General features: G+C 44.7%; 2 protein-coding genes and 1 pseudogene across 5 annotated transcripts; 1 reads left to right on the forward strand and 2 right to left on the reverse strand.

Annotated features, from left to right (window-relative positions):
• The first annotated feature begins 244 nt into the window (after positions 1–244).
• LOC134409966 (adenine nucleotide translocase lysine N-methyltransferase-like) lies at positions 245–13,826 on the forward strand. Of its 3 annotated transcripts, none has more exons than XM_063142981.1 (6): positions 245–294; positions 2,403–2,560; positions 5,750–5,854; positions 8,236–8,376; positions 9,887–9,937; positions 13,476–13,826. In XM_063142981.1, the coding sequence occupies exons 2-6, from the start codon at positions 2,405–2,407 to the stop codon at positions 13,662–13,664; spliced, it is 642 nt and encodes a 213-aa protein (XP_062999051.1). In that variant the 5' UTR covers positions 245–294; positions 2,403–2,404; the 3' UTR covers positions 13,665–13,826. The 3 variants fall into 3 exon arrangements, with proteins under 3 accessions (XP_062999051.1, XP_062999052.1, XP_062999053.1); XM_063142982.1 differs by having other exon boundaries at positions 5,750–5,779; XM_063142983.1 differs by lacking the exon at positions 5,750–5,854.
• A 6,726-nt stretch (positions 13,827–20,552) lies between these two features.
• On the reverse strand, positions 20,553–67,096 carry SEC14L5 (SEC14 like lipid binding 5). 2 transcript variants are annotated; one of them, XM_063142967.1, is made up of 16 exons: positions 67,042–67,096; positions 50,147–50,222; positions 42,366–42,515; positions 41,453–41,584; positions 38,735–38,863; positions 35,853–36,069; positions 33,556–33,668; positions 32,932–33,121; positions 30,732–30,820; positions 28,216–28,286; positions 27,476–27,647; positions 25,674–25,808; positions 24,952–25,089; positions 24,138–24,383; positions 22,491–22,669; positions 20,553–20,848 (listed from the first exon to the last, which is right to left on the reverse strand). In XM_063142967.1, the coding sequence occupies exons 2-16, from the start codon at positions 50,207–50,209 to the stop codon at positions 20,743–20,745; spliced, it is 2,130 nt and encodes a 709-aa protein (XP_062999037.1). In that variant the 5' UTR covers positions 50,210–50,222; positions 67,042–67,096; the 3' UTR covers positions 20,553–20,742. The 2 variants fall into 2 exon arrangements, with proteins under 2 accessions (XP_062999037.1, XP_062999036.1); XM_063142966.1 differs by lacking the exon at positions 67,042–67,096 and adding an exon at positions 65,086–65,121.
• Positions 67,097–73,474: 6,378 nt separating this feature from the next.
• LOC134410274 (syntaxin-binding protein 4-like) lies at positions 73,475–140,501 on the reverse strand (annotated as a pseudogene).
• Positions 140,502–144,179: the final 3,678 nt, after the last annotated feature.

The raw sequence follows: 144,179 nt of genomic DNA on the forward strand, positions 1-144,179 counted from the left end.
ACAACTTTTACAGATACAGGAGCCCTGTCCTCCTTTTCATAGGGTCACCCTACGTGGTTCCAACGGCTGGTTGGCCACTGTGCTGGACTAGATGGACCCTTGGCCTGACCCAGCAGAGCTCTTCTTATGTTCTTAAATAAAATAAATAAATTGGGCCACGCTAATAAATCACCACGTCTCTGCCATAGGGGCGGAACTCGTGCTGCTCAGGGGGGCGGTGCCAGGAGGGAATCCCATTGGGGGACGGGACGGCCTGGCCTGGAGGAGAGCTCCGCTTCTTCTAGATCTAGACAGGTAGAAAAACAAGAGTAGCTTGGCTTGCCAGGCAGGGAATGAAGAAGGGGCAAATTATTCCAGGGCATGGGACAGTTGTGAAGCTTGTCCCTTGGTTGGGTGGCAACTGTTCCCCTGATTGGACTTTCAAAGGGTGCAACAACAGCGCTGTGACACACAAGCCCCTTTCGTTTTCTAGACTGCCCGGTGCTGTGTGCTCAAGACGGGACTTTCCCCAGACTGCAAACGAGCAGATATTAATCATTCTCGCAATGCAACATTTACAAGCGGCACCTGAAATAAAACGTTGCAATGTGAAAGACTCCTATGCGCCAGAGGAATCTGGAGGCCCAGAGCAGTGGGATTTTTGCCCTTTCCCCATCATACACAAAAATTACCATTAAAAGATCCTCAATTTTTGGTTTTTTTTTAAAAAATGCTCTGTCCTTGTCTCGGCTCATGTGAATTAGGGTGACCCTATGAAAAGGAGGACAGGGCTCCTGTAATTTTAACAGTTGCATAGAAAAGGGAATTTTAGCAGGTGTCATTTATATATGTGGAGGACCTGGTGAAGTTTCCTCTTCATCACCACAGTAAAAGGTGCAGGAGCTATACTAGAGTGACCTGATTTAAAAGAGAGCAGGGCACCTGTAGCTTTAAGTGTTTTTTATTATTATTTATTTATTTATTACATTTTTATACTGTGTTTATAAGTGTTGTGATGAAGAGGAAATTCCACCAGGTTCCCCATATATACAAATGACACCTGCTGAAATTTCCTTTTCAATACAACTGTTAAAGATACAGGAGCCCTGTCCTCCTTTTCATAGGGTCACCCTAGTGGGTAGGATTGGAGCAAATTCCCCTGTTGCAGGTTATGCCCAGGTAAAAGACACCCTAGCGCCACCAGCCGTATTTTCCCAACTTTTCCCCTTCAGCAGATTTTTTTTTTAAATTTTCTGATTAAGGAAAAAGGAGGTGGGAAAGCATGGGAAAGTTATAAATGGACGTTATCGTCATTGTCTGGCATCCCTGTAAAATTTCCTGTACGAAGCAGGGCCATTGCACAGCAGAAACTTCACCTGGAAACACTCCCAGAATTCTCGGAGCAGGCGATGTTTTCGTAATGCGACGTGCCTTGTTTTCTTAGCCCTTCCGTTAGGATCTGTTACAGTAACGCTTTAGTTATTGTTTCCGATCATTACACACGATGGTCAAGTGTTTTGCTATTTTGTTACAAGCTGCATTTTTGTATGTAAACCTCTTAAAGATTTTATTCTATTAAGCGGTAAGTAAGTACCACTAATAAACAAACTAAATATGTCCTGCTGGGCTACATGAAGGCCCCTTGAACCGCACTAGGACCCTGTTCAGAGGATATGCTAAGCCATGGTGGTTAAGCATTTTGAGCTAAACATGATGGCTAAGCGTGTCGTGTGAACCATGACTAACCTAGGCTGACCCTATGAAAAGGAGGACGGGGCTCCTGTATCTTTAACGGTTGCATAGAAAAGAGAATTTCAGCAGGTGTCATTTGTATATATGGAGCACCTGGTGAAATTCCCTCTTCATCACAACAGTTAAAGCTGCAGGAGCTATACTAGAGTGATCGGATTTAAAAGAGGGCAGGGCTCCTGCAGCTTTAACTGCTGTGATGAAGAGGGAATTCCACCAGGTTCCCCATATATACAAATGACACCTGCTGAAATTCTCTTTTCAATGCAACTGTTAAAGATACAGGAGCCCTGTCCTCCTTTTCATAGGGTCACCCTAACTAACCATGGTGGCTTCATAACCATGGTTTAAACACATTCACGATCCATTTACTGCAAAAGAGCTAGCAGCATAATCATGGCTTAGTGTGTTGCCTGAACAGGCCCTAGCGCCTGAATTCTAGCAGTGCTGTCTTATGCACATTTACTCTGAAAGAAGTTTCCCTTTGCTCAACGGAGTTTGCCCCGCAGTAAATGGATCTATAGCACTACAGCCTCAGATTTGGCCCTGTTGTCCTCGGCTGTTCCACATCCAGAGAGCGGTACTTTGGGGCAACGTCCTGAATGCAGCAGATGCAGACAGTGGCGCTCCAGTTGTCATTCGGAACTGAACAGCAGAACTCTTGGTCTTCGCAGGGATGGACCTTGATGCCTTGGAAGAACTGGCAACAGAGCTGCATGGGAAGGGGAATCGTTGGTGCCCTTTTCAGATTGTAGCAGACACTGGCTTAGTGGTCTATCTTGCCTGGGCTGGATGTCTGGCACTTGGCGGCCGCAAAGTGTCTTCTTTACAGGTATCAGGTTTACCATCATTTTGTAAACAGAGCAGGGGGAGGGGGACCTAGGGCCAGCACCAGGTTTGAGAAGGGCAGGGCAAAGTACCCTCCCCTGGCTCCTTTCTTTGGCTTGTGGCCCTGGGAGGGTTACCAGGCAGCAGCAGCCTTCCAAACATAAGAAGACCAAGGGCCCAACTTATCTAGTCCAACACTCTGTTCACACGGTGGCCAAGCAGCTGTTAACCAGGGACCCACAAGCTACACACGGTGCAACAGCACCCTCCCACCCATGTTCCCCAGTAACCAGTGTATACGGCCTTCTGATCCTGGAGGTCGCACTTAGCCATCAGGACTAGTAGCCCTTGATAGCCTTCAGGAATGTATCCAACTCCCTTTTAAAGCCATCCAAATGGGTGGCCATCACCACATCTTAGGCTAGTGAATTCCGTAATTTAACTCTGCGCTGTGTGAAGAAGTCCTTCCTTTTATCCTTCCTGAACCTCCAACCCATCAGCTTCATGGGGTGACCCCAGGTTCTTTCCTCTCGGTGGAAAAGCCACTGGTCTGTTGGCATCGTGAAGAATATGTCAGGTAGCTGCAAATCAGGTAACCTTTGTTGGCACAAGAGCTGCAGCTGAACTGTAGAAGAGCTACAGAGATGATCATATATGCCTGCACTTGTATATGCGAAAAGTGCCTTTCCTTCAAGTAATGACAGGAGTCCAGCAATGTAGGGTGACCACATGAAAAGGTGGACAGGGCTCTTGTATCTTTAACAGTTGCATAGAAAAGGGAATTTCAGCAGGTGTCATTTGTAGGCATGCAGCACCTGGTGACATTCCCTCATCATCACAACACTTAAAGCTGCAGGAGTATAGTTAGAGTGACCAGATACAGAAGAGGACAGGGCTCCTGCAGCTTTAACTGTTGTGAGGAAGATGGAATTTCACCAGGTTCTCCATATATACAAATGACACCTGCTGAAATTCCCTTTTCAATGCAACTGTTAAAGATACAGAAGCCCTGTCCTCCTTTTCATGTGGTCACCGTAAGCAATGAGGCCGGGGGTGGGGTGGAGTGGGGCGGTGAGCTCCTAATTTGGAGAGGCACGTGCCCCCTGCCCCTCCCTGTAGCAGCACAGTTTTTGGGATAAGAAAACACAGCTCTCCACGAAGACTCTCTACAGGAAAAGTGTCAATCAGTGTTCCTGACGAAGGATCTGACAATCCGAAACGTTGAGCCTTCTTGAACTTTTAAATAAAAACATTCTTTTGACAAATACCAGCCTACACTTATCATCCTGTATAGCACCAGAGCCAGCCTCTCTTTCCATATCCTGGGACGCTCACCCAGGGATCATGGAATCGATGTGTTAATTGCTAAATGATATTTTCTGTCTTACGTACAAATATTGCAGGCAGCTGAGCTGGTGTGTTAGATGAAATCCAGGCACAAGTATAGTGCAATGCAAATGGTTCACCACAAGAGGACAGCAGTGCACGTGCCCAGATGTTCTAGTTCTGGACACTAGACAATTAGCGCGGTGCTTCATCAAAGGGAAGGGCAGAGTTCAGGGTGGCTCTTCTCTACTTTCTCGCAGTACCTGAAGACCCACCAACCAGAAGCTGCTGCAAAAGATATAGAATCATAGAATAGCAGAGTTGGAAGGGCCTACAAAGCCATTGAGTCCAACCCCCTGCTCAATGCAGGAATCCACCCTAAAGCATCCCTGACAGAGGGTTGTCCAGCTGCCTCTTAAAGGCCTCTAGTGTGGGAGAGCCCACAACCTCCCTAGGTAACTGATTCCATTGTCATACTGCTCTAACAGTCAGGACGTTTTTCCTGATGTCCAGCTGGAATCTGGCTTCCTTTAACTTGAGCCCATTATTCCGTGTCCTGCACTCCAGGAGGATTGAGAAGAGATCCTGGCCCTCCTCTGTGTGACAACCTTTTAAGTATTTGAAGAGTGCTATCATGTCTCCCCTCAATCTTCTCTTCTCCAAGCTAAACATGCCCAGTTCTTTCAGTCTCTCTTCCTAGGGCTTTGTTTCCAGAGCCCTGATCATCCTGGTTGCCCTCCTCTGAACATGCTCCAGCTTGTCTGCATCCTTCTTGAATTGTGGAGCCCAGAACTGGACACAATACTCTAGATGAGGCCTAACCAGGGCCGAATAGAGAGGAACCAGTACCTCACATGATTTGGAAGCTATACTTCTATTAATGCAGCCCGAAATAGCATTTGCCTTTCTTGCAGCTATATCGCACTGTTGGCTCATATTCAGCTTGCGATCTACAACAATTCCAAGATCCTTCTCGTTTGCAGTATTGTTGAGCCAAGTATCCCCCATCTTGTAACTGTGCATTTGGTTTCTATTTCCTAAATGTAGAACTTGGCATTTATCCCTACTAAATTTCATTTTGTTGTTTTCAGCCCAGCACTCCAGCCTATCAAGATCACTTTGAAGTTTGTTTCTGTCTTCCAGGGTATTAGCTATCCCACCCAATTTTGTGTCATCTGCAAATTTGATCAGCGTTCCCTGCACCTCCTCATCCAAATCATTAATAAAAATGTTGAAGAGCACTGGGCCCAGGACTGAGCCCTGCGGCACCCCACTCGTTGCCTCTCCCCAGTTTGAGAAGGTTCCATTGATAAGTACTCTTTGAGTCCGATTCTGTAGCCAACTGTGGATCCACCTAATAGTTGTTCCATCTAGCCCACTTTTAGCTAGTTTGTTAATCAGAATATCATGGGGCACTTTGTCAAAAGCTTTGCTGAAGTCAAGATATATGACATCCACAGCATTCCCACAGTCCACAAGGGAGGTTACCCGATCAAAAAATTAGTCTGACAGGATTTGTTCATAGAACTGAAGAACTCTGAGCCCAGGAATTGGTTTTGACTTCTAGAACTGTAGAATTTTGGGTGTCCTTCCACACAAAACCCCTCTCCTGTTTACCCTTCCACAACATTGCCTCCTCCAGACGTGTCGGACTGCACCATCTGTCTTTCCCACCCAGCATGGCATGAGTGAGAGTCCCAACACATCGGTAGGGCACCAGGGTGGGGGGAAGCCTGATTTAAGCAATTGCAGGTTGAAACATGGCAGCCCTGCTTCAACTGTCATGAAGGGACACACACACACACACACACACACCCCGCACCCCTTGCCTTTTCCAAAGCTCACCACCCTCTTTCCTTCAACTCAGGTGCCGTACGTCCCATCGAGTGCCAAGCAAGTGAGCAATATGATGTCACTGCTGAAAGGACGCTCCGGGAAGCTGGTGGATTTAGGGTCAGGCGATGGGAGAATTGTAAGAGCCGCCAAATGCTTGGGCAGGTTGCTCGCAAAGTAGCTTGCACATCTCGAGAGCAGGCGCAAGCCTGCGATGCTCAGCCGTCAGCTGGGGCCGAGATAAACCTCCCCGCCTCCTGCAAAGCGCTTAGCACTATGGCACGGCTGAAATAAACCTTGCACGGGAGAGTTAGGTTCTCGTTCCGCTCCCGTTTCTACAGCACTGTTGCGACGGATCGACAGGTCACTTGACAGCTTCAAAAGGCCCCTGCCCCCAAAGAGCCTACAGTCTAAGCCATCTGACAATGGGGAGGGGGGAGCAGGAGGATGGGAGAGCAACGAGGGCTTTACTTTGTGCGCTTTTAACCCGTTTTCGTGGTGCTTTGGCATTTTGTAACCTGCCTTGAGGATTGATTGAAAGGTGGTGGAGGAAGAAGGCCCCAATTAATAAACAAACGTAAAGTTAACACAGAGTTATTTTTCATGCTGTCACCCTGATCCTTGCCGGTGGCTTCCCACAGCCCTGCCCTTGGTTAGCATTGGCTGCTTTCCCCCTTGCTATGAATCCATTCCAGGGTTCAGTCAGAAGCAGCCAGGACTCTAAAGGAGCTGAGCTCTATCCAACGTGCTGAACCCTAATTCCCCAAAATAGGTCCAGCACTTTTGATAGCACCTTTAGAGTTCTGTCTCATAGTTATTTCTAAGCTTGCATATATAGATATAAATTGGCATATGCAGATTTTATGCAGATCTGCACCCTATGGGTTTGAGGGAGGGATTTTTTTTGGTAACCATCAACACCCCTGTCTGGAAGCACCTGATGTTTGAGGAAAGGCCAGCAGCTCAGGGGCAGAACTCATGCACTGCATGTTAAGAAGTACTGGTTGAATTCCTGGTATCCCCAGTTAAATGGTCATGCAGCAGGAGCAAGAATCCCCTCTCTGCCTAAGACCTGGGGACCCACTGCTAGTGGATGTAAGCAATAAACTGGTTTGGACATCAATTCCCATCAGCCCATGCCTGCGTGCCAATGACCAGGAATGCTGGGAGTTGCAGTCCAAAATTACCTGGAGGGCACCAGGTTTGGGAATGCCAAAATACTGGGCTAGATGGACAACTGGTCTGACCCTATAAGGCATCTTCCCATAGCTTCTTCCATCCTTTTTTCTTGTCACCGAATAATCTGGGAGGGAGGATGCCAAGGTTCCTTCCATGTCCTGGATCCCTTCAGCAAATCTTTAAGGATTTCTTGCCTCCTTAAGAGTCCCACCTTCCTTCTTTTTACCTTCTCCCTCCCGACAACATGGGGTTTAGGATGCAGATGTAGGGTGAGTGACACTCCAGACACTTGTTGCTTAACACAACAGTTTGAAAGTAAACTGAAACAAGCAAATTACTTAATCCATAGAGCTGAGTGATACAAAGGCAATAAAAGAAAAGAAAAGTTGTGAATGCAAGTTCTTTTACCCTAGCTGCATTTATTTCTCCAGGCTGCTTCTTGCTGCTCTTTCATCATGCTCTGGTCTTTTCTGGCTCTCTCCCTCCCTGGCTGGATCTCTCCTCTCTTTTTATACCCCCTTCCCTCAAAAACAGAAAGTAGCATTTCAGCCTTGGAGAAATGAATCTTAACCCAGAGAAATGAAACTACTCCTCTCAGGAATACCCCCCCTCCCAACAGAAAAACCCAGGCCTCTAGACCTGCCTTTATTACCTTGCTTCTGTAGGCCTCAAACCTTCACAGAGGGAAAGACAGAATAGCTGTGCAGTGCAGTGCATTTTGATAGGTAATGCTAGAATAGGGTGACCATATGAAAAGGAGGACAGGGCTCCTGTATCTTTAACAGTTGCATAGGAAAGGGAATTTCAGCAGCTGTGGTTTGTATATATGGAGAACCTGGTGAAATTCTTGCTTCATCACAACAGTTAAAGCTGCAGGAGCTATACTAGAGTGACCAGATTTAAAAGAGGGCAGGGCACCTGTAGCTTTAACTGGTGTGATGAAGAGGAAATTTCGCCAGGTTCTCCATATACACAAATGACACCTGCTGAAATTTCCTTTTCTGTGCAACTATTAAAGATACAGGAGCCCTGTCCTCCTTTTCATATGGTTACCCTATGCGAGAAGCCCTCTATCTGGAAGCACCTTTAGAGACCGAGGTTTAGGCAGATGTGGTCTTACGTCCCTCCCAGTAAATCCTACCAGTTGGGCCTGGAAGTTGTTCTGTCTGGTCCTCAGGGGAACCCAGTATGGATTCACAGCCCCACCAAAATCAGAGCCACCATCCTCCACTGGGTGTGGGATAACTTGAATGTGCAAAGTTGTTGAGTCACACAAGCCCTGTAACCTAAGCACCATCAGGCACTAATAGACCCTGTGACTGATTCTGACTTTGCTTTTAGGTCCTGGAGGCCTATAAACAAGGCTTCAGACCAGCTATTGGCTATGAACTCATTCCATGGCTATTGCAGCTGTCCAACTTCCGTGCCTGTTGGGCAGGATGCTATGGAAAGGTTTTCTATCGGCGTGAAGATCTCTGGAAGGTAATTTCTTCTTGCAGGGAAACAAGAAGGTAAAGACAGGAAGCCTGTTTCTTCTAAGGTGGAAGGAACAGCTCTCTCTTTCCAGTAATCATAGCATCTCCTAGTCGAGTGGCCACCCATGTGTTCTGCTTTACAGAGGACAATCCTCTATTTGAAAGCATCCTGCATTTGAAGGACCTTCTAAATCTGGTTCAAAGAGAAAGACACATCAGAAGGGGGAGCAGGCAGGGACCTTGAGGTTGTCCACCAACACTCAGGGACCTTGAGGTTGTCCACCAACACTCAGGGACCTTGAGGTTGTCCACCAACACTCAGGGACCTTGAGGTTGTCCACCAACACTCAGGGACCTTGAGGTTGTCCACCAACACTCAGGGACCTTGAGGTTGTCCACCAACACTCAGGGACCTTGAGGTTGTCCACCAACACTCAGGGACCTTGAGGTTGTCCACCAACACTCAGGGACCTTGAGGTTGTCCACCAACACTCAGGGACCTTGAGGTTGTCCACCAACACTCAGGGACCTTGAGGTTGTCCACCAACACTCAGGGACCTTGAGGTTGTCCACCAACACTCAGGGACCTTGAGGTTGTCCACCAACACTCAGGGACCTTGAGGTTGTCCACCAACACTCAGGGACCTTGAGGTTGTCCACCAACACTTAGCACGTGGACAACAGACTGAGCAGGCATCAGGTCGCCTGGTCACAGAGTTCCCCACTATGGTGAGATGGATTACGTTTCTATTTGAAACATTTCTACATTTGCAGCGCTACAGATAAACTAGGGTGACCCTATGAAAAGGAGGACAGGGCGCCTGTATCTTTAACAGTTGTATTGAAAAGGGAATTTCAGCAGGTGTCATTGGTATGCATGCAGCACCTGGTAAAATTCCCTCTTCATCACAACAGTTAAAGCTTTGCTGAAGTCAAGAGTCCTGTGATTGAGGTCATCAGAGGGCATGATCCTTGTGGTTTTACATATACCTATGGCCCGATTGGAGTCCACCAGGAGAAGAGCCTCCAGTGTGGTGGCCCCCTATCTTTGGAACTCCCTGCCCCTGGAGGTCAGGCAGGCCCCAACCCTGTGTTGTTTTCAGCATCTCCTGAAAACAGCTTTTCTAGGAAGCTATCCTTGGTTCCACAGCCATGGTTTAATTGCCACTGTTATATACTTACAGTATCATGTTTGTATCATTTTATCTCTCGATTTATCTTTGTATCTCTTGTTGTTCACCGCTCCAAAATCTGCTTAGATGTGGAACGGTATACAAATAAATACATACATAAACCCCAAATACAAAAAAAAATCTTTAGGAGAAAAAATGCTGAAAGGGGTGGGCTGCTGGATCCCGAAACAACCCAGTGAGCACTGAGCGTGTCCAGTGGGCCCAGAATGCAGACTATCTTTTGGAGAGGTGTGGAATGGAGCAGAAGCACCATGCTGCAACATTTTGTCACAGGCCGTGATGGCGCACACCTTGAATGAATAAGTTATATTTTTCTGTTGTTAGGCGGATCTCTCTGACTGCAACAACGTAACTGTGTTCCTGGCACCCAGTGTGGTGAGTAGAAGCTTTCTTGCGAGTTTTCTACATCAGCTAAGTAAAACCAAGACGGACGGTAAGAGCAAAGACCAGGCGCCATGATATCAAAAGGACCAATGGCTTTGATAAAGTGACGCTAGAATTGTGCATGGCGCTTTATCACAGCCAGAAACATGTGGCAGCAAACGGACAACTGCTCCCATAGAATGCTTTTCCGACTGGAGGTAATTTCTCTTTTCCGATTGGTGCCCAATTGCTACTTTAGGAGGAAGGATGTAGACTCCATGCATCAAACAGAGACCTTTTGCAGTTCTTATGAATTTAAACGTGCAGGTCGGACACATGCTTGGCATGCAGAAGGTCCATCCCTCTGGCACATCCAATTAAGGAATCTTGGGTTGCAGAGTTGGCAAGGCCTCCAGCTGAGCCCTCGGAGAGACACTGTGTTTCTGGGGGGATGTGGGCACATGCTTTGCATGCAGAAGGTCCCAGTGTTGTCCCTCAACCAGGGGTTAAAGACTCGCTACCACGGCACGTTAGTAGCCCATCAAACACACGAGGCTGGAGAATGCTCTTAATCCATTTATTTCCGATACTGCAGTATGGGGGTGCTCTCTGGTTCTCCAAAATGGAGGCACCAAGAACAAAGGAATCTCACAGTATATATAGGCCCTGACTACAAGAGGGTGTTAGACTCTTTCTAACCGTTCTATTGGTCCGTTCTGGATTAGCAAGTTAAGTTACATTCAATTTTCAAGTTATGGTGCACAATCTCAATGAGTCATAGGTTCCATTCGATGCTCCATTAGTTGAAAGTTTTTCCCTTTTGTCTGCTACCACATGATGTCCACCATTAAGGAATGCAAATCTGGCCTGTAGCCACCCTTTGGCAGAGAAGCCATCTTTAAAACCTTGGCACATTACATTCTTATGCAAGATGAAATCTCTTCTTGGCTCTATCACCAGCTTCCATCCCTGGCGCCTTCAGTTAAAAAGGACGAGGAGGAAAGAGTTGCTTCCTGGCCCTAAAATAACCTTCTTTCGTCCACACAGGCCTTTCCCCTTTGCTCTCTCTCTCTGTCTCTCCACTCCCAGCCTCTAGCCTTGCTATTTCTCTCCACCCAATGCCTTTCCTTCCTCTACCTCCGCCCCCATCCCTTTATCTTGATGTTTCTCTCCACTTCCAGCTTCTACCCTAGCTATTTCTTTCCCCCACCTCTTCCCTTGCGGTCCCCCCTCCTTTCGCTTTCCTTTACCCCTTTGCCTTCCTGTTTCCCTCTCCCTCCCAGCCTCTAGCCTCGATCTTTCTCCCTTACCCCTCTTATGACTAGCCAGGCTCCATGGCAGCCATGATTTGACTAGCCACATCCTCCATGGGAGCCATTTTGTGATGGGGGTCGTGCCCAGAGCAGTTTCTCAAATTCCCAAATGTGCCCACAGGTCCAAAAAGACTGGGGACCTCTGGAATAGATAGTGCAAAGATAATAATAATAATAATAATAATAATAATAATAATAATAATAATAATAATAATAATAATTTTATTTATTTCTCACCCGCCTCTCCCTTTGGATCGAGGCAGGGAACAACATTAGAACAGGAATCAATACATCTAAAAAATTCTTGTTTTTACATTGATCTGGATAGGCCTGCCAGAAAAGGCTAGTCTTTAAAGCTGCCTTAAAATTACACAGAGAGTTAATTTTACGAATCTCCTCTGGCAGGCCGTTCCACAATCTGGGGGCGACAGAAGAAAAGGTCCTCTGGGAAACTGATGTCAGCCTAGTCTTGGCTGACTGAAGTAAGTTCACCCCAGAGGACCTGAGTGTGCGGGGCGGACTGTATGGGAGAAGGCGATCCCGCAGGTAACCTGGACCCAAACCATTTAGGGCTTTAAAGGTAATGACCAACACTTTGTACTTTGCCTGGAAACTAATTGGCAGCCAGTGGAGTGATTTTAATGTTGGGGTAATATGCTCACCCCTAGATGTACCGGTGACCAACCTGGCTACCATATACTCACTATATTGAGGCACTGTTATTTGGTCTAGCCTTTTCCCATCTGAAATTGTAAGCAGGGTGAGGGTGGCACCTAGCTGAGAGGGCTTAAGTAAATGCTATGCTTCCCCCCCCCTCCCCGCCCCCCACATCTCACTCTGATCAAGAACAACAAGAGCCATTGTGGTCAGCATCAATCCAACTGTTTCCGCTGAGGACTGCCAAGCATAGAATGACATCTTTTGATTGTCCTCCTCTACCGACAGCCAGAGAGGCATTTAACAACCTCTGCAACACATTGATTTAAAATTGGCGGTTTCCTGCGTTTTCATATCGGTTGGCTTTCCCTGCTGGGACCAGGTGGCAAGAATTGAGTTCCTTCCTTCCTAAAGAACAGCGAATGCCCTAGAAGCGCCCAGCGCTGTCCTGCTGAGGCATCACATCTGCGTGCTCCATTTACAAAGGCTGCTGTATACTCAGCCAGAGCCAGATGCTGAGCTGCTGCTTTTCCCCCTGACTGCAAAGTCAGCCAAAAGTATGGAGGGCCTCATTTCTGCAGAGGCTGCAGTTTGAAATTCGCCATTCCCATCACCTTGCCCTGATGCTGGTAGGAAGCAGAGGAACTTAGCAGGATGCTGGTCCATTGGAGATACTTACGATTTTGCTGACCTCATTCATGGTCAGCCGAAGAGAAAACTGTCTGGTCTTTGCTTTGTGGTATACAGACACCAAATCTTTTCATGCAGTAGATTTCTTACAGTCTGCCCTTGCTAAATGGAATGATGCAGGCAGAATGTAGAGCAAATGGTACATGTTGCAGTGGAAATGCCATTAGCAGAGTAAAGCTTTTTCACGGACTCTGTAATTTTGCCCTTTCTTCATCCAGCATCTTCCCCAAGCATTGGAAGCAAATTAGCAACCATTTCCCAGTTCCTGCATATGTGGAGATATGCACATTCACTGCACATGTACAGATTTATTTTCTAAAGGTCCCAGAGGTCTCATTGTCTTAACTTCCTCTGCGTGCATTTTGATGCATATCACAGAAATCTTGCGCATACGAGCTGTGATTGCAGCACGTAACAGCCACTGTTAAAAACAATTCCTAAAAGTGAAGTCAAATGGAACAATTAGGATCACGCAACGTAATTTCAGAAACTCAGCAGGAGGCTGGTCTAGCTCTATTAGCTCATTTCATGCAGAAAATGTAGGACATCTCATTTATCATGTCCCTAATAGGTTCATTGCCTTGATTCAAATGGAAATAGTCAGTTGATGTGAATAAAACACAGAATCTTCACATAAACCAATCGCACCTGTCCAATCTATCTCGGAATCTGTTAAAAATGACCAGCCAGGGCCAGCGTTAATAGAACAGAATTTTCCTCCAGAATTTTAGATCATCACAAAATGTGTTCTCATGCTTTAGTTGGAAGTTATTCAGAACAGCTTCGATAGCTTCCCCAAAGCTTTGTCCAGACTGAGCTTTGTTCTCAGCTCCTCTTGCTGCTGCTGCTGCCCTGCTCATCTTCACGCAAACCCTTGCCTCTCTCGACAGGTACCTCTCCTGGAAAGAAAGCTGCTTTCTGAGCTCCCGGATGAGGCCTGCGTGGTGGCTGCTCGCTTCCCTTTCGTTAACTGGACACCCAACCATTTTGCCGGAGATGGTTTAGAAAGAGCCTGGGCCTACAACATCAGGGATGTACGGCGAATGGAACGGGACACATTGGGAGGAAGCCCCGTGTAAGAGGCAGAGCGTGTTCTAAAAAGATGGGGTTGTGCAGCAAAGACGGAAGGCGCATGTGAAATCACAACAGTGCTTTTTCTTCCTCTGTAGGATGCTGTGAGGGTGGCTTATACCCGCCGCTGCTCAGCTGATAGTGCAAATGAAATGAATTGCCACAAGTCATTAAAATGTACTCCCAATGCATAGTGTTTTTTTGTTTTTTAAAAAAAACTTAAAATGTATATAATGGTTGGTATTTACAGACACAAGCAAAATTCCAGCCATCGTCCTGGAAAGTTGGGAGGCATCATAGGAATTAAAGAAAGATGAATATAATGGTTGTAAAGAGAGAGCCTAGGAAGAGCCATTATGGATCAGACCAAGGGTCCATCTAGTTCAATGTTCTGTTCATACAATGGCCAACCAGCTGTTGACCAGGAATCCACAAGCAAGACATGAGTGCACCCTCCCTCCCATGTTCCCCAGCAACTGGTGCACATAGGCATACTGTCTCTGATACTGGAGGCAGCATATAGCCATCAGGATTAGTAGCCATTGGTAATCCTCTAATCCAGGAATTTCTCCAACTGGTGGGGTTGAGCAGACTGGGTACAGGCCTGCAGCCAGGAGATCCGGGATTGCAGTCCTGCCTCTACAATGGGCTCACTAAGAGGCCTTGGTTGGTGGTATTATCTCTCTGCCTCAGTTCTCCATCTGAAAAATGGGAATAGAGGCCTACCTTGCAGGATTATTGCGAGGGGAAAAACAATGAAGTCAGGAAAGATGTGGTCTCCTCCTCTCTTTTTAGTGTTTTCATGATTTAGCGGTCCATCTGCACTGAGGGAAATACTAACGATGGTTATCTTTAAGCAGCGTTTGAAAACCACCTTCAAATCCTGGAACTGAACTCATTTTAAATAATAATAATAATGCCAGCCCTGGCTAGTGATAGATCTCTGTGCGGACGTAATGCCACAGTGGGACTAGTTTTGAAATTGGAAGGGAGGGAAGAATTTGGGTGGGTGTGAGGAGGGAATCCATAAACCCATGGGTCACTCCTGACCACTTACCACGGCTAGCTTATCAGAAAGTGCTGTGTTTGCACCGGGCCATTGTATAACACCCAGGAACTACCACAATGAAGATTACCCACCTTCCTAAATGCTTTAAAAGTTAAAAACAACAATTCTTCAGATTACTTTATTTTAAGTTACAGCAAAATGGGAAACAGAAGCACATTAGTAACATCCAGCCTCCAACGGAGACACTGCCGAAACATAGCTTTCGCATGACATTTGCGGACCACCAACATGCATACAAATAGTGATCTGAAAATTTCTTGCTGACAGGAATAAATCTTTGTTAAAAGACAAACCCCCCATACCACCAGCAGCAGCATATTAGCTTGGCGGTTCGCTCTTTCAGGATGTCCATTTAAGCAGTTCAGGAGTTAAGTGCCACTAAAGTGATTTGTCATCACGCTGGCACCCGTTTAACCCATCAATACTGACAAGTCAGCCTTTGGGGATAATTTTAGTAGCACTTGCAGGTCTACTGGGAGACTAAGGTACTACTTGTAGAATCTCAGTAAACCCCCCTTAAGATAGTAAACCATTCCGCATGGCTTATAGTAAAGGCTATCTAGACATAATTAAATATTATTTTTGCATTGAAAAGGTCACAGTATAGTGGTTTAAACAACTAGCACAACGAAGGGGGAGAAAGAAGAATCTAGTCTAAAAGCATCAAAGACAGCAGCTTATGCATATGGCACTTGAGTTCAACATATTGAATACTAGGATAGGGATCAGCAACTGGTGGCCCTTTAGGGTAACTCCTCCCACCCCCACAAGGGTTTCCATTTGGCCCTTCAAAGAAGCAAAGTGTGCATGTATGGGCTTGTGGAGGGAAGTGGAGGCTACAGCCAAGGAACATTCACATGCTGACAATCTATTTTTTAGTGGCTCACCTGTAAGAACTAGTTGCAGATCAGTGTATTAGGATGTTCCGGGGGTGCTTCCAGATGAGGCTTTTGTCATGCAAGCGCCCTGCTTCATTAACAGGATGATGTCATCGTCCACTTGTAACTGACCCATCTTAGAATCATAGAATAGTAGAGTTGGAAGGGGCCTATAAGGCCATCAAGTCCAACCCCCTGCTCAAGGCAGGAATCCACCCTAAAGCATCCTTGACAGATGGTTGTCCAGCTGCCTCTTGAATACCTCTAGTGTGGGAGAGCCCACCACCTCCCTAGGTACTCTGGGAGGATTGAGAAGAGATCCTGGCCCTCCTCTGTGTGACAACCTTTCAAGTCTTTGAAGAGTGCTATCATGTCTCCCCTCAATCTTCTCTTCTCCAGGCTGAACATGCCCAGTTCTTTCAGTCTCTCATCACAGGACTTTGTTTCCAGATCCAGATCATCCTCTTTGCCCTTCTCTTTTCGCACGGCTTCTTTTTTCTGCCCACAGAAAAGCTGGAATAGCTGCAAATGTATTCTGCTCAGGAGCAATAGATGCCCTCCATCTGGAAACACCCCTGGTCTTACACATACCCACCAAAATACTAACTCTATAGGAAAATGGGAGTCAAACGATGCAATTTTGGGGCCCAAATGTTCTGTTCTGTTCTTATGAACTAAAGCGCAAAAAGGATGCCAGCTGTGGCTCTCTCCCTTTCCATCAACACTCTGCAAGGCACTATGCTCAAATCTCAAACACTGGAAGCAGCCAAATGTTTAGTTTCAACATTCAGCAGTGGCTAGTAGTGACCTGAAAAACAAGGCTTCATTCCATGTGAACTTGCATGTGTTGCCCACCATGCAGTCTAGATAGTTAATAGTCTTAACTGGCATTCACAAAAACCTAAGATCCTAGCCCTCATGAATGCAGACTCAATGCAGCGCTTTTTAAAGGCCCAGGTACGGAAGGCAATTTAGCCAGAATTTCCACTGGTCAGAAAAGGAAGTTTGTGTTCACACCACCCTTCCCACGGCCACTGGTCCCTCATGCCTTCTTTCTAATTCTCCTCCCATCAGTCTCCAGCTTTTTGCCAACAAATGTTGAAGGGTCAATAAAGGATAGTGTAGTCAGAAATCTGTAGGTCAAATTAAGTCTGTGCAAATGTGCCCAGTACCCATAACAGAAATTTCCTTCGGCAGAATTCAGATATTCTATTATTTATTAGTAATACTTGTATACCGCTTAATATAGTAAAATCTCTTAAGTGATTTACAAACAAAGCAGTTTACATTTTTATATACCATATTTCTTTGATTCTAAGATGCACGTTTTTTCCCATATAAACATCTCTAAAACCGGGGTGCGTCTTAGACTCGCGGGTGCGTTTATGATTTCTTAGAATCAAAGCTTTTTTTCTGTTGGTGGTACTGAAATTAGTGTGCGTCTTACAATCGATGGCGTCTTAGAATAGAAGAAATATGGTAGTATAGCCCTGTCCCCAAGAGTGTAGTTAGTGGCCCCGTTCAGAAGACACTTTAAACCACGGCTTTAACCAAGGCGAATAAAGCAAAAATACTTATTCACTATGGTTAAAGAAGTGGTTTAAGGTGTCTTCTGAACATGGCCTAGCTTTCTGGCTTAACCACCATGGTTAAAGCCAGGCTTAAGATGTCTTCTGAGCGGGCCCAGCGTCTCATACAGTTATAATAAGTGCAGACGGTTTCTGGGCTGATCACATGAATCCAACAAACCCATATCTGCAGGTTCAGCCTGCAACCTGGATATTTGCTACTTCTTCACCCTTTCTTCTCCAGTTTCCCTTTTATTTATTGCAAGCCCCTTGGTGTCGAGACGGTGCGTGCTACTGTGCTGTACGATGCCTGTCCCAGTTTTGGAGCTAATCCCAGCCCAGAGCTCCGGTGCTGTTCAGCTGAATGTGGTAGAAGTCCCTGGATCCTTGGACGCAGCAAGAGCATCTCACGTTTCCTGCTTGTTGTTGTAAAGAAGAGCAACTGGCAGCCATTTCGGATTGACTCCTATTATTAGTTAAAACAGCTAAATGAGAACTAACCTATTTATGAGCAAACCCTGCTTGAAATAGGAAAGATTCACTGATGAAACTTTGGATTGTTGTTCAGCCCACTGAGAGTATTTCCAGTGTTCAAGTAATAGGAAGAGAGAGTGCAGATGACGCCTTTCAGTACCAAAATATTATTTCACTGTTCAGTTACACTCCCTAAACAGTACTGAGCTGAATTGACAATCATGTAAGGAACCACTATCTCTACAACTTGGGCCCAGGTTTCTACCAGGCTCAGAATCAATACAGGAGGGACTACACCCAAGACACAAGCATCACTGAGCACTTGAACTGACGAGGGCTGCCAAAGCCTCCTGCACTTGCGCACCAGTATCTGGAGTACGTCCTGCAGAATTCATGATGGTTGTTCTGCCCATGTGCTAATAATTTAAGTCTGCAATCCTAAACATACTTACTAGGGAGTAAGCCCCAGTAGGATTTAATTCTGAGTAAACATGCACGGCATTGTGCTGCACTTTCCTGACATTTATATCCTGCCTGCCTCCCATGACAGAACACGAAGCAGAGTATGTTCTTGTGCAGTCTCCCATCCAAACACTGACAAAGTCTGCACCGGCTTAACTTCAGCAAAGGTGCTGCATTATGTATGCCTTGGGCAAACATGGCAAATATATATATATACACACACACATATGTATACTTTCCTAGGTGCAACAGTGCAACTTGTGCTCGGATGTACAACAGCCTTCTCAATCTGTTGCCCTCCAAATACTTTGGATTGTTCCTGATCATTGACCGCGCTGATATGAGCTGAAGTCGAATCTGGAGGGCACCAGATTGGGGAAAGCTGAAGTACAATGAGATGAAGACTATAGTGAGATGGTCAAACCATAGCTAGAAAGGAAGACAGGCCACCACGGCAGTCGTAGGAGAAGCTTAGTTCACAAACGAAAGCGACTCCTGACACCCCGTTAAGCGAGCGAGAAACATGCCGTTGGTCAATAAAAGGAAATTCAGGATGTCCCACTCAATTCTGGATGAGGCCTTTAGGAATGTTGTTCCTCCATTGCCAAGTAGTTTAAATGAGCAGACTGCTGTTTCCCCCATGGATATGAGAAGGATCAACTCAACAACTGATGAACTGTGTGGCTTTGTGCCCGTGCGCATGCACACCCATGTGCTTAAAACTCTTTCTCCACTGCCAGTTCTGCTGTTCAAAGTTGCCCCCCCCCCACTTCCTGCTTTCTCCCCTCTGTGCTGCCTTCATTAAAAAAAAAAAAACACCAACGATAGGAGAATGTGCCATGCAATCTAGCTTTGCCTGAAGATAAAGCAACTTACGTGCATTACAGACCATTCCTCAAAAGGATTGCTGGGAACTGGGCTTTTAAGACAAGCTCGGGCAGCTAATTCCCTGCAGTCCCTCTGCACAGAGGGACGAGAATACTGTGACGCACTTTGCTGAGGTGGCCGGTTTTCCCTTCTCTCCCAAACAATGCAGTGCGTCTTCGAACAAACGCACAGGCAAGAGGAGGCATTTGGAATCGAGCCTGATTCTTCTTCTCCCCCAATTACGGGGGAAGCAGATATAAACCTTGCCCAGGGAAAGCCATGTTTCTGATGCTTACTTGCAAATCTCTCAACCTTTCTCACTCCTTTCCTTCCATGTGCATGCAATTTCATGAAATCATGTTCTCTGTATGAACCATGTCTGTTCCACACTGGTGTTGGATTAATCCCCGTGGCTGTCTTTTCAGAACATCAAAAACTTACAAAATCAAAGTCCTTGATCATTCAAGGAATCAGAGAAGTTCCTTCGTTACAATGTGAGCCACAGCTTATAAAAACCAAACCCTTCATTTCTAGAGATTAAAGGGGGACCTGTGCAGTTAATTCTGCATATCACAGCCCTGTGCTTCAAAAATATCCAGTTATGAAACCGTGTATCAGCAAAACAGTATAAAGCTTAAAATGATCATAACTCGCCCTCCTCTTCTCAGCCCCAGGCGCTGAGCACCCAAAAGGGAAGGTAATATTCCATAATAAATAGTTGAGCTGTGCCTATAAAATGATACAAATAAGCTATTAATTTAAGACTTAATCTTGAATAAATACGTCTTAAGAATTTTGCATTTCATACACGCACGCACACACCTGCACACACACACACACACACACACTTAAAGTGCCCACCCCAACTTGAGTTCACTCCTGCTTTCAAAAATAATAGCTTCTTCAACACTGAGGAAGAGTTTTGTGCCTGTAGAAATTAAATATTGCTTTGCTTAGCCCTTTGTAATGGAACTCATTTCCTACCCTGAGAAAGGGGTAGGGCAAGAGATTACTCATTTATTGCTCATAGACCTGAGAACAAAAGGGGGGGGGGAAATCAGTGCTTTACTCTTCTAAGAAGCTGTTTCAGTGCACTGCAGGAAAACTTGTGTAGGTTTCTGGGCCTCTCAGGGATGCCAAAGCATGTTAGCTAGCAATATCCAGGTATCTAACTGCTAAGTTTCCTACTTGAAGTAACCTGGAAAGCTGGTGTGCCCCCGCCCCCCGGCCCCAATCTGTTTATATACATATTAGAAGTTTGCAGCTAATCCCTGCTACTGAGGCACCTTTTGCACCTTGTTAAAACACAAATGGCACTGTGGATGCCCCGAGAATCTAGACTAGTTTTTGCTACACGTAAAGACAGCTCTACAGGTCCTAATAGGTAAGGCAATACCAGATAGCTCTACATTGATGTAGAGCTATGCTGACTGGAAAGAGCCCTTTAACCATAGGAATTATGTAAAATTCATGCAAAAGTGATATGCACAGATTTGTTAATACGCAATCCAGGAAAGCCAAACTTCAAGACTTGGAAGCTGTAAGTCTATTCCTGGGGGGAGGGGGGGAAACACCCGGAGGATTTCAAGCAGCTCCCTAGAAACGATGTTGTGCCCAAATTGCCGCTCGTTGTGGTCCCCTGGATGGCCATCCCGAGGCGTTGCCAGCCAGCCATGAGGATCTCTGGCTCAGTCTATGGGGAAGACCCGAAGAAAGCTTCTAGGCCCAGCAGTTCACTGCTTAGTGTTCAACGCTGTCCTGGATGACGTTATCTAGAAACCAGAGAGCTGCTCTGCGATTGGTTGGAAGATGTTGTAGCGCCACTGAGCTGTGAAAATCCACTGTTGCAAGATTCCAGACTTGTCATGGAGCCCCTGGGGTGGAAAGGAAGAGAAGCATTTTTTACATTGTGCCCTTAATGGCACCCAAGTGCATTTGAAGACGTAATCAACTTGTTTTGTTCCAGTGTTCTCATTTCCTTGTTCTCTTCTGCTGCAGGACCTGACCTGCTCCAAGGTGTCCTAAGAAAATTCAACTGACATGTGAAAACCTTTCTGTCTCCAGAAGAGATGGCTTTTATGATGGTAGCTATTCACAAGGGAGAATTAACCATAGTTAATGGCACAATGAATAATCCCACCAACTCAATGGCTGGTTTACACATCATGGCTAACCAGGATTCACACAAGGAGGAATGATCAGTGTGTTGGTGCCCTACCAACCACTCCTGCTGAGCAAAACAATGCTCCATCCCTGGGTTGTTGTCTGTGACACTGGAATCCAGAATGGTAGGTTATTGGGGGATGAACAATCCAGACTTGTAACCCAAGAACAAATCTTTGGTTATGAATCAGGTTTTTTCCTCATCCAGCAACCTAGAATTCTGGGTTCAGATGTCACAGGCAACAACCCAAGGACAGAGCATCCCTGGATTGTTTAGCTCAGCAGGAACAGTTGGTCAGGAGCAACACACTTACTCACTCACTCACTCACTCACTCAAGCTTGTTTAAACCCTGGATTGTTCAGCTCACTTACTCTTGCTTCATTTTCAACAACTCATGGTTTAACAAACTATGGGATGTTGTAAATGTAGACTGAGACTCTGATCGATGAGATTCTGGATAAGCCAGTCATAACGTTTTGGAAATACTGAAGAAGGGAGCATTTGTACAAACACTCTTAAGACCGGGGCTTTGTTAGAGTTCCCATGTGCTGCTAGACTTTGAGGCCAGAACTAGATGCTCAATGCGCACATGGGACTCCTTCTCCTGTTTTATAATCTATCCAATGAGCAAAGGAGAGGAAATATGCAAGAGGGAAGTGACAGACAGAAGGAAACCCCACTGCTGCTCCCTCCCCCCTTTGAAACCCCTACTCTAAACTGCTTTTTCTTTGCTGGGAGAAAAGAAGAGGAAATGGCAGAAGAAAAATAGCAGGCTGGTGAAAGTTAAGCATGGCACCTGATTCATTTCTTCCCTGAAAATCCTCCCCTATCTACATCTCAGAGGCAAACATGAGGATTAGGAATCATACACTTGCTGCTGAACTTCCACTCTGAAAAATATATATATTCCGAGGGGCAATTCTGACATATCCTGTGGAAAGTGGATATTGGTTACTAGAGTAGAGTGTGGCACCACCATTTTCCAGGTTTACATGTATTCAGCTGTACTTAGCTAGAGCAGATGGAAGACATGTATCAACAATGGAAGGAGAGACTGAAGGAAGCAGCTAATGCCTCCAGAAGTCAGAGGTCTGTTGCCTTGGAGGACGGCACTCAGATGATAATGTTCCCAGCAAGGAAAAAAATGCAGTCCTGTCTCTGGATTAAATTGGGAATGCGTCTACATGACTGGCCCTCATGAGCTGCAGATATATTGCAAGCTTGTTAGCTCACAAATTGAGCAGAACACGTTCTACATTACAATGGATTTAGAATACAGAGGTGAATCAAATAAGGCTGGCTCCCGCAGAGCAAGTCATGCAATAGATCCCACCCCCAGCAACCCTCCTACCTGAACTCCTTGGATGCAAGCACCTCGTAATAATACATGATCTTGCACTTGTGATTGGAGACCTGCAGGGTGGCCAAGACATCGTCAACCCGAGAGAGGCTGGTCCCAGCACAAGGAGTTGGGCTGTGCATTTTCCACTGGAGGATATAAAAGCCTGGCCAGCGAGTCACGTGGGAACCCTGAACAGTGATAGATGTTGAGAAACACAGTCAGGGAAATATAAAGGGCTCCCCCCACCCCCCGGGTTTAGTTTTGTTTCAAAGCCATCTTTATTCTCAGCATCTTGAAACCATGGCCAAATGGTAAAGAGCAAAAAGGTTCAAAGTGAAGTAAAATGGATGCTCGTATCAGGGGGTTTATAAGAATTGTGTAAGACGCCTATGGATGTCGATAGGTTGAGTCACTACCGCTTTCCAGCTAACTGGGCCTTTGTAGCTAATGGAGGAAGGATTCTGTCTTTTTCAAGGAGTTCTGAAATGGGTTGTCAGACTATGATCCATTTTGAAATCTGGGTTTCCTCAGAAGCTTATCAGAGGCTCCTCAATGATAATCTTACATATCTTCCCCTGCAGTACACTGCCCAAGAGGAATATTGGGTATGTTGTAGATTGCACTCTCAAATACACATAGGGCAATGGTGAAGCACGGCCAAGGCTCTGCACGGACTGAGTGCGTCCTAAGCATATTGCAGGATCCCTGACCGTGTACTAAGATTCTGTGGAAAGCTGCAGGTTTTCCTTGGCAGACATCTTCATGTAGAAAAGGTTCCCTGAAGGAGAAAAGTTTGAAAGATACTGCTCTAAGACATTTGCAAAGAACTATGCTACCGAGTTCCTCCAGTGTTCAAGGGTGGTGGGGTGGTGGATTGCAGTGGACTGAGCATATTATGCATGGAAACCCTGGATTCCAATCCATACCCACACATTAATGCATTGGTGGCTTCTGGCAAGTCACTCGCTCCTGTTCAGTTCCCCATCTACAAAACAAAGGCCTTAGCTAGACTGGGCGAAATCCCGGGTCGAACCCCGGGACTGTCCCTGTGCATCCACATGACGCACAGGGGATCCTGGGATCAGGGAGGGATGATCCCTCCCTTGCCCTGGGATCTTGCCCTACACTTTGGGCCCGCTTTTTCCACAGTCCCAGGCTGAGCGCTGCACCCATCGGAGGTAGGGTGGGGGGAGTGGGGAAATTAAATTATTTTTCAAAAAAGGACCTACCTTTGCGCACAACCGTTCGTGCGCTCCTGTTTCTTTAAAAAATAATAATGGCGGGCGCAACGCCTCTCTTCCTGAGGTCGTTGCGACTCACGTGTAAACGGAGGAGGGATCTCGCGTTAATCACAATGCGAGATCTTCCCTCCTCCAATGCAGACTATAAGGTAGGTCTAGCTAAGGTCAAAGACAGCAGCAACAAGGATGACATGCAGTAAGTCTGGCAAACCACTTTGCACGTTGGCAACATTATAAAAGTAGTAGTAACCAGAACTCCATCCCTCTGGACAGTTGGTTGGTAAAATGCCCCAAGCCCAAGTTGAAAATTGCAGGATGGAGTTTCATGGTGTGTGAAATGGCCTCGTTTCAGGGAACGACTAATTTCTGCAGAACCTAAAAGCCAAAGGATGTGAGGTTTGGAAGCACAACAGACCTGGATGCTCTCTCCTTCCCGGCAAACCAGTGGGGACTCCACACGGCTGTAATCCACTCCCAGGACCCAGCTCTTGCCAATCAGCTGCACATTATCCCCAGCAGCCAACGCGTTTGGCATCGTAGGATCCTTCCGGCTGGTCTCGGGAGCTCGCTTGGAATGGAAGAGGCTGAACACCACATCTCCTTTCAGGATGTCGAAGTCCCACGTGATCACTGATTCCCCTTCCAAGATCTCCACTACTATCTAGATTAGATGACAGACAAAAGCCAGCATCCACCCACCTTTCTTGTTCAATACCATGCTGACCTTATCCAGCAAATCAGTTAACTAGTACAGCAATGTCTGGGTTCAAGGAAGTCATAACTGATTCCCGCTTCACTGCAAGCTTCTCAACCCAGATCTGCACCTTGAAGACCACAATCCCTTCATGCAAAGGCCCAATCCAGCTATTCAAAGCTGTGTATTAGCTAAATGGTCGGGTTTAAGCAAAAGCAGAGCAGTTCTCAGATATGCTTCAGGTTTCGGTCAGAACCAGTCAGAACTCTAAAGGAACTATCCAAGCACGGAGCGCATTCACCACCCACTGACAGTGGAGCCACCAGCCTCCACTGGTGACAGGCAAGGACAAGGAGGGCTCAAGGGACAGGCTGTTGTGCTCTGGCCTTCATGGCTACAGAAATCTGCAATGGGCTGCCATTGTCGCCTGGCCTGGAACACGATATTCGCCAGACGCTCAAGACTTACAGACTCTGTTGCCTGGCTGCTACTCCTGCCAACGCTTCTATTGACCAGAAGATCCTCTCCATCCTACCTCATGGGGAGCACCTTTGAAGATATTTGCAGAATGATATATGGTTTCTGTCCAGAGACGGATATGATCAGAGATTTCAGGTTCTTCATCCGTTTGATACAGTGACTTGGGGACAAGACCACCTTCAGGCACATTACACTGTGGGAGGAGCAAAAAATAGGCTTGTTCACTGTGAATGAACACTGTGCAAACCAACACGTCCTCCATCCAGCTCTTAAAGACATTGGAGATTGTCTGGCTCATACTAATAATTTTTTAAAAAAACACCTTTGCTATACTAATTAGTAAGAGAACCTTATGCAAGTCAATAAACCATGGTAAATTAAGCAGCCTAGGCTAGCAGTCAGAGAGCCAAGGAAGACCGCAAGAGCATTCACTACATTTTTAGGACAACTCCCATCATCTTTGTGCTCTGCTGGCTAGTTTTAATGGGACCGGAGGACCACAACTTGCCCACCCCTGCTGTAAAGCAAGCACCAATAACAGCAGAAGCAGACTAGCAAACCATATTTCTGTATCTCTATTAAAGCTTTAGCCTTCTCTCCAAAGCCAAGAGCAGAAGTTGTGCCTTGACGCTTATTCAGTGTTCAACAGGAAGCCATATCACAATTGGAACACTGCACATTAATATGACCAAACATTTAATAGGATGTCATGTTTCCTGCACGATAAATAAAAGTTCCACCCAAAGATTTTACGTTATGGATGTTCTCCAAACTTACCACACATTCTCCTCCAAGGAAGTCTGGAATCACATCTTTGTCTAGATAGTCTACAAGCCCTCCAGGACCCTGGTAATTGTTGCCACTGTAAATAAGGAACTTCTGCCTGGTGTTCTCATTGATAAATGGACTAACCTGAAATAGACAGTAAACACTGTTCTTATTCAAAAATCCCCTAACCCAAAGGCTTAAGGTTCAGGAGCATATCATAATAACCTAAAGAGAACACGCAAATCGCTCCAAAACCAGAATAAAATTAAATCAGGCTGAAATAAATTTTAAAAATGGAATCCTTGGTCAGTTGAACTTTGACCTCCAAAGCAAACCGAAACAAGTCACTATGCTTCCAAAGGATGCTTCATCTTGGACTTTGGTGAGTCTCCAACTCTTGTATGTCCTGTAATGGTGGGGAGGACTTGGAGAATAACTCTCTGTGTGCTCTTAATATCTGTACTTGGTGCATAGACGTTCTCACTAAAAAAAGCATCCTCGGTTGATCTTAGCAATCATAATAACACAGAGGAGACAGTTGCTGCCTTCGGACAACGTGATAGTCAACGGTGGGATAATAATCAACTCATTTGCTTATCTAGTGGGTACTACCCCACACAGCATGGTAATAATCAATTAGGATTAGGATCAGCGTTGAGTTGACCATTAGTCCATACTGAGTTGACTTACTCATCCTCCCCCTTCTCTCCGCCTCAGTCCTTCCCACCAGCATCCCATTGCCATTGCTGCCGAAAAGCTATCTTGCTGGCTGGATTAGAGCGGCAGCTGCCACTTTGACCACTCTTGCCTTGCAACTCAGTGGCTGACAAAAAAAACCCAACTGTGGCCAGCAAAATGGTGCCCACTACACAACATGATAACCAATGGTGGTTCAAATAGCCCACTTTGCACAGTGTTGGTTCTTTGAGTGAGTTATTTCAGCCAAATAACCAACCGTTGGTTAAAATAAGTCCATCCACACAACACAATAAACTACGGTGGGTTAAATAATCATCCCTCGACTATTTAAACCACCATTGGTTTATTGTTTTGTCTGAACCCAATCAGTCTCTAATGTTTATTGGGCCTGAACCATTTAGAGTTTTCCCAGTCAAAACCTCATGTGTAACTGAATGAAAGGGAAAAGAAAAAATAGCAACAAAACCTAATCATCACCCATTGGCCAGAGAACCAAGGGCCACTGGGAGGCTGCACCCCTGCCTTCCTGGAAGGACAGCATAGCCTCATACATCAGCCAGAGACGGAACAGCTGCAGGGAGCTTGTTTCACTCTCCCCTGCCAGAGAGAACATCCACAAGAACTTAGAAACTAAAACTGGTGCCTGAGGTTTGCTTTTTTCCCTCCTCCCTCCCAATCCTTTTTTTCCCCTTTTGTGTCATATCTCTTAGATGGTAAGCTTGAGGGCAGGGACTGCCTCATTATTAATCTTTATAAGCCAGTCTGGGAGCCTGTTTTGGCTAAAGAACAGGGTATATAAATTCAATCCATAAATAAACAGTTGCATTCCTAGCCTTTTCATAGTGCAAGTATTTTACAGTTATTATCATTTAGCCTCTTCTTGCATCAAAACATGGATTCTGCATGGAAGAATCTCATATTGCAAATACCCAGACAAGAACCTAGATTAAGAAAATAAGTCAAACAGCTACATGTTCCTATATCTGTCAAAATAGTCCTTTTAAATTTGCAACTTTTACTTCTTGGTGGGCCCCTACACACAACCTTCACCCCCTGTTCAGACATAGCAAAGGCATTCACTCTCCCCCGCCCCCTCGCACATCCCCACTTACCAGAGTCCACAGAACAGGGAAAACCCTGGGTGCTCGCACAATTAGAAGTCTTCCCAATGTCTCTGGGTAGTTGTCCTCAACCACCTCGATAATCCTAAGGAGAGCTTTTACTCCAGGGCGCCAGAGGTGACGCATGTTCAGCCCTTCAAGATCAACTAGGCAGGTCCAGGATCTGAATGAGAGGAAAACAATAAAGCCATTTCCCAAACGGTGCATTGGAACTTCACAACTTGTTGATCCTGTGTGAAACAGAAACTGGCAGAGACAATTTCCCCAAACAAGGCTTAGGGTGTTTTCACAAGTGCTGCTCAGTACAGCATTAACATTGTAAACAGTGTTCAAGATGCTACGTGGATCAAAATGTAAAATCAGTTTTAAAAAGGACTCCTTTCCTTTTTTCTGTATCTTTATATTTAGAAGTGACTTGTTCCAGACAAAAAGGCATCCTTAGCACTAGCTGTGAAAATGCTCCTAGTCTTAGGACAAGATATTGGCCCTGTTCAGACAACATGCTAAACCACAGTAGTTAAACATTTTGAGCTTAACATTACGGGTCTTGTGTGAACCATTCCTAATCATGGTGGCTACATAACCATGGTTTAAACGCGCTCACTAACCACTTGCTGCAAAAGCGTTAGTGGCTTAACCATGGCTTAGTGTATAGTTTGAACAAACCCATTAAGATGTTTTTAAAAAGTTAAACGTTTTACACGCTCAGGTGTAACCAGAAGCATACTCACGTAATTGGGCGGCCAAAGAGATTGGTGTTTTCCTCACACCTCTTTTGTCCCTCCTCATTAATGGACAGTACCTAAAGAAGGAGTGGATCATGAGTGCTGCAGCATGATCTACATATTGTACTACATGTAAAGCTTGCATATAAGGTTCAATTACCGAGCATTTACATAAACTACATATTCTACAGAATTTGTCAATGACATCCAGTATGAAAAATATGCAAAAAAAATTGTATTTAAAATATACATTTTAAATACAAAATTAGAGGTGAGGGAGAGAACCAAAGAATTTATGAACTTTTGGGAGGAACTTGTTTCCGGTTTTCTATTCCTTTAACAAAAGTTACCATGTCTTTTTCAAGCCTGCTATCTCTCTTCTACCAGGATACCTAGAATGTGGTTTGTGTACCTGTGTGTGTGTTTTCAATGCTGGTACAGTCCAACACAGTCTCATGAATTTAGGGGCCAAATGTGCCTTAACAGATCCAACTACGGGAAAAACAAATATAATCAGGCAACCAGGGGTCTGGAAACAAAGCCCTATGAAGAGAGACTGAAACAACTGGGCATGTTTAGCCTGAAGAAGAGAAGATTGAGGGGAGACATGAGAGCACTCTTCAAATACTTAAAAGGTATTTACACAGAGGAGAGCCAGGATCTCTTCTCGATCCTCCCAGAGTGCAGGACACGGAATAACGGGCTCAAGTTAAAGGAAACCAGATTCCGGCTGGACATCAGGAAAAACTTCCTGACTGTTAGAGCAGTACGACAATGGAATCAGTTACCGAGGGAGGTTGTGGGCTCTCCCACACTAGAGGCATTCAAGAGGCAGCTGGACAACCATCTGTCAGGGATGCTTTAAGGTGGATTCCTGCACTGAGCCGGGGGGGGGGGGATGGACTCGATGGCCTATAGGCCCCATCCAACTCTACTATTCTATGATTCTATGATAAAAGAAGTGACACAAAATATGCTGCATATATTGAAAGACTCCAAGGCGATCTCTGCTTGTAAACAAAGGAAGACAAGCTTTAAGCCCCCAAGTTTGAGCTCTGAACGCCAAATATTTCAGTTACAACTTCTTTAGTCTCCCCATTTATAAAAAGCTGCTAAATAGATAAAATAACCAAGGACTGAAGAGATTAGACAAATTTCTGGAGAACAAGCCTATTAAAAGCTATTAGCCACCGTAGCTAAATGGGACCTCCAAGCCTAGGAACAGTATGCTTCTGAATACCAGATGCTCCCCAATAGGGGAGTGTTGCTGCCTTTAAGCCCAGGGTGTGGCCTTCCCAGGAGCAGCTACCTGGCCACAGGTGGAAGCAGGATGCTGGAACAGATGTACAGTAAGAGCAAGGCTCTTTTTATGTTCTTAGAAAATGAAAGAGAAAACAGGAATGAAATTTATTTAGGCTCCTCTCTTTATTCCTTCAGTTAAAACCTCAGGTTAATTACGTGGCCTATGAACACCAACACAATCATCCACAGTCATTTATATCCTAAGTTATTGCTTGATACTATCCATAGTAATGCATGCGTATGTGTAGTTAGGGTGACCCTATGAAAAGGAGGACAGGGCTCCTGTATCTTTAACAGTTGCATAGAAAAGGGAATTCCAGCAGGTGTGATTTGTATATATGGAGAACCTGGTGAAATTCCCTCTTCCTCACCACAGTTAAAGCTGCAGGAGCCCTGCCGTCTTTTAAATCTGGTCACTCTAGTATAGCTCCTGCAGCTTTAACTGTGGTGATGAAGAGGGCCCTTCGTTTCATATAGAGAAGCCTTCAAGGTAAATTATGCAGCTGTCAGAGTTGGACACATTCTGCCCACCCCATCTGAATGAAGCCACACCCTAGGAATGGCCTATCATGGTGCACTCCTAAAGCCACCTGAAGGAGGGATCTGAATTCCTCTGAGTGAGGGCTGCCCCACAGTAGGGTGAGAAGTGGACTCCTCCTCCCAGCTTCAAACTGTGTCAACTGCAAAGGTATGGGCTGGTTTGGGATGCATTCCATCTAGTACTGCAGAAGATGGTACTGCAGGCGCCAAACACACAGGTATGTTTAAATTACATTAATTCAAATGAGTGAATGCATTTTTTAAAAAGCAAATAACCCCAAGTAACTCTTAGTAAGTATGCCAGGTTTTAGGTGTCTAGGTTTCATGATCTTGATGCTACAGTGCTGATAGACAGACACACTTCCTCTTTTATTATTCTAGATGTTACAGCACATTGTATTTTATTGTTATGTTGTTGTTGGCTGCCTTGGGTGGACAGAAAGGCAGCTTATAAATATTTAGTTAAAATAAATAAGTAAACCTACAGACAAGATTCCAAAGATCCCTTGATCATCTCTGTGCTCATCAAGTGAGGCTTTAAGGCTCATAGCTTTTCTAGAGAAACTGCGGATTCCTACATTGAGCAGTGGGTTGGACTCGATGGCCTTATAGGCCCCTTCCAACTCTACTGTTCTATGATTCTATCAAAACTGCATAGATAACGCAAAGGCATCTCTTACGTGACGAAGGAGTGACTCTTCTCCCAGAGCTTTCACAAGACCTTTGGTGTCCATCTGGCCAAGACGAAGTATGTAGAGGGGCCTCCCATCTTTAAAAACAAAGAATGCACAAAGCAGCTGAAAGAAAGAATTTTTTGCCCTGCAAAACAAAATTCTACAGGAGACGTGGAAATGAAGTTGAAGAGAAACGGTGTCAGTCCAACTTAAACAACAAAGACAAGGTTCCCAAAGAACTTCGTTAAACCCAAACGCTACAAATGCAAGGAACCGATCATAATACACTGGACTAAATTATTTTGTATGTAATAATGTAATTGGTATTAACAGATAATTAGATTTTCAACCAACAATATCAGAAAGGATGTCACTAAACATCCTTTAGTTGTACTTTATGGTTTTCATTTTTGTGAACCGCCCAGAAAGCTTTGGCTATTGGGTGGTACAGAAATGCAGTAAATAAATAACTATTACAGGTATTTAGATACCTGGTATTTAGATACAGGTATTTTTTAAACGGTACAATTTTTAAATGCTGCTTTTAAACAACACAATAACAGCTCCCCAGTGAAACACCTCAGGTGTTACAATAGATATAATTCATGACAATTTATATACAGTACAATTTTTTTTACAAGCCGATAGTATTGGAAGGACAATTTAGCATTCTTAGACAGTTGTATCCTAACATCTTCCAAACAATAAAGGCAGAATAGCCTGTTTTAATGGGATAGAGGTGAGATAAATGCCATCTTGGCCCTGTGGGGAAGAAAAAGGACCGAGGGGACAGGAGCAGGCAGAAGTAACATCAGGGCCTGCTCCTGCTGGACTCTTCCCCCACCCCCCGCAGGGCAAACTGCCATCTTGGCCCTGTGGGGAAGAAGAAGGACCGAGGGGACAGGAGCAGGCAGAAGTAACATCGGGGCCTGCTCCTGCTGGACTCTTCCCCACCCCCCCCACAGGGCAAACTGCCATCTTGGCCCTGTGGGGAAGAAGAAGGACAGAGGGGACAGGAGCAGGCAGAAGTAACATCGGGGCCTGCTCCTGCTGGACTCTTCCCCCCCCCACAGGGCAAACTGCCATCTTGGCCCTGTGGGGAAGAAGAAGGACCGAGGGGACAGGAGCAGGCAGAAGTAACATCAGGGCCTGCTCTCGTTGGACTCTTCCCCCCCCCCCAGGGCAAACTGCCATCTTGGCCCTGTGGGGAAGAAGAAGGACCGAGGGGACAGGAGCAGGCAGAAGTAACATCGGGGCCTGCTCCTGCTGGACTCTCCCCCCCCCCCCCACAGGGCAAACTGCCATCTTGGCCCTGTGGGGAAGAAGAAGGACCGAGGGGACAGGAGCAGGCAGAAGTAACATCGGGGCCTGCTCCTGCTGGACTCTTCCCCCCCCCCCCACAGGGCAAACTGCCATCTTGGCCCTGTGGGGAAGAAGAAGGACCGAGAGGACAGGAGCAGGCAGAAGTAACATCGGGGCCTGCTCCTGCTGGACTCTCCCCCCCCCCCACAGGGCAAACTGCCATCTTGGCCCTGTGGGGAAGAAGAAGGACCGAGGGGACAGGAGCAGGCAGAAGTAACATCGGGGCCTGCTCCTGCTGGACTCTCTCTCTCTCTCTCTCTCTCTCTCTCTCTCTCTCTCTCTCTCTCTCTCCTCCCTCCCTCCCTCGACTCCTTTTCCTTGTGTGTCATGTCTTTATTAGATTGTAAGCCTGAGGGCAGGGACTGTCTTTTTTGCTAAGTGTAAGCCGCTCCGAGAGCCTTTTTTGGCTGAGGAGCGGGTTATAAGTATGATAAATAAATAAATAAATAAATAAATGCTCTGAAAAGGAAGAACAGTTTCAAATGTAATAACAACTGTTTGCCTAAATTTGATAAACAGTACTATGTCAAAGAATTGTAGTGAATTCTCATCGCTATCTCTTCAGCTCACCGTTCCCAACTCTTTGATATGGTATTGTTTATCAATTCGCTGTAATTCTCTGATACACTCCCCCAAACCCTTTTTGTTCAAGACTTTTAGGATCACAACAGACCATTCCCATGTTACAAGACCACTTTCCGGTTTCTTGCCTAGCACGAAGTAGTCCTCCAGGGCATCCTTAGGTGACTGCCTGACAAATGGCTAACAGCCCAACCTACATTCACATATTAGATCATAGGTGACCCCCAAGACACGTCACAGTGGCTTAGAGTAAGTTTCCCACCTTTGTCCTGGTAATGCCAACCACCAGTATAGTATTCTTCCAGAAGCGACGGTGGTCTCCATGTTTGCAGGATGTAGTCCACTTGATATTGTTTGCGCCAGGTCAGTGACTGACAAAGCATCTCCCGAGCCTTGTCAATGTTGAAGTCACGAGCCCTCAAAAAACGGAGGATATGTTCATCTTTGGGAATCTGAGCAAAAAAAGACGGGAAGAGTGGATCTATTGTGCTCATCTTCTTACCAAAGCTACTTCCCCATTAAACACATCTCAAGACAACTGCTGGGAAAAGACCAGCTCTAGGGGCTGTTTTACACATGAAATAATTCCTGTATCCAACAGCAACCTAAAACACTACTAAATTTTAGCGCAAGCTACTGGCTTGTTTTGCTTTCTCTAATGGTCTCTGCCTTTTAAACAGCCAATGCAAATACAGGGGACAACTTTATCCCACGTTACCAATGGATAAAACAGGAGAAAGGTAAGGTACATTAACTCAAAAGATACAGAGTAGATTGCTGATGCAAGGACACCAGTGACATAATCAAGTAATTAGGAGTACAGGACCAGTAATTTTACTTAATATGTTCTCCTTTTAAATAGACGGCCTTTGCCACAGGGGCTTACCTTGCCTTTGTGTGTTTCTTGCAGCCACTGACGGAGTCTGATCAGGCAGCTTTCCTGCATGGGAGTCAACTGTCCTAAGTACCTTTCTATATAATCAGCATCTAATTTGTCAGCTGGGAAGAGGGAGAAAACAGTCCCAGAGGGAAGCAAGTCAAGAAGACCACCAACAAATTTGTCAGTTAGTTTTGGTTCTGACAGTGAACTTACAACAACAGTTTTAGCCTTATGAAACAAAACCATTGTCCCTGGGAGGGTTTACTCGTAGGGTGCCAATAAGCTAGCCTTTCCAAATACAATGTCTTAAAATAACAGAGCCAGGAAAGGTAAGCAGGTAAAGACAACTGAGAGTTGTCCCATGTGTATATGTGTGTGTGGGGTGGTGGGGGTGGGTGGGTGGGTGGGTTTGAGCTTGCTGTTCTTGATTTCAGTATTTTAAAATTCCGTTTTTCTCTCCATCCCCCCACCACCACCTCATATATCCATTTATGTTGTCTATTTGTTTTGTGAGCCCTTTATGGGAGACAGATCCATAAATGCAACTAAACTGATGTTAAATCCCTAATTCCTTGGGGTAACGTTGGGGTCTGAAGTCACCTGAAGCAGCAGTCTTGCTGAAGATAAGACCTGTGCTTGGTGAATGCCTATATGAGAGATCACATGGGAACGTTACCCGCGTTGCTTTGAGTTATATTGACGGGATATAAATGCAAATCATGAAATTGTAAGAAGACCTCTGCAGGATCAGGCCAACGGCCGATTCTCAGCCTTCCCCAACCTCGTGCCCTCCATATTGTGGACTACAATGCCCAGCGTTCCTGATCATTGGCCACGTTGGCTGGGGCTGATGGGAGCTGAAGTCCAAAATATCTGGAAGGCAACATTGGGGAAGCGTGGACTACTCAGTCCAGCATTCTGTTCCCACAGTGACCGACCAGATGCCTATGGGAAACCCTCAAGCAGGAAATGGGTGCAGTAGCACCCTCCTGCTTGAGTTCCCCAGCAACTGCCTCTGATCTTGGAGAGGGCATATAGCTATCATGCCTAGTAGCCCTTGACAGCCTTGTCCTCCATACACAGATCTAATCCCCTTTTAAAACCCTCCAAGTTGGGGGCCATCACTGCATCTTGTGGTAGCTGATCCCAGTGTTCAACTGTTCACGGTGTGAAGGAGTACTTCCTTTTATCTGTCCTGAATCTCTACCATTCAGCTGCATTGGATTACCCGGGATTCTAGTCTTAGAAACAAGGAGAAAACCCTCCCCTTATCTATTTTCTCCACATCATTCATAATTTTATACACCTCTATGAAGTCCCCCCCTTCACTTACTTGCCATTTTTCTAAGTGAAAGATCCCAAACATGGTAACCTTTTCTCACAGGGGAGTTTCTCCAGTCCCTTGATCATGTCGGTTGCCCCTTTCTGCATCTTTTCCATTTCTACAATATCTTTTTTTTTTTTGAAGTGCAGTGACTAGAACTGTACAAAGTATTCCTTATATGCGTTTTATAAGGGCATTGTGATATTGGCAGTTTTATTTTCAGTTCCTTTCCTAATTGCTCCCAAACATGGAATTTGTCTTATCTAAATAATAAAAAAAATGTAACAATACTAAGACAAATGAAGTAGAATCAGCAATCAAGATCACCCCTTTTCAGCCCTGCCTTTACCACAAAGCCTCAGGAGAGGATGCTAGTCCATTAACGGTGTTGAAGGGGACTACTTGGACAAAACACAAACCTTTTGCTACGTTTTGGGCACCCTGTGGATATAAGAGTGCAGCCCATTGGAACAAGAGAAAAGCAGAAAGGGTTCTCTCCACTGCTAGCATTTGGAGCAGAGAAGCAGATGTGCACCTGCAGGCATGTGCAGCCAGCCGCTAGTAAAAGGGACTTTGTACCAAGAGGGGAATGTTATGGGACTGCAGCTGTGCTGGAAGCAAACGGGAACAAAGAGAAAACAAACAAGAGGAAGGGGAGAATGAAGGGAAGGGGTTTTCTGAGGGCAATAATATGATCTTCTTCTTTTTTTTGTTCCCAAGCAATACGTTTGTTCCCAAACTATAGAACAGGGATGAGATGCCTCAGGAGATGCAGCTGCCAGACTGCAGGAGTCCAACAGTCAAAATCAGACTCTTTCAAATTATACAGAATGTAGATATTTGAAATACAGGATGGCAAACGATAGGCTAGGCATGAAAGAGGAAAAGTTCTGGTGTCTGCTCAAGGTTCAAACTGATAAATACAGAAAGCATCCTAGCTAGATGCCCAGGATCTGTCGGCTGGCTTACAAGCACATACCATCAGGGGTGGATGGCTCCACAGAAGGGCAGGTGTTGCCTCGCTGTTCTTTGTCACTTCCATGTGGGGGGGATTCTGCTGGGACGGTGCCGCTCTCACATCCTGGTGGAGTCCGCTTGTCCAGCTTTCTCTCGACTGCTGGAGGAGTCCACCGGGGGATAAAAGTGATGCCCTGGGAAATCAGTTCCTTCAGATAATGCTCTATCACTTCTTTGCCCTGAAATTAAATGATTTATTCAGTTTGCAATCCTCCTTCTCAACCTATGTAGATCAGATCATATAGGAAAGTTTCGACACATGAAGAAAAATATATGCAATGTGTGGTGCAGTGGATAGAGTATTGGGTATGGATCTAGATTCAATTATTATTATTATTATTATTATTATTATTATTATTATTATTATTATTATTTGTATCCCACCTTTTGCCCAATGCCGGGCCTCAAATCTAGATATACCGTATTTCTTCGATTGTAAGACGCCATCGATTGTAAGACGCACACTAATTTCAGTACCACCAACAGGGAAAAAAAACCTAAGACACATCCGCAATTCTAAGACGCACCCCGTTTTTAGAGATGTTTATATGGGGAAAAAAGTGTGTCTTAGAATTGAAGAAATATGGTATATGATCTTGTCGGACAGCCTCCCAAAAGCCACATTCCCAGCCCCAACTACTCAATTTTTTTTTCAAAATAGAAGTGTTTTACAAGAAACAGATACATATATACTGTACATATTTTAAAAGATAGTAGTGTAGATGCTGTCTATACTCCCTTTAACAAAATTAATCCAGAAAGTCTGAGTGTCATTATTCAGAGGCAAATGCAAAAGAACTGAACAAATGAGCCATCTTTTGGGGAAGACTAAACAGTGAAGATACAAACATATCAGAGGAATAAGCATTCTCTCATAATCTTCAGATTTAAAACATTGTATTGCAGGGAGAGGTGTGTTGGAAGAGACGAAATAAACAAGGAAGATTTTTTTAAAGACTTGATTTCATATTTTAAGAAAAGCTGGTATTTGAACCTGACCTATTCATCCCAGGAAGAGTGCATCCTAGGATGGGTAGCCAGATGGGGAAGGATATAAGGCAGGGCTGTTGACCCTCATGCCTGAAACCTAAATCAACCTGCCGCAAGCCCCAATCTGGCTCTCCTCAGATGGCCATGTGCCCTCTTTCTCCTGGCCGTGCCTCCTTCCCCCAATCACTGATCGCTTGGTGGTTTGCTGGCTTTTACACAGTCCCCTCACCCCCGATTCTAAAAGGTTGAAATGTCTCTCCTCAGGCTTAGTTACTGGCAGTAGGAGGCTTAAACTAAAATATGCTGGTATTTTGACCCTGCCCCTTTTATCCCTGGTTCTTTTGCCTTCGGACCTGCCCAGCAGGGTAATGTGGGCCCTGAGAGCTTCTCAGAAATTGAATTCAGCCCATGGACTGAAAAGAGTTTGGCACTCTGATACAAGGGCTCAGAACAAGTTGCCATCTTGTATCCAGATTCTGTTGCTTGAGATAGGGTGACCATATGAAAAGGAGAATAGGGCTCCTGTATCTTTGGTAGTTGCATAATATTATGTAAACCGCCCAGAGAGTTTCGGCTATGGGGCGGTATACAAATGCAATAAATAAAATAAATAATAAAAGGGAATTTCAGCAGGTATAGCTTAAAATGATGTGAGATTCCCTCTTCATCACAACCGTTAAAGATACAGTAGCTATATTAGAGTGACCAGATACCAAAGAGAGCAGGGCTCCTGCAGCTTTAACTGTGCTGCATGCATACAAATGACACCTGCTGAAATTCCCTTTTCTGTACAACTGTTAAAGATACAGGAGCCTTGTCCTCTTTTCCATATGGTCACCCTAGCTTGAGGCCAAAGCTAACGGCTCTCCTGACTGGTAGATTGACTGACATATAGCTGCTGTCCTTTGAACTGTCTGTCTTCACCCCGTCAAAACCTCCTATCTCGCTGACTTGCACTTGTGGTCAGAACGAGACTCGATGGTGTTTGGAGTAACTCTTCCAAGGTTCCCTACAGCAAATTTTGCCTCAAATAATTAGTGGCTTTTAGCAACCCTGAAGTCAAGTCACCAGGTTTTGTGCTTCCTCCCTCCCTTTGCTCCCCGTCTCAACTTTATTTCTTCAGTTTAACACAGCTTTATATGCATGGCCGAAAAAGTTACTAGCCTGATATTTTTCCCCCACTAGCCTGCTCAGAGACTTCCAGACACTTTAGCAGACTAGTAAAAAAAGGCTTCTAGCAAGGAGGCTGGCAGGGAAGGGACGTACCTTGCTGTCCTTGCTCTTTTAGCATGTTTGGTTTCCATGCTGGCTATATAGGAAGGGGCTTGCTTTCCTCCACATGCAACACAGAATGCCGGAAAAGGCGGAATGAATCACCCTGTCCCTCCTCTGCCAGGTTGCTGCATTTCCATGCTGGTTGTAGAGGAAGGGGCTCGCCTTCCTCTTGGCCAGCACATAAAGAATGGAAGGGCAGACAAGGGATGGATACAAGACTCTGCTAATTTCCCTATTGTTCATGGAGAAAGGGTTTTGCCTGCCTTCTCGGCCTGGATGGAAACCAAGTGGAGTACCGGAGCAGGAACAGAGCAATTCATCTCTGTTCTCCCAACCTGCTGTAGAGGAAGGTGCTTCACTATGGCCAACATGGAACAAAGTGGCCTATGAGAGGAAGAATGAATCCCTCTGTCAGTCCTTCACCAGTCTGCTCACGAGCTTGGATTGAATGCCATGCACTTCACATGAAATCCCAAGTTGCTTATGACAACTAGGCGAGTAATTAAACACAAGGCTGGTCTAACATATTTTAGACAAATACACTGCAATTCACAGAAGGAAGGGACAATTGATGCTTACCCGCTTGATGTTGGCTGTGTATTGCTTCATTGCAATTTTCTCCACTGTGTTTTCAAAGCCAAAGAATGATTTGATGTCAAGAGATGCCGACTGCTCAAAGCATGTCCAGTCTTCATTCTCAGGGTGAACCTAACCTCAGACACAGATGTGGGACAGTTAGAATCGGCATGACGAGACTACAGAAAGGCTGATTCAGGATAGAAGCAAGTAGGAAGCCAGTTGTCAAATGCGCCTTCAAGCACACTTTATTTATTTATTTATTTATTTATTTATTACATTTCTACACCGCCCAATAGCCGGAGCTCTCTGGGCTGTTTGCTCTCCTTCCAAGAAGGTTGGAAGTTTCTCGGGGTTTAATTAGCAAACAGGAAGAAAGTGTGTAGTTAACAGCTGAAATGAAGAAAGACAAAAACAGCTCAGATATCTTTATCTCTACCAGACTAACTGTATTTATTTATTTATTACATTTATAGACCGTACCATAGCCGAAGCTCTCTGGGCAGTTTACAAAGGTTAGAAGCTCTCTGGGCAGTTTACAAAACTCTAGAGCTTTTGGATCTTGGAAAATTGGCTTATCTGAACATTTATTCCTCAGCATTCCTACTTGCCAGTCCAATGTTTCAACAGCTTTGCTTCTAAACACAAACTATTCCTTACACTTCGGTGTGTGAGCATGTGTGCGGCGGGGGGTGGGGCAGGGTTTAGTTCCTGTTTTAATCATTGCAGTAGGTGAGTAGACAGGCTACCCATTCTGTAAGAATGGACAGAAGCTTCTGCATTAAAATAAATAGGATGAGGAAAACAAGAACTAGAGCCGCCAAGTTGAGAAAAAACTCGGAAAGCCTGGAAAGGCTCCACAAAAGCTTAAGAACATAAGAAGAGCCCTGCTGGATCAGACCAAGGGTCCATCTAGTCCAGTATGTTCACACAGAGGCCAACCAGCCATTGGCCAGGGATGAACAAGCAGGACATGGCATAACAGCACCCCTCCTTCTTGCTCCATTCCATGAAACCACCACCTCACAGAACTCAAGGAGCTAGAAGATCCACCAAAGGATACCGAGACCTAGTAGCAACAAACAACAGCTGAGGAGCCTACAGGAACCTGCAGTGACAATGCCTCAAGTCTGGGCCTTGTGGAACATCTCTCAGGGCAAAGCTAAAAGTGATGGTGGGAGACCTGGGTCTTCAAACTGAATGGCTGCAAAGCAGGAAGGAGCACAATTTCACGTTTAAAAAGCCATGAGCAGGAGGGACTGCAGAAGCCTTCTGATGCTTTTCCTCTAGAGCCTTTTCTCCTAGCCAAGCTCCAAGACTAGAAATAAGCCTCGCAAGCAGAAAACAGGGTGGAGATGGGAAACGACAAGTGGAAAGGTTCAGTATTTCCCACCTGCCACATTTCCACTTGAAATCACCTGCCCGGCTTTACAGCTGTTTGGCAGTGACCTACATTTGAAGACACAGGTCTGCCGCCTTCATGTCTCATTCCACCCTTAAGCAGCACCTAAGACAGAACCAAAATGACAGTAGAATAGAAATGCCCCTGTATGTTAGAGCAGTCACACAGAGCACATTGTCTGCAGCCCTAGGAACATGCTGAAATTTAAGAGACCTGTGGGTTTTAGTCACAAAGGTCACTGAAAGCAGCAGTATTTCCAAGCTTCTCAGCTTTCAAGAAGCTGCACTCTTGAATAGGCGCCAATAAAGCAGGTAAGTAACACAATCCAGGCTTTTGTTTACCAAACACAAAAGGGTATTTAATTGCTTCCAGAGATGGACCACGTTGCTCTTAAATGTCACAGAACAAAGCAGTAAAGCTCAACTGAGCCAAAGACAGGCTTACATGACAGAGGATGCACCCTTGTTAGAATCACACATAGTGGTGGGGCTTCAGAAAATATAATACGCAAAAAGTAGATGAAGGCATCAGCTAGGGAATCTAGAAATTGTATTCACCTAGGATGCAACCCCAATGCAGAGAAAGAATTCTGAAGTGCTTAACAATATAACAAACAATGGTTGATATGGGCCAGAAGAAACTCTGTTCTAAATATTGTTTCCATTAACTTCCAATTTCTGGGACCATGTTCACATCAGACATCTTTGCCTGACTTCTATTAGATGTTGCAGCTTGGTGAAGTATAGTTCACATGAGGTAGTTGTGCACTGGCATAAAGCCAATGCACATCCAACCCGAGCAAAACCCACAAGTTCAGTAAATTTTAGAATTGTGTCAGAATTGTGACACAGCATTGTGTCAGAATGTTAGAATTCTGCCTATTGGGAGAAGCACTGGAGCCCGGTAACATTTCAACTCCAATACAGTGCTGATATTCTAGATTTCGGCTAAAGAGAGAGAGAGAAAACCCTTAACATAGTTTCATTTTCTTTATGTCTACTTCTGAAATGTATGCCATGCCCTTCAATTGCCAATTAGCATTCCCAAAGCAGCTTTCCTCTTTTCAATCCCAGAACTATGACAACTCCAACAAGTGGAAATAACTTCTTTTCTCTTATAAGCACTGACAAAGCTAATCATCTTGCCAAACAAGCATGCAGAGACACAATTCCAAACCATTCATTTGCAGTCTACTGTACTAGCTCACAAACAACTTGGCTGATAATAATAAGGACAGCCGCTACAAGAACCATCAATATGCCAACCAATCCCATGGACTTTGCAGAGGAGAAGGGAGATCTGATAGATGGAATACCCACCGAGTAGTTACATGTTTCCACGACAATGACACGATTGGCAAATGTCTCATTATGAGCTTCAATCACAAGAGTTCGCTCCTTCCAGTTCACTGTGTTTTTCTGTACGAAAAAGACATACTCTACTCCGGCAATCTGAAAAAAGGAAAATAAGAATAGACTGAAAGGAGACGAAGAAGCAAGGAACACATGACAGCATATTTTGGGGAAAGCAAATGCAAGGTCTATGGTGCGACCACACTTCGAATACTGTGTACAGTTCTGGTCACCACACCTAAGAAGAGATATTATAGAGCTGGAAAAAGTGCAGAAAAGGGCAACTAAAACGATTAAGGGGCTGGAGCATCTCCCCTACGAGGGAAGGTTACATCAACTGGGATTGTTTAGCTTGGAAAAAAGGAGGCTAAAGGGAGACACGATAGAGGTGTACAAAATTATGCATGGTATGGAGAATGTGGATAGGGAGACATTTTTCTCCCTCTCTCAAAATACTAGAACCTGGAATCATCCCATGAAGCTGAGTGGTGGGAGATTCAGGAAAAATAAAAGGAAGTACTTCTTCACACAGTGCATAGTAATGGTAAATTCTGGAACTCACTACCACAAGATGTAGTGATGGCCACCAATCTGGATGGCTTTAAAAGGGGATTGGATAAATTCCTGGAGGTGAAGGCTATCCATGGCTACTAGCCCTGATGGTTGTGTGCTATCTCCAGTATTTGAGGCAATAAGCTTGTGTGCACCAGTTGCTGGGGAACATGGGTGGGAGGGTGCTATTGCACCATGTCCTGCTTGCTGGTCCCTGGATGATGGCTGGTTGGCCACTGTGTGAACAGAGCGCTGGACTAGATGGACCCTTGGTCTGATCCAGCATCAGGGCACTTCTTAAGTTCTTATGAGAAATATAAGCCCCCACCTTCTTCAACAAACGAGGTGCATCCACATTCAGTTTACAGCTTCGTTCAATGATATGAATGGCTCCATCATCACTCTTGGATTCACGAAGGATCTCGCTGCCGAGGAAGACAGGGATTTCTGGGCATGTGGGGAAGCGCTTTTCATAAGCCTGAGAAACAGACACAGAGTCAATACTTTAAGGTTATCATTTTTTTTTTTGCTGTTGGTACTTCAATATCCATTTCCATGCCTATAAAAAAACCCACTGCCTTGTAAGAGCCCAAATGAAGGCTGTAGTACAAACAGGGTCCTATTGAATTCAGTGTGCCTTACTTTCAAGAAGACATGCTTCATGCCAGGTTGTAAAACTTATTTTGGGCAAGAAAGAAACCAACCTAGAACACTTGGAGGAATCAAATCCATAATAAGTATCCACGCAAGTGAAGGCAAAATCTTACAAAACAGATGCTGCTCACCTAGTTCTGGAAGCAGCATGAGACATAGCAGTCTGTGCTTTCAAGAACAGAAAGATCCACTTATCTGCAGACAAAACCAACCAAAGCATTGCAGAGTTCAGAAAACTGTCTGCAAACCTATGGATAGTGCCCCCTTCCCTCCCTTAGGAGAGGACCTTCTCACTATCAGAAAGATGGTCCTGCAAATTTACACACAAGAATGTGTCCTAAAGCTAGGAATACTATTATTCCTAAAATAGCACAGGCAGCTAAACACATATCCCACCTCTCTTTTTTTAAAAAATCTCCAAACGGAATACTGACTATTTCAGACAACAGAAGCAGGTTAATGCCTACAGAATAGATGACATACACACACAACTGGACTACTAATCAAATTTCAGTGTCAGTGAATGCAATGCAGTATGGTTTATGGTGGGCTTTGAAGTCTGCACATTCACTGTCACAACCAACCTGCTATCAGTTCTTGAAAGTCAATATCCATCATTTAAGCAAGGTATTAAGCCTGTTCTAGTTCAATACACAGAGAAAGAGAGATCCACTGTTCAAATGGCTGCAGCATCACTCAATTTGAACATTACCTAATATGTATGAGGAGGGTGGAGGAACACACAAGCCTAACGACCACTCCTGATCTCACACTATGTAGTGGTGAATGGGCCGGGTGGTGGTGGTGAGGGGGCAGAAATATCAGTAGCCATTAAAAACATTCACACACCATGTCTATTCAACTCTACTCCAGTGCAGCCTAAAACATCCAGGTCTCATACAGGCTGGTAAAGAAGCTGGAAAATTAGGTTTTCTATTGGCATTTCATAATATCCTCTCAGTTCCAGAAAGGAAACCAAAGTCGATTATATAAGGAGTGCAGCAACCCATAAAGACTCTAAGGAGAGCAACCCTGGCTTTGACCCCATCCAAGACATTTCTTTAATGGGAGATATGAACTTTGTCAGCATATTACAGACGATTATTAAGCAAGATCAGAAACTCCTCCTAGTTCATATACAAGGATCTTGTCTTCGTAGCAATACCTTGTCTCCAACTGGCTCTTGGAAACCAATACCTGTGGGAAACATGCAACTACCTTGGTTGTTGTTGTTTTAAGCAATGGCTGGTAGACTGGGTGGTAGGAAAAGCATGTTGCTACTTGACAAAGGCTGACCAACAATAATGTTACACTGGTGAAGGTAAGACACAAAGTGCCTACAGTGACAGTCTCCAGAGACTATACCATGAAAAGCCTGCTATCTTTGGCAAAATCCCCAAAGCAAAAAACGAAAAAGGTTTTAAGAAATAAACAACGGTCTATTTCAGGCCCATTTGGGGATCTGGCAAGTGTAGAATGACTTATACTGAAAAACTGCCTTTAGATTTCTATAACCACCACATTGGACAATTAAGATACATTTTGTGCTTTACAGCACAGAAACTGGTCAGAAATCAAGCAAGCACTGAACAGCCTACATGATATTTAACATAGCTCGCCTTTAACATGCCATCTCTGCTAAGGATTAAATTACATTTAATGATATTACCATGACCTCTCGCCTGCATAGATTAAATTGTATACTGTGGGTGTTTAATATTGTTTTATATATTTTTTCTCAAGATATATAAATGTTAAGCCAGGATTTGCAGACTTGGAGCTGCAGTTCAAGGAGAACCTCTTTTTTATTCAGCCTGGTTTTAGATACTAACATACCTCAGGGCTCAGTAAGGGCTGAATAGAACCCCATACACATCTGCATCCACAATTGCCATGCTTTCCTCTACCTCTGTTAAAGTCAATGGAGCGAGATTGCCCCATTGACTAATAGAGGTGGGTGGGAAAAGGTTGTCATGCAGAAAACAGCTTGGGAGAACAAGATCTTTGAGATGGGTGGGCTTCCTCCCCCCTCCAGCTGTTTTGGTTTTGTTTGTTTGTTTTTGGCAGGGGATCCTTTTCCCCAACTCTTTTAAACTCAGTGAGCACTCGTGTTCCATTGAATTTAATAGCGATGGGGACAAAGCTCTAACGGAGAGGAGGGCAAGGAAACAGAACCCTTCAGATATTGTAAAAGATTATTCTCTCCTTCAAAATAACAGAAATTGTCGCCTTGTCTCAAACCACTCCTGAAAAGACTACATGCAAACAGTTGTTGCCAACTATGCTGAACACTGGAACAACTATTTGTTGTGTGTATATTTACCTACTTTCTCATTTCGAACAAAGCGAGATAAGATGAGGAGGGAACAAAGCACAGAGAAACTTTCAAGGGTAATAAACTACGCAAACCTTATTGGCAGGTACAACCAGGCCAACGAAAAGCACTAGTTCAGCCAAAGAGAACAGCTGGCTTGCAAAGCAATGTATGATTGACAGGACAGTTTCAGGCTGCCAGAGTCTGCAGTAAGATTTAGTTAACCGGAATATGTAATCAAAACTGGGACCTGGGTCAGCACTTTATAGTTACCTGCTTTGCATCTCCCGCAAAGGCCATGGCTGGGATATTTAATTACAAGGAGTCCAAGCACTCAGTTTTGCATGTCTGAAAGATGACTCGACATCAAAGACTCCTCTTTCTACATAGCACTGTGTTAGCATACCAATTCAACAGAAACACCAAGTGCAATATGTAACCCACTCTCAGGATCCATACAGCTGTCTTGTTCAACAAGGAGTGACCTAGTCTGAACCTGCTTTGCACAAGAACATATTATCACAGCACATGGTGATCTGGCTGCAAGCGCTAACAAGAGGAAAAGGTTATGACTGAGTGCAGATTCCAGGCTGAAGCACAATGCTCACATGAATGCAACAAAAGAGCTACACAGCAGGAATGCTGCTCTCCCTTCAAGTCCTTGGGTGCGTGGGTGAGGTGGGGGACCTTCCAAGCAACAATCCTCAAGTGCAGCCATAAGTTGGTACAAAATGCTTGTCAGTTTTAAGAGGCGGCAGGAAAGAAGTCTGCAGTCTGCAAGCTATGCTGGTTAAGGCATGAAGATGGAATTGGCATGTGCTATCTGGTATCCCCTATACTGATATTTTGCTCTCAGCGTGGAGTAGGTTGGGAACTTTCCATGCCTTTACAGGAGGGATAACCTGACTGGAAAGGAAACTGCCTTGATATTCAACTCAAATGTAAACTGTTCCTTATTTTTTACTCCAATTGCAGAATACTGAGAGGAGCAACAAAGGTACAGGAACTGGACAAAGCCCAAGAGCTGCTCCCAGTACTCACAGTTACAGAATGCATGGCCAGGTGTTAATTTTATGGGGAGCTTTTCCAGAAAGAGAAACCCTGACATCAAGATCTCATCACCTTCTTACAGTGTCAACAACAGGCTGAAGATGCTTCCTGTGCACTCTAGTTGTGGACAAGTCATTGCAAACCCATTTACTCATGTCAGTTACACGGAATATGGTCAAGATTAATGAGTTATATTAAAGTTAAGGTGCAAACAGCCACCCTGATCCTGTTCCTGGTGAGAGTTTTGGCTATTAGGCAGTAAAGAAATGTAATAAATGATAAATAAATAAAACATGGGCACTAGAATATAGACCTGATTTTTAACATATATGGTAACAAATGAGAACTTTAGAAGTTCACTGATATCTGGAGCTATTTCTACATAGGAACATAGGACACTGCCTTGTACTGAGTCAGACCCTTGGTCTATCTAGCCCACTATTGTTGACACTGACTGGCAATGGCTCTCCAGAGTTTCAGGAGGATTCTTTCTCTTGTCCTACCCAGAAGCTGGGGATCAAACCTGGGACCTTCATATGCTAAGCATGTGCTCTATCACACTGAGCTATGGCCCCTCCCATTCTAATTCCAAAACAATGGTAATGCTTGTTCAGAAGCTGTTGCCCTAACCCTCTTTCTGGTAAGTCTTAGGACTGCTTCCAGGTTATTTTTGTTTAGGGGGGATACATTTGCAAGTCAATTCTGTAATGAAAAAGACGAAGCGTCCCAAGCAATTACATACTGATTAGTCAGACACAATTTACACAGCTCTGAGATTGGGTCAGCATATCTACATTTTATTAATCCCACGGCAATTATTAGCATGAATTTATTAATTTTTTGCATATTCCATGACAGTACAGCTATGAGTAATTTAATAAGGGTTCAATGAATACTCCAAGCCAGCATCGCATTGTGTCTGAACCTATATTATAAAGGCACCCCTAAGCAGCAGTACATTCACAAACCACAAACTGTCAAGTTCTATTATAGATGTATTTCCTTTGTGGCCTGGAGGGCTTAAAATGAATCTCGTGTACAGAATCATCCGAGGATATAGTAAATATCAGGCCGCTGGGGACAAGTCTGTCATTTCGTCATTTGGATAGAGACACCCAGAGCTTTAGCTGCTCTCCTCAAAATCATCTGCAGCCTTCTGACTACTTCAAAGGAATTCCAGCTGCTAAGAAACTGCTCCTTTTGCTGCAGGGAGAATACTCTAATGAATGCAAAGCTTGCAGGAGTAAAAGGCTCCCACATTATGCATATCCAAGTTAAGATCTGATTTGAGAAACTTTAAATAAAAAATTAAATATTGGGCCTCCTGGGTTAGGAAATGGCCATTTCAAAAAACAGGATTATGTTTGACCTAGATATGGTGACATCTTCTCATAGGATGAATCAGTACATGTTGAGATAAGGATGGGGGAACTAATCCTGTAAATTCATTAAATAACTCAGCCACACAGAAAGAACAAGTTGTTTACAAACTATCACAATGATTCTTTAAGGTATCTTTCTTACACACAGGATCTACTATGAAAGACTGTCAAACCACAACATGGTGATGCAATGAATTACTTATGAAGTGTGGTCTTGAACAATGTTGCTGTTGAAGGTATTCTATTGTTGCTGAGATTGATTTTTATTGGCTGTCTAATTATAAAACATAGTGAATTGTTTTTTTAAAAATTGATTTTATTCTATTTCTTAACATTTATAATTCACTTTGAGCTCATTATTAAGTGGAAAGATAGCTGAAATAAATAAATGATGAGTTAAGTCCCATTAAACAGTGTTCTGCAAGCCCATTCCAATCCTCTGGAGGAAATAATCACCAAAAACATTTCCCAGTAAATCAAAACCTAATTTCATCATGAATACAAGTATCTACATAACACAACACAGCGCACCACATGACTGTCCAACTGTTCCTGCATATCTCTCTAAGATAGATGCAGTTCACACATTCACAGAATTTGGATGATCACACTGGGGAGTCACAATTTATTGTCCTCAGAAAGCAAAATCTGTGGGGAAAACCGTTAATGCTATTATCATAGAATCATAGAATAGTAGAGTTGGAAGGGGCCTACCCCCTCCAACCCCCTCCTCAATGCACGAATCCACCCTAAAGCATCCTTGACAGATGGTTGTCCAGCTGCCTCTTGGATGCCTCAACACCCAAGTGAACCTCAAACTCCATTCCACAAAAGAGAGAGCTGAGCAAACTTACAGGTAATATCTACAGCAACTTCCTCTTAAAGCATAACCCCCCTCAAAGTCATGTCTACTGATCTGCACATTACATGTGCACAAAGGCATATTCTTCCTGAGAATCTGTTTATATTGACAAGAAACTGGCTGATTCCAAAACTAAAACGAGAGAGATGCAAGGGACTCTACTTGGCCTAGAAGATAGGCCCTTTGATACTGAAGCTCTTTAAGTCAAAGTATGATACATCTGGTTGGCTATTTGGTGATAAATGCACTCTGCATATGCTCAGAGTAATTTTGTTGCGACATCAAAATGTTCTAGGGCTGCCTTTCCTTAAATTAAGTCCTCTAAGTAAGATATTTATACTTTACTGTTTGCTACCAGAGTGTGATCAAGTTTCATTTTGGCATGGTTTCACTTTCTTTTAAGTGCCAACCTTTTTGTAACCTGCAGTAGCTGCCACAGCTACTTAGGTTTTCTTAGAAGCTCTTAGGTTCACTTTAGGAATCCACACCGTTTAAATAATATCCTACCTAAGGCTCCAGAAGATCCACAATCTATTCTTATTTTTGCCAAAGCACATCAGTGGCTTGGTAAAAAAAAAAAGTACCTTAGTTCCACCTTCTGCAAAACTATAAACGTTTAACAGTAAATAAGATGAACATTCATGGACCATCTAGGAAATTCTTACAGTCCCCACAACCTTCCTCTCCAGGGCCTGTCATACAGAGAAACGTCCTGAAATCAAATGCAATGAGAGCATACAAATATAAATGCATCAATATTTAGCCTTTAGGGGATATACTAACAAACTTACAACAAATTTATCTAGCAGCTACCCTCCTGTATTAGCAGCCAAGTTACTGACAAGCAGTTGACATCAGCCATCTGTGTGATCCTACAAAATGAAAGCCTAATAAAGCTGAAGTGCACATAGGAATTTGTTCCATTTGCCAGAGCCTTTGTGTTGAATATTGCCAGCAGCCTACAGAAGAAAAGCATAACCGACACTGTCACTGGAGAAACCATGTTTACTTGGAAACAATCGGTACAATGACAACTGCAAAAAACCCACACATTAATAGCACACAGATCGTATATGCCTGCCCGGCTTCTCTCCCTGAATTGTAGTTTGCAGCAAAAGTCAAAGAGGACAGCTCTACAGACAAAACTCCTCAATAGCAAAAGTAATACGATACAATTCACAAGGGATATAGGAGTGTATTTGTCAAAGGCCTCTTCCCAACCTCATTTTCCAACAAGATGCACAATAAACAGTGATTTTCACAAAGCAAATATTTAGATGGGACAAGAATGACCAGGGGGAAGAGTGTGTTTTTTGTTAAGTTTGTTTTTGGTTTTGCACAGACAGCTCAAGCATGGTGCAAGGCCTGGGTTCAGATGGAAGGGGGAACAGCTTATTCTACTTAAGGAGAGAGGCTGTTAATGAGATTTGCTCCAAGAGACATTAAAGATTCTCATTAGCAATCGGTTCAATGCTTTTGTATTGAATTTTTAAAAATCTGATAATGAGGAAGCAGCAATAACTCAAAGGTCACCACTTTCACAGGACCATCCACTAGACATTTACTTCTTCTTTTTTTAACATTCCTTTCTGGTATTTACCACAAATCAGTTCAGCACTGACTTATGAAACTGTATTTTTTTGGAAGAAAATTGTAAAGCTGCAGCACAAAATGAAAAGAAGCCCAATCACAGGTTGTTCCTGTCTAAGGTTCAGCTGAAACCACAGAATCAAAACAGCAAAGCCACACATCCTAGTGGCCACCACACAAATCAGAGGCTTCAGAAGGATGTTTGGTTCAGCTGAGCTACGAAAGAGACAAGACAAGTAGAAACATGAAGTACTTACTGCCATGACGAGCTCGAAGGGGTATTTGTAGACTCGAACAGGGGACTGATATTTTTGCACCATTTTTACTTCACACCTGTAGTGAAAGAAAACAGTGACTTGTTAAGAAATCTACTCTGAATGTCACACATAAGTCTAAACACACCCCTTTGAGCTTTGCTATGGAACTTCTGCACTTTCCTGAAGGTCAAAACTAGGAAAAAACAGAAGCAGAATTTCAACTAAGATGGATCGGATTTCTAACATGAATGTTCAAGAACGGAAGCCCCTCTGTAGTCAGTTCTCGTAGACCAAATGCTATAACCTTTTCCTTTTATTTTGTGTTTGATGTCATTATATCACCACCCTAAGACTAATAATTTTGATTTTAAAGGCTGCTTAAACCCAACCGCATTCAGAGGTGTGTCCAACTGTGCTAAACTCATTTGATTTTTAATAACAGAAAGAAAAAGAAAACCAAATGGAAGACTTCATACTTTACAAAATGTCCTAGGCATGCAGTTGAGCAAATTACACCATTTTGACAAGTGATTCAACACCAACTGGTTACCTTGCAAGGAACAAAAAACGCCTGTGGTATTTACAACACCCATCTCTGCAGTTCATTTAGCTAAAACTCAGGAATTTCTCTTTCTGCCCCCAGCAACAGCTTTTAACCCGCACACGCATGCCAATAACAAAAATCCTGAGAAATAATGAACCCACTCTTACAAAAAGCTTATTGAGTTGCTTTCAGCAAACCCAGTAGGGTATGCTGCCTCCGCTATTACTACTAAATGCCCATGAATGTCAGAAGTCTCTAGGCATAGCTTTTCAAACATTCTAGTTATGAAAAGGCACAGATCTCAGACTGGTGGTCACCATCCAAGGAATGAATCAATACAGTGACAGAGAGATAATCGAAGAAGATTCAAGTCAAAGATGGGAGATGACAGAGTTAAACTTTCAGGAAACTTTATCTAAAAGCCATTTAGTGCCCTTAATAAAAGGTTCTACAATTAGGTTCTCCAGTGAAGGAGAGAGAAAAAAAACAGACATTCAATGATCTTAGATACCTGAAGTTTGGGAATTTCTTGCATCAGTCATAAATTTTCAGAACAATTCTAAACACGTCAAGTCGACTAAGCAGCCATCTGCGAATTGTGAAATCATGGACAAGTGTTATACCTATCAGAGTAGTACCAGTGATATTTTAAAAACAGAGCATATAAAGCCAGTGTTGGTGAGCGCTAACAGAGCAGAGTCAAGCTACGAAAAGCTTTGCTGGTATCATATAACAGACACCCGAGTCACAAGAAGCAAGGGGTACCTTATAACTTAATGCTGTAACTGTGATACCTGGAGTGTGCAGGAACCATCCGATTAAGTGCTAGCATAGTGGAAGAATACCATCTACAAACCAAATTTAACTGTGGTCTTCTTTGCACTTGTTGACCTACCATCTAAGAAATCCATACCACCTCCCATAGAAGGGTCACAGTTCTGAAAGGAGACTTGACCTACACTGGGGCTCTCCGCATCTATACTTTAAAAAATGATGGCTGAACTTATGAAAGTACAAACGTTAAGAATTCAGCATTTGCCATTTACTCTGCTTTGAGATAAAGCTAGGGACCAATTTATACAAGTGTATTTCATAAGATAACTGCTCCTATTATGTAACGTTAGCTATCACAGAAAAAGCTTTCTTCCTGACACAAACGGTACTTACCGTTCACTGACTGAATTGCTCCCTTGTTTTTGAGCACATTAGCAATGTTGACATCACTGCAGCTTTCTCTGGACCACCATCCCTCCCCAATGTACTACCTGGCCAGTAGAGAAGAAGCCCCTGCTTTCTTTGGACACAAACACCTTGCATTACCTGGACTTGGTGTGTGGTAACACATTTCCAGGGCAGGGAGGCTATTCCCCTGTGGCCACTGTTGGCCTGGCTTGGCAACCATAAGAGCAAGAGGGCTGGAGAGAGGACGTGTTGTTCCCCAGTGATTTCAGCAGCCTCTCCTTCTAAGTTCCAATAGCAAGAGCTACTGACAACACCTGCCCAAGATTCAAAGTAGATGAATTTGTAGGGGAAACTTTAGAATGCAAATGTTTTATACCGTTGCCCTATTTTACGATGAAAACCGCTTTGAGATTTTGTTGTTGTTGAAAAGCAACATATAAATATGACAGACAAATAATAAATCAAAGTATACACATGTTTAAATTGGCTCCCAACTTTATCCCAAAGTGGAGCAAAATCTATTGCACTGGAGGCTACCAGATGTAAAAGGTGCTGGAAAAGAACCTAGGGAATCTGTTACAGTATCAAGCTTTCTAGCTGCCAGAAATTACTGCAATAAATCCCCAGGCTACCAGCATCCTTCTCTTTCCCCCACATTTTTTAAAAAAGAAAAGATTATTAAGCACTTGGCTTTTGCTGCCTATGCTAAGCGCATCTATATAACCAGGATCACCTATCAAATTGCAGGCACAGCAAAATCAGAACATGCATCTGCTGAACTATATAAATGGGGTTGCCCATAGAACTTGGCTAGTTTTAACTACAGTTTACTGAAAAAAGCCAATTCCAAACTTTGGAGAAAACAACAGAGGGAGGCGGAAGTAGTGGCTGGGGCGGAGGGGGGAAGGATGTCTGCCTATCCATGTACATAAGAAAATGACATTGTGTTTTTTAATTGCTAAGTCACTCTGGAAACTTTTCAGAGTTGAAGAGTGGGCTATAAATATATCTAAACAAACAAAACAATACTTCAAATAATCTGATTATTAGGTGTTATTGCTATTAACAACTGAGGGTTTGTTTGTTTTTGGAAAGGCAATAATAAATAAGGATTTATTTATTTAGAACTGGTGTGTTCTGCAACTACCCCTGCCCCTGGCTCACCCACCCCCTTCTGTTGCTTCCCATATTGAATATTAGATTGTAAGGTGTTGGTGGCAGGGACCTGTTCTCTTATAGCATGGAAAGCACCATGCAAACTGATGGCAAGAAGCTGTTGCTTTGTCATTGACTAAATTTATGAAAATGCTTGACAGAATAAAGCTACTTACCCTGTTTCCCCGAAAGTAAGACATCCCCCGAAAATAAGACCTACTTCCAGTTTTGCCTCTCGCTGTAATATAAGGCATCCCCCCGAAAATAAGACCTTTTTTTTGTTCAACAATAAATGTGTACCGTATTCTTCTTCATGGAAAAATAAGACATCCCCTGAAAATAAGACCTAGCGCATCTTTGGGAGCAAAAATTAATATAAGACACTGTCTTATTTTCGGGGAAACAGGGTAGGTGTATGAGAAAGGACTGAGTGCCCATGGAATGAAGAACACCCAAGCAAGGTACAAGGTGGGATATAAACAATAATGCATCTATCTTTTTAAAAACGTTTTACTGCAAACATGGGGGTTAAAAATCTGGTGCTTTTCAGCAACTACATTTATGTTTTTCAGATACATTGTCAAATTACATGCTGAACCGTGGGTGGACTATATCTTAAGTTGACATGATTAAACAGCACTCCTAATTTACTATGGTAAATACAAAAATGGCATGGCCATCATCATGTGTGTTGTGTATACTTTCCACTGCCAAGCCCAAAATAGCATATACCAATCAGCAACTAGATTGGACTAGAAACAGATGTTCAGCGCATGCAAGTTTGTTTGAGCAAGGCAAACTCACAATGCACAGGGCTGAACATTCAACTTTTAACACTCAGGTCTCTAACATAAGGCCAAAGCTAACTTTTACTTTATTCTGATAACTTTGAGTTCAGCAATGAGATGGCTACCTATAAAAAATAATAATCATGAAATCAAACTGTTTGAATTTGGTGTGAGGACCACCTTGCTGCACATTAAATTAGATGTGTGAAAAACAGCCACACATAAGCCACACACTGACTCAATGCCCCTGCTTCTCTCTCCCCCAACCCCTTAAGAAAATATATGACAGAAAAAGATGACCAAAATCTCTACGATTCCCTCCAATGTTTTCTGCCTGTGTCAGGTGGGAACCTTCAGAATACTCCAACAATTAGTGTTTGGTCTACATAATATGTAACCAGGTTCTCAGATTGAGAAGACCACAGAATAGTTTCTCGCCTGACAGTGCACAGTAAATTATAAACAAGAGCCCCGTTATCAATGTCCAAATCCTAATAAGTACAAATATCAAATAACTGCACATATTTTTCTGCTCAGTCTATTTTGGCTACTCAACTAGTATATTTTCCATTAAAAGATTCAGTATTTGGAGATCTTTGTTCTAATTTTTGTCATGGACCAACAGAACACTAGATTAAATGGCTATTATTGTGAGCAGTTTTGAGACTCTTTATGGTTGAAAACTAGTATACAAATATTGTAAAAAAAAATAAAAGAAAAGAAAAAAAGCAAACAACATGCACACAGGCCAGGGGACCAAAATCTACACAGACTGAACAGCCCTTTGCTAGTAGGTGGTTCTTCCCTTCTAGTTCCCTTTTATTTCTAAACACTTAGCAGAAACAGCATGCATATTCTCAGGGGTTCTTTTTCTAAAACTGTAAAAGTTAGGATTATTCTTAAGGACAAAGGCATCCCTTACTCTTATGTTTGTACAGAGTCTGACACTATAATGGCCAGGCATAATACTAGATATGCTTGAACTCGATACACCTCCAAATAGAAATACAGGTCTAGCCTTCATGGATCAGGCCCCTCAAAGTGGATTCAGGATCAAAGTGCAGAACGAACAGTACCACCCAGCATCATAGAACACCAACAGAGAATAGAATGAGGACACTTTGTTACGACAGAAAAACAGAATGCTAGCGATACAAGGCTGACAGAAAGGCTAAAGATGTGTTATGAATGTGTTTTGTCCACATGCAATTATTGAAAATCCCTGTTCTTAAGTGTGCGTGGCATACTTTTCACCATGACACTGCTGTGAGAGCTGGCAACTTCTACAAAAGAGGATGCCTCCTTTATGTTGCTAGCCATATCAACATGTTGCAATAACAGGTACATGTCATTTATGGACGAGACAAACTTAAATTATTTCCATTTATTGCTTACTTGAGAACACAAAACTAGGAATGAAGATACATAATTAAGTCAACCTAATGTCCAGTATCACAGGCTTACAGAGAAGAGAGCAATCAGAACCAAAACTATACTGTGGAAGAGAATGACCCTGTTCAGATGATACACTAAGCTACAATGGTTAAGCATTTTGAGCTAAACATTATGGCTTAGTGTATCATGTGAACTATGACTTAGCATGTCGTGTGAACCATTCCTAACCATGGTGGCTACATAACCATGGTTTAAACATACTCACTAACCATTTGCTGCAAAAGGTTTAGCGGCCTAACCGTGGCTTAGCATGTTGTCTGAACAGACCCATTGTAACAGCACCAAGGGTTTTCCTGTACCCCTCAGAAAGCAGGACTTAATTCAGGGACCCACCAAATTATTGTGAATAGGACATCTCACTGCAAACCTAAGGAGATGGCCACTAGAAATGAACTATCAGGTTTTGAAGTTTTGCTGTGGCTTCTTAGGTGCAATTCACACATGCAGCCACATGTATGGGTGGTCACTAATAGATCAACCACAAAGTAAGCCAATTGTATGAAGCCGCTCCTCCCACAACTATGGCTATTTCAACTATACCTATACAAATCCCCTCAACAAAAGGATTTGCAATGGCTTGGTTGGAATGACAGAAACAGAAGGCAGCCATTTCAGGTGGCGATTAGGCCTGAACCTGAATTATTGGGGCATAGCTTTCATAGACATCAGCTTATTTCATTCATCTGAACCCCTAAAAGGTTTTTAAGTACATAGATTGCTTATTCTAACAAAACAACAGCACAGAGACTACGTAACATCACCTAATGCCAAGATCACTTATGCTTTCTCTAATGTACTTCTTAGGACAATGAACTGGGGTTGTAGTTCATTCTCAGAAGGTTGCACTTGGAAAGTAATTCAGTGAACAATTATGTTGGTGTGGCAGGGTTTGTCTGTGCTCTTTTTCATTAGGTTTTAAGGATGGACACAGAAAAAAATGCTTTGGGATTTGCTTTGGTTAGTGCCCCACTTCAGTTCACTTAGGGTAAGACCTGCTTTATTTTAGACCCAAGGCAGAAGGATACTTTGGTTTTCCAGATCTGCAGATGTCTCCTCATTGAGGGTCCTTGCCAGGGGTTGAGTTTTCTCCACTCAGCAGCCTTTTCCAGGGATGCAGACTTTATTTTTCCCCTATGGAAACAGCACTGTCTCCATTCACTTGCATAGCAGAAAATAAAGGCTCTGAAAGTTTGTATAAATGGGCAGTTGTCAAAGCCACAATGCATGCTTTTAGAGCAGTCCCATGCCAACAGTGCAAGCAAGGACTGCTCTGGAAGCATGTATCAGGGCTTTGACAGCTGCCCTAATACCCTGCAAAGCTCTACAGTGGGTCAAAAGCTTCAGAGACAGCCTTCTTTCCTCTGGAACAAACTGGGAAAGACCAACTTTGCTTTGGAAGTGGCCCAAATACCTCCAAGGCAGCCCACTTCAGTTCTATATTTGTGTTCATCCAAAGCAGATGTATACGCCTATTCATTTAATGAAAAATACTAATGCAACAATGGGATATCAGGGAGAAGGGGTCTAGCTTAGCTTCCTTCCTAACATGCTGGCTTCCTCTGTGCAGGGAACCTTTTTATATGGAGAAACATTCATTCAATATTTTGAGTCCCCAGCTACAATCCAAAGAAAAATACTCCAGAAAGAGGCATACCTCATCTCAGGTCTGATGAAGAAATCTTAACTCACATAGCTTGAAAGCAAACCCCTAGGAACTCTGCAGATGGGGTCCTTGGAAGACAAGTTGATATGGGAGGTATTCACTCATAGTGAACAAGTTTGGAACACCCTGTTTTAGCATGTTCAAGAGTTTCTGCAGTATGTTGCCTTGCAATTTTAAGACTAGAAGTCAGAAAGATTAAAAAAAATACTTTTAAAAACGCTGGGAAAGTTGATGAAAAAGGGCTTCTGTATAAATTCTGCTGAAAGTGTTCTCTTTTAAAAAAGGAGATCCAAGTAATTGCCATATAAGTAATTTACTTTGTGACAGGAAGCCATTTAAGCTTCTGTCACTTGTCACCCACCCTGAAAGCTTTACTCCCATTTCTGCTTCCCTAAGGCTTGTGACTAAGTCTTCCTCCATGTTCACACATTGAAAAGCAAAGCAATTCTTTCCAACCCACACTCCCATTTTCTTTGAGGCCTGGCACCTATATAGTTATGTAACCCTTTTATTGTTATTTAAGGAGCCTCGCCTACATGGCACCAGCAAGTGGGAAATCCCACCACTGAATGTATCCATTTAGCCTCACTGCTAGGTGCTCTCATTGGAAACAAGACCCTGACAGTTTCAGGGTCATTTATATTACCATGCAAGTTGTTAAGCCTACTCAACATGACTGACTGACACTGATCCTCCCCAGCAGGAACTCCTAATCAAGGCAGCCTAGACAGCAGAAGTATGAACTCACTTCCAAACTAATCCATGTGCTTAGGTTTCAAAAAGCTAGTGTTTTATATTCTCATCACCTTCCACAAATATGCATTCCCAAGGCCACCACCATCACCATCATCTCCCAATCTATCCTTCAAAACTGTAAGCTTGAGAGATCCTTCTATAAATTGCATGCCAACAGCAACCCCTACAGAGAGGCATTCTCTGGCCTGGTTCACATGTCACAATAAGCCAGTGTTCTGAGATAATGTGGCTTATCATTTATGAACAGCCTGCTTGTGTACACTGCCCAGTCGCTAAATCAACCACAGACCTTCCGTCTGTGGTTTGTTTAGTGTGATACGTGAATCAGGAACTCTAGCTTGTCTCTCCCACAACAAGCCAAAGAAATAACAACAAACAGTAGGCTATTTCTCTGGCTTGTTGGGAGACAAGCCAGAGTTCCCAGTTTGCATGTCATGATAAACCATGGAAGAAAGGTCCATGGGTTGTTTAGCTAGTCCCACTTGCAAAGGAAGTGCTTGGAACCCTGGCATAGTGTGACATGCGAATGGGGGCTCTGTGGCTCCCCATAATCATCAAACTCCTTTCTGTTTGGAAAACAACAGCAGTACCCTAAATACCAACTGATTTATTGTGGCACAAGCTTTTGTGAACTAGGGCATGAATTGTTATTCTATAGATTATGTGTATATGCACATACAAGTGTGTATGTATATGTATACACACACATATATATATACCTACACATACACACACACACATACAAGTACATATAATATAGTGGTGCCTAATGGTCATGAAATGCAAGAGGTATAGTCTGTGACAATTCTATGCAAAACCTAAATGCACTTGAGATAAGCATAACATCAACGTCACAAAGCTAAGCACATTGTATTATGTCACCTAATTCTCCTGTTGTGAATGGTCACTATATTCATCTCATATACATTTGAGTTTTAAATAGAATTGTTACAGTCTGTACTCTTGCATTTCATGACCATTAGCCACCACTATTTATATAACTTCTCTGTATCCATGTTATCTATCAATTGAGGATAACACTACATGTTTCTGATGAAGTAGGTTCTAGGTCTATGAAACCATACATCACAGTTCGTTGTTAATCTTTAAGTGCCACATGACAGTTGTTATTGCTGCAATTGACTTTAACATGTCTATTCCTCTGAAAGTTGCCTTGTGCTTCAGACTCAAAACTTGACCTTGATCTTTGCATCTATGCTGGCTTCGTGGGGCCTAGTTTGAGTCAATTGAGAGGTGAGACTTTTAGGCCCATGCTGGCTGGGGCATGCTAGGAATTGTAGAACTTTTCTCAGTCTGAACATGCATGGGATTGCACCCTTAGTGTGTTCTAGCTGTTCCACTTGCTAACATTAATATAAACGTTAATGAAATATTTTTACTTTTACTTTCCAAGCTTTCAGAATCATACAGGCTATAAGTTTTGAATAAAGCAGATGCATCTTTTTCAATATTCATGATTTATGTTTGGAAGACCCAAGGTTTTGACCAATATCAGGCGTTGAGGTAGTGAGCTACCGACTTATAAAAGATTCTGACCTAGAAAAGAAAAGGGCAACCTTGTCGAAGACTGGGGAATATTGAGAAACCTGCAAAAGGAATCCCATTGTTAAAAACGGGTCACCCACATATTTGGACCTTCATTAAATAAAGACACATTTGTGTAACATGCCAAAGTGTCTGAGCTCTGCTGCGTTTCCTGTCTACTTCTCTCCCAGCTGATACAGAGCACACCCACTCTGGGAGTGGTCTGCCAGCCTATCTCAGCTTCTTCGCTGTATTCTGAGCAGTCTTAAGAGCTGTATTGAGAGCAGTCAACTTAAATGCATCACTGCTTTCCCATGGTGCAATGTTGGAGCAATTGCCTCTCTGGGCACTCTCCCTGCCTCCTGGCCTGAGAGGATAGAGGGGAAGCCATAGCATAGTACAGGCAGTGGTTGTTTATTTTGGCTCTTGACAGGCAAGAAGATAGAAAGGGACCTGCAAGTAGCAGGCAGGGTTAAGGAACCATAAGGCAAGTGGAGCAAGTAGTGGCTGAACACCCCCTCAAGTGTTATTATTAGCAAGGCTATTCTGTTAGCAAGGCTCTGTGTAGGCTGCAGAAAAGATTTGACTTTTTTGAAAGCGCAAAGAAGAGTTAAGTTTCTCCACGAGAAGTCTGTCTCAGTGTACTTTTATCCTGCGGCAGCAAGATCTATTTAAAGCAAGCAACTTTATGAGATCTAAATCCTGAACCTGGATTAGCTGTATCTTTTACCCTAGGTGCCAGATTCATCATTTAATTGCAGGGTAATTTTCCCCTTGGTAAGAAGCAATAGTGTCACAAACAAACTCAATTTAAACTTCAGGATTAACTCTTTCCTGTGAAACACAAGCCTCTGGTTCAGGCAGGAAGAGTCAATTGTAGCCAGTGGGAAAAGTTGACTTTTCCCACTGGCTACAGAGTTCCCTGGCAAGAGCGGTAAAAGGAGGAAGTGCCACTCTAGGAGAGCCACCGGTAAGGCTGATAGGATAGGATTGAGAGGACTGGGGAAGGAGAGAGGGCGTTAGAACTGTCAATCAAACATTGTGATGGATTTTACTCAACTCCATGGCAGCTCATAGTCACACAACGGTGGCATTAGAACATGTTGTGTGTGGAGTACCTCCTAAAAACTCAACCGTTGAATGGAGTTTCATCTGGTTTTTTATCTGGTTGAGCTTTTTATATTATGGTTTTAATACTGTTGTTTTATACATTGAATGGTTTTATTTTTTGTGAACCGCCCAGAGAGCTCCGGCTATTGCTCCGGAGAAACGTAATAAATAAATAAATAAATACTGTGTTGACTGATGTGTTGTCTGAATTGAAACAATATTAGGCTTGATGGACCAACTCAATGCAAGGCAGCTTCAAACAGGCTGTACATGAGGAGCACTTTTTGAATAAAATGGGGACTAAATTATTACCACACTAGTGTGCACACACACATACGAAAGTGGAACCTGAAGAATTTGTGAGTGGGCGTGTATGTGTGTGTGTGTGAGGGAGGGAGGGCATTAGCAGCCTTCCTCTGAAGATATAAACACGGGCAACAGCGACTGGAAGCAGAACGAAGGAATTCAGTACATGAATTATTCAGAGAACCCATAAACAAGAGAGCCCATGTAAAAACTGCAAAAATTCTGCACATTTCTGGGTTTCTCAGAAAATAATACAATTTGAGAGAAAGGCAGCATAGAAATATTTAAAATAAATAAATAAATAAATAAAAGTGGAAAGAAATGTAATACTTACTTGAGGTTAAATTTTATTTGCTATTTTAAATACATAACATTGCTTACAATTTGAGCACATAAAATAGCACTGTTTAATATATTTATGAAATAAAAAGGGAAAATGATTTTTATTCAAACAATAGCTACAAATATACCCAACATTAGAGATGCAAGCTTCTGCACCCTAAATTATTTTGTTCCGATTAACAGGGATAAAAATAGATGCTAATAGGAACCATCACAAACAAAGGGTTACTCTATTTGGGCTTAGAAATATGTACTTGATATTATAATGAAGAAAAGAAGGAATTTCTATATCTAGAGAAATGCTCAGGAAAATATGTCTCTATTATGTAATTTACAGATTACAGTACTAAAGACTAGCAATACATTTGGTTATTGCGCAAAATTTCATAACTACATTCAGCTCTTAAAAGGGCTTCATCATCATCACAAACAGCACTTCTGAATACGTGGAAGAACCAACCCTGCTATGCCCTCTATGTAAGCTTTCTAGAAGTAACTGGGTGGCCATGGTTGTCCTTGACATAGTGGACAAGTTGAACCCTTAATCTGATACAGCAAGGTTTATGTTCATCACAGTTATGTTCACAGAACTAACTTCCGAAACCAGTATACAACATATTATTGAAGCATAGTTCAAGTTTGTTTCTAATCAAAACCAGTGTCTTAAAGATTCACAGCTTCCATTTCTATACTTTCATTTCAATCTTCATGGGCTTAAGAAAAATTAAGATCTACGTAAGGGATGGACATCTTATGGCACTCAAGATTTTTTGGCCTATAACTCCCATCATTCCTCTCCATTGGCTCTTCTGGCTAGGGCTGATGAGTATTGCAGGCCAAAACATTTGAAGGGACACCAACTGTCCACTCTGATCTACATGAACTGTTATCCTACTTTCTTGATTTTGTCTATTTCCAAACACTGGTCAGTTTCTTTCGCTTGATGCAGAAGATAAAGGAATTTAAAGCAGACAAGCAGCAAGACTGCTATACAAAGGCCTTGTTACCATGCTGCAAGAGCATTGTATGCCTGCAGCAAATACCTGACAGCGTTCTGCATTTTGCAACATTTGAAAGGGCTTTTATCAACATCCAGCTTTCCAAAATGTCATTTTGCGGTAACAGACTTTGAAAAACAAACAGTAGGAAAATGCCCCCCTCCTAAACTCACACACACATTTTTTCAGGCCTATATCTGGCTAAGAATAAGAAAGTAGCCTAGACAAATGTCTTCAAGAGCACCTTTTGATTTCTCCCATATGTGAATGGTTACAACCCAGTCCCATGGCCAATAATAAAGAGTTGCACCCAGGGACCCATTACAGCAGAATCACATTCTGCCCTCCACCCTGACAAAGAGTGGCCTATTGTTGCTTTCAAAGAACCCCTCGAAATGTATGCATGCAAATTGATACACAGAGTACACAGACATTTCCCTTTCCCAGGATCCTTGCAATATCTATGCCCTACCTACCTACACACATACAAATAGTAGATCATAACAATGGATAATCTTCTAATTAGCTTGTGTGCCAGTTGTGCCATTTCCATTTCCTTGCAAAACAGTATATTCAGGACGACAGAAGTGTGTGTGTGTGTGTTGCAGGGAGGAGATGGCTCTGTGCCTGAAACTCCGAACTCTACTGCTGCAGAAATTTTGGCAAGAGGTCCCAGGAAACATGCCTGAGGTGGGGGTCATTCAAAGGATATTGAATGGAGTTAGGAGTTAGGAGGAGCTTGGCTATTAAGAGAAAGGGGACTGGGGTATACCATGTGAAGGGTTTGGATAAAGAAGATGGGATTTCTTATATGATGGTGTTTTATTGATAAAACAAATATCTCACAGGCAACACTATTAAGATGTTGTTTGGGAAGGATTGCATGCACAAGGTTCCAGGTTCAATTCCTAGTAAACTGCCCAGAGAGCTTCAGCTATTGGGCGGTATAGAAATGCAATAAATAAATAAATAAAACCTCCAGCTAAAAAGATCTGATTGCAGGTGAGGCTAGATGGACAAATAGTCTGATCTGCTCTAAGGCGGCTTCCTATGATCCTAAGATATTACTAATAACAGAGAAGAGGAAAGAACAGATGGATTTTGGAGGGGAAATGAGTTCTGACAGTGCATGAAAATGAAACAGATTGAGGCAAGGTGGGGAGGAAACTCATGAAGATGGAGGCAGGATTTGCTAGGTCATAGCAATCTGCCTTATATCTGGTCAAACTATTTTTTCACGTCGCCCAGTATTGTCTGCTCTTACCACCCGCAGCTCTCTGTACTCTCTGGCAGAGGTTCCCCCCCCCCCCCATTCCCTGCTATTTGAGATCCATTTAACTGGAGCTGCTGGGATTGAACCTGGGATCTTGTGCACACAAAGCATGTGAACATAAGGAGAAGCCTGCTGGATCAGACCAAAGGGCCCATTTAGTCCAGCGTTCTGTTCACAGTGGTCAACCAGATGACCACGGGAAAACCACAAGCAGGACAAAAGTGCAAACAGCACCCCTCCATACACACCCCTGTGCTCTTCCCGAGCCACGGCTTCTCCCCAAACCAAGCATACTGCTGGCCTCCATGAAGCCATGAAGCTCTTTAATCTATCTATCCATCCCAATATTATCAGAGCTTTAGTCTATCTATCGCAATATTGTCTACCTTGAAGCCAACAGCTCTCTGGGAACTCAAGCAGAGAAACATCTCTGATCACATTACGCCAGTCCTTTTACAACTTCATTGGCTGCCAGTCCAATGATTTATTGACATTTAAAGCCCTAAATGGTTTGGGGCCAGGTTATTTGAAGGAACGCCTCCTCCCATATGTACCTGCCTGGACCTTAAGATCATCTACAGGGGCCCTTCTCCGTGAGCCCCTGCCAAAGGAAGTGAGGCAGGTGGCTACTAGAAGGAGGGCTTTCTCCGCTGTGGCACCCTGGTTGTGGAACCAGCTCCCCAGAGAGGTTCGCCTGGCGCCTACACTGTACTGCTTTCGTCGCCAGCTGAAGACCTTTTTATTCTCTCAGTATTTTAACACTTAACTTTAACTTAAATTTTACTGTTCTAACTCTGTATTTTAATCTTATATCAATTTTGTTGCGTGGTTTTATCCTGGTTGTGCTTTTTATACTGTATTTTGTAATTGTGCTTTTAACATGTTGGTTGTTTTATTATGGTTTTAACTTTTGTGAACTGCCCAGAGAGCTTCGGCTATTGGGCGGTATAAAAATGTAATAAATAAATAAATAAATAAATAAATCTTTCCTCATCACCGGCTAACAGGGATCTTTTTCAAAGCTAGGGATGCTGGCGCTTAGAAACAGGGACCTTGTGCACCCAAAGCAGATGTATCAACCTGATGCCCTCCAGATGTGTATCGGACTACAGCCCCCTTCATCCCCAGCCTGCATGACCAACAGCCATGCAGGCTGGAAGTAATGGGAGTTATAGTATAGGAAACAGCAATAGGGCGGGAAGATGCTTCTGTATCCCCAAAGAGAAGAGAAAATATTCTCAGGTGCCTGAAAAAGAACCTTTTATTATACCCAATGCATTTCAGAAAAGACTGACCTTCCTCGGGGGATGCTTATCTCTCTCCAAATGTGTGGTAAAGAATCTTTCCAATGCTTCTTCAGTCTTAAAGGGCACCAAGTGATGGGAATCACCAAGTGATTCTGACACATGTGGAGGGCTTTAGATTGGGGAAGACCCCCATCCCCCAGGAGGGAAGGAAACAGAAATTTGTGTCTGTATAATACACCTATTGACACAATCGAGGAATTTGCAAATTTCTTTTTGAATGCTATGAGAACAGGATCTCTCCAGAATTGATTCTGCTGCATACTTTTCAAATCTGTATGTAATTTTGCCCTACTCTCGTGCATGTATAAAGTCTGGTCGGTGACCGTAATAAAGTTGATGATGAGATATATTTGAGGCCCCATTCAAAGCAATCCAAGTGTCAAATCCCTTTGGCATTAATACACGGACAAATTATTAGGAACAAAGCATTTGGCACTGGCCTCAAAAGCAATATGAAATAGCCTTCTTTATATCGAGATGGTGGCTTGGGGGTTCCCCCCTCCTTTTCTTCTTACCTGAAGCATCTCAACATCTCAAGAAATGCTGGCGAGGCGAGAGACTTTGGGGGTGGTTGTATCCCTGTAATAATAATACAATATTATTACAGATTACTATAATAATAATAATAATAATAATAATAATAACAACAGTAATAATAGTTATCATTATTTTTAGAGTGATCTGTAGTAGCAATAATGATAGCTGTATTATTACTGTAATTATTAACATCATCATACCCACCACCAAATATTATAATAAATATTATTGTGCAGGACTATTTGGTCTGAATATTATTTGATTATTATGATGATGATTATTATCATCATCAAAGCCAAATATTCTAATAAATATTATGCAGGACTATTTGGTCTGAATAGTATTTGGTTATTATTACTATTATCATAACCAAATATTATAATAAATATTATTATGCAGGACTATTTGGTCCAAATATTATTTGGTAATTATTATTATCACCACAGCCAAATATTCTAATAAATATTATTATGTAGGACTATTTGGCCTGAATATTATTTGGTTATTATTATTATTATCATCATCATTATCACCACAGCCAAATATTCTAATAAATATTATTATGTAGGACCATTTGGCCTGAATATTATTTGGTTATTATTATTATTACCATCATCATAGCCAAATATTCTAATTAATGTTATTCTACAGAACTATTTGGTCTGAATATTATTTGGTAATTATTATTATCATAGTCAAATATTCTAATAAATATTATTATGCAGGACTATTTGGCCTGAATATTATTTGGTTATTATTATTATTATCATCATCATTATCATTATAACCACAGCCAAATATTCTAATAAATATTATTATGTAGGACTATTTGGCCTGAATATTATTTGGTTATTATTATTATTATCATCATCATTATCATTATCATTATAACCACAGCCAAATATTCTAATAAATATTATTATGCAGGACTATTTGGCCTGAATATTATTTGGTTATTATTATTATTATCATCATCATTATCATTATCATTATAACCACAGCCAAATATTCTAATAAATATTATTATGTAGGACTATTTGGCCTGAATATTATTTGGTTATTATTATTATTATCATCATCATTATCATTATCATTATAACCACAGCCAAATATTCTAATAAATATTATTATGCAGGACTATTTGGCCTGAATATTATTTGGTTATTATTATTATTATTATCATCATCATTATCATTATCACCACAGCCAAATATTCTAATAAATATTATTATGTAGGACTATTTGGCCTGAATATTATTTGGTTATTATTATTATTATTACCATCATCATAGCCAAATATTCTAATTAATATTATTATACAGAACTATTTGGTCTGAATATTATTTGGTAATTATTATTATCATAGTCAAATATTCTAATAAATATTATCATGCAGGACTATTTGGTCCGAATATTATTTGGTTATTATGATGTTGATGAACACAGCCAAATATTATAACCATTATTATTATTATTATTTATTTACTTACTTACTGCATTTCTATGCCACCCAATAGCCAAAGTTCTCTGGGCGGTTCACAAAAATGAAGGCGGTTCATAGACCCCCCCCCCCCCAACTATAATAATATTCATTATTATGTAAGATTATTTGGTCTGAATAGGATTGGGGTTGCATTATTACTGTAATTAAGTAATTATGATCATAGCCTCCACCAATAACCATGCAGGATCATTTAGTCTGAATAGGATTGGGGTTGCATTATTACTGTAATTAATTAATTAATTAATTAGCCTCATAGCCTCCACCAATAATAATGCAGGATCATTTGGTGTGAACATTTATCCAGGCTAATAATACTAGATGAGGATGATGAGGATGAGGAGGATGGTGATGGATGGAGGGCGGGAAGGGAACGAGGGGAGGGAGAGACACGGCCGCCCCCGGCCCCTTTTTTCTCCCCTCACACACTCACCATTCACACCGAGGGCAAGCCGAGAGGAAGCCCCGCAGGCAAACCGAGCCCCGCCGCCGCCATCCTCCTCCTCCTCCTCCTCCTCCTCCTCCTCCTCCGCCGCCGCCGCCGCCGCCGCCTCCTGCCTGAAGCCGGTGGGAGGTTCGGTTTACCTCAGCGCGACGATTCTCCACAGATGAGGCGGCCGCGGAGGGAGGAGAGCGCGAGAGAAAGAAAAAGGGGAGGGGCGAAAGAAAAGGCCGGCCGGCGCGCTTTAGCCAATCAGCGGCCGCCGAAGCTCGCACGCGCTGCCGGCGGACGGGGTGGCTCGCTCGCGCGCTCCGGCTCTTTCTCCCACTTGCTGCCGACGCCCCCTCGCTGCTGCTGCTTCTGGTGCTGCTGCTCAAGACGCCACGCCCACTGCGCGGCCAGGCCACGCCCACCCAGGAGGAGAAGAGTCAGAACAGGCGGCTTGGCAGGCTCCGCCCACGGGCCGCTACCCCACCAGAGGGCTCCGCCCCCCTTCAGGTAGGTTGCAGATTTGATAGACGCCCGGGTGGCCCCATCGTTATCGCTGTGCATCATAGAATCATAGAAGAGTTGGAAGGGGCCTACAAGGCCATGGAGTCCGACCCCCTGCTCAATGCAGGAATCCACCCTAAAGCATCCCTATAGGTGCTATAGGTGGGAATGTGTGTTGGGTGTCCATATGGAATGGAGGACAAGGCTCCTGCATCTTCAGCAGTGGTATAGACAAGGGAATTTCAGCTGGCGGATCAGCTGAAGCTGACCCCAAGTACTCCAAGCCACGGAGTCCACCTGGCCGGGTGGAGGAGCTGAGCTGAGGAGCTAAGAATGAAAAAGGGGCTGTGCTGCGCGCAGCCCCTTTAAATGGGGAGCACCCACCCCAGGCTTGCCGAGGGAGGGAGGGGAAAGAGAGCGAACGCCTCTGTTTTGCACACCAAGCAGGGTATGTCTCTTCATTAGCATTTTTGAAACATTTCAATTCACAATTAAAAGGACTTTTCTTAAACGGTATTAATATATGTGTGGATTCTTCCCCTATATGGCTTGGGACCAAACTACCTTCTCCCATTAAAATGTCCCTGGGTTTTAAGACCTGGAGAGGCGCTTCTCGGAAAAGACCACCTCAAGTGCTCCCCTGCCGCCCTTTTGCCTCTTAGCGCCCCCTGCTGCCCCCTTGCCTCTTAACACCCCCATATGCAATCCCACTGCCCCCAAGGGGGCGGTACCACCCACTTTGGGAACCACTGGACTAGATGGACCCTTGGTCTGATCCTGCATGGCACTTATGTTCTTATGACACCCCCCCCCCCCGGTTCTTTGCAAAAGAATTCGTTCAATGCTGCAGTCGGTGGTGGAAACTTTTTGGTTACGCTTCCAATCCTGAGCTGACAGAAGGTCGCTGTACTGCTGCAAGGCTAATCCTGCAACCGCCCTGCCTTGCCTGCTTGCTTTCCATTCTCTTTCTGAACGTATTTAACAATGCAGAAAAAATCACTGTGCTTTCATCATTAAGCAGATGGACTGTTTCCGAAGAACCTTTCTTTAATTGCCTTTGCTGAATTACGAAAACCGTCGCTGCGGCTATGGTTTTCTGGGCAACCATCTGTGTTCCTGAGGCTCAGGAACAACCTTACAATCGTAACCATACTGAGTAGGACGTCAGTACCACTGAACACATAGAAGCATAGTTTCCCATTGCCTAAAACTATACACGTTTGCTTCTTTTGGCCCACCACTGCTGCTCTGTAAACAGGTTTTGCAAGATGTTGAAGCACTATAAAAACCTACAAAACCTATTTATCAGGGGCAACAATGGAATGGAAAAAATGAGTGTGTGGAAAACTGTGCTTCCATCATTCTTCAGCTTTCTTAAAAACCATTGTCTCCCTTCTACCAGGGAGAAGGACAAACTAGAATTTACATACCACAGACAACGATCGCTTGGTTTGCACGTATTAACAACCCATGGGTTATTTCAACCAATGTACATACCAGAGACAACGATCGCTTGGTTTGCACGTATTAACAACCCATGGTTTATTTCAACCAATGTACATACCAGAGACAACGATCGCTTGGTTTGCACGTATTAACAACCCATGGGTTATTTCAACCAATGTACATACCACAGACAACGATCACTTGGTTTGCACGTATTAACAACCCATGGGTTATTTCAACCAATGTACATACCAGAGACAACGATCGCTTGGTTTGCACGTATTAACAACCCATGAGTTATTTCAACCAATGTACATACCAGAGACAACGATCGCTTGGTTTGCATGTATTAACAACCCATGGGTTATTTCAACCAATGTACATACCACAGACAACGATCGCTTGGTTTGCACGTATTAACAACCCATGGGTTATTTCAACCATGGGTTTTGGGGGTAGCATGGAAGCAAGCAAACATGCTACTTCCCACATATGGATTGCGTCTGCTTTTCATCAGCTTTCACAAACAACCCAGGAACGCCTCGTTCCCAGGTTGTTTGATGCCATGTACCAACCTAGAACTCTGGGTGGTTGAAGGATGAATAACCCAGTGTTTAAATCCATAGTTTGTTGTTGGGTTAAACAGCACCCTCCCACCCATGTTCCCCAGCAACTGGTGTGCATAGGCTTACTGCCTCTGATACTGGAGGAGGCACCTAGCCATCAGGACTAGTAGCCATTGACAGACTTTCCCTCCAGGAATTTAGCCAACCCCCATCTAAATTAGTGGCCATCACTACATTTTGTGGTAGTTGTGGTGACCAGAAATGTGCACAGTATTTCAAGTGTGGTCGCATCATAGGTTTGTATAAGCAGTAAGAAGTTTTAAGCTAAAATACGCTGGTATTTTTCGTATTTGGGACTCTTTGCCTTCAGTTCTGCCCCCACCCCCACCTTGAGAGCAACTCCAAAATTGAATTTGGTTGGAGAGGTTCAAAACCCCTGTTTTGTGGCATACTCGGCTCCTGTTCATGTCAGATGTCCAACAAGGCAGAGTTTTCCCCTGTGCTGATGTTTACCCACTGTTGCCAGTTCAGTCTTCATTGAATCGTGCGTGCAGACAGGTGGTCTTGCACATGAGGGCCTGAGATTCTGGCTGTCATACCTTACTTGGGGGGAGATGCACTGGATGAGGAAGAGGAGGAGGAGAGCCAGCACAGTGGGCCCCAGCCATAGTTAGTCAGAGAGCTGGAGGCTCCAGCCGACAGCATTCCCCTGGAACCATGAGAAGAGCAGCCTGACCACTCAAGTGTCATTCACGGACTCCCCGAAATGCAGGAGGCAGAGCTGGAGATGATTCATACCTCTGAATGGAGTAGGCTCATACGCAAGCAGCAGAGAAGCAAGGAGACCACAGCATGGGCCCCCACTTAAAAACAGCATGCTGGCCTACTTAGCCATCTGTGCTGATTAACAACTAGGTATAAATCAGCACAGCTGGAACCGGCTCTCCGCTGCAGACAACAGTGACTTAACCTCATTATGTTGCCATGCTTCTCCAGACCTTGCTGACTCTTGGACCCCCGATGATAGGGTGACCCTATGAAAAGGAGGACTGGGCTCCTGTATCTTTAACAGTTGCATAGAAAAGGGAATTTCAGCAGGTGTCATTTGTATATATGGGGAACCTGGTGAAATTGCCTCTTCATCACAGCAGTTAAAGTGCAGGAGCTATACTAGAGTGACCAGATTTAAAAGAGGGCAGGGCACCTGCAGCTTTAACTGTTGTGATGAAGAGGAAATTTCACCAGGTTCCCCATATATACAAATGACACCTGCTGAAATTCCCTTTTCAATACAACTGTTAAAGATACAGGAGCCCTGTCCTCCTTTTCATAGGGTCACCCTACCCGACGACCTATCTGGACCATCCTCCTGGATACCTGGCTTTGACATTTGGCACCACTGATGTCTGTGGGTCAGCCTGTGGACTGCTTTTAACCTCGCCCCTCCCTTCTACTTTATTTGGATTTCCATGTATGACCTTGGACTATTTGTTTACACCTGGGACTATCTGAGCCTTGACCAGAGCACTTGCCAGCCTCAAAAGAAGACACTGAAGAGCACAGACTTTTGCTGGATGTGACCAGGTTGACAAAGGAAAAAGTCAACACAAACGTGAAATAAATCCCCCCCCCCTCACAAAGGCAGTATTCACCCCTTGGTATGGCAACCCAAGGTTAACATTTAATGGACATACAAGCTCTACAAAACTATAGATTGGTGTATCTCCTGCTTGAAAGGAGTGGAGTACAAATATATTAATGAATAAAAAGAAACATAGGGATATGCCTGATACTTACAGCTTCTTTTTAAAAAGTTTTTCTGTTTCGAAAGTTAAAAAGTGGGGTTATGGGCGGACGCTTGATCATACCCCTGTACACTGTTGCTTCTGTATGGTGCAGCAAGATTTTGAACTGCATTATTCATGTTGGGTTTTTTTTACATATTCTGTAGATCTCTTTGAGTACTTGTTAGGCAATTAAGATATTTTAAATAATAAGCATAAGGACAGGAACCGTAAACCGTTTTAATGGACAGATCAACTATAGCTGATACTGCTTTGCGGCCTACTCCTCTGTGTGTCTCCTCAGAAGTAAATGACATTGATTTCAATGAGGCTTAAGCCCTGATAACTCTGCATAGGATTGCACTCATAGGGCTAGAACTGTTTCCACCTAGGTGTGTCTGCTGCTCTCTATCTGCTCTCCCTGCATAATCTATAAAGAGATTTTACAAAAACACCATAAGGCTTCAGTATTCTCTCCATATAAAGAAAAAGATGATGTAAAAAAGTGATCCCTGAAATATCATACTGGTCAGGGAAGTGGGAAGTGTTAACCTAATGAGTGAAAAAAAAAATATGCACACTGGTGTCCTTTGATCTGGCCTGTCTTTTGGAAGTGTCAGTATACGTTGTGGTGACAAAAGTTCACCAGAATATATTGTATGAACTCAAATGCAGAAACGCCCTGAAATGCAGAAAGCCTGAAGTCTGCAATTTTGAATTTTCACAATCCTAGAATCAAAGAATAGCAGAGTTGGAAGGGGCCTACAAGGCCATCGAGTCCAACCCCTGCTCAGTGCAGGAATCCACCCTAAAGCATCCCTGACAGATGGTTGTCCAGCTGCCTCTTGAATGCCTGTAGTGTGGGAGAGCCCACAACCTCCCTAGGTAACTGGTTCCATTGTTGTACTGCTCTAACAGTCAGGAAGTTTTTCCTGATGTCCAGCCGGAATCTGGCTTCCTTTAACTTGAGCGCGTTATTCCATGTCCTGCACTCTGGGAGGATCGAGAAGAGATCCTGGCCCTCCTCTGTGTGACAACCTTTTAAGTATTTGAAGAGTGCTATCATGTCTCCCCTCAACCTTCTCTTCTCCAGGCTAAACATGCCCAGTTCTTTCAGTCTCTCTTCATAGGGCTTTGTTTCCAGACCCCTGATCATCCTGGTTGCCCTCCTCTGAACACGCTCCAGCTTGTCTGCGTCCTTCTTGAATCTGGCAAAATTTCATATTTAAGATCGTACATATTAAGATCTTACAAATTGCTTCATTTGAAACTACCGCCCCAGACTGGTTACATTTATCCAGAGATTCACAGCCAACCATCAAGGCTCCAACCCATTTGGAGAATCAGCAGTCTCAAGAGTTGTATCTTGATTTTATTTGCCAGAACTGTGTGAACACATCAGATCTCTATTATATTATTTGCTAGCCACATATTTTTTTTTTTTTAAAAAACCATTCTTTAATTATCGTATTTTTGTCCCCCATTTTTAAAATTTATTTTGTTTACACTGGATTGGTATTGGGATGGGTTGTCCAGAAAGTCTTCCTCAGTCTTAGAGCATTTGGAGACCCATATGGATTTAGTTATTTAGTGCATCTACTTTTCAGGGATGTTTGACCAACAACCATCCGGTTGTCATCTTATTATCCAAGTGGTTCAGTTCAAATAAGCCTTTATACAATTGAGAAAGAAAGAGAGAGAGACAGAGAGATGCATCGAAAGTTTCTATACAGAGCTAATAAGGAAAGCTACAACCAAATGAACTTTGGTTTTTCATGAGAAATGTGAAAAATCCTCCGGGTATCCCCGGAGCAGTAAGTTGCTGCTCTGGTTACTCTAAGCTACCAGTTCTCCTGCTCTCTTGCCTAAGAAGTTCAGGCATTCTGAAATTCAGCAACACTTTCCCGTAAAGCTGCAAAATGAGAGAGATCAGCCTTGTGTGTAGCAATCCAAAGGTGGCCACCCAAAAGACAGGATCATCACTTAATTTTGGATGGGTCAGGAGAATTGCTCTTCTTAAGAATAGAAGGTTCTTCTTCTCGGCTCTGTGTCCTTCTGTTTGTGCCTCCCCAAGCACAGTTGTCCGGGTTTGGAATATACAAGATCAAGAACCGGAGTCCAACCGAGGCAGGAGACTTATGCAGGCTTCTCAAGAGGATCCTTGGAGGTGCTTGGGGACTGCGGAACACCATCGCTGCTCTGGCTCGGAGGAGGGGGCCATGTTGTCTTCTGGTGCAGATGGCTAGAAAATTGAGAACAAATGCCATGGCAGGGTCATGGGATGGAACCACACAACAACAATGGCAAAAGAAACTGGAAACATTATCTGGCATTTTCACCTGGGGCTATGATACAAGATGGCAGGAGTTGGAAGGTTAAAGCAAAAGGTGGACAGCCTTTTTTGTTTTCTGTTTAGGTTTGCGCTCCCTCGTGAGTAATCTGTAAGGGGGTGTGAGTGGGCTGAAACCAGTGGCAAAGAGAGCCAGTGGGTGTGTCCCTCCTCTTCCTCCGCCTCCCACAACTTTCTGTCACTTTCTTCTCTCTCTTTCCCTCTTCCTCCCCATGCAGAGGGCTGCCAGATAAGGACAATTATTATTATTATTATTATTATTACCGTATTTCTTCAATTTTATGATGCACGTTTTTTCCCATATAAACATCTCTAAAAACGGGGTGCATCTTAGAATCGCGGGTGCGTTTATTATTTCTTAGAATCAAAGCTTTTTTTCTGTTGGTGGTACTGAAATTAGTGTGCATCTTACAATCGATGGCCTCTTAGAATCGAAGAAATACGGTATTATTATTATTATTATTATTATTATTATTATTATTATTATTTCCCACCTTTTTCCCAGTACTGGGACTCAAGGCGGCTTACAAAATTAAACATGTACAATTAAAACATAGAAATATGTTAGCAGAGGTCTGAACCGATGGCATGTCAAGAGGCTCATGAAATCAGGCTCAGGGCTGCAGGTTGCCCTCTCCTTGGTTAAAGCGAGTTCCACCACCAACCAGTGGCGGCTGGTGGCTCCGATGTCAGTGGGGCTGTGTCTTGCCCAAAGGCCCTCCAAAACCTGGAGCCAGCAATAAACTCCATCCAACAGAATCAACTTTTTTGTTCATTCCCAGGCTTGGAGAGAGGCTCGGAGTGTGGCAACGAGGGACAGGGCCTTTTCGGTGGTGGCCCCCAGACTATGGAATGATCTCCCTGACGAGGCTCGCCTGGCACCAACGCCGCTATCTTTCCGGCGCCAGGTTAAGACTTTCCTCTTTGCTCAGGCATATGGCGGCACGTCTTAACCACCCACATGTTTAGTTTTCTAACGGTTTTTAATGCTTTATGTGTGTATGTTCTGTGTTTTAGAATTTTAAATTTTATATACTCGTTTTTATCTTAATTTTTAGAATTTCTGTAAACCGCCCAGAGAGCCCCGGCTATGGAAGCGGTATATAAGTGAAATAAAATAAATAAATCAATCAATAAACTTTTCTTTCTCCCATGGGTCAGCATCTCCATTCACCTGTTGAGACTCTACCTCCTGCCAGGGCCCCCCTGAAGAACCTACAGGCCCTCCTCTTCCTCCTGGCTGTAACTGCTTCCTCTCCTCTGACCTCCAAGTGAGCAAGCAGTGAAAAGAATGAAGGGATGGAGTCACATCCTCCATTTTTCCTGCACTCTCTGCTGTGGTAGGTTGTGTGGATGGGGCCCAGAAGGAGAGGACCACCGTGACGGTGTTGAAGAGGAGGAGGTGAGTCTGCTCAGGGTATCTTGTGAACCCCCACCCACCTACCCAAGCAAAAACCTGCACGCTATTTCTAACTGTCTGTGACTGGGAATGAACGAATATGTCCATTTCAGTTCCTCTCCATTTCTCATTTTTCCAACCTTAAATTCGATTCATCCCAAACTATTTTTTCTTTCTTTTTTCACTTGAAAACTTCGCATGCATTTTTGCACGAATTTCTCCTAAGTCGTGCATTTTTTGTACACAAACTTGCCTAACCTGCACAGTTTTTCCCACCAAATTGAATGTATTTTTGAACATCATTTCCACAAGCATTTGCATTTTGGTGTGCATTTCTCCCAAGTATACCTGTTTCTGTTTGCCTCATTTGCACTGAGAACGCCATTGTGAAATTCAGAAAAGTGCGGATTTTGTGGGAAATGCGAGTTCTGGCTCATGTATTAGTCCAAAACGAAAGTGTTTCTGCAGCTGAAACTCTCCCCACGGCTTGAGTTCGATCCCAGCGGAAGCTGGTTTCAGGCAGCCGGCTCGGGTCGACTCAGCCTTCCATCCTCCCGAGGTTGATAAAATGAGTACCTAGTTAGCTGGGGGAAAGGTAATAACGGCCGGGGAAGGCAACGGCAAACCACCCCACTATAAGGCCTGCCAAGAAAACATCAGCGAAAGAGTCAGCAATGACTCAGTGCTTGCACGAGAGGTTCCTTTCCTTTCCTATATACACCACAAGATGTAGTGATGGCCACCAATCTGGATGGCTTCAAAAGGGGGTTGGATAGATTCCTGGAGGAGAAGGCTATCAATGGCTACTAGCCCTGATGTTTATGTGCTACCTCCAGTATTCGAAGCAATAAGCCTGTGTGCACCAGTTGCTGGGGAACATGGGCGGGAGGGTGCTGTTGCACCGTGTCCTGCTTGTTAATCCCCGGACGATGGCTGGTTGGCCACTGTGTGAACAGAGTGCTGGACTAGATGGACCCTTGGTCTGATTTTTATTTATTTATTTATTACATTTTTATACCACTCAATAGCCAAAGCTCTCTGATCCAGCAGGGGCTTTCTTATGTCCTTATATTCAAATGTCTACCAAATAAATTCCTTCCCAATCCCTATCTGTGATAATCCCAAATTGCCACCTCCTTCCCTCACTACTCCTTTAATTTTCAAAAGGGATTGAGAGGAGGGTAAAAAAATGCATGCAGCTGATCTCTATCATAGAGGGGAGACTGAATAGCAAAACCATTCCGTTTCAGGAAGCCGTGGGTGGCCTGGCAGATTGTCCGGATATGAGAAGACATGTGTTTGATCTATAATAAACTCAAATGCATTTTCAATCACATTTTCAAAGAACGTTTGATAACTCGGATAACCAGGGGAGAGGGAGAGAATTTACTAGTGGAGGCTGGGGCCGTGAATCCGCTTCAGTCTTCAGTCAGAATTCTAAGGGAGCTATCCAAGGTGCTGAACCCATACTTCCTTTAGAGTTCTGACTGCTTATGACTGAAACCTGAAGCAGATTCACCGCCCCACTGGCATTGAAGCCACCAGGCTCCACTAGAATTTCCTGATTCTAATGCAAATAATTTCCAGCATTGAACTTGGAGGATCCTGCATGCACGTCGCCCTGTAGTTAGAAATGTCAGGATCTTTGCGCCATTGTCTAGCTCCTACTCTTCCCTTCTAGTTGCAACAGCCTAAATATGTGAATTGATCCACCTTACCCTTGCCTTTCCTCCCTTTCTGTTCTCTCTCTGCTGCCGAGTTTTAAATTGTAAGCTCAGGGCAGGGCTCTCCTGATTATGCTGTAGGACTCTCTTGTACACCGACGGTGCTGTGCAAATAGAAAGAATACGGCCAGAGAAGTGCTTATTGCTCCCATGTGTAACTGGACTGTGCAAGCATGCAAAGTGCTACAATGTACAGGACTCAGAATCAGAGGACCTGGGAGAAGAGTAAGTTTCTAGTCCTTATTGCTGTGCTTCATATTTTGGGTAAAAATTTCAGAAGCCGGGGTGGGGTAGAGGGAATGAACAATCAGAGGTCCCTGTTGCCATGTTTCTTTAGTAGGCATGAAACAGTGAGACTTGGGGGCAGGGGAGGGAGTGCCAGCTTTAGCCTTCTGAGAGCAGTGCCAGATTTAGGAACAAGCCAAGTAACCCAAGGCTTAGGGCCTCATTTTATGAGGGGTCTCTAAATATGTTGGAGATAACTAAGAGGTATTACAATTGAAATTGCTCTAGCTTAAATATGTTGGAAAATCTGACGGGACTTCCAGCAGAGTTGCCTTATGCAGAGAAAGCGTGGCAATACTTCCCTTAGTTTTGAAGGCGGAGATCCAGAGAGCAAATAGGCAGTGGCATCTATTGCACCTCCTTCTCACCATCACTGTTGTCTGGGCCAGAGTGAGATGCAGGGGAATAAGCCATCTGAAATGGGGAAGAGGTGGCACAACTCCAAGGGGTGCTTGTCAGTGGGCCCCCTGCTGGATTGCAGATCCTTGGCACAGGCCCATCTATGCCTACCCTTGACGCCAGCCCTGGTAGGGAATCATGACAGTAAGAGGGGCCAAGGCTTTTTTCTAAGGCCAGAGGTGACCCACAAGCTGCCTATTGAGGAAAAGCTGCCTAGGTACTCACTCTTTGTAGTCTGGGATTCCGTCCCCAGTTGAGCAGTCTTCCCAGTCATGCAGTAAAGCTGCCAACACAAACAAAAAATGCAGAAGATCAGAAAGCTCTGTCATGTCAACAAATACTACTCTGTGTATGCTGACGGATCCCTTTATCATCTTTCAAATGCTTGGCTATTGACCATCTTGCCACTAACAATAGATTACATATTAATTCCTTACTTTTCAGGTTACTATCTAATCCTATATGTAACTTTAACACGACACTTTAAGCCAGAGTTAGAGCCGTTAACCCTACAGCAGACGGTCCGACTGGGTTTAGAAAGTGACCAGGGTTTAGCAAAATGCATCACACACAACACTTTAAACCCTGCTGCTTAACCAAAAGACTTAACCAGCAGGGCTGGAAGTGTCTTCTGAACAGGCCCATGGTTGCTGGGAAAATCAATTCCCCCCACCCCAGCTACTATGAGGATAGCAAGTAAGCTCAGAGGGAAAAGGGAATTCTGGTGATGGGGGGAAAGACATTAGGACCCCTGCTAATAAAAACGCACACCGCATACTGGTGCTGCATTCCTGCAATCTCTGGCTTTACTACAACACTGTCCAGCAGTATAGCCAACAGAGAGTACATCTGGAGGGCACCAGGTTGAGTTATGGGCAGCCAGGAATGCAACTTCAGCACCTTGGACAGTGAATGTTTTCCAAAAGGATAGAAGGGGTCAGATAGGCTTAATCAATGCCTGCTGAGTCCAGGACTAGAGATGTAAAGGCCTGGAAAAAACCCTGGAAAAATTCAATACAAACCCCCCCCCCCCCGGTTTTTTTCCATTTTTTCTTTTGTTTTTTGAAAAATTGGGGGGCGGGGAATGAAGAAAAAAAGCATTATGGAATGTTTTATTTTAGCATGATGAATAAAGTGTTTAAGACAAGGTGTTCATATATTTACTTCTCCAAATGGTTTCTAAAAACTATGTACAGTATCAGTTTATTACAATTTCTGTGCACCGAGGACAAGCAAGTCCTAGGTTGCAAACTGAGACTACAACTCTCAAATGCAAGAGTGAGATGTATTTCTGCCTCTAGGGGGCAGCACTGCCATTTTCACAAGAGAAGGAAAAAGAGTTTCCTTACAGTTCAGGAGCTTGTACTTATATTTGTTACCAAAAAAAGAAAGAAAAAAAGAAAAGCAAAATTTTTAAATAAGTAAATTAAATTTTCAATAATTGTTTGAATTTACTATACTTTTAATATACCAAATGTGATAATTTTATGCCAAAGCAACTTGTGCATAATTACATTTTATATTCCTAAAGTAACAACGTGACTTTCAATCTGTAAGAAGTGCTAATAATACTGCATTTCCCCCCAATTTTTCCAGAAAATTCCTTCCCCCCCCAAAAATAGGGGAAAACAGGATGTCCCCCCCCCCCATGGCTTCAAAATTTCCAGAAATTTTACATATCTAACTGGGACAAGGCAGGAATGCCCCGAGAGAAGAGTTTGGTCCTTGCCTCTCCTATATAACGGACCTGCTTCACACTCATCGAGAACTTTCTCTCTAGAAGGGGACGTGAAAGAGACTTACCATCCTTTGTAGCATTAGACAGGAAGACGGGCTCCAATAGTTCATTCGCCTCTGCTATCAACAAGCCCGCAAGATCTGAAGATGGAAGAGAAGCTTCTGAGATCCCCCCTGTTTTGTCCTCAGCGGCTTGACTGTCAACTCTTGCAAGAAAGAAGAGATCGTTTTTGAGATTTCCCTGCCGGATGTTCCAGGATCCAATCTCACCTGAGTCACAATGCTTTTAGGTAGCCTTTGAAGCCAAGCCTCTAGGGCTTCAGCCTCTAGAGGCTGAACATAAGAACTGGATCAGACCAAGGGTCCATCTAATCCAGCACTGTGTTTACACAGTTGCCAACCAGCCATTGGCCAGGGTGAACAAGCAGGACATAGTGCAACAGCACCCTCCCTCCCATGTTCCCCAGCAACTAGTGCACACAGGCTTATTGCTTCGACTACTAGAGATAGCACACAACCATCAGGGCTAGTAGCCATGGATAGCCTTCTCCTCCGGGAATTTATCCAACCCCCTTTTGAAGCCATCCAGATTGGTGGCCATCACTACATCTTGTGGTAGTGAGTTCCATAATTTAACTATGCGCTGGTCCTTCCTTTTATTTATCTTGGATCTCTCACCAATCAGTTTCATGGGATGATCCCGGGTTCTAGTATTTTGAGAGAGGGGAAAAAATTTCTCCCTGTCCACATTCTCCATGCCTCGCATAATTTTGTCTCCAATATAGGGGAAATGTTGGCCTGCCTTACAGGGCTATTGCAAGGTTTACCGTATCTACACAAAGCACTTGGAACACAGCCGTAAAGCGCTCGATGCAAATGCTAAAGGTGATTCCCAAGAACACTTCTCACCTCTTCTCGTCCGGTGATGCGCAAGGTGTGCTCAAAAGCTTATGGGCGTTCTGGGGGAAAAAGCGGGGGAAAGTATTACAGGAATGAAACTCCCACCTATCCCAGGGAGGGGAGTTGCTGTTTCCTCAATCCTTTTAAAATTCACTCCCTTTGCTGCTAATCCCAAGGAAGGCCTACATCAGTGCACAGCACAAAAGCAAATCAAAAAGCAGCCTATGCAAATTGATCAAAGCAATTTAAATGATACTGTTTAATCCTGATGCTAAAACCTAGCTACAGAAAATAAAGGCGGGAAATGGGCACTAGGAGGAAAAACCGCAATCCTCTTCTGTCATGTTCCCTAATAATTCATACTAATAATTCCGTTCTCCAAGTGCCAGGCCTTACCTAGCCATCCTTACAAAACAGAGGTATCAGTAGTGTCAGGGAAATCCCAAGAAGGCCAGTTTGGTTAGAGTATGGGGCTGGGATTTGGGAGATCTGGGTTCCAGTCTCCGCTCGGCCATGAAGCTCACTGGGTGACTCTGGGCCAGTCACTGTCTCTCAGCCTAACCTACCTCGCAAAGTTGTTGTGAGGCTAAAATGGAGAATAGGAAGAACTCTCAGCCTAGCCCAGCCCATTTGTGAGAATAAAATGGAGAATGCCAGCTTGAATTCCTTGCAAGAGGAAAAAGGGTGAATAAAGATTTGCAGAAGTTTTTTTTTTAAAAAATCTTTAGGAAAAGTGACTTAGGAGACCAAAACAAACAAATAAACAACAACGCCCAACCCAATAGCCGAATGCAGAGAAGGCCTGCTCAGTGACCAGGGCCAGTGCTAACATAGAGGCCACTCAGGCGGCCGCCTAGAGCGCCAAGGTAAGGGGGGGCGCCAAACACTGCACCTGTAAGCCGCTCTCCCACAGCGGCTCTGAGAGGGCGGCTTGCCCACCTGCCCCAGTGTCCTGGCTTCGCTTCAGCTGGGCACCCACCCAGCTGAAGCAAAGCCATGCCCACCTCCCGCCCCCCACTCCAACATCTTGGCTTCGCTTCGGAACGGCACGCCCGGAAGTCACTCTCCCAGAGCAGCTTCCGGCTGGGTGTGCCATTCCGAAGCCGCCCGCCTGCCAGCACCCCCACCCCAGTGTCCTGGCTTCACTTCAGCTGGGTGGGCAAGATGGCGCCCCTGCACCCAGGTACGCTGGGGTGGGGTGGAGGGTGAAAGCAGCTCACCTGCCTAGGGCGCAAAATAGTCTGGCACCGGCCCTGTCAGTGATCAGAGAATTCTGAGTATTTCATGCAGGGGACGGAAAACCAGGGTCAATGGTAATACAATGGAGTATCATTCAATAGGGCTTGGCTAACTGGCTGGCACACAGAAGAGGAGCACTTCACACTGGAAAAAAATTGTTAAGTCTTACAGTACTACTACTACAACTATGACTGCTGCTACTAGTAGTAGTTTGCCTTCTTGGGTATTACTACTACTACTACTACTAGTAGTAGTAATAATAATAATAATAGTAGTAGTAGTAGTAGTAGTATCAGCAGCAGTACTGGTAATGTCTGTGGTGCAGATATACCTTTAGAGCAACGGGATAAGCCAGTAAACCCCTCAGTCCAAATAACCCTTGCAGCCTCCCCAGCGGTACTATGACCATCCGCTCCTTTGCACTGCAGGTCATCCGATGGACAAGAAACTCCGCTCTAAATGGCTGCTGACATTTCAACACCTCACCTGCACGAAGAGGAGCAGCTTCCTGTTGCAGATTTCCAGCCGTTTCCGGGTGACTTCAGATTTTCTCAGCTGCCCATCCACTAGAGACAACCGCCTTTTCAGCTCAAGGACATCGCTCTGATTTGGAAAGAGAGAAAACAAGAGGGGAAGAAGAGATGACTTTAAGAACACAAGAAGAGCCATCCTGGACCAGACCGAGGGTCCATCTAGTCTGGCAGTCTGTTCACACAGCGGCCAGCCACCTGCCCACACGAAACTCACAGGCAGGACATGAGTGCAACAGCAGCCTACTGCCCATGTTCCCCAGCAACTGGTGTACACAGGTATACTGCCTCAGATACTGGGGGCAGCACATAGCCATCAGGACTAGTAGCCATTGATAGCCTTTTCCTTCAGGACTTCCCCAAGGGAGAAACCATGTGTGCTGAGGCTATCTGCTTGCTACCCAGAAAGATCATAGAATCATAGCATAGTAGAGTTGGAAGAGGCCTCTAAGGCCATCGAGTCCAAACCCTTGCTCAATGCAGGAATCCACCTTAAAGCATCCCTGAGAGATAGCTGTCCGGATTGCTCTTGAATGCCTCTAGTGTGGGAGAGCCCACAACCTCCCTAGGTAACTGGTTCCATTGTTGTACTGCTCTAACAGTGAGGAAGTTATGTCCAGCCGGAATCTGGCTTCCTGTAACTTGAGCCCATGATTCCATGTCCTGCACTCTGGGAGGATCAATTAAATTTCATGTGTGTTCATTGAATCTTGGTCCCCCCCCCTTTTTTTCTCAGTTCTTTTTATGGGAATGGGTGCTTTATGTCCACTCGATACTGTGGAGGACTAGCGGAGAAATCATTTTCTTTGTTACTACTGTTGATGGTTTCTTCTGTGGGTGTTTTTTAAATTGTTTTGGGCCTGTTCCTCATAAACTGGCAAAACCAAAGAGGTTCCTTGCAGTTCAGGAGCTTGTAGCTCCATTTGTTACCCCCCCAAAATTAAAATGCCAGTCCTTTTACAACTTCATTGGCTGCCAGTCCAGGTCCGGGCCCGATTCAAAGTGCTGGTATTGGCATTCAAAGCCCTAAACGGTTTGGGGCCAGGTTATTTGAAGGAACGCCTCCTCCCATGTGTACCTGCCTGGACCTTAAGATCATCCACAGGGGTCCTTCTCCGTGAGCCCCTGCCAAAGGAAGTGAGGCAGGTGACTATGAGGAGGAGGGCCTTCTCTGCTGTGGCACCCCGGCTGTGGAATGAGCTCCCCAGAGAGGTCTGCCTGGTGCCTACACTGTACTCCTTTCGTTGCCAGCTGAAGACCTTTTTATTCTCTCAATATTTTAACACTTAATTTTAACTTAAATTTTACTGTTCTAATCCTGTATTTTAATCTTATATCAATTTCTGCTGCGTGGTTTTATCCTGGTTGTGCTTTTTATATTATATTTTGTATTTGTGTTTTTAGACTGTTGGTTGTTTTATTATGGTTTTAATTTTTGTGAACTGCCCAGAGAGCTTCGGCTATTGGGCGGTATAAAAATATAATAAAATAAATAAATAAAAAGTAAATTCAATTTGTAATAATTGTTTGAATACATTGTACTTTTAATATAACAAATGTGATAATTTTATGCAAAACCAACTTGTACATAATTACATTTTAGGTTCCTAAAGTAACAAAGTGACTTTCAATCTGTAAAAAGTGCTAATACTGCATTTTTTTCCAATTTCCCCCCCAATTTCCATTTTTTTCTGTGGTGGGTGGGGAGGAGAAATGGGGAAAATGGATTTTTTCCCCATGGCTTCAAAATTCCCAGAAATTTTACATCTCTAAGCAGGACACAAGTGCAACAGTACCCTCCCACCCATAATCCTCAGCAACTGGTGTACATATTAAGCGACATGCCCCCAAATGCTTCTGGGTTTTCATGCAAACCTTTTGACCGTTCATCAAAAGGTCAGGATGAACCAAATGTAACACTGGAGGAATTTTCAACATTCTACACAAACTATGCCTCATTCCCCTCCCATGAAAACCAACCCGTTCCTTGCCCTGCATGCAAGCATGCGGCAGGGTCTTGCTATTTACTGTTTTACTCTGTACAGCACCATGTACATTGATGGTGCTATATAAATAAATAATAATAATAATAATAATAATAATAAAGCACCCCAGAAACATCAATTCATTAATACAGCCTCCATCAACCTGGTGCTATCCAGAGGTGTTGGACTGCAACTGCCATCATCCACAGACTGGGGATATAGTCCAACACCTCCGGAGTGTGGTGTCTGTACTAACATAGCCTCTCACCAGTGAAGGCTGGTGGCTCCGACGTCAGTGAGGCAGTGAATCCGCTCTGGAACCAGTCAGAAGCACTCTAAAAGGGCTCCCCAAGGCCCTTCACAGCCTGGAGAACTCCTTTGGAGTTTTGACTGAAACCCGGAGCGGATTCACCTGCCCCAGTGACCTCGGAGACCCCCGGCCTCCACTGCCTCTCCCTCCAGACTGACCTCTGCTTCAGAAACCTGCTTGGTTTTCTTCTCCACAAGCTGTGCTTTCAGCTCCATGATCTCGGCCTCCAGCAAATGGATGACTTCTTCGTAATCCTGCTCGGCGCTGTGGGCCTGCCGCTGTGACACCTCCGCTACCTGCAGCTTGTTATGCAGGCTCCGGTTCTCCGAGAGGAAGCCCAGGGCTTTCTAAGACGGAGGGAGCAGGAGCGTGGAGAGAGAAGGGGATGTTATTGTCATCCTAGAATCAATTCATTCGCTGGAGTGAAATCATTTTGTGTCTTTTCTGTATGGCAGGGGTTTTGAACCGCTTTCAGCCCGAAGCCAAGGCCCCAATCCCCCAAATACTGGCATATTTGAGCTTAAAGGTAAACTCCTATGCAAATTTAGACAGAAATGTCCCCTCCAGATGGATTAGGTTACACCTCCCATTACCCCCAGCCAACATGATGGGAATTGCAGTCCAATGCACTATGGGATTTGTAGTCCAACACACCTGGAGGGCACCAGGTTGGGGGAAAGGGCTGTTCTTCAAAGATCAGCTCCCTCTCCTGGGTCTCTGAAAGTGACATTTCAGAGTGTATCAGGTTGTAGTAGAGTTCTAAATTGTAAAATGGCAATTTGCTAAGACACGAATTATGATTGATTGATTGATTGAAATGGTGGGTTGCGCATGGGGTGGGGGCCTTTGTGAGGCATGTGCGCGCACGTGCGCGCACATGCCTCGCAAAGGCCCCCACCCCATGCGCAACCCACCATTTCAATCAATCAATCATAGTTCATTGTGTCTTAGCAAATTGCCATCATACAATTTAGAACTCTACTAGTAGACCATTAAGAGTTGAATAATTTCCCATACAGCCTTTAAACTTTATGGCACGTCTTTGTAGAGCATGGACAAGAAATTCAGATGTTCTAAAAGATACATACTTCTCAGCATCAGACAATAGGCAACGAACCTTAACAGCCGCAGCCTTTCACGTGCTGCAGTTGCTTAGGAATATTTTGAACCGCCGATCATCTATTCTAGGAAAATGATGCCGCGAGCATATTTTTAACCCGAAGTACAAAACACCCTCCAAGCTCCTAAAAGAGCGGAAGGCAAGTGCTTGCAGACCAGATGAATTCAGCAGCCAGATGGCCGAGGAGAAGCTTTCGACAATGTGCTCAGTGATCTTCGGTAGGGCAATGACGGCTTTCACTATTTTCCTCTCTCAGATGCTGGAGGGTACAGCATTCGAGAGGAGAGGAGCAGCCACCAAGCACACCTCTGTGCACACTAAGACGCGCCTGTGAGGGTTCACGATTGGTAAAGTGCAGAAGCCACGATACTACCATATTCACAGGTTCGACAGCCATTCACTTGCAGGGGACAGTGCTTCCTCTTGAGGTGGGTTTCACCGCAGCAGCCCCCAAACACTTTTTTATCATTATTATTCTGGTCTTGAGTTCGGAGAACTTCATTGGCATCTCTAGTGAACAGCCAGAGTCCTCGCACGGTGAGCTGGGACTGCAATTGTACCCGTTAATTACTTGCTCAGCCATGGCGATGCGATCAAGGCGGGTAATCAATCTCCCAACCCTTCACTGACCTGGTCCAATCTCTGAAGCTCATCTTCCATGGACTTCTTGTTGCTTTCCACCTCCTTCAGGAGAGACTAGGAAACAAAGAGACGAAGCAAACAGAGATTGTGATGTCCCCATGTCCCCCGTCCCAACCAGGCTTTCCCCCAAAGCCCTGCCCTCGGTGGACCTGCGACTACTGTGGGTCTTCAGGCTGAATATGTCTCAATACTTGGTGTTTTAGTGGTCTGCAAACCAATTCATCTGTCATGGCATCATTATTTATTATTTTCACTCTGTGTGTGTGTGTGTGTGTGTTTCTGTTTTCAGTTTCATTTTATGGTCGGTGTCTTTAATTATGTGTAACTGGTGCATTTTAGGGTTGATGTTTTTAATTATATTTAACTGATTTACTTTTAATAGGTTGTGTACTGCTCTGTTCCCCCTTGCAAAAAGTCTCAGATCCAATCCCTGACATCTCCAGGTAGGACTAGATATATATATAGAAGGTTTGAACATATGGAACTGATTCTGGCCCACTTGCATTGGCTGCCTATACATTTCCGAGCCCAATTCAAGGTGCTGGTTTTAACCTAGGCAGGATCTACATTACTGCTTATAACGGTTTAGAATGGTTTTGACAACTGTTCAGGCCCAGGACACATTACACATACCGTTTTCAAACTGTTTTTTAAAGTGTTGTATACTGCTTGGTGTAGATCTGGCCCTATAAAGCCTTACACGACTTGGGACCACAATACCTGATGGAACACCTCTCCTGACATGAACCTACCCGTACGCTACGCTCAACATTTAAGGTCCTCCTCCGGGTGCCTACTGCAAGGGAAGCTCGGAGGATGGCGACAAGGGAGAGGGCCTTTTCAGGGCTGGCCCCCCATTATGGAATGATCTCCCTGACGAGGCTCACCTGGCACCAACATTGTTATCTTTTCAGCGCCAGGTCAAGACTTTCCTCCCAGGCATTTAACAGCATGTGCTGAGTTGTTTATTTTAACTGACCCCAGAATAGTTTGCTTTAAAAGGATATGATTGTTTTTATGCTTTTGATGGTTTTGAATGTTCACTGTTTTTAACTTTTGTAAACGGCCCAGAGAGTGTCGGCTATGGGGCAGTATATAAATGTGCGTGCGCGTGTGATATATATCCATCCCCAAAACAAAACATAAGAGCTGTTGTCAGTCAGTGAGGACAATCCTGAGCTAGATGAACCAGTAGTATGACTCCATACAAAGCAGCTTCTAATGTTCCTAAGAGAGACATGAAGAAGGTCAGGGCCAAAGGCAATGGTAGGCATGGTTGGGCATTTGCCGAGGTGCCCACACCTCAGCAGGGGCACATTGACAAGAGCCCCCTGGAGTTGCCCCTCCTCTTCCCTATGGCATCCTGCTTGTTCACCTGCCTCTTGCTCTGGCCCAGACAGTGGAGGTGGTGAGGAGTAGGAGCAGGAGATGGCTCTCTGCCTGTCAAGCAATGGTGAGAAAGAGGTATGGGAGCAATAGCAGTGAGAAGATAGACCCAGTGAGGGTGGATCATCCGTTAGAGATCTCTTTTCTGAGGGACCTCGAAAACCTAGAGCTGGCAATGGAGACAGGAGAGACAAGGGATCCAGAAAGTCTTCCATCTGTAGGCCCCTGACAGTTCTGAGAATTCTCATAGGGTGGCCTTTCTCCACCTGTGCCCTGCAGATGTTTTGGGCAACAACCCCAAGCATTGGTCCTCTGGGATTTGAAGCCTCAAACATCAGGAAGGCACGAGTTTGAGGAAGGCGGTCTTACGGCCTCATTCACAGAAACAGATGAGGTGGTAGAGACATTCTTGGACTGTACCACTTCCACCAGAGGCTGACCTGAACGTGCCACAACCCCACACTTTCGTTTTTGTGATGCTGGCTGGAACAGAAACAGATGAGGTGGTAGAGACGTTCCTGGACTACACCACTTCCACAAGGCACTGACCTGAACGTGCCACAATCCCACAGTTCTGTGATGTTGGCTGTTTGGAATCAACCTCCCTGCCTCCACTCCACCCAAGACGAGTCTCTCACCTTTAACCGCCGGACTTCTTGACGCAGTTCCGTGGTTTCTAGCTGTAGCTGCTCCAACTCTTCGCTCTCATTGCCACTGATGGAGTCACAGGTCTGTAATAAGGATTGCATGGGACATGACTAGTAGGCCAGGCACAGTTCATCACCATCATCCTCTAATTTATATGCCGCTTTCCACAAAAGGGGCCCAAAGCGGCTAACAAAACAGCAATACAAAAACCAAAAAAGCACACCATTACATCATTAGAAGAAGCGCCTCATTATGACCATAACCCACTTGTTTCACTAATACTAGCACTGTAACGTTTCAAATTAATGATAAAAATAGGCGAAATGCAAATGACAATGCAAATATCCATGATCATTTTTTAGGATGGCTTAACCTAGAGCCAAATGAACTAAAACTTTCCTATGCACGGAGGCTTTAATGAACACTGTATATTAGGGATGTGCTCCGCTTCTAATCGGACCGGAGAAGCAGTAGCGGAGCGGGGGGCTTCGCCTGCCCTTAAGGCGGAGGCGAAGAGGATTGGGGGGCCGGCGGAGCGTGGCGGAGAGGATCGAGGTGAAGGCGGATCCTTCGCCTCGATCCGGAGCTCCGCCGGAAAGGTAAGTGGGGTTTACCAGGCCCTGCCGCTGTCGCTGTCGCCCATGCGGCGACAGCCGCAGGGCCCGGTAACGCCCCCCGCCCTCCTCTCCCTTACCTGCCTCCGTCCGCGGTCCGTCAGCGTCTCCAATTGAGCCCTTGGTTCCAGCAGGAAGTCTGGGCTGCATTTGCGGCCCAGACTTCCTGGTGGAACCACGGGCTCAATTGAAGACGGTGACGGACCGCGGACGGAGGCAGGTAAGGCCCCCTCCCCCTTGGTCCCTTACTGGGCTCTGCCGCCGTCGCCACATGGGCGGCGATGGCGGCAGGGCCCGGTAACCCCCCCTATGGGGGGGGGACCGGAGCTCCAATCCGGATCCGGAGCTCCGAGTGGAGCGGAGTGGGCACAGGCGGAGTGGGGGCGGGGCAGAGCGGGCCGATCCGAAAATGGCGGATCTTAAAGTGAAGCGGAGTGGGGGGTCCGTGCACACCCCTACTGTATATGGTAAACAGCTGTTGCAAGATATGGGCGTCTCTCGACATATCCCCCAAAACAATGACCAGCCACCCCAAATGGGCAAAAAGAACCTGTTGACAATACCAATGGCTAATCCAGCTGGAGAATTTTGTATTCCGCGAGGATTCAGTCTCTGAGCCTTGAAATTCTTAAAGCGATATGCACAGACAGAACTCTCCATGGTGTTGTCAAAGTGGCAATAGTTGCTCCCCATGCAACAACAATTATTAATAGAGGTCCTATCTTAAAGCAAAGTCAACCCACAAAGCAGAAATGGGTTTGAGACCTTGTATAGTAAAATTAGGATGGAGCTACCATTAAATAAACTTATTAAATGAACGCGCACACACACCTACGTGTAGATGTGATCTTATTTCTGCCAAGTACCTAGAAGCAGTCATAGTGGGTTAAAAAAGCCTCATCTAGAAAACCTCTCCATTAATTGCAGTTGGTTCCCATTGAAATCAGTGAGACTTATGCCCCCAAATAACCTTTCACATTGATTTCCATGGGACCTAAGTTCAACCAACTTTGTCCAGACCCAACCCCTGACTCTTGTGGCAAGACGAACAAGTTTGATGGGGGAGCACAATTAAAATTCTTGTATGGACTTCATGGTTTTCTGACACCTTGAAGACTTCCTGTACATTTTAGGGATGTTTGGTGAAACAAAGGCCATTTCTACACAAGGCTGTTATCCTGCACCTTTTCCGAGCCTTCTGCTTTTGGATTCTTTGCGGGATTAAGCTCAGGTCCTTTACGCATGCTTCCCCCCCCCCGTTTTTTCTTTCTTTCTCTGCCATTCTATACGTTTCATTATACAACCACTAGATGGCACTATGATATTGCCAAATTGTGTGATTACATGGGACTTTATAGCATGTTACCTAAATAATAGCAGACTTTTTTTGTTAAAGGGGGGGTGGAAAACCATGATAATAGTTGCAAAGAGCGGGAGGGGCCCTGAAGGATGCTGGCATGTACCATGAATGAGCAATCATATGAACACAATAAACGTCTCGTGTAGAAATGATGTGTGTAAAAGGGAATTTCATTCTGTAAAATAAGTCTATGCTCCAGGTGAAAGGTTAAGAACTGCCCCCCCCCCCACATTCCTTCATGGCAGATTCTAAGTGCATCTTAGACAAAGAAAAAACTTTCAACCAATCAGTGTCGAATGTAAGCTGTGATGTATGAATTGTATTCACCTTACCTTGTATTGGCAATGTAACCTAGTTTGTTAACAGAGCACAGACCAGTAAAGTCCATTAGAGATAAGAGCACTGACCAATTATGTTACTAACGAGTGATGTAACCAGAGCCTATATATTCCAGAGGATCCCTTTGTTCGAGGAGCTCTTAATTTGCATTTCCCGCTGGAGCTCCAATGTTGCAACATTTACGAATAAACTTTAACTTGCATTCTCCAACCTGGTGTGTTTATTGGCAAAGTATACACTGAGGGAGCGGCCTGTCCAGCCCTCAGGTTTGAGGGCTAACAGAAAGGCTCATATACTGAACTAAAATCCCCCCCTACTCCCTAGAACTGAAGAAAACAAAGAGGCCCTAATATGACTTTAGTCACACACACAACTATGTTACGTACAATTCTTGGTTCTGGTTGGGTTACATATCCCTGTCTGCAACCCAAATGACCATCAAGACGCATCAACCTTGCATGCAAATTCTTGAATCACTCGAACGGCCGTTTCGTTGTTAAGCAACTACATACACTTCTGAAAACAACTGCACATTCTCCATCACACCCTGACCACTCCCTGGAGCAGGCATAAGGAAAATGAATGAGAAATTTGGGCTAGTCTAAAGCTGACCAGAGAATGAAAAGCTGATGTGTCCAGTAAGGTGGCCACTTCATGCTGAGTGAAGAGCACAGAATTGGAACTGAGGCCAGCCTCCTCTAGCTCTTCTGGTAGCAGATCCCGGAGAGATTGGAGGAAGTCTGTGATGGGAGAGGAAACGGGAACGGGGGGAGGGGGGGGGAGAGAAATGAAGAGTTAAGACTGATGAGGTGTATTAATGTACCACTAACTTTGGAAACCAGAATAGGTTGGTTGAGATTTAAGTCCAAACCATTGTTTGCACTGTAAACTAGGATTTGTGTTGCAGACATACAACCAAACCATGGGTTGTGAGGTTCCCCTCTTCCCCCATCTTCCTTGAGAATCCCTGGATGGTATCCTAAACAGTGGACTCCAAGGGTGAAGTAATGTTTGGATGTAATACTTAGCCACAGTTTTCCAACCAGCTGCAAACTGGTTTCAGATCCTGGTTTGGTGGCTCCTCACCCATGTCTCGCCTACATCACAAACCATGGCTTGTCAGATGGTGTCAACAAACTATTGACTGGCTTTGCAAACCAAGGCTTGGCATGATGTCCGAACCATCTCAACGGCCCATGGTTACAAGCTCATTCCCCTTCCCTTTCATGGCTGTGATGAGGCCAGAAGCATCTGCTTCGGCTTTAAGACAAGCCACAGTTCCCATAACGTCCAAACCTGGGAAAGCGTGGTTTGTTTAAACTCTAGTTAATGAACAAGCCAGAGTCTAAAAGCACAGTGCGATCCCAGTTTGTTCCCTAAGTATAATTTGAACAAACCACAGTTCTGTGAATTCAAATTTAACAAGGACTTGTTGTTTATTTAAAAGTAGGGATGTTGGAGGAATCCATCTGGGGATGGGGGTGGAGCTCACTGAGCTATCATCAGCTCAGGCCTCTAGACCTCAGCTCTTTTATCCACAAGCGGGCTCGACTTGATCTGCATCAAACTGGGCCAGCATGTGGATTTTCCAGAGGTTTCCCCTGTAAATAGAAAGTTGTGCAAATTTCTGCAAATTTCTATTTACAACACACACACACACACACACACACAGAGAGAGAGAGAGAGAGAGAGAGAGAGAGAGAGAGAGAGAGAGAGAGAGAGAGAGTTACTAGATTTTGGGGGAACCCCACATTTCAGCTCATGAATGCAAGTTGAGCCAGCATCAAAGTGGGCCTGCATGTGGATTTTCCAGAGGTTTCCCCTGTAAATAGAAAGTTGTGCAAATTTCTGCAAATTTCTATTTACAACACACACACACACACACACACACACACACACACACACAGAGAGAGAGAGAGAGAGAGAGAGAGAGAGAGAGAGAGAGAGAGAGAGAGAGAGAGTGAGTTACTAGATTTTGGGGGAACCCCACATTTCAGCTCATGAATGCAAGTTGAGCCAGCATCAAAGTGGGCCTGCATGTGGATTTTCCAGAGGTTTCCCCTGTAAATAGAAAGTTGTGCAAATTTCTGCAAATTTCTATTTACAACACACACACACACACACACACACACACACACACACACAGAGAGAGAGAGAGAGAGAGAATTACCAGATTTTTGGGGAACCCCACATTTCAGCTCATGAATGAGCTGAACCAGCTGTGTAGTGAGAATCCACCAGGGCCCCAAAGACCTGGATTGGCAGATGACGGAGATCCCTATTTAAAAGCAGAAGCAGATGCTCCTGATCTCCTTATGGTTGCAAAGGTGGAAGGGAGGGTGGAGCGGATGAGCCCAAAGCTCATGCAGGTTTGTTCACCTGGCAGGAAGCCGTGCTTTTTCGTTATGTCTGAACGGGCCCCCGATACATCTGATCTGCCTGTCTCAGACAAAACTAGCCATTGGCACTGAGCACACCAACTCTGCATACACACATCTCTCTCTCTCTCTCTCTCTCTCTCTCTCTCTCTCTCTCTCTCCAGATCCATCCCTTCTGGGCACCTGCCAAGGTTCCATCAGCAAATGAAACTTTTCTTGACATAGAAATCATTCCCTCTATCGCTGCGTGTGCCGATGCTTATGTAGCCAAAACCGCATCACCCATGCACAAGAGGGGAAGCTACCCGTAGGTTTGGGGTCGGGGGAGATCCAGAAATGACCAATCCCTGAATACAAGCAGCCCTACCTTACTAATGAAAGGAGCTCCAGGAATCACAGGCTAAGCCTTAGAAGAACTATTTCCACTAGCAACCCCTAGAGGGCAGCACCGTCCCAGCTATCAATAGCTATTGCAAGGCGGGGGGAGCATTTAAAAAATGGTGCCCCCTTGATTATTTTATTTTGCTAAAAGCTGGCCCAGAGAAGCTGAGATGCTTTGAGAAGAAACACATTTATTTATTGTGAATCATTTACTTCCCCACTGTGAAAAACACAAGGTATTTTGCAAAAACAAAGGCGCAAACGCCCGGTAATACAATACAACGAAGCAACTATCAAGAGACCTGTAGAAAAGGAGAAGGTTAAGGAGCGATGCAAGACACTGGAGGCTGGTGGCTCCGATTTAGGTGGGGCCGCGAATGCATTCTGGGTCTAGTCAGAACCAGCCAGAACTCTAAAAGAGCGATCCAACGTGTTGAACCCTAATCCCCACCCCCCAAAAAATAGGTTCAGCAGCTTGGATAACTTCTTTAGAGTTCTGACTAAAACCCAGAATGGATTGCGCAAAATGGTGGGTCGGCCTCTACTGGGAAGGGAATATTGCGTCAAGGGCCCCTTCATACAACATTTCCTTCCCGGAAGAGGCGGAGCCAACGTTTTCACAAAATGGCGGCTCGCAACAATGGCGGGTTGCACCCAGGCGCTCGCCAAGCCCTAGGGAGCTGGGCGTCCAATCCATTGGCTTGCTGAGTGGGATCTGGGGTGGTGGGGGGATGGATGTGGAGGAGTCCAGCAGACTCTAGCAGATCCTTGCAACATCTCTACAGAGACTCTTTGTATTCTGCCGATCAGCTTCCTAGAGGCTTCTGGTGGGAAGAAGGATGTTGGGCTAGACAGACCATTGGTATGATCCAGCGAGGATCTTGTCTTTGCAAGTTATATTATATTCTTATTTTTTTTAATTTTTTTTTATTAAACTTTCATATAGACTATAAGATATATAACTTGCAAATTATATAACTAACACTAAATAATCACACAATCATATCCAACAAATAATACTAGGAGGAGGGCTTTCTCCGCTGTGGCACCCCGATTGTGGAATGAGCTCCCCAGAGAGGTCCGCCTGGCGCCTACACTGTACTCCTTTCATCGCCAGCTGAAGACCTTTTTATTCTCTCAGTATTTTAACACTTAATTTGAACTTAAATTTAAATTTTACTCTTTTAACTCTGTATTTTAATTTTATATCAATTTTGCGGCGTGGTTTTTATCCTGGTTGTGCTTTTTATACTGTATTTTGTATTTGTGCTTTTAAGCTGTTGGTTGTTTTATTATGGTTTTAGTTTTTGTGAACCACCCAGAGAGCTTCGGCTATTGGGCGGTATAATAAATAAATAAATAAATAAATAAATACTAATAAGTGCACACACACACCCCAGGGACCAACTAAACTCCCTAATTAAACATCTTTCCAGAATTGTAATGACTCTTTTGAAGGTGTACATCCTTTCCTCTTTGATAAAACAACATTTAAAAATATTCCCCATATATTTTCAAAATCATTTCTATTCGATAGTCCTACGTGTTATGTTCTTATGAGAATCAATCTGGTGTAGTGGTTAGAATACTGGACCAGGACTCAAGATTCCTGCATTGAGCAGGGGGCTGGACTCGATGGCCTTGTAGGCCGCTATTCTATGATTCTAGACCCGGGTTCTAGGCCCCCCCTCAGCCATGGAGTTCACTGGGTGGCTTTGGACCAATCACTGACTCTCAGCCCAGCCTACCTCACAGGGTTGTTAGGATAAAACAGAGAGGAGGGGGATCATGTATGCCACTTTTTGGGCTCTTGGAGGAAAGGCAGGCTACAAATGTAACTAATATGTATTAAATATTTTTGGTTCCTTACCTGTTGTCCCAAAATGCCTCCCCTGCTCCATCCAAGATTACTCTTTTCTCTACGATGCCGCCATGCACACACAAATCAAAACCAACTAGCCTTTGATTCAGCCTTCCCCGACATGGCCCCCTCCAGCCGGCACAGCCACTGACCCTGCTGGCTGAACATGTTGGGCGTTGAAGCCCAACACGGCTGGAGGGCACCAGATTGGAGAAGGCTTACGTGGACTCACCTCCATAGGCCACTGTTCCCTGCGAGTCCGTTGTCAGACTCTGCCGCAATTGCCTCTTTTTCTCTTCGCTCACATCGAGACTCAGGTACTGCAGCATCTTCATGTGAGGAGCCACATAGTCAACACGGGAAAAGGTAGAGTAGTAAGGGGTGGGAGACGTGGGAGAGAGAAGAGGCAGCAAAAAGGAAAACGTTGGGATTTATTTATTTATTACATTTGTACATTGCACAGCGGCTGCAGCTCTCTAGGCAGGTCACAACCATTAAAACCATAATACTGTCACTGCTGAGGCCCTCAGAGGGGAAGGAAGCAGCAGCCAGGCACCTCTCCATCGTGCCTGGGTCCAGCTCCAGCTGAGAGCCCCCTCCTTCCTGCTAACAACTGTCACTACTGTGGACGTCAGAGAGGGAAAGGAAGCAGCAGCCTGGCACCCTTCCATCGTGCCTTCATCTATATGGGGCTACTAGAGGGAGAGGGAAAGGAAGCAGCTGCTGAGCTTTGCACCTAAGAATCTAGTGCCTGAATTTGCTTCTCTCTGTTTTTTCCTCCTCCCTCCCAATCCCCTTTCCTTTTGTGTCATTTCTTTTTTCTTTTTTTTTAGATTGTAAGCCTGTGGGCAGGGACTGTCTTAAGAAATATCTTTGTAAGCTTCCTTGAGAGCCTTTTTAGGCTAAAGGGCAGGATAAACATGCTATAATAAATAAATAAATAAATAAATAAATAAATAATATACAATGTAAGATATACAATATAGAAGTTTACAAGTTTACAACTACAGTATAAAAGAAAAGTCAAAGCCAAAATAAAACCTAACAGCAATGCAAAGGATTTAAAACAACAGAAATTAAAAGACTAACATGCCTGGGAAAATAAGAAGTGGTGCTGGAAAGAGCTACAGTGTGGAGAACCCCTGCTGTGTTGTGTACTGTGGGCTGTTCATAGTTAACAAACCATGGCTTGTTAGCAAAGCTGTGTTCAGACAATAAAATAACCCATGGTTCAACAACGAGCCACACTCAACCCATACTCAGCCTTAATTGTGGGTTATCATGTTGTGTGAACCCAGTCATTGAAATCAATTCTAACTCTAAAGATGGATCCAACCTGATATACATTATGCTGTTATCACTACTTTTGGTTTCCTATTTTCATATTATTAGCAATTGGAAGTTTTTTTTTTGTGGGGGGGGTGGGGGTAGAAAAGCAGGGGTCAATAGTTTAATGAACAAACAAATAGACTTCTCCTTGTAGGCCCATTGCAGTCTTTAAAGTCAAAGACAAGGACCTTCTTGATGGAACCATCTTGCATCAGGCATGGAGAGAAGGGGCAAGGACTCTTGTTGTTGACTTATGTAGGGTGACCAACTGTCAGGATTTCCCCGGATTTGTCCTGGTTTTTGTTCTTTCCATGGTGTCAGGGGGGATTTTCTATAATTTTCAATCATGTCCTGGAATGACACACCTTCCCCTTTAAGGCTGCCATTAGCATGGCAGGAGGGAATGACATGCTTTCTTGAGGCACGTCATTCCCCCACCCCGAGTTCCAATTGAGGTCTTAAAGGGGGAAGTGGGTCATTCGTGGACATTATAGAAAAGGCCCCAATTGGAGTGGATGGTGGTGGTGCAGAATGAAATCCTTTCCCCTCCCCTCCACTCCAATCGGGTTCTTTAAGGTGGCGGGGGAATAACGTACTTTCTGCAGGACTCAGAAAGCTGCTTCCCCACACACACACTAGGTGTCCTCTTTTTCGGCTTCCCAAATATGGTCACCCTAACTTATGCTGTGCAACTACTCTTCTCTGAAGACTCACTGTTCAAGCATTTCCCCAAGTTTCTCAACTATGCTTTGAGGTTCAGGTTCTCTGGAATTCTCTTAAGTATGGTTTCGGAAAGAGATGAACAAGTGGGGGCTGATGATTCCAAAGCCGGTGGGGCAGTGAATCTGCCCCACTGAGATAACCCATTGTGTTGGAAAAATTATTTATTTCTTTTATTTATGACATTTATATACCGCCCCATAGCCGAAGCTCTCTGGGCGGTTTACAAAAGTTAAAAACAGTGAACGTTAAAAAATTTAGCCTTGGTTTGGAGTGGAAACTCACCAGTTCAAGTTTGTCATCCTTGAGGCGAATGTGGGGATCCAGGGCTACTTTGGGTTTGGCTGGTGGAGCCGCTCGCTGGTTGGAAGGGAAAGCAGGAGCTGTAAGAGGGGGAATCACACGTCATATATGGAGACAATCAAAGAAGGCCCACTCTACTTTTTGGGATGTTGTTGCCTGCAACAAAGGTGCCCCAATGGCTCCAGATGCCTAAAGAATGAGAGCCTTTTTGCACCTTTCCACAGTCCCTCCCCCCCCTAATTTTCTGTGGGGCAGAATTAAAGCACTGCTTCCTTCTGGGGAAAGGAATCTGGAAAGGGGTGTTACAGATGTGCCACCATTTGCATTGTTATTGCAGTTCTCCTGATTACCACTAGGTGGTGACGCCTAGACTTTATGGAGCCCACAACGTTCACGGAAGCTTCTCTGGGTCGCTGCCTAGAAGCCCCACCCCTTTCCCCACTTCACCCAGCTCGTTTGGGTTATCGACCCAGAACCAAACATTTTGTCTCCTGGCTCATGAGTCCTCCTAGCACCCTGACGTGCTCTCTCCGCTTGTCATCCTGCCCGCTGGAGAAGATGCTGCTATGTGTGGCTGGGTTTCTCCTGCAACGACTTCCCCCAACCTAACTCTCTCTTGGGGTTGTCGGACTCCAGTTCCCCATCAAACCCATCCAGCAAGGCTAATGATCAGGAATGATGTGAGTTGTAGTCACCGGTTGCCACTCCGGTCCTACAGCCTACACCACGAGAAGCCAACCTGGACCTTCTCCCCACTTATGGAGCCCTGCAAAGAGACAAGGAGCCTATGTTGGCCGGCGGCTCCGATGCCAGTGGGACAGTGAATCCGCTCCGGGTTTTAGTCGGAACCAGTCAGAACTCTAAAGGTGCTATCCCAGGTGCAGAGTTATCCAAGGTCCTGATGGCTCTCTGCTAGCTCCAGTATCAGAAGTGGCATGCCTATGTACACCACAGGGGCGCGGGGATGCTGTTGCACTCATGTCCTGCTTGTGGGTTTTCCATGGGCAGGTGGTTGGCCATTGCGTGAACAGAATGCTGGACGACATAGGTCTTGAGTTTGATCTGAAATGAAATGATCCAGTGTGCCTCTCCGTGTGTTGTGGGGTCACTGTTGCTCAGCTAGCAGCCTTGGCCTCCCTGACCACCATGCCTTACCCGGCTCAGCCAGCATCCGTGTTGCCCTAACCAATAGTGTCGCCGCATCGGCTGGCATCTCCTCTGCAGTTTCATCCCCCAACATCGGGAGGCTTATAGATGCCAGTCGGCCCTCCATCCATGAAGATGGAGCGGATGAGAGCACTCTTCAAATACTTAAAAGGTTGTCACACAGAGGAGGGCCAGGATCTCTTCTCGATCCTCCCAGAGTGCAGGACACGGAATCACGGGCTCAAGTTACAGGAAGCCAGATTCCGGCCGGACGTCAGGAAAAACTTCCTGACTGTTAGAGCAGTATGACAATGGAATCAGTTACCTAGGGAGGTGGTGGTCTCTCCCACACTAGAGGCCTTCAAGAGGCAGCTGGACAACCATCTGTCAAGTATGCGTTAGGTTGGATTCCTTCATTGAGCAGGGGGTTGGACTCGATGGCCTTATAGGCCCCTTCCAACTCTACTATTCTATGATTCTGTGTGCAAGCCAGGACCTACCAAGCCGAACCCAGCCCAGTCACCTCTGGACTGCCAGCCCTCCAGGGCCCCACGATGCCCCCAGCTTTTCCTGACTCTCAAAACAGGGAGACGCTTTCGATCACCTGCAAGGCTAGCATGCCAGGCTAGTATCGGCTCCGTGTGAGTCACTGGCTCCCATTGTGCAAGCCCAGCTGGAGGTCAGCGCCACACCCCCTTTGCCTTTCAAGCAGGGAGGAGAAGATTTCAGGGAAAGCTCTGAAGAAGCAGCCGAGGAGCCACCATCACAAGAGTAATCCGGCTAAATCCCGAGATCCGTCAGCCCCTGCCAAGCACAGCAGCTTTGGAAGTGGCCTCAGGGAACGGACGAGGTTGTGGGATTTGGCACCCAGCATTTAGCCACGCAGGGTTCAAGGACGGAGCAACTCCCCCGCCCCGGCCACACTCCGTCTCCTTGTTAATCGGGATTAGCTAATCCAGGGCGGGGGGTTGCTCATTAACTCAGAACACAGATTTTCCAGGTGAAGCGAAAAGCCGGCCAGCCCCGAGGTCGCTCTCGCAGATGGCCCTGCAGCGTCAGGTCCAAAGCAGAGTTCTGCCTCCCTGGTTGTGGCAGAAGCCGTGCGGAACGTAACTCAACTTTGCTTTGAAGCCGCGGTGCCCTTTCCAGTCTAGGGCTAGGCTTGTTGGAATGAGCGCAAGGAAAAGGGCACGCACACACACACACACACACAATTATTTATACATTATTATTATTATTATTATTATTATTATTATTTATTTATTTATATAGCACCATCAATGTACATGGTGCTGTACAGAGTAAAACAATAAAATAGCAAGACCCTGCCGCATAGGCTTACATTCTAATAAAATCATAATAAAACAATAAGGAGGGGAAGGGAGTGCACCAAACAGGCACAGGGTAGGGTAAAACCAGCAGTATAAAGTCAGAACAAAATCAAGTTTTAAAAGCTTTAGGAAAAAGAAAAGTTTTTAGCTGAGCTTTAAAAGCTGCGATTGAACTTTAGCATGGGTATGATAGCACAAATAATGTCCCAAAATACATTTGTTTTTTTTGGGGGGGGGAATCTCTTGCAAAAAATATGTACCCCAGGCCAAACAGCATTTGCAAATGCATGTAATGGAAGAAAGGTGCAAATGAATGGATACGGATTTTCATGCATACTTTGAAAAAGAGATCTCAGGTTTGGGACAAACTGAACATAAGATTGGTGAAGCGAGCTGCTGAGAGAAAACTGAAATTGATGGATTCATCCAGCCCTAATTGTGCTCCGTTTCAAGCCACTTTGAGTGGCAAACACTTGCATAAGTGCCGGAAGTGTTAGGACTATTCTGTGCCCGATGATCCCTCTTGGTGGTTGAAAAGCCCTGGGGCCAAGAAGAAACCTCAGTCAAAGCCCAGGGCATAGAGCACCTGACACCGACCCATCAGATAGAAGCGGAACCAAGGCTGTGAAGACCTTAACCACCGCCATCCATCTCAGGTGGCTACAAATAATGTCATAGCAAATTGCATGAAAAGCCACTGAGGGTGGGGTTAATAGGAGGAGCAGAACAGGAATGTTGGAGAAATCCATTTGGGTGGGTGGGATTCAATTAATTTCCCCAGGCCCATCGCCCTGGACTTTGTTTCTGACTCAATCTACAGCAAAGTCAGGCTCATTTTTTTTGGAGGGGGGAAAGGTGTGTAATTTGCACAAATGACAGCCAAACTTCTGTAAATTATGGCCAAGTTTGTGCAAATTGCAGACCGCGTTCATGAAAGTTAAGGAAATTATGGCCGAATTTGTGTCATTTGCGGAAATTTGGCCACAATTTGTGCAAAATGCTCAGAAACGTTCAGAAATGACAGAAATTCCCCCATCCCAAAGAACGCACAAAAAAGGCTCCCAGAGTTCAGGGAGTGGCCCGCAGCTCGGATTGCAGTTGAAAAGTGAGTGGTACACACCCCAGAACGCCAACGAGCCAAAAAAGGGACCAAATTTCCCAGTGACAGACATCCCTAGAGCAGAGTTACAGGCACTCCATCCATCCGTAGATGCAGAATTGCCAGCTAGGGCAACCCAACTGCTCTCTGTCCCAAACTCTGCTCTAAACTCTGACTTAGAGGGAATCTACACGTCGTACTGAAGGCACCTGCATGCGCCTCCAGTCCACCCTCAAAACGATGGTGTAGATGGAAAAAGAAGAGATGGAGGAAAAGGCGGAGGAGGAGGCAGCTGGGGAACCGGTTGCGTTCTTGCCGCCGCCGCCGCCTCCCCGCCGGCCTCCTGCTGCCGGGGTAAGAGCCACCCGAAACTCTTTGTGTAGATCCGGCTAGCAAAGAGCAGGGGGAGGAAGAGGCATATGCAAAGGGCCCGGATGTCTGTGTGTGTGTGTGTGTGTGTGTGTGCGCGCGTGTGTGTGTGAGACACACTCTGCTTCCTCTGCCACCCCCTTCCACGCAGCCACTTGGTGTGGCTGGGGATCCCCCCCCGCACGCTCCTTGGAGAGGCAAACTGTTGCTGGCAGTGGAGGGCGAAGGGGAGGAAGAGGAGGCGGCGCTCGCTGCGTCCCGGCCTTTCCCAAGGGGAGGAATTTCTCTCTCTCTCTCTCTCTCTCTCTCTCTCTCTCCTGTCTTCCCTTGAATTCCACGATCCATTGTCCTCCTCGCTCTCGCTCAGGGCTGCTCAGGCGACACACACACACACACACACACACACTCCCGCCATGCCGGTTCCCCTGCTGCCTCCTCCTCCGCCTCTTCCTCCATCTCTTCTTTCTCCGTGTACACCATCGTTTTGAGGGCGGACTGGAGGCGCACGCAGGCGCCTTCAGTACGACATGTAGATTCCCTCTTAGGCTGCAACCTCTGCACACTTAGCTCAGAGTAAGCCTTACAGAGTTCAGTGGGTCTTACTTTTGAGTAAGAATGCTCCTGATCACCCTAGAACAGACCAAGGGAGAGGCCGTGGACTGTGACGACTGGCTATCACTCCTCACCTATAACTGAACCATTGACCTTGAAACCAAGGGTTTCTATATCCCATTACTAATCCTCAGACACTTCTGCAAGAGGCACCACCGAGCTAGGACGGTGTAGGTGGACACAGCCACCTGTCGAACCGAAGCCAAATTAAGAACATTGGAACATAAGACGTGCCATGCTAGATCAGACCAAGGGTCCCTCTAGTCCTGCACTGCATACCTGATAGGCAGGGCAGCCCTTCTGCCAGTGGGAGGATGGGCAGCCCTGCTTGGTGAATCAGTGTGGCGCAAAGGCGGGCCCCGGTTGCAGCCACGTGATTAGGCTGTCACCTCCAGCGGGGAGCAGGAAGGAAGTGGAGGCAGGCAATCGGCGCATGCAAGAGAGGGGAGGGGCTGCAGCAAATGCACATTTTGGAGATGAAATTCACTGTGCATGATCCACATTTGCATCATCCATGAGCCGCTCTGCAGTGAGGGGACTGAGGGGCAAAAAAGCAGGGAAGGAGCAGGACTACTAGCACCCGTGGCAAGACAGTAAGCCTACGAGGCTGCCACTAGTAGAAATGTAGTAAATGAAATGAAATTAAGCATATGAGCCTGCCACTGATGAAATCTAATGAACATCAGAAGAGCCCTGCTGGATCAGACCAAGGGTCCACCTAGTCCAGCACTCTGTTCACACAGGGGCCAACCAGCTGTCGGCCATGGACCAACAAAGCAGGACACGGTGCAACACTCCTGCCCATGCTCCCCAGCAACTGGTGCACACAGGCTTACTGCCTCGAATATTGGAGGTAGCACACAACCATCAGGGCCACTGATAGCCTTCTCCTTCAATGAACTTCGGCATATGACATCAGCAGCACCTGCCCAACCTCCGCTTATTTGCATAGAGGATTTCCCTAGCAAAGCATATAGCAGTATTGTCTGAAAGAAGAGGGTTTCCATGCTGTGGCCCTGGTCTGGACCCAGCCCTTCACAGCTGCTATTAGCAAAGCTTTAAAGTCAGCGGACGGCCATTCACATGGGAAGCTGCAACCTTGATGAAGCTAAGCGGGTCTAGGCCTGGTCAGTTTCTGGAAGGGTGGCTACCTGGGAACGCCATGTACATTGATTCCTGCATTGGGGAGGGGGTTGGTCTTGATGGCCTCGTAGGACCCTTCTAACTATATGATTCTATGATCATCCCATTGTGGCAGTTACCCACTTCTAGCACTGTCCAAATGGACGGTTTCAGTTTCACGGGGTGCCATGTTCATGAAAACCATAGGCAGGTAAGACTGATGTAGGGAAACCATCTACATGTGCTATCAGCCCCTCCCCCCCACAGTTTGCGGTGGTACAATTCAGGAAGGACCACAGTGGCCTTTTCTGGCTTACCAGAAATGGTGAGCTCTGGCGGGCAGATATCTGGTGATGGAGAAGGCACAGGAAAGGGACTGTCATGTCTGCTCTGGAAGAGAAGAATGCAACAGAAGGAATGAACCTACCTTCAACGTCTAAGGTTCTCCTCCTGGTGCCTACTCTGAGGGAAGCTTGGAGGGTGGCAACAAGGGAGAGGGTCTTCTCTGTGGTGGCCCCCCAACTGTGGAACAATCTCCCTGACGAGGCCCGCCTGGTGCCGACAATGTCATCTTTTCGGTGCCAGGTCAAGACTTTTCTCTTCTCCCAGGCATTTAGCAACCTGTAATGAGCCTGGGTCTGGTTTTTTGAAACTTTTAAAAATAAATTTTAATTATTTTGTTTTTAACTACCACAAAAATCCCACGTGTCTGATTGGCATTTATCATCTGAGGTTTACACATTTAGCACCCACTCTGACAATAATTCACCTCAGCACATATAACTCATATTTTATAGGTTGAAATCCTTCTCCATTTAAACCCCTTTCTCCACATAGTTTGGAGGAAGGTGGTTCTTATCCCTTGCCTCAGGCGTATCAAGCGGTGGTGCTTGGCTGGAGCAGGGAGTAGCCGCGGCTGGGCCTGGTGTTCAGAGCCTGTGTCGTGGCAGGGAAAAGCTGTGATCCTGAACAGCGTAGAGGCAGGTGATTCCCTCTCAGGGGCAGGAAGGCAAAGACAGAGGTACCATCGTTGGAACAGTCACAGCAGGTTCATCTGCTGCAATATGGACCCAGCTTCATTAAGGGTGGTAAAAACATGTACTGCAAAAAGCTGGATGGGAGAAGGAATCAGCCTATGTCCAGCCTTTCCAGTGCTGTAACTACCAGTCTCATCCTGGGCCCTTTCTACGGCCCTCCATTAGCAGTTGTGTTTCCCAGACAGCGCTGAAAGATCACAACAGGGCATAAGGGGGGAAGCAGTCTAGTAATAACAAGCTGGGTCTTCAAACACAGAAGAGGCAGCTAAGAGAAGCGTCAGGTTCCACCAAGGAGAAGAAGAGGACAAGCAGGACCCAAATGAGTAGACGCCACCATTTTCCCAAACGACTAATCCAGGAGGATTGGGGCCAACATCGTCAAGGTGATAATAATCCCATTGGAAATGGAGATCGTTTGGGTGGGATATCATGGGTTCCTCGGGACTTGCAACAGGACTTGGTGTCAGGATGGGGCTGGGGCTCCAGGTTTGGTTTCAGATGCTGAGTCAGACTCGGAGGAAGGACTAGAAGAAGCCCAGCCAAGACAGGGAGTGGGGGAGGAAATTCCCCAAGGCCCTCCAGGAGTCAGGGAGGAATCTTCCCAGGAGTTTATCAAATAGGAGACCCAGACTCAGGGATCGTCTTTCCCCTCCCTGGGAACTCATCCTTTGTCTGAGGGGGAGGGAGCACTGGAATTGAGAGATCCCAGAGTCCGCCATAGGATCAAGCAGGTGGAGAGAGGAGGTGGGAGGCTCAGAAGGTGGGTCAAGAGGACTCTCCTAGAAGGAGGAGTCTGGTAAAACCAGTTAGGCGTGGTGGGAAACCATCCATTTAGTTCAGAGCTTTCCAAACTTTTCATGTTGGTGACACACTTTTTAGACACGCATCATTTTGCGACACAGTAATTCAGTTTTACTAGCAAACCAGAGGTTAAATTAACCCCTTATAAGAGATAAGGACACATACATAAATTGTGATAACGAAATGTATGGGGACACAACATATCTCATGAAAACCTTTCATTTATATTTTTAAAAATATATGATTTGTAAGATAATAACATACATTTCCAAGATTGTTGTCATTTATGAGTGACCCCATTTCTTCACAAATATGAGCAAATAATCTTGATTTAAGAGGTCTACTTTTAATGTGAACCACTTTTAATTTGAACCACTTTGTCCATAACTTTTCTTAATTCTTTTCCAGTGGTTTGCATGACCAGTGCCTCACGATGTAAAAAGCCATGAGTAATTATAACATTTTCATTCTCTTTCTTTGCTAAAGCTATAAAACCTTTTGTTGAACCAACCATTGAGGGTGTGCCATCTGTACATATTCCTACACAATTTAACCACTGCAAATTATTTTCCTTCATGAAGCAATCTAAAGTTTTAAAAATATCTCCACCTCTTCTTCTCATTGGAAGTTCTAGGAAAAGGAAAGGAACCTCTCGTGCAAGCACTGAGTCATTACTGACTCTTGGAGGGACGCCAGCTTTCGCTGACATTTTCTTGGCAGGCCTTATAGCGGGGTGGTTTGCCGTTGCCTTCCCCGGCCGTTATAGATGAGTTCTAGACAACACAAGAATCGCTCAATAATTCTGTCAGTATGAATGAAACGTATGCGTTTCTCGTTACGTTCGTGCGACACACCTACACACTGCAGCATACACACTAACGTGTCATGACACACAGTTTGGAAAGCTCTGATTTAGTTGATAGGCAACTGCCTTGCTTTGCTTGGCTAATTTGACTTAGAGGGTAGCTCCTAGCCTTCACAGACACTTCAGGTGTAAAGAGGGGTTGTTGTTTTTCACTAAATAAAGACTTTGTGGATTGCTCAGTGAACCTCTTCGTTGTCTCACATTTCGGCGTGAGGGCATGGAATCACGACACTTACCTCAGGGGACCTCACGTGGACTTTCAACCGGCATGAGCCCAGGCCATTACCCATGGCCTTGGTGGGCGAGGAATGGAAGCTGTTGTGAGCCGAGAGTCCCGGGTGCAACCGCCCCCTTCCAGGAATGAAGGCCACTTCAGTGTTTCCCTCGTGTCTTAAAACAGAAGAGCAACTTGTTTAGGGTGAGGCTGGCAAGGGAAAGTTGCACAGTAGTGGCTATTTATTGAACACAAATATATCTGCACCAAGAACGGCTGTGTTCAGACATTATGCTATATTTAACTATTTAGTGTTACATGAACAAGCCTCGATCATCAGGTCCTGTTTCCCTGCGACTTCTCTAGTGCATCTACAAGGACCGGATTGTAAACCTTTGCTTATGTTTTTAACTAACCACAGTTACCTGTTATGCCTGAACATGGACAAACTGTGGTTAGACATAACTAGAGTTTAGGGCTGGGGTAGGCAAATAAGTGTTCCTTCCAGGTGTTTTGGGATACAGCTCCTATACTATGGATGCACAGATTTGTTCCATCTGTGTTCCATAAATCTTTTCCATCTGTGTTTCATGGATTGTCAGGAATCTTTCCTTCTGTCATCTGCTCAGTGATGGAATTGGAAATAAGGGGATTTTGTTCCACTTGTGCAAGTACACGTTGGGTTTGCTTCACAGGGATGTCACTCATGATTGCTAAATTCAGATACCAAATCCAATGCACACACACCCGCACACTCACTATTATTATTATTATTATTATTATTATTATTATTATTATTATTATTATTTATTTATTTATATAGCACCATCAATGTACATGGTGCTGTACAGAGTAAAACAGTAAATAGCAAGACTACATATTGATGCCTATGCTGGACACCTGGGTCTAATCTAGTCTGCATGAACAGCAGTGTATTTGCTCTTACCACATCCAAGGTTGACATTTTGACCTGGAAGGTGGAAACAAGGGCAGATTTTGCTACCTCAATGCTATAAGACTCAGAGATGATCCACTGGATTCCTTCTAACGCCACGCTGCTGTCATCCACAGGGCTCCGGCGAAGTCTCCCTTACCTGAATTTTGTTTTCGCAAGTATCCTTTTGGCCTCTTCATGCGTGGCACCCACCAACGAGTCTTTATTGATGGCAATTAGCTGATCACCAGTCCGCAGACGCCCATCCTGCAAGACAGTGGAGAAGAAGCCCTGTATGGCAGCAGGGCTCATGGAAGGGTGAGATGTACAAGGCCTCCTCTATTTACTCTATTCTCCTTCGTTATACACCAGGGGTGTTGAATGTCTTTCAGCTTGGGGACCAAATTCCATTTCAGAGCAGTCTCGGGGGCCGCATTGTAGTGGTGGGCAAGATTGAAGACAATTCAGACGAGGCCAAAATACAAAACAAACAAACAAACGAACACCCCAGCCTAGAGCAGTTTAAAGCTCTTATGGTCAGGAACGAAGCTTTACAAGGGGCATTTTGACCTTACAGAATGGAGGAAAAACTGCACAGAAGCAAGGAAACCATGGAATGACCCGTAGTCAGGTGGTAATGGGGACGAGGGAAATAGGGATGTCCGGATTTTGTGAAATCCATCCTGTGTGTGTTTCATGGTTTGCATGGTTTCCTTCATTCTAGCATCCATTCAGAGATGGGTTGGAATTTTTCCTTATTTGTTAGGTGGGAAAATATGCAAATAATCCCATAAGAGGGTTCGCAACGATGTATATAATTTATGTTAATAGGTAACGTTTAGCATACTGTTGTCCCTGCCATTCAACTTTTCCCCATGTATATTTTCCAGTCTCGGCAGAAAACATGCACATTTTCCTACGAATAAATCTGTGTAAATTTCAGGAAAGAAGAAGAAGAAGAAGAAGAAGAAGAAGAAGAAGAAGAAGAAGAAGAAGAAGAAGAAGAAGAAGAAGAAGAAGAAGATGCGAGGGAGACTGGAGCAGGCAGGGACCATCGGAGCCTGCTTCAGTTGGACCCCCCGCCCCCACAGGGCTAACTGCCATCTTCACCCTGTGGGGAAGAAGATGCGAGGGAGACTGGAGCAGCAGGGACCATCGGAGCCTGCTTCAGTTGGACCCCCCGCCCCCACAGGGCTAACTGCCATCTTCACCCTGTGGGGAAGAAGATGCGAGGGAGACTGGAGCAGGCAGGGACCATCGGAGCCTGCTTCAGTTGGACCCCCCTCCCCACAGGGCTAACATCTTCACCTTGTGGGGAAGAAGGAGCTGTTGGTTTGCCCCTTCATTGGGAGATGAGAGGACAGAGCAGGGCCTTCCCACCAGCCCAAACAGTCTCCTTAATTTCTTTTTATTTTCTCCCTCTTCCCTCCCCATCCACTTTTCCTTGTGTGTCATGCCTTTTTTTTTTTTAGAATGTAAGCCTGAGGGTAGGGACTGTCTTCTTTATTGATACATTGTAAGCCGCTCCGAGAGCCTTTTGGCTGAGGTGCGGGATAAAAATACTCTAAATAATAAATAAATAAATAAATAAATAAGAAGAAGAACTCAAAGATCCCCAGCAGATTCCACAGGTTAAATTCTTAGAAATTCAAACTCATATTCATCTCAAATTTCTCCAGCATCCGTAATGTGAACCGAGTGCTGGACTAGATAGACCTTTGGAACCACCTGGTGATGTGGGAAGGGAAGGGAGCATAATCTTCTGGGGTACCCCAGAGGCCGCCCCCCAGGTGGGTTGGATTGAGCTCCCAGATCTGAGATGCAACACCCGTCTTATACACACCCGTCCCGACACAACCTGTTTAACAATAGCCGCTAGAGGGGACAACCTCTGCCTGTGTCTTAACATGAAGCAGTATCCATCTGAAGCCACCAAAATGTTTGGCTCACCCTGTAGCAGTCACCTTCTGGTTGCAGCTCTTGAACATAAACCATGGGTCCATCTGGTCTGTTGGCCCCTCCACCGATGGTCAACCCCAATCCAGCAGATTTTGCTACAGAGATGCTCTGGATCCCGGATTCGATGGAGCAACTGCAAGGAAAAAAGGAGAGAAGGTTATCAGAAGATATAAGAGCAGCTCTGCTGGATCAGAAAAGGGTCTATCTATCTACTCTGGCACCCTCCAACAGTGGCTGGACGCTATGCCTCTAAGGAGCACCCAAGCTACATATGAAGGCAGTAGACCTTCAGCAGTGTTCCTTCAGTTTTCATAAAAGTTTCTTGCAACTATGTTATAGTTAAGTTATGGAACTCACAACCACAGGATGTGGTGATGGCCACCAATCTGCATGGCTTTAAAAGGGGGTTGGGTAAGTTCCTGGAGGAGAATGGCCACTAGCCCTGATGGTTGTGTGCTTTCTCCAGTATTCAAGGCAATAAGCCTGTGTGCACCAGTTCCTGGGCAACTGGTGCACACAGTTGCCCAGCAACTGTGTGCACCAGGAGGGTGCTGTTGCGCCATGTCTTACTTGTGGGTCCCTGGTCAACAGCTGGTTGGCCACTGTGTGAACAGAGTGCTGAACTAGGTGGACCCTTGGTCTGATCCAGCATCAGGGCTCTTTTTATGCTCTTAAATGTTGAATTAAGGGAGGAGGAAACTGAGAAGAGTTCCTGGTTTTCAGGAAAAAGTCCACAGTTCAGCTTGCAAATGCAGCTCAGCTGAGAGGTCCCTGCGATGGTCATCCACAGCACATGCATGTACACCCCTGTTATCTAGGATGCTCTATATTGAAGAAGTGCAGAAGCAGAATGGGTGACCCCGACATGAGCAATGAATGCCAGCGAAATGTTAACACCTCTTAAAAGCAATGCAGTACATACTGTGAGGTTGTGTGGGGCGAATGTCCTGGATTTCCAATCAGCGGCCCATGAGAATTTGCCGGGCTGAGCAAGAGAGGACTCTGGGAACGAGATGAGGACCCTGAGGATGTGCTTTCCAAATATCTGCCTGAAGAACAAAGTCAAAGACAGTGTTTTGAGGTGAACAAGACCCTTCCCTGAGCAGCAGCTTGTTGTGCTGGAAAGCCTGTTGGAGAACAGAACGTGCTAAGGTGCCATGGCTCCAGTCCTCATGCCTCCAAAAAGCCTGCTGTTCACCCCTCTTACCAGGGACACAGCTCTCCCGTATCCCCTCATTTGGATCTGGGATTGATAATTGGGAGATGGGTCGACAGCAGGCCAGATTGGGCCCAGGGGGTGATAGTTACTGGCCCCAAAAGTATAGTGTCTTTTCCTTCCTTCTCATTACTCCCCATTGTACCATGGGGAATCCAAGACATTAAATTTCAGCCACGCCCTTAGTATAAAATAATGAAACATCTCTGTTGCTAAACTGCTTTGGGTTTTGCGACAAGAGTTCCATCTTGTGGGAACGAGATCGGACAAAAATACCACTGGGTGACAACGTAGCCGGTCCAGAGAAATCGTGGAGGACAAAATTACAGGTCACTTAGCTGAAATGCTCATATGCTCGCCCACAACTCCCTGCACCTCCTGCTATTGGTTAGTTAAAGCAAACACCGGAAGTGACATCATAGCACTTCCCTTCTCCACATGCAGCAGCAGCAGCCAATGAAATCATGGAGTGAGGCTGGGGAAACTGGGCACGATGACACTGCATCACATGTCTGCTTTAACAAAATATCCCTGGGAGCAGCCAGAGAAGGGGGTCATGGAGATCAGAAGAGGCCACATGCTTTCGGTAGTTTGGGCTTTCTGTGCAAGATCTTCAGGGGCTGCCTGTCCTGTTGTGCCCTATCCATGAGTGAGCGGGGCCATGGAGCATAACACACACCTGAGGATAGTTTAATCAGGTAGCATTGGTCTGTAGTTGCAGGACGTTGGATAGCTCCAGACAGATAACTTGGCTGGACACAGTGTGGAGCTCAACAGAAGTCTTCTATCACCAGTGGAGGGTGGTGGCTCCGATGTCACTAGGGTGGTGAATCTGCTCTAGGTTCCAATCGGAGCTCCAAAGCAGCTATCCAAGGTGCTGAACCCCAACACCAAAATTGCTTCAGGACCCTGGATAGCTCCTTTAGAGTGCTGAGTGGATTCACAGCCCCACTGACATTGGAGCCACCAGCGTCCCCTGCCTATCCCTCTTACGCCAGGCAACCTCTTCTAGGCCCCTTTCCTGGAGAATCTTAAAGGAGCAGTTCCCTGACCTGGAGCCTCTCAATTGACTCTAGACTTGTGTGTTTTCTGCTTCGTGAGCCTCATGGCTCCGCTTATTAGAGAGGCGGGTTCCTTAGAAGAATCTCATTCATGGGATGCTATCTTTGGGGTAGGGTGTCCCAATTCAGTGGGCACTCAAAGGGCTCCATGCTCAGCTGGTATCCCCCCTGGGGCCTAGCTTCCACCCCACCTTCCTCATCAGGCCTGGTTCCTATCTCCTCCTGATAACTACCTAAGGCAAGGATGGACTTCAGATACAAGATTAACTGTGCCAGGGGATTCTATTTCCCTGCCCTATGCGTGTCTCAACTACTGGCCTGCTGCTGTCTTTTTCTGTTCTGAGCCTCTTTCTTCGCTAGCAGCATTTGCCAGTTCAGACCACTTGAGAAAATAAATACTCACCCCCACCATGAAGAACCGGTGAACTGCGAGCCGAACCTGTGTTGCTGTTAGATCCGAATTTTTCCAACAGCTCAGAGAATTCTCTCCTGAACAAGGAAATGCAATTTAGTACCGTGTTCCCACACAGATAAACTGTCACATTGGTTTAGATTGCCTTGATGTTTCAAAGCTAAAGCTCTGAAACAAATGTGATTCACCCCCTGCACCCAATTCTGTCTTTCTAAAATTAGGTTTCCTGGGAATCCTTAACACAGGGGGTGACAGCCTCAGTGCAATAGAGCACATCTCCTAAATTTGCATCATTTATTCAGTTTTCTTTGTGAAAAAATATGGTCACAGAATTACTTGGTCACAGAATTTCAGTCATTAAATACCACCCCCACCCCCAGCTGAATGGGAAAGACGTATATGTCACAGAATATTAATTCAGAAGATAATCTCATTTTAAGATGCTCTGGAAAGGACCTATAACAAAAAGAATTTCTTGAAACAAAGGGATAAGTTTATTCATGACTGGAATGAGAAAGCTCAGCATCAGAATGCTAGAAATTTGGAAGTTGTATAAAATAAATTGTGGATGGTATGGATTGATCATAAAGTTAATCAATGTTGTTTGGCTTAATCAATGGGCAGCCCATCAATGAGAGTTTGATTTATGTCCCCTGTGTGTGTGTGTACACGCACATGTGTGTGTATGTAATAAAAGCTCGTTTAGAATTCTGGCTGGTTCTGACAGTGCAAGACACGGACTAATGGGCTCAAGTTACAGGAAACCAGATTCTGGCTGGACATCAGGAAAAAATTCCTGACAGTTAGAGCAGTACGAAAATGGAACCAGTTCCCTAGGGAGGTTATGGGCTCTCCCACACAGAGGCAGTACGAAAATGGAACCAGTTCCCTAGGGAGGTTATGGGCTCTCCCACACAGAGGCAGCTGGACAACCATCTGTCAGGTATGCTTTAGGGTGGATTCCTGCATTGAGCAGGGGGTTGGACTCGATAGCCTTAGAGGCCCCTTCCAACTCTACTATTCTATGATTCTCTTGGATGCTATGAATACCCGCCACCTCACTGAAATCAGAGTCACCACCCACCACCTGCATAGCAACTCCAGACTCCATCTAGCTAGGATAGATCAATGAAACCTCCATGTTCACAGCCAGTATACCTCCCAGTTTCAGACCCAGTGTACCAGGCATTGCTAGTAATCACAGTGTCTCAGGCAACGTGTGGACCAGATTCCAGCCATGAAGGAGCGACTTCTCAGCAAGGCTCCCTGCTGAAAACGTTCCCCAGTCATCCAAGACTATCACCCGGGCCGGCGGCAAACCAGCCTTGATGCGATTAGAGTCGCCTTTGCGGCATGAACTTCTGGTCATGCCCTGGAGACCTGAACAGAACAGAGTCTGTGCCAAGATTGGCTATGCCCTCGGCTGATTGGCTGAGTCATTCAGGATGCTCACAGCTGACCTCAAAAGATGGGAGGGAGGGGGGGAGGAGGAGTGATTTGGGCATATCACCAGCCCCAGCCACCACATCTGCGTCAGCAAGCACCCCCTGACCCTAACGTGGCGAAGAGGAGGATTACTCCTGCAAGCTCAAGGACATGGCTGAAAGATAATAAGGGATAAATAAAATAAAATAATAATGATAAAGAGGCTCACATAAAATCTCTCTCTCTCTCTCTTTCCTCTCCCCTTCTCCTTAATCTTGGAGATGTTTATTGGTGAATTAAATATTCTGCGAGATGATTATATAAGTGAAATCTCTACCAATCTTTAGTAACACACACACACACACACACACTTGATTGCAGGCCAAGTTCCCCTCTGGATAACCTTTTGCAGATTTAGTGAATAGCCAATAGCAGCAGGGGACTGTAAACAAACATGACTCCAAGTTTGACCCGCTTCCCTGAGTTTGGTCCTATCTGTTTTAATTTCCGGGGTGGGGATGTTTTCAGGAGCAAAGATGGCTCTTGAGATTTGCAAATGTATGCTGGGGTTTCAAAGATGTGATTTAGCAACTTACGAGATGACTTGGCAGCTGAGATGACTTGGCAGCTTGGGGAAAACACAGGGAGCTATCGCAACATACCAGAACCTGTGGGGTCATCCCATGAAGGTGATTGGTGGGAGATTCAGGGCAAACAAAAGGAAGTCCTTCTTCACACAGCACAGAGTTAAACTATGGAACTCACTGCCACAAGTTGTAGTGATGGCCACCAATTTGAATGGCTTTAAAAGAGGGAGTTGGGTAAATTCTGGTGGAGAAGGCTATCAATGGTCACTAGTCCTGATGGCTATGTGCTACTGCCAGTATCCAAGGCAGTAAGCCTGTGTGCACTAGTTGCTGGGGAAGATGGGTGGGAAGGTGCTGTTACACCATGTCCTGCTTTGTTGGTCCCTTTGTTGGCCACTGCATGAACAGAGTGCTGGACTAGATGGACCCTTGGTCTGATCCAGCAGGGCACATCTTATGGTCTAACCCCCTGTGTTCATTACATTTCATCAATGGCAGGGTTGTTATAGGTTCTTTCCAGAGCATCTTAAAATGAGATTATCTTCTGAATTAATATTCTGTGCCATATATGTCTTTCCCATTCAGCTGGGTGGTGGTATAGAATCATAGAATCAGAGAATAGTAGTGTTGTAAGGGGCCTTTAAGGCCATTGAGTCCAACCCCCAGCTCAATGCAGGATTAGGGTGGATTTAGGGTATTTAATGACTGAAATTCTGTGACCAAGTAATCCATATTTTTCACAATGAAAACTGAATAAATGATGCAAATTTAGGAGATGTGCTCTATTGCACTGAGGGTCACGCCCCCTGTGTTCATTACGTTTCATCAATGGCAGACTTGTAAGCTTACTTTCATTTCATTTACTACATCTCTACTAGCGGCAGGCCTGTAAGCTTACTATCTTGCCGCTGGTGCTAGTAGTCCTGCTCCTTCCCTGCTTTTTTGCCCCTCAGTCCCCTCACTGCAGAGGGGCCTTCTGGATAAAAAAAAGTTGTCTCTCCATCCCACCCCAGAATTTAAAATCAATACATCCCTTTAATTAAAATGAACACACTCGGGCTGCAATTCTAGGCATGCCCAACGGAACGCAACGGGACTTTCAGCAAGAAAACAACAGGGTTTATAATACATGTATTATATTTATAATACAATAAATATAAATAGAACAAAATCTAACAGTATTTGTTTTAATCTATGTAGATTACACACACACACACACACACACAATAAGGACATACTGTTATTGCGCTGTAAACAATAATACATCAAACCAATGAGTGAGAATACAATGTTGTCATGTTATAAAGCTCTACCGTACCAAAAATAATCAATACCAAATGAATCAAACACATTTTGATGTACAGTCTTCCTCAGTGATCTTGTAAACATTTTATTATTGGAATTTGTTCTGTTCATATTTATCACCAGTAAGCCCAATTCTGTTGTTTTATTGCTATATGTCTAAGGGTTGGTAGTTATCTCTTGTTTTGGTATATAGCTAAGTATTGGTAGATATCTAAAGATTGGATATCTAAGGGTTGGTAGCTACATAAGAGTTGGTAGATATCTAAAGATTGGATATCTAAGGGTTGGTAGCTACATAAGGGTTGGTAGATACCGACCTAAGGGTTGGTAGATATCTAAAGATTGGTTATCTAAGGGTTGGTAGCTACATTAGGGTTGGTAGATACCGACCTAAGGGTTGGTAGATATCTAAAGATTGGTTATCTAAGGGTTGGTAGCTACATAAGGGTTGGTAGATACCGACCTAAGGGTTGGTAGATATCTAAAGATTGGATATCTAAGGGTTGGTAGCTACATAAGGGTTGGTAGATACCAACCTAAGGGTTGGTAGATATCTAAAGATTGGTTATCTAAGGGTTGGTAGCTACATAAGGGTTGGTAGATACCGACCTAAGGGTTGGTAGATATCTAAAGATTGGATATCTAAGGGTTGGTAGCTACATAAGGGTTGGTAGATACCGACCTAAGGGTTGGTAGATATCTAAAGATTGGATATCTAAGGGTTGGTAGCTACATAAGGGTTGGTAGATACCAACCTAAGGGTTGGTAGATATCTAAAGATTGGATATCTAAGGGTTGGTAGCTACATAAGGGTTGGTAGATATCTAAAGATTGGATATCTAAGGGTTGGTAAACATCTCCTGTTTTGTTTGGTGCACAATGGGACTTACTTCAGAATAAATGCACAGAAGATTGTGCTGAAAACCATCTATTCCCCCAGATGGAATAAAGTAAATCCTTACCGAGCGTCGTCATCTCGGGCGATAAGAAGGCGCATACGGCTGGTGGCAGAAGCTGTCCTGAGAATATCCACAGCTCTGTGGGATGTCAGGAAAGAGAACAGCCTGGCATGATAATTGTATCTCTACGCTTACCCTGTCCTTCCTGTAAGGAGCTCAGTGTCAAATATATGGATCTTCTTCCTCCCTCACCCATTCTTCCTTTACAATGACCCTGTGAGATAGGTTAGGCTGAGGGAAAGTGGCTGTTAGTTCCCCGGTGAGCTTTGTGGCTGAATAGGATTCAAACTTGGACACACCTGGTCCTACCCTGATGTTCCCAACTTAGCCTTCCCGAAGATGGGTCCGGGTAGATCAGCGGTTGGACACATACGGCCCACATCTGATCCAACCCTTGCCACTGCCTGCCTCCAAAATTAAAGTGGTAAATAAATTTTGATAGCAAGCCACTACAGAGCAGTAGAAAGACTAAATGTCATTTGAGAACAAGCTGAATTTGGCCTTTTTTTTTACCAATTCATAGCGGTTTGTTGCTGAAATTCACTGTCAAAACTGCCATCAAAATGGCACAATTAGTTTCTGGGCAAAGTATAAAGTGTTGGTTATCACCTTTAAAGCCCTACATGGTTTGGGTCCAGGCTACCTGCGGGTTCGCCTTCTCCTGTACAATCTCAGGTCCTCTGGGAAGAATTTACTCCAGTCAGCAAAAACTAGATTGACAACTGTTACCCGGAGGACCTTCTCTTCTGCTGCTCCCAGACTGTGGAATCCCAGGCTGGAGGAGACACGTCAACTTAACAGACTATTAGCATTTAAGAAAGCAGTTAAGACTTATCTCTTCTAGCAGGCCTATCCAGTGGAATTTTAGAATGTTTTTAGGATGTTTTAACAATGTTTATTATGATTTAATTCAGTTTTATGTATTTTATATTTGCTGCTGTTCCATGCCTTGATCAGAATGGAGAGGCGGGTAAGAAATAAATTATTATTATTATTATTATTATTATTATTATTATTATTATTATTATTATTATCTCTTTTTGCTGGCAAATTTGGCGGCATGCTGGCCACGTGCACAGTCTCTAAGAAACACTGGAAAATGTACAAAATGCACAAGGGCTAGCTACTGTGCAAAATACTGTCATAGATGCACCTTCTCCAAGGCCTCTTGGGCCTCAATTTCTTGTTATAGATTAGGGTGACCATATGAAAAGGAGGACAGGCCTCCTGTATCTTTAACAGTTGCATAGACAAGGGAATTTCAGCAGGTGTCATTTTGTATATATGGGGAACCTGGTGAAATTCCCTCTTCATCACAACAGTTAAAGCTGCAGGAGCTATACTAGAGTGACCAGATTTAGCAGAGGGCAGGGCACACTGAAATTTCCTTTTCAATACAACTGTTAAAGATACAGGAGCCCTGTCCTCCTTTTCATATGGTCACCCTATTATAGATCCTGATCTCAAAATTCCTATATTGACTTCTATCCTTCCTAGGGAAACCCTGATCCAACCAAGAACCTGACTGGTGTAAGGGGCAAAGAAACTTTTAACTTGCGTTTGGAATAAGGTCGCCAGTAAACAACCTCCCTGCAAATAGCATGCTGGGTAGATCTCAAAAATGACATGAAGCTAATACAAATCCTGAATTCTGATACTCCACCTCTCACTTGTAACACCAATGAGACTGTCTCCGTTCACTTCTAAGATCTGGTCTCCCGGTTGCAAGCGGCCTTTAAAGGAAAAACAGACAGGGAAAGTATCGCATAGATGAAGATAGAGCAATAGTTTATTCCTGGCTAGTTGAATATGTACGATGTATTACTGACCATGTTCAGATGACATGCTAAACCACAGTAGCTAATCATTTTGAGATTATCGTTGTGGCATTGTCTGTCATGTGAGCCATAATTTAACATATAATGTGAACCATTCCTAACCATGGTGGCTTCATAACCCTAGTTTAAACACGCTCACTAGCCATTTGCAGCAAAACGGTTAGTGGCCTAACCATGGCTTAGCGTGTCATCTGAACGGGTCCATTATTAATTTTTACTGTATCAGCAATTTACATCATGCTTTGCAGGGTAACATGAACAACAACAAGAACAACAAAGGCCCTGTTGAGATGACACACTAAGCCATGGTGGTTAAGCACTTTGAGCTAAACTGTAGAATCATAGAATCATAGAATAGCAGAGTTGGAAGGGTCCTAAAAGGCCATCGAGTCCAACCCCCTGCTCAATGCAGGAATCCACCGTACAGCATCCCTGACAGATGGTTGTCCAGCTGCCTCTTGAAGGCCTCTAGTGTGGGAGAGCCCACAACTTCCCTAGGTAACTGGTTCCATTGTCATACTGCTCTAACAGACAGGAAGTTTTTCCTGATGTCCAGCCGGATTCTGACTTCCTGTAACTTGAGCCCGTTATTCCATGTCCTGCACTCTGGGAGGATCGAGAAGAGATCCTGGCCCTCCTCTGTGTGACAACCTTTTAAGTATTTGAAGAGTGCTATCATGTCTCCCCTCAATCTTCTCTTCTCCAACCTAAACATGCCCAGTTCTTTAAGTCTCTCTTCATAGGGCTTTGTTTCCAGACCCCTGATCATCCTGGTTGCCCTCCTCTGAACCCCCTCCAGCTTGTCTGCATCCTTCTTGAAGTGTGGTACCCAGAACTGGACTCAATACTCTAGATGAGGCCTAACCAGGGCCGAATAGAGAGGAACCAGTACCTCACACGATTTGGATGCTATACTTCTATTAATGCAGCCCAAAATAGCATTTGCCTTTCTTGCAGCCATATCGCAGTGTTGGCTCATATTCACCTTGTGATCTACAACAATTCCAAGATCCTTCTCATTTGTAGTATTGCTGAGCCAAGTATCCCCCATCTTGTAATTGTGCATTTGGTTTCTATTTCCTAAATGTAGAACTTGGCATTTTTCCCTATTAAATTTCATTCTGTTGTTGGCTTAGTGTTCATTCTGTTATGGCTTAGTGTGTCATGTGAACTGTTCCTAACCCTGATGGCTACATAACCACGGATTTTTTTTATAATTTTTTTTTAAAAAATTATTGTGAATATCAACAAACAAAACAAAAATACATTGTGAAAACGGGGGAAACACCATAGATTGTGTATGTAAAATTATCATCATTTCCATCATATAAACTGGAGGGGTGGGGAAGAGAGAGAGAGAGTTATACAAAGGTTTCAAGAAAAACAGACCAGATATCCGTATATTTATCCTCTTGCAAATTGCGCCTATATAACACTCGTTCAAAAGTTGATAACGTTATTAGGTCCTCAATCCATTGCATTATAGGAGGTGTAAATTTGTCCTTCCAATGTGATAATATAAGTCTTTTGGCTGTCATAAGGGCTCTGAAGAGCCATCTGTGCCGACCATGCATTAACCTCCAGGAAAGTGGTAGATAATTTAGAAGGACATGCATATTCTTCCATATTATAGATTGTTTCTGTACAAAGTTCTTCAAACACACCCACTAACCATTTGTTGCAAAAGGGTTAGTGGCTTAACCATGGCTTAGCATGTTGTCTGAACAAGCCCAAAGGCAGGTAACCATCCCAAGCATCTTTCACTCATGGCTCTGTTGCTGTATGCTAGGCCCGGATATTGCACTGCAATATCACTCCCTCTAACAATGACCTCAAGCAGTCAGTGCCAATAGAAATGGAGCCAAAATGGGGACATTGTGAATCAAGAGGTATATATCGCCACGCTCAGGGGAACCTTGTATAAGTAGAGAAAAACTTTACAAAACAAAACCCCTAATGGCCAAAAACCAACCCAGAGCCCAATGAGAATTAAGCATGCTCCAGTAGCTATGAGACACTGGGTGTCATCTGGAAAAGAAAATCCCTGGGAGGGTGGGCGAGTGGAAAGCCCTTCTTACGTTCCTTAGAGCTTATAACATGGCTTGTTACCCATGCTGAACAACCTAACAAAAAAACCACCGTGGATTCTCAAGTTGCCTTTTTCGAGAAAAATAAGCCACACTTCATGGTTAACAAGTCACACTATGGAAAATGTCCTAGGTTCCAGCAAAACACTAACCCATGATGCAACAAACAACCCATGGTTCAATAACAACCCAAGCTCAACAACTGAGTGTGGCTTAGTGTGTTGTGTGAACTGAGTCAATGGCAACCACTCAGAACCCTGCTGGATAAGACCAAATGCCTATTGCACAATGTTCTGTTTTCCTGGAAGTTCTCACTGCTCAGAGAAGTGCGGTTAGCATACATCCCCCTTCCTTGAATCTGAATTGTAGAAAGGCCTGCCTATAGCATAATAAAGCCGCAATAGCTGGAAGCTTTGAGTCTCCATGTTGTTGATTGCGAAGGAGAAGGACAATCAACTCAGACACCTGAACTCCTTGGACGATCGGGATAATCCTTAGGTGCATCTCCAAGTGTCCACACAACTCAAAACTCTTCAGCCTAGAAGAAGCCAAGGGTTGCATTTGAAGCCTTTTTAAATACACTCCGTCTTGCCCAACTTGGGGTTCTCCAGATGTTCTAGACCAGAGTACAAACTTCTGACAGTTGTCCCAGGCCAATGCTGGGGTAATTTGCTCTTGCTGTGTTAGCCCCAAGTTCACTCTCCATGGTCCTGAACTCTAGCCGAATGGATTGTGAAGCAGCATCCAAGTGTCTGTCCAGGGTCCTGACTGAGACACAGTCCCAAGTTAAAGCCCAGAACCCTGGACCTGCATCTCTCCATCTCACTTCAGTCAAGGGCTCTTCTGCCTTGGAAACTGGGATGGATCAGGACTATGGACCTAGAGTCATTCCAGGGCATTGTGGAGAGAAAAAATGGCAGCAACAAAAAAAAAATACAATACATGGACAGATTTTTGGCAAAATTCTCTTCTTTTGAGGAGAGAAAAGAAGAAAATGCTCAGAAATTATCTCAGAAAAATCTCTTTGGACAAATTTAACCTCAGCTCAACAAGAGGTGAGAAGGCTTGGTGGTGATGGCAACAGAAAAATGGGGGGAAATTCAGGGGGAAATGGAGGAAAACCCTCCACATTTTCTGCCCCCGCCCCCGGTCTTGAAATCTCCAAGCTCAGCTCCAAGATAATCCACGGAGAAACGTTCTACACTTCCTGCTTTTGGCTTGCCTTTTGTCCACCCAGCCTTGTGATCATCCCCCCACAGTGACCTATTCTTGGTGCTGAGTATCCTGAGACATCACATTCATGCTGTGCTCGGCCAATTGGCCTTGTGAGCTCCAGGTTGGAATAACACACCGAACACAGGGGTGTGAAGCTGGGTTCCCCACCTCCAAGCAACCTAACCACTGCACTACATCCACTCTGATTTCCTGTCCTTCGCAGCCATTCATTTCTAGGGATGTTTGGATCAGCAAAACCGGTGAGCTCCCCAAAGTTCCCTCAATTCCATTTTGGAGTTTGGATTCAAGTCCATATCAGATTGTGAACTTTGTTCTTCTCTTCTCACATGGAAATCCACATGTATTTTAGTGGCTGCTTTCCCCAATTGCGGGTTTCTTTGAAATGTACACATTCTTCGCCCGTGGATTAAAGCATACTTGTGAATATTTTTTCTCAACATACACATTTTCTCTGCACATTTTTAAAATGTATGCATGCTGTCAAACTCTTATTTTCTTCTTTTTTGGTCCAGGAATTACATGATGAGCTCAGATAAATATGGATTTCAATCACGGAATGTGTCAAAGTCTGTTTTCAGCCCAGAAGCTGCAAATTGGGTAAAACTTGTTTTTGCACAGTGTCACCAACGCCAAGCCTTCTGAAAGACTACTCACCATCAGCATATGCAATGCCTCCTGGCAAGATCCTCTTGACGTAAACCCCATATTCCTCGCCGGTGAATTCTTTTATGCCACCAATCACTTTAATACCTATCCAGAAAGAGAGAGAAAACACCTCATTAACAGGAGGTACTTCAACTTCACAAGGCATGTCTACACTATGCACTGGTTTGAAAGTCATGGATTCTCCCCCCCCCCCTTTCAGGGAATACCCAGAACTGTACCCTGGTCAGAGAACTGGAGTGGGCAACTGTATATTTTTATTTATTTATTTATTTATTTATTACATTTCTATACCGCCCAATAGCCGGAGCTCTCTGGGCAGTTCACAAAAATTAAAAACCATTCGAAGTATAAAACAACAGTATAAAACCATAGCACAAAATACAATATAAAAGCTCAACCAGATAAAAACAGCAGCAATGCAAAATTACAAATTTAAAACACCAAGTTAAAATTTATTTATAGACTGTTAAAATACTGGGAGAATAAAAAGGTCTTCACCTGGCGTCTAAGCCATAATGGTTATGCATTTCATGGTGCCCATTTTCATTATTATTATTATTATTATTATTATTATTATTATTATTTATATAGCACAATCAGTGTACATGGTGCTGTACAGAGTAAAACAATAAAATAGCAAAACCCTGCCGCATAGGCTTACAATCTAATAGAATCATAACAAAACAATAAGAAGGGGAAGAGAATGAACCAAACCAGCACAGAGGAGAGTAAAATTAACAGTATAAAAGTAAGGTTAAAATCAAGTTCTAAAAGCTTCATAAAAAAGAAAAGTTTTGAGCTGAGCTTTAAAAACTATGATTGAACTTGTGGTTTGCAAACGTTCTGGAAGAGAATTCCAGGCTTAAGGGGCAGTGAAAGAAAATGGACCTCCCCAAACCGCTTTGGATCAATTCAGACCTCCCCGGATCACTTTGGATTCGGAATTAGGAGGCCCGAATCACCCTGATCTGCTTCGGATTCGAAATTTGGATCTGAAGCAGTGCACAGCCCTAATAAACATTATGACTTAGTTCGTGAACCATTCCTAACCATGGTGGCTATATAACCACAGTTTAAACACGCTCACTAAGCATTTACTGCAAAAGGGTGATTGTCCTGACCATGGCTTAACGTGTCATCTGAACAAGCCTACTATATGCATTGGTTATAACCGTTCCACATTCCCCAGAGTGTTATACATTCTTCCAATCCAGTTATCAAATATTTGGTTTTGACTGAGTCGCTAGCTCCACTCTAGCAGTAAGAGGCACCTGCACTGCAACGTGCTAAGGGATTCTGCGGCAGTGGTAGGAAGAAATTCCTGGCAATGATTGGCTGAGCTCTCCATATGTCACAGAAGGGCAAAGCAAGCAGAAGATTCTCTGTCTTCCATTGACTGAGCTACTTTATGGATGGGTAAACTCAGCCACATCAATGGTTACTAGCCTTGATGGTTGTGTGCTATCTCCAGTATTCAAGGCAGTAAACCTGTGTGCACAAATTGCTGGGGAACATGGGTGGGAGGGTGCTGTTGCACCATGTCCTACTTGTTCCTCCTGGCCAATAGCTGGTTGGCCACTGTGTGAACAGAGTTCTGGACTAGATGGATCCTTGGTCTGATCCAGCATCAGGGCTCTTCTTATGTTCTTATCAGACCCTCACCCTGCTGTCACCCACCCCCACTTGTTAGGCCATGCAAGGTTCTTTTGAGGCTCAGCAAGGCTCTGTAAATTGCACATTTCCCCTATTGCATACATGAGGCCTTTACAGCCGCCTATTATGCAACAGGGGAAATTCACAATTTCTGAAGCCTTCACTGTGTGGAACGACGGTGGGAATTGCACATTTCGCCTATTGCATAAATGATGGCCGTAAAGTGTCCATTTGTGCAAGAGTAAATGCATGGATAGAGCACAGGTCTGCAAAGGAGCTGTGGGCACCAGACTGGGTCCAGGGGAGGGGGATACAGGGAAGTCCATTGGACACTTGGACTCAGTCGGGTGCAAGCAGCTTTCCTAACTGTAGAGAGGGAGAGGCCTACGAAAGAGGAAGCCATGCATCAAGACCTAGAAAAGGAGGAGACCGGAAGCCTGAAATGCAGCAGGCTTGGAAAAGAAGGACATGGGTGCCTAGGAGAGGAGGCTTGGAGCAGTCCCAGGAATGAAGACAAGGTATGCAGAGAGAGCAGAACTCTATTTGTCACATCGATCAGTTGTTTTGTGGACACTTTGGGGCATATATATACTGTATCAAAATAGGATATAAATAGCCTCAGAATAAATGAATGAATGAATCTTCCCATTCCAAAAATAAGTACATACCAGAGAAAAGCAGGGCACAGGATGTTCACAGAGCAAAGCTCGAGTCTGTAGCCCAAGCTGTATCCTATTACTGTCTCATGAATCAAAACGTCGCTTCCTCGCTTATCATATGCTTAAGGCACGCGTTGGACGGTTGCCCAGTGCATCTGGCGTTGCAGTGTTCTGGGGCTTCCTGACACTGGAATGACACGAAACTCCTGCACGCAGAATTTCTAGCGCGTGACTAGGAAAAATGCCAAGCTGAAAACTGGGGTGAATAGTTTGGGGTGGGGTGGGTGGTGGTGGCGGAAATAGATCAGTTAACATCCCTAACCATCTCCTCTCCGGTTTCCTTCCATACATAGGTGACACATTTGCTCAGTTCAGACAACACGTTTCTCAGTGGTGGTTTTAGAACTCCATGGTGGAGTTTCTGTTTACTAACAGGGACTGGCCGGCGAGATCACATCACGCCAGTCCTTTTACAACTTCATTGGCTGCCAGTCCAGGTCCGGGCCCAATTCAAAGTGCTGGTATTGACATTTAAAGCCCTAAACGGTTGGGGGCCAGGTTATTTGAAGGAACGCCTCCTCCCATATGTACCTGCCCGGACCTTAAGATCATCCACAGGGGTCCTTCTCCGTGAGCCCCTGCCAAAGGAAGCGAGGCAGGTGGCTACTAGGAGGAGGGCTTTCTCCGCTGTGGCACCCCGGCTGTGGAATGAGTTCCCCAGAGAGGTCCGCCTGGCGCCTACACTGTACTCCTTTCATCACCAGCTGAAGACCTTTTTATTCTCTCAGTATTTTAACATTTAATTTTAACTTAAATTTAAATCTTGCTGTTTTAACTCTGTATTTTAATCTTATATCAATTTTGCGGTGTGGTTTTATCCTGGTTGTGCTTTTTATATTGTATTTTGTATTTATGCTTTTAACCTGTTGGTTGTTTTAGTATGGTTTTAATTTTTGTGAACCGCCCAGAGAGCTTCGGCTATTGGGCAGTATAAAAATGTAATAAATAAATAAATAAATAAATAAATAAATAAATAAATAAATGTGTTGTCTGGAGGGAAAACTACACAGTGGAGTTCCCCCCCCCAAAAAAACAACAACAACAACAGCACTCCACACAGAGGAGAGTTCCTGCACAACCATTGCATTGTGTGTTATGTGGAGGGCTCCATGGAGTTTTCCGTTGTGTTGACTTCTCCCACTGGCTACAGAGTTCCCTGGCAAGAGTGGTGAAAGGAGGGAGTGCCACTCTAGGAGAGCCACCAGGGTTGGGCTTTTGGTGTGTGTGTTTTTGCAACAATGGCTGTTGGGATACCATCAGGAGGACCGGGGGAGGAGAGAGGGTGGAGAAACTGTCGCTCAGATGTCACATTGACTTTTACTCAACTCCACAGGAGCCCACAGTCACACAATGGTGGAGTTAGAACATGTTGTGTTATGAGTACCCCCCTATGAACTCAACCGTTGAGTGGAGTTTTCCCACTGTATAGAGAAACGTGTTGTCTGAACTGAGCCATTGAGCCACAGGTAAAAATGGCCAGGGGGTAAAGGGACAAGGAAGCCTGAAGATCATTTACTACTGGGTGGGCAACCGGTGGCCCTAAGGCCACATCCTTTAGAGTTCTGACTGAAATCCAGACTGATTCACCTCTCCACTGAGCCAACAGCCTTTACTGGACCCTAGGGCTCAGTACATCAGCCTGCCCCAGCTTGGTGTCCTCCAGAAGTTTTGGTCTTCAACTCCCATCAGCTCCAACCAGCCTGGCCAAACGTTAGGAATGCTGGAAGTTGTAGTCCAAAACTTCTGGAGAGTAACAGGGTAGGGAAGGCTACCTATGGGCATATTCTGGACTATGCACTCAGTTCCCCAGGGGTGCTGGCCTGGGCTTTTGTGCTTTGCCTTTTGTGCCCAGTACAAACCAAGGATGAACCTAGAATTCAACCAAGAGTCTCCTCTAACTAAATACTGCAGAAGACGAATGGCAATTGGTGAGCAGTCTGTGGGTGTCAGGACTGGGTGATACGTAGCAGTCTGGCATGGGCCAGGGACCAGAAGCTGTGAGATAAGCCAGTGGCCAGTAACAAGCCAGTGTGGTATAGTGGTTAGAGTGTTGGACAGGAGTAACCCAGATTCAAGTCCCCACTCATTGGGTGACTTTGGGCCACTCACTGATTCTCAGTGAGGGGGGGCTTACCTGCCTAATCCACCTCGCAGGGTTGTTGTGAGGATACAATGAAAAGGAGGAAGAGACCTTGGAGAAAAAGGTGGGATATAAAGTGAGAAAGTTTGAGGCCTACAGAGGCAAAGTAGAAAGGTCATGCTTTAGAGGCCTGGGGATATTCTGTTGGGAGGGGGTATGCCTGAGAGGAGTAGTTTCATCCCCCCCCCCCGGTAAGTTTAATTTCTCCAGTTAAGTTTAATTTTTTCAAGATTCAAACAGTACTTTCTCTTTCTTGTGGAAAGAAGGTATAAAAAGAGAAAAGAGAACCAGCCAGCGAGAACAGGAAAAATCGAGAGCATAAGGAAGCAGCCACTGGAAAAGCCTAAATGCAGCTAGGGTAAAGGACTTGCATTTTTGCAACTTTTATTTTCTTTTAATGCCTATGTATCACTCAGCTCTATTGACTAAATACATTTATTGTAATTTGGTTGTTTTAATTCACTAGTAAACTCTTACGTTAAGCCACAAGTGTCTAGAGTGTCACTCACCCAAATCTACAGCCTAAACCCCACATTACTAGGTAAGTGAAGGTAAAAGAAGGAAGGTGGGACTCTTAAGGACGTAAGGGATCCTTAAAGAGTTGCTCAGGAGGTCCAGGTCATAGATGGAACCCTAACATAAAGGTAACAAATAAAGATAAGTAAACAAGTTGGAACCGAAAGACAAACCAGAGCTCAAGAATACTTCATTGCTCAAGCAGGGCTCAACTAGACCAGGAGACCTTCTTATAGGCCCTCCTGCCCGGGAGAAACCAATGGCCAACCTGGGTGGGTAGATCAGTCCAGGGGCGGAAGGTAATTCACTGGAAAACTGCCACCCATAATTCAATGGCTCACCGCATGGGGCAGCTGTGCATGGATCCAGGAGTTCCTATCACTTAGAAACCTGTTTGTCATTACTGATTTTATTGAAAAACCCAGGATCAGCTTTCAGGGTTCTCTACAGAGGCGAAAACCACTGGCATAGCAGTTCTTATTAACACCTCTTCCCAGCCCATCGTAACCTCTTTAATCAAGCAATCCTATTAGAAAGTGTGACGGATACTCACATCCTCATTAAACCCGCACACGCGCATATAGCCAGGTGTGATTGTTTGGTTTGGTGCAAGTAATAGTAAGAAGATAGATCCCCGGAAAGAATTCTCAAGCGTTTGTCATCTAGTTCCCTCTAGTGGCAATGCATAAAGGCAGGTGGTGAACCTCAAATGAAATCTGGCCACAATTCAAAATTGGTCCCCACGCAAATCACAGTTGAAGTTTGCATTTTAAGAGACCATGGGAAAACACACACCCTGTAAATGGTAACCTCTCTTGATTTATTTTAAGGCGGTGGTAAGTATCAACTTCTTACATTCTTAGGCTACGTCTTATTCAACAATTTTTTGGTTTCGGGTTTATTGGACTCCACAACGTCTTTTCAATAAGGGTGTGTCTAACTTGCATAATTGCTGGAGATGCAATACATCTAATGCTTCTTTAAGTCATATGCTTTGGCAATGCCCCATAGTTGCCTCCTTTTGCGAGGTGGTTATAATAAGGATGAACTTTAGTTTCCTGGAAATTAACGCATGGTCAGCGCAAATGGCTCTTCAGAGCCCTTACGACAGCCAAAAGACTTCTACTATTACGTTGGAAGGACAAATTTACACCTCCTATAATGCAATGGATCGAGATATTCACAATAATATCTTTTTTAAAAAAAGCTTTAAACTCAGTGGCATCTCATGCTGGAAATGTGAGGTGGTGTGGGGCGGCATGGGGCAGTATCCAATTCTGGGCATGCAAAATGTAAATTTCAGAAGCACATTTGAACTAGGGGAATGTTGCTGAAGAATTTTCTATTATTATTATTATTATTATTATTATTATTATTATTAATTATTATTATGTTCCATTTGTGGACGATGATGTCAAAACCATCCCCAAAGAATATGCATTCATTTAATAGAGCATAGGCTAAAGTATCCCCTTGCTTGAAATTAACCCCCCACATACACCCGCACAAAACTCTGCTTTGGGTTGTGCCCTTTGCCAACTTACATTTTAAGTGTGGGGGTGAGAGGAAAGAGAGAGAGAGAGGAGGTGTTAGGAATGCTTGGGGATTTTCCTGGCCCTCAAAAGTCTGCAGGAATGTTATTATTCCGAACATACGGTCACCTTATGGCCGAGACTAAAGACAGATTAACCAGTGCCCTCTGACTGTCCTGTGGTGCAGCTTTGAGTCAAGGATTGCAAACTGGAACAAACATAAACCCTTCCATCTAGACATTGCCGTTCCTCTTCTCTCTCTTTCCTTGAAGTCCTGCTTTCTGGAGCAGTGTCCTCCAGCCGCACCAACCAGATGCGTGGGACTATAACTGAGGTCTTCAGCATGGTGCTCCTGAATGCCAGTTTGCCCACGGGCACTTCACATCATCATCATCATTTTATTTGTTACCCGCCTCTCCCTCCTGATCAAGGCGAGGTACAACACAAATGCAAACGCCATAAAATACATATAACTAAATAAAACTTTTAAAACTAATACACTATTAAAAGCAACACATTATTAAAAAGGCATCTTAAAATTCCACTGGGTAGGCCTGCCGGAAGAGATCAGTCTTTATGGTTTTCTTAAATTCCCGAAGACTGTTAAGTTGATGAATCTCTCCCAGCAAGCCATTCCACAGACTGGGAGCGGCAGAAGAAAAGGTCCTCTGGGGAATAGTTTTTGTTGGCTGAAGTAAATTCTTCCCAGAGGACCTGAGTGTGCAGGGCGGATTGTATGGGAGAAGGCAATCCTGATGCCCACCAGGTTCCCTGCTCTTCCTAATCTCCTTTTTATTATTTTTATTATTTATTACATTTATTTGTTTCCCGCCTTTTGCCCAGTCCTGGGCCTCAAGGCAGCATTGCAAAATTTAAAACATGTACACTTAAAACCTATGAATAGAAATGTACAAAAGTTAAAAAGATACTACCGTATTTCTTCGATTGTAAGACGCCATCAATTGTAAGATGCACACTAATTTCAGTACCACCAACAGGAAAAAAAAAAGCTTTGATTCTAAGAATAATAATCGCACCCGTGATTCTAAGATGCACCCCATTTTTAGAAATGTTTATATGGGGGGAAAAGTGTGTCTTAGAATCAAAGAAATATGGTAAATGTGTTCCAATATTAAAACTCTTAAACATTTAAAATACATGACAATTTTAAAAGTCCTTGGCATAAATGGAGGTCCAGTTTATTCGCCAAAGGTCTGCCGGAACAAAAAGGGTTTTGCCTGCCTCTGAAAGCACATCAAGGAGGGAACCAGTCTAGCTTCCCTGGGAAGAGAGTTCCAGAGTACCGCTTTTATTTCTCAATTTTTTTAAAAAAAATCAAAACAATTTCTTTTAACTGTGAGGCCGGCTCGTGGGATGAGGATTGGGCTTTTTGATTTGTTGTTAGATTCTGAATTAGATTTGGAGTTTGAACTGCAAGAAGTTTAGCTAACATAGGGAGTGGCGGAGGGAATTCCCCAAGACTCTCTAGGAGTCAGGGAGGAATCTTCCCAGGGGCTTATCGAACAGGAGGCCCAGGCTCAGAGATCGTTTCCCGTCTCCCCCAGGAACTCACTCTTTGTTGGAGGGGGAGGGAGCATTAGAATTGACAGATCCCAGAGACCATCACAGGGTCAAGTGGGCGGAGTTGAGAGGATGTAGAATACCAGACTAGCCACATGGCAAAGGTTGCAGCTTGAAGTACTGGACTAGATGGACCCTTGGTCTTATGTTCTTAAGGGCAACTGCGCAGTATGAACAGGGCACTTGTGTTTTCGTCCACACTTGTTCCAGAGACTCCACCCCCCATCTCTACTCACTAGTTGTCATTTGGCAAGCTGATCACTCACACACACATTCCCACCCTGCAAGCCACCACCAAAATTGCTGCCAAATTTTCTGCTGTGGCAGTGATTTTGCAAGCAGACAAATCACAATGGGAGCACATGTCAAGCTTGCAGGCAGAATAACACCCCTGGGATGTTTTCATGAGCCCAATTCTGCTTGCAAACCAAATGAGTGGTCCCCACAGGCCTTGTCTCCTAGCAAAATTGCCGCATTTTTTAGTCACCACTGCAGCAAATGTGGTGACCAATGGTGGGGAAGCGCAAGAATGCAGCCTGTGGTGGGCTGCTCAACCCTTCCCTAAAGCAAGAGAATCATGTGCAGGGATTCCCATATGTATGCGCTGAGGCCCTAAAATCATCTTCAGTGCTCCTTCTCCGTGAGCCCCTGCCAAAGGAAGTGAGGTGGGTGAATACCAGGAGGAGGGCCTTTTCTGCTGTAGCACCCCAGTTGTGGAATGAGCTTCCCCGAGACCCTCGCCTGGCACCTACATTGTGCTCTCCCTGGCACCAGGTGAAGAACTTTTTATTTTCCCAGTTTTTCAGTCTTTTCACTCTAAATCACTCTGCATTACTGCTGCATTTCATTGACCCCGTTCAGATGACACACTAAGCCACAATGGTTAAGCATTTTGAGCTAGACATTATGCTTTGTGCGTCGTGTGAGCCATGACTTAGCGTGTCATGTAAACCATTCCTAACCATGGTGTCCACATAACCACGGTTTAAACATGCTGACGAACCACTTGCTGCAAAAGGGTTAGCGGCCTAACCATGGCTTAGCGTGTCGTCTGAACAGGCCTCTTGTTGTCTGTACTTTTATAGTTTGTAGTTTTTAAACTTCTATAGTTCATATTGTATTTTATGCTGTATTTAGTGGTTTTAATTGTTGTGAACCACCCAGAGAGCTTTGACTATTGGATGGTATAGAAATGTAACAAAAAAGTAAATAATAAATAAATACATAAAATAATGAATGGAATCCACAGCTGGTGACCTTGTTATATACCGCCCAGACGGCTTCGGCTATGGGGCAGTATATAAATGTAAATCATCATCATCATCAAACAGACAGAAAGTTGAGGTGCACCTTTCTTTTTCTAGGTAAGTCCATACCATTGCTCCCTCCACACTGCCAACTCCCATGGCCAGCCCCTGTCCAAATGTTTCTCTCCCCATCTGATCTCCCCAAGGATACTCCACCGCCATGCCTGGCAGGAAAAAGGCAAAGAAGTGATTTATCAAAGGCTCATTAAGTCTCATTTCTCAGAGTCAGGGCTGGAGGCGGTGGGATTATGTCGAACGCTGGCTTTAATTAACAAATCGGCCGGGGAGATCAGACTTTTCCCTGCTCTCAATCCGGGACACAAATAGACGTGTCAACACGAGAGAAAGAGCCCGCAGCCACGGAGCATCTGTCCACTGCAAACACCGCCTCCCCCAGAAGAACAGGAGACCAAGGAATCAGCCCCACTGGTAACATCATGAGCAACAGGCAGCTGTTGTGCCTTTGAGCTGCTCTACGAAACAGAAACCAACACCCCTCGTGGATATTTCAATGCAGCGAGTGAATGAAGTCAAGGCCGGCGCCAGTCCTCGGCATGCTTGGGCAGCTGCTGAGGCCCCTGTGCCCTAGTTAGGACCCACTCTCAACACATGGGCCCTTGAAAATATATATATATATATATATATATAAAGATCCAGCCTGGTGTTCTGAGAAGCAGCTGATGGCAGGGTCTAACAGCTACTTAATTTCCCATTATGCCTCCAACACAGCGTCACTCTGGGGGATTGTGGGAAATTAAAATGGCAGCCCCTGGTGGGGCTGATGGCCCTGAAGGCCCAGGCTCCTCCTGGGGGGGATCTACACTACAGCTTTAAAGTGCTTTATAATTGGAGGCAAGAAGGAGCTAGTTAGAGAACCTGTGCTTAGCATGGAATATGTGAGAGTGTTAAGAAAACCGGTCAATAGCTAGGGCAGTAAGAGAACAACAGGAAGCTCGAATCAATGGGTGATGGACACATCAAGCTGAATAAAGGAGGTACCCAGAGGAAAGCCAGGCAAAGCTACATGCATGTCCCAGAAATAAGAAGACAATGTATTACTGGGAAGAAAGGAGATTTGGAAAACTGGAGACTCATGATCTAAAGAGGCAAAGTCCTCAAGTCAGAGCGGGCATCGTGTTGCTCAGTAGAGACCAAAGGGAAAGTCTTCCCAGTTATGTTTACTACTGTTACTGCAATATTGAGACGTAGCAACTGTAATGGCCAAAACATAGGAAGGAGGAAGATAAGCACCTTCATTCCACATATCATGTCACATATCAATTTGTACTAACCATCAATTAATTGGCTACAGGATTCTGATAAGTTTATTGATGCCTATAACAGTATTCCTTAATTTGATATCTGGGGTACATTTTCCCCTACATTAAGATTGCACACACACCTTCACTTTTCTACTCAGAGACCCATATTTATTTTTCTCATCAGCTTCCAGGACAATAGGTAGGCATCCTCCTTGTAGCTGCAGGATAGATTAGTTGTGTTTTTTATACTGTATTTTGTATTTGTGTTTTTAACCTGTTGGTTGTTTTATTATGATTTTAATTTCTGTGAACCGCCCAGAGAGCTTCGGCTATTGGGCGGTATAAAACTGTAATAAATAAATAATAAATATATATATATATAACAGTTTTGACAACGGTTGGAGCCCAGGACGCACTGCATATACAGTTTTCAAAACGTTTTCAAAGTGCTTTAAAAGCAATAGTGTAGATCCCCCCCTGGTCTGGTGCCTGTGCTTGATGTGGTGTCTCCCTGGTTTCTGGGGGTTCTACTTCCTCCTCTGAAGAGGATCCCTCTAGCAAGGGTATGACAGAGAAGAGCTGCCCTCTCCCCCTCCAAACGGGAGGACCAAGAAGCAGCCGATGGCTTGCCTGTATGCCTCCCACCTCACCTTGTGCCCCACCCGCCCACTTGCCCGCCGCCCCACTTGTGCGCCTTCCAACACAGCTGGCCCCACCTTGCTTTTCTTGGCATGTGTCTGCGAGCCTGCCTTGCCAGCGCACTGCCCGTAAGTATTTCCGCGTTCAGGAGCCACGTAGTGCTTGCATGAGGTCAGGCAAAGCAAGTGGTCCCGGAGGTTACTTAAGGGCAGGGTGCTGGTGAGATGGGTGCACAGAGGCACGTCAAGAAAAATAAGCTAGCTGGCTGATCGGGAGGTAGGTGTGGAGGAGGAGGAGGCGGCTCCCTGCTTCAGGAAGCAACCAGTCTTGGGCCTAGCCTAAGAAATGTTATGCAAATTGCTGACCTCTGTTTTTCCTTCTGGGTGGTGTTTTTTTAAATGCATTTCCTCTTATTTAATGATTCACATGTGGCCACCCCTATAAGACCATCAACAGAAAAGTGGTCCACTAGAGCATACTTTGAGCATCATCAGACTGCTGGGGGGGGGGGGGCGGGGGGGGCGGTGGAATCGGGGTTACCAAGTTCTACATTTAGGAAATAGAAACCAAATGCACAGTTACAAGATGGGGGATACTTGGCTCAGCAATACTACAAACGAGAAGGATCTTGGAATTGTTGTAGATCACGAGCTGAATATGAGCCAACAGTGCGATAGGGCTGCAAGAAAGGCAAATGCTATTTTGGGCTGCATTAATAGAAGAATAGCTTCCAAATCATGTGAGGTACTGGTTCCTCTCTATTCGGCCCTGGTTAGGCCTCATCTAGAGTATTGCGTTCGGTTCTGGGCACCACAATTCAAGAAGGATGCAGACAAGCTGGAGCGTGTTCAGAGGAAGGTAACCAGGATGATCAGGGGTCTGGAGACAAAGCCCTACGAAGAGAGACTTAAAGAACTGGGCATGTTTAGCCTGGAGAAGAGAAGATTGAGGGGAGACATGATAGTACTCTTCAAATACTTAAAAGGTTGTCACACAGAGGAGGGCCAGGATCTCTTCTCGATCCTCCCAGAGTGCAGGACACGGAATAACGGGCTCAAGTTAAAGGAAGCCAGATTCCAGCTGGACATCAGGAAAAACTTCCTGACTGTTAGAGCAGTACGACAATGGAACCAGTTACCTAGGGAGGTTGCGGGCTCCCCCACACTAGAGGCCTTCAAGAGGCAGCTGGACAACCATCTGTCAGGGATGCTTTAGTGTGGATTCCTGCATTGAGCAGGGGGTTGGACTCGATGACCTTGTAGGCCCCTTCCAACTCTGCTATTCTATGATTCTATCTACCATCACTTCTCCCCACCCCACCCCACTCCCGCTTCTATTGCTCAATACTTCCTCTTGCTTCATGGAGAAGAAAGAAGAAGTAAACAATGACCACGTGGCCCTTTCAGTGGGCGTATTTATCACGCCGCTTTTCTTACGCACAGCAAATTTCGTGGCAAATTTCTCTTCTAAAAATGAATCGGACTTACTAGGGTCTTATTTTGAGACCGAAAGAAGGCTAGAAGGAGCATGACATGCCTGGGTGGTGGACAGTGTCATCAAAAAAGGACCCACGAAAAAAACGTGAGTGGGCAGTAACAAGTGTGCGAAAAAATGCTCAACTGATGATTTTATTTATTTATTTATTGCATTTTTATACCGCCCAATAGCTGAAGCTCCCTGATGATGCTCTTTGCCCGGAGGCCCTACTAATTTGCAGCTGACACTGATCAAATGATTAAATAGAACATTAAGAGCCAGTTAAAAAACAAAACAAAAAATCAATCACAATTGGGTTTTGTTTTTTTAAAAAACTGCTTTATATTCTCCCAGCCACACAGGCACACCAAAATATGAATGTGTTTGAGAGGCATGTTGTGAGTAAGCACTGATTTTAATAAACAGATTGGATTTCTTTCTGACATTGTTAGGGATCAAGAAGGATTTGCCGAGACTCTGAATCCATTAAAACATTTCCTGCAAATGATTTGTGAACCCACGTGAAAATGTCACGATAGATGGTGTCTCGTTTAAACTCCCCTGGTTGTTGCCTATTGTGAATAAGATATATTTCCTGAGGCTAATCGCTCGGGGGCATGTACAGAAAGAACCCTGGTTAGGTAGGGTGGCCATATGGAAAGGAGGACAGGGCTCCTGTATCTTTAACAGTTGCATAGAAAAGAGAATTTCAGCAGGTGTCATTTGTATATATGGAGAACCTGGCGAAATTCCCTCTTCGGCTATTGGGCGGTATAAAAATGTATTAAATAAATAAATAAATAAATTCATCACCACAGTTAAAGCTGCAGGAGCTACACTAGAGTGACCAGATTCGAAAGAGGGCAGGGCACTGCAGCTTTAACTGTTGTGATGAAGAGGGAATTTCCCCAGGTTCTTCATATATACAAATGACACTTGCTGGAATTCCCTTTTCAATACAACTGTTAAAGATACAGGAGCCCGGTCCTCCTTTTCATAGGGTCACCCTAGGTTAGGGCTCACAGATGTGAGTGTTCCTACATGTTTAAAAGTGCAATCCTATGCATGTTTAGACAGAAAAAAGCCCTACATCTCCCAGTACAGCTGGCTGGGTAATGCTGGGGATTGTAGGATTTTCTCCCCCTGTCTAAACATGCATAGAACGTAAGAAGAGCCCTGATGGATCAGACTGAGGGTCCATCAAGTCCATCACTCTGTTCACACAGGGGCCAAACAGCTATGAGCTAGGGATCCACAAGCAGGACATGGTGCAACAGCACCCTCCTGCCCATGTTCCCCAGCAACTGGTGCACACAGGCTTACTGCCCCAAATACTGGAGATAGCACACAACCATCAGGGCTAGTAGCCATTGATAGCCTTCTCCTCCAGGAATTTATCCAACCCCCTTTTAAAGCCATCCAAACTGGGGGTCATTTCTACAATTTGTGGTAGTGAATATTCCATAGCTTAACTCTGCACTGTGTGAAGAAGTCCTTCCTTTTATCTGTCTTGAATTTCCCACCCATCAACTTCATGGGGTAACACCGGGTTCTAATATTATGGAAGAGGGAGGAAAATGTCACCCTGTCCACATTCTTCATACCATGCATACGATTGCATCCTTAAAAGATGAAATGTCCTGTGACACTTCCTGCCATCAAGCTGTTCTCATCCATCTATCCATCCCTCGATGCCCAAGATTTTTTATAGACAGATAAAAATCACAGTGAGCCGGTGACAAGATTTTTATTGACAGCTACTTTCAATGCCATCAGCAGTCATAAGGACCCAAAATGTGACCTGTTGCAACCATTTCCAGACCATGACTTTTTTTTGCTTTTGTTTTCTGCACTTGCATGAAATCGCAACACATGCACAACCCCACTTCGCACATCTGAGTCTGCATGAACACATGCGCTACAGAGCAGTGTCCCAGATCCGTGGCTAAGGCAACGAGGTTTAATTACATTTGGCATAATCTTGTTGTTTCGCTTCCCTGGCATCTTTTTCTTGCCTGGGGTAAGGAATCAGCTACAGGTGAATCAAGCTAAGCTTCGATCTAAGGAGATGAAGGTCAGGATAATTGGATCTCAGCCTTTCAAAGAAACACATGCTTAACCAGCGCCTCTCTTCAGTTACTAATTTCTAATTACATGATTCACAACACTCTCTGAATTCCGGCGATCAAGTGGCAGCCAGCAAAATATGGAGTAGACGTCTACCGCCCAGCACTTCTGATCAAAGGCACTATGCATTTATTCTCTCTTTTCCACCTTCCTAGGGTGGAGGCAAAACACAGAAGAGTAGGGTGACCATATGAAAAGGAGGACAGGGCTCCTGTATCTTTAACAGTTGTATTGAAAAGGGAATTTCAGCAGGTGTCATTTGTATATATGGGGAACCTGGTGAAATTTCCTCTTCATCACCACAGTTAAAGCTGCAGGTGCCCTGCCCTCTTTTATATCTGGTCACTCTAGTATAGGTCCTGCAGCTTTAACTGTGGTGATGAAGAGGGAATTTCACCATGTTCTCCATATATAGAGGACTGTTCATAGAATCATAGAATAGTAGAGTTGGAAGGGGCCTACAAGGCCATCGAGTCCAACCCCTGCTCATTGCAGGAATCCGTGTCTTGCGCCCCTTCCACCTGTACTCTTCCCAAGAGATCCTCAAACCTTTTCTCTTTCCCTGCCACTGCTAGCAGTGAAGAAAGACAGATTTGTATCAGGACCACTGGGGCGTGTGTGAGTTTGCATCTGTGCCCATGTATAATTGTGCTTGTCACAGAATCATAGAATAGTAGAGTTGGAAGGGGCCTACAAGGCCATCGAGTCCAACCCCCTGCTCAATGCAGGAATCCACACTAAAGCATCCCTGACAGATGGTTGTCCAGCTGCCTCTTGAAGACCTCTAGTGTGGGAGAGCCCACAACCTCCCTAGGTAACTGGTTCCATTGTCGTACTGCTCTAACAGTCAGGACATTTTTCCTGATGCTCAGCTGGAATCTGGCTTCCTTTAACTTGAGCCCGTTATTCCATGTCCTGCACTCTGGGAGGTATCAAGAAGAGATCCTGGCCCTCCTCTGTGTGACAACCTTTCAAGTATTTGAAGAGTGCTCTCATGTCTCCCCTCAGTCTTCTCTTCTCCAGGCTAAACATGCCCAGTTGTTTCAGTCTCTCTTCATAGGGCTTTGTTTCCAGACCCCTGATCATCCTGGTTGCCCTCCTCTGAACACGCTCCAGCTTGTCTGCGTCCTTCTTGAATTGTGGAGCCCAGAACTGGACGCAATACTCTAGATGAGGCCTAACCATCCTAACCATTGAGGCCTAACTCATCCTAACCATTGAGCAGGGGGTTGGACTGGATGCCCTTATAGGCCCCCTCCAACTCTACTTTTCTATGATTCTATGTGTCTTCTCTCTTAAAATACTATTTAAACATGGACTTGGATTCATCGGGGATCCATACAAAAACAAAACAAAAACCAGGAGGCAATGGCTGAACATCTCAGCATCCTACGCCCAGGCCCCCTGTTCCTGTCAAGATCAGGTCTGTTCTCCTTAGTGTTAGGGAAGGAGTTTCGGGGCCTGAATCAGACTCCGAATCTGAAGGAGAAGAAGGAACAGGAACAGAAGTATACCAGCCAAAAGTGGAAGGAGGGGAGGAGATTCTCTGAGACTCTTCAGGAGTCAAGGATGAATCTTCCCAGGGGCTTATTGGACAGAAGGCTGAAGGCTCAGAGACCATCCTCCTGCCCCTGGGAATTCAGCCTCTGTTGATGGTGGGGGTCTTCAGAGTTGACAAATCCCAAAGAGAGCCACAAGGTCAAGCAGGTGGAGCTGAGAGGTGTTTCTTTAAGGTAGCCTCTCACCGGAAGCTTCTTCAAGAAGACCTTCCCTGAAGTAAAGTGCTCGTTGGTCAGCTGTCAAACACATTTGGGGAGGGTCCACAAATCACCTTGGAAATGTACAGCCTTTGACCACAGATTGCCTGGAAGATGCAAACAACTTCCTATTTTTGAGAAAGAAAACAACCCCAGAAAAACCGCAAGCCGGCCTGAGCCAAGGGAGATTGAGTCAGGCCAGCTTGTGGGGAATTGAGCCAGTGGCTGAGCTGATGAAAGCCCGTTGAGCTCCACCACCACCCCAGATGGATTCCTCTGACACTCCTACAACTGTGAGAGTATCTTAGTTTGGCTAGGGTGACCATATAGAAAAGAGGACAGGGCTCCTGTATCTTTAACTGTTGTACAGAGAAGGGGATTTCAACAGCTGTCATTTGCAGGCATGCAGCACCTGGTGAAATTCCCTCTCCATCACAACAGTTAAAGTTGCAGGAACCCTGCCCTCTTTAGCTAGAGTGGCCAGATAGAAAAGAGGGCAGGTCTCCTGTAGCTTTAACTAGGGTGACCATATGGAAAGGAGGACAGGGCTCCTGTATCTTTAACAGTTGCATAGAAAAGGGAATTTCAGCAGGTGTCATTCGTATGCATGCAGCACCTGGTGAAATCCCCTCTTCATCACAACAGTTAAAGCTGCTGGAGCCTTGCCCTCTATTGTATCCGGTCACTCTAGTATAGCTCTTGCAGCTTTAACTGTTGTGATGAAGAGGGGATTGCACCAGGTGCTGCATGTGTACAAATGAGCGCTGCTGAAATTCCCTTTTCTATGCAACTGTTAAAGATACAGGAGCCCAATCCTCTTTTCCATATGGTCACCCTAAGTTTGGCGATTTCCCGAAACAGCAAGCAAACAAGGCAATGCAGCCTTGGAGCTCCTTTTGAAGCCCCCCCTTCCCTTTTTCTGCAACATGCCACAGTGACCCCAAACAACACACTTACCCAGCCCATTGGTGGAGTCATAGAAGTCAATGCAATGCACGGTGCGATCCATCCCATATGGTCCCATTAGTGTCCTGAAAGGAGAAAGCAGGATGAAAGGATACTATTTGTTTTTAAAATGGACCTTGGTGCCCAGATTCTAAACATAAGAAGTCCTATCAGGCCAATGATCTCTCCAGGGCTGTCTTCCACAACCTGGTGTCTGATGGATGTTTTGGACTACAACTCCCAGCATTCCTGACCATTGGTCATGCTGTTAAGAGTTGATGGGAGCTGAAGTCCAGAACATCTAGAGGACACCAGGTCGGGGAAGGCATTTCTAGGATAATGCCTGAATGATCATGTTTCTGGTCTCAGATGCACTCTTCCGGTGCCTGCCTACAACCGTGCAAGCTACCCTGTTACCTCCCACACACCCTGGTAGTATGCACAACTATCCATAAAATATGTCCAGAGCCCCATGGAACCAAATGCTCTATTTTCACAAGGATGGCAACACCTGTACCAGCCTATCTACCTGCAATTGTGAGGTCTCCAGGGCTGGCCTGAAGCAAAGGACAAGGTCCATCCATCCATCCATCCGTCCGTCCGTCCGTACACACACACACACACACCTTTTCTAGGCAACCTTCCAGCACAGTGAGGAACATTTCCACATGTTCTAAGACCAGTGCTTGAAGTTTTAGAACCAGGAGGAAGCCAACATCATAAAGCTGGCAGATATTGGGCTTCAGGCCATGGAGAACTCATGCTAGCAGTCCTTTTCTTGCGCATGGTCGGGGGATGGTTGGTCAAAAGGAGTTGCATTCAGCTCTCCCCAAAACTCTTCCCCCCCACACACCTCTAGCTTTGCACTGCTCATTCGAAAGAGCCCTGCACATTCATATTTCCAGTGAAAATAGAACACATCTCACCCTCGTGCACTGAAGCTATCCACCGGCACTGACCATTACAAGGTCTGGCCCAGTGGATCAATAGAAGATAAGGTGGGTTCTGAAGACAATGGGTGCCCATATGTATCCCTCCAGCTCTTCCCAGCCTAACAATGCATTGACATGAGCCCAATCGCTGTGCGCGTCTTGCTCCAAGCCATTACCTGCTAATGATGACAGCTCCTTTGTAGAGGACTGAGACGGCTGGCATCTTGCGTCCTGGAGATGTCTAGTTCCAGCCCAGGCTTTAACCGTTCTGCTTTGGCTGAGATCCGATAAAGCAAGTGAGGACGGGAAACGGAACATGTGACCGTCCCTTGGGCACGTTAATTCCACCCCCGAATGTTAAAGGAGATCACTGGGAAACCACCACTCGCTTATGATTACAGCTTACGCAAGGGAAGCGGAGGAATGCTCAGCCTGGCGCAAATGAGTCCCCCCAGAAAACAGGCGGCCGAAACAATTCAATTAGACTTAAATCCTCCGCTCCCTCCACCCTCGTTCCCAAACCATCACTGCTGACACGTAATTAGAGCAGCAAAGTAATTATTCTGATGTGTTTTTATTGTCCGTCGTGTTCCCCAGCTCTGAGCAGGCAGCAATGGAAGGACAATGTTCAAATGAGGTTGAGCAACCTTGACTTTGTCCTGGAAGAGCTGACAGACACATGCGGCCCTTCACTGTAATACCCTTTAATATCACCTTTGCTAGAGAGATAGAGAGAGTATAGTGGCTAAAAGTGTCGGACTGGGAGTCGGGAGATCCGGGTTCCAGTCCCCACTAGCCCATGGAAATCCACTGGGTTATAATCTGACTTCCCAACCTGGTACCTTCCAGATGGATGGGACTACAACTCCCATCTGTAGTGATGGCAGTCATAGTCCAACTCATTCTCCGAGTGGTGTCAGGTTCCCAGGTGTCATGCCTCATACAGGCCTAGATGACTCATTCAATGTTAATTCAGAGATCATGGAGTCCAACCCTGACATCCCTAGAACCTCCAGGAAGCTACACCAGGTCCTCCAGTACAGGGGGACACTGAGGAACCCCTGGACCATACATCCCTCATAGGGTCTGAGGAGAAGGCTGAGCAGCCCTACAATGCTGGCATCACAAGGCATAGGCTGTCACCTGAAAGTGAAAGTATGCACCTCAAAAACCACAACAACTGAGCTTCTCAAAAGTAAAGGCTTCCTCATGAGCAAGGCCCTCCTTATGAGTAGGTCTTCTGCTAGAGGACTTGTGATGACCTGCAGCTGAGCCCTGGGTGGGGCTCTGGAGGTTCCAACATTTAAGCCTTCAGTTTAAACCTGCTAGATGCTAAAAGCAACAGTTTATTTTAGCTTGTTGTGTTTTTAGCCCTTGTTTTTCCTGACCTTGTTCTTTGACAGAAACTTTATGTTGCTGACCTTTGGACCCTACTTGACTCAGCTTCTTGGAATGTATTTGCATCTAGTTGTTCACCCATGTTTGGACTTTAGCTGTGCCAAAGACCTTTCTTCTGGAAACCACCTATAATAATTTGCCTGGTAATCCTGTGACTGTAGCTTGTATTCTGACTATTTTTGCCTTGCTGGATTGATACCTCTGTAAGCTATTATGCTGATACCAAGAAGGACAGACTGAATATATTTATAACTGTGTGGTTGCAAATGGGAATGTGAATTTGTACAAAAATTATGGAAAATGGTGTTTAATGAAATAAAATAAATTCTAGGAATGGAGATAGAAGAGACACCAACTGTGGCATTGTTATCAGTGTATGGAGAATTGAATTGTAATCAAGAGATAAAAGAATTGATAATGAATTTGTTAACAGCTGCAAGATTAATGATATCCAGGAACTGGAAGGTTCAAGGGATTTATCATATAGAAGATTGGTACAAAGAAATATGGGATATTGCTATTAATGATAAATTAACATGTAACATGAGAGTCAGAAGAGGAATGATAAAAACGAATGATTTTGAAGTAATATGGAAACAGTTTTTAGACTTTGTATTATTAAAGGGGAGAGGGAAAACACCTCCAGAGGAAGTAATGAGATTTTGGAAATTAGAATAAGATCCCGGGGTTGGGGAAGCACGTTAATGTTAATCAATGATTATGTTAAATGGAATTAAATTAAAATATGTTTATTAATTTGTTAAGTATGTATTATGTATCATGGGGTAGTGTTTTATACTGTATTGTTTGGAAGTTTAGAAAAATAAAAATTATATTTAAAAAAAAAAAAATCCTGGAGGAGAAGGCTTTCAATGGCTGCTAGCCCTGATGGTTGTGTGCTGTCTCCAGTATTCGAGGCAGTAAGCCTGTGTGCACCAGTTGCTGGGGAACATGGGCGGGAGGGTGCTGTTGCACCATGTCCTGCTTGTTCATCCCTGGCCGATGGCTGGTTGGCCCCTATGTGAACAGAGTGCTGGACTAGATGGACCCTTGGTCTGGTCCACCATGGCACTTATGTTCTTCTGAAATCTGCTGAACTGCTGTGTCAACAATTCTGGGCTAGGTGGAACAAGGGTCTGACTCAGTATGAGGCAGCTTTCTATGTAGGCCAAAACATCTGCAGGGCCACGAGTTGCCTCCCCATGGTCCAAATGCTTTTTCTTGCCATTTGAGCCTTTTGCTTCAGGTCCTACCCTCTAGGGCAGCAAGAAACAAATTTGCTCCATCATCTATCTCACTGCCCTTGAAAACCACAGAAGATGTCTGCCTTTATTACACATAAGATCCTAGTTTTCTGGGCTCTTTGGGCTTGTTTTATCAATTTTAAAGTATTTTAGGGCCACTTGTAAGCATACAACTCCCCTCAAGGTGGATTGCTTTTTGAGAACCCACCACTGCTCCATCATTTATGCTTTTTCTGTTATTCTAGCTCAGACAGGTAAGGAATTACCTGTCCTACGACTTCCGGATCTCAACATTCCAACACAAGGAGGGAAGAAACCAGTAAAGCAAAAAGAGGAAATTAGGTAGCTGCATTGTTGACATAAGGATTACACCCTTATCAGCTTCAGACAGGTAGCAATTATTTCATGTGTATTGGTAACTGCTTGCTCGATACCCATCTCTCAATGAGAAGCCTGCAGAAGCAGGCTGTTATAAAGGCCTACTCTAAGAAACAAGAAAACTGCCCTTTAATAAACATCATATACTGTGTAAGTTCAACAATGGCTCTTCACCATTTCTTGCACTGTCAAACTCGCTACAGGGAAGTCCACTTCTGCCAGCACTGTTGACCCAGCAGAAATCTGGATCCAATCCCTGGTCTGAAATATGAGAGATACTGTCCTTTTCTGCTTCTTCACCCTCCACCCCAAATGGTATCCTCAACGATTTCGACATTTCAGAAGAAGACCGGCTCTTGGCTCTTCTCCATCCGCCTCCCGCAGAGAGTTAAATCCCCGGCTGCCAAACAGCCCCGTCATGTCATCCTGCTTCTCCCTCTGCTGAGTCTGCCACCTAATCTGATCACCGGCCCACTGTGCGTGCTGGAATAGGGTGATTAGTGAGTTGCATGATGCAAAATGGCTGTAGCCATAGCAACGGGGGAGAAAGGCCATGGTCCGCAGCCGAGGTATGCGTAGCCCAGTTAGCAGGAGGGCTTTTGTCGTAGACAGCAGGCGACGCTTTGTGGACAAAATGAGCAAAGGATGCCACATGTGACCGGCTGTTGTGATAGGCCAAAGCCGCAAGGCAGCAATCATTGACCAGGGTGGGTAGGAAGGATACCAAGTTGTTTGAATGCCACCATCTCCCCCAACTTGATCCTCTCCAGACTACAACTCCAAGCATTCCTGATCACGGCCAGTCCTACCATGAAGAAGAGTGAGGCGACTGCCTCAGGCGGTGATTCTGCAGGGGCAGCAGTGAGATGGTGCCACATGGCCTGCTCTGCACCTTCCCTGTTCCCAACCAATGGGGGCTGAGGCTGATGGAAGTCCCAAACACCTGGAGGGCAGCAGGTTGGATAAAACCATTTTAAAGGGTGGGCTCAGCACACCTGGTTGCTATTTTGGGATC

This window comes from Elgaria multicarinata, chromosome 17, assembly GCF_023053635.1.
Source record: "Elgaria multicarinata webbii isolate HBS135686 ecotype San Diego chromosome 17, rElgMul1.1.pri, whole genome shotgun sequence".
Taxonomy (NCBI): domain Eukaryota; kingdom Metazoa; phylum Chordata; class Lepidosauria; order Squamata; family Anguidae; genus Elgaria; species Elgaria multicarinata.

Coding starts and splice junctions, on each gene's coding strand:
- LOC134409966 (XM_063142981.1), top strand. CDS start 2,405: ATGGACCTTGATGCCTTGGAAGAACTGGCAACAGAGCTGCATGGGAAG. Junction 2,561..5,749: donor GCAAAGTGTCTTCTTTACAG/GTATCAGGTTTA, acceptor CCTTCAACTCAG/GTGCCGTACGTCCCATCGAG. Junction 9,938..13,475: donor TGTTCCTGGCACCCAGTGTG/GTGAGTAGAAGC, acceptor CTCTCTCGACAG/GTACCTCTCCTGGAAAGAAA.
- SEC14L5 (XM_063142966.1), bottom strand. Junction 36,070..38,734: donor ACACAGCCAACATCAAGCGG/GTAAGCATCAAT, acceptor ATTTAATTTCAG/GGCAAAGAAGTGATAGAGCA. Junction 20,849..22,490: donor CTTGCATCCAAGGAGTTCAG/GTAGGAGGGTTG, acceptor TTTCCACCCCAG/GGGCTCCATGACAAGTCTGG.